The 129,475-nt window shown below is 37.5% G+C and overlaps 11 protein-coding genes and 1 non-coding gene across 13 annotated transcripts; 7 read left to right on the forward strand and 5 right to left on the reverse strand.

Moving 5' to 3' along the window:
* The first annotated feature begins 1,079 nt into the window (after nt 1-1,079).
* Nucleotides 1,080-3,689, forward strand: LOC103938026 (agamous-like MADS-box protein TM6). Its single transcript, XM_009348020.3, has 7 exons — nt 1,080-1,412; nt 1,529-1,595; nt 1,719-1,780; nt 1,919-2,018; nt 2,936-2,977; nt 3,067-3,111; nt 3,225-3,689. The coding sequence occupies exons 1-7, from the start codon at nt 1,225-1,227 to the stop codon at nt 3,423-3,425; spliced, it is 705 nt and encodes a 234-aa protein (XP_009346295.1). The 5' UTR covers nt 1,080-1,224; the 3' UTR covers nt 3,426-3,689.
* A 1,930-nt stretch (nt 3,690-5,619) lies between these two features.
* LOC103938027 lies at nt 5,620-10,386 on the forward strand. The gene is made up of 9 exons (XM_009348022.3): nt 5,620-6,052; nt 6,265-8,031; nt 8,119-8,286; nt 8,387-8,441; nt 8,687-8,835; nt 8,920-9,006; nt 9,394-9,522; nt 9,674-9,819; nt 10,160-10,386. The coding sequence occupies exons 1-8, from the start codon at nt 5,984-5,986 to the stop codon at nt 9,797-9,799; spliced, it is 2,550 nt and encodes an 849-aa protein (XP_009346297.1). The 5' UTR covers nt 5,620-5,983; the 3' UTR covers nt 9,800-9,819; nt 10,160-10,386.
* A 1,547-nt stretch (nt 10,387-11,933) lies between these two features.
* On the forward strand, nt 11,934-13,554 carry LOC103938028 (LRR receptor-like serine/threonine-protein kinase RGI5). Its single transcript, XM_009348026.3, has one exon. The coding sequence runs from the start codon at nt 12,199-12,201 to the stop codon at nt 13,477-13,479; it is 1,281 nt and encodes a 426-aa protein (XP_009346301.1). The 5' UTR covers nt 11,934-12,198; the 3' UTR covers nt 13,480-13,554.
* A 2,201-nt stretch (nt 13,555-15,755) lies between these two features.
* Nucleotides 15,756-18,069, forward strand: LOC103938034 (probable leucine-rich repeat receptor-like protein kinase At1g35710). The gene has a single exon (XM_009348030.3). The coding sequence runs from the start codon at nt 15,898-15,900 to the stop codon at nt 17,815-17,817; it is 1,920 nt and encodes a 639-aa protein (XP_009346305.1). The 5' UTR covers nt 15,756-15,897; the 3' UTR covers nt 17,818-18,069.
* A 779-nt stretch (nt 18,070-18,848) lies between these two features.
* Nucleotides 18,849-18,919, forward strand: TRNAG-GCC. Its single transcript has one exon. It is a non-coding gene; the product is annotated as a tRNA-Gly (tRNA).
* A 10,865-nt stretch (nt 18,920-29,784) lies between these two features.
* On the forward strand, nt 29,785-31,407 carry LOC103938029 (GATA transcription factor 5). Its single transcript, XM_009348027.3, is given in 4 exon segments — nt 29,785-29,901; nt 29,903-29,944; nt 30,062-30,397; nt 30,486-31,407. Coding segments are annotated over 4 exon segments (1,152 nt in total). The 5' UTR covers nt 29,785-29,799; the 3' UTR covers nt 31,158-31,407.
* Nucleotides 31,408-32,902: 1,495 nt separating this feature from the next.
* LOC103938030 (putative glycine-rich cell wall structural protein 1) lies at nt 32,903-39,038 on the reverse strand. Its single transcript, XM_048575231.1, has 2 exons — nt 38,534-39,038; nt 32,903-32,907 (listed from the first exon to the last, which is right to left on the reverse strand). The coding sequence occupies exons 1-2, from the start codon at nt 39,036-39,038 to the stop codon at nt 32,903-32,905; spliced, it is 510 nt and encodes a 169-aa protein (XP_048431188.1).
* Nucleotides 39,039-64,526: 25,488 nt separating this feature from the next.
* Nucleotides 64,527-66,862, forward strand: LOC103938031 (cytochrome P450 84A1). Its single transcript, XM_009348029.3, has 2 exons — nt 64,527-65,617; nt 65,894-66,862. Exons 1-2 carry the CDS (start codon nt 64,685-64,687, stop codon nt 66,512-66,514), a joined length of 1,554 nt encoding a protein of 517 aa, XP_009346304.1. The 5' UTR covers nt 64,527-64,684; the 3' UTR covers nt 66,515-66,862.
* An 18,333-nt stretch (nt 66,863-85,195) lies between these two features.
* Nucleotides 85,196-88,682, reverse strand: LOC103938036. The gene is made up of 7 exons (XM_048575232.1): nt 88,552-88,682; nt 87,519-87,738; nt 86,256-86,558; nt 86,078-86,137; nt 85,624-85,700; nt 85,463-85,519; nt 85,196-85,355 (listed from the first exon to the last, which is right to left on the reverse strand). Exons 1-7 carry the CDS (start codon nt 88,680-88,682, stop codon nt 85,211-85,213), a joined length of 993 nt encoding a protein of 330 aa, XP_048431189.1. The 3' UTR covers nt 85,196-85,210.
* Nucleotides 88,683-101,211: 12,529 nt separating this feature from the next.
* LOC125473148 (protein FMP32, mitochondrial-like) lies at nt 101,212-103,637 on the reverse strand. Its single transcript, XM_048575557.1, has 8 exons — nt 103,235-103,637; nt 102,854-103,129; nt 102,574-102,705; nt 102,396-102,455; nt 101,927-102,003; nt 101,766-101,822; nt 101,592-101,658; nt 101,212-101,510 (listed from the first exon to the last, which is right to left on the reverse strand). The coding sequence occupies exons 2-8, from the start codon at nt 103,052-103,054 to the stop codon at nt 101,391-101,393; spliced, it is 714 nt and encodes a 237-aa protein (XP_048431514.1). The 5' UTR covers nt 103,055-103,129; nt 103,235-103,637; the 3' UTR covers nt 101,212-101,390.
* A 445-nt stretch (nt 103,638-104,082) lies between these two features.
* Nucleotides 104,083-106,797, reverse strand: LOC103930973. Its single transcript, XM_048575558.1, has 5 exons — nt 106,484-106,797; nt 105,805-105,971; nt 104,978-105,053; nt 104,603-104,672; nt 104,083-104,507 (listed from the first exon to the last, which is right to left on the reverse strand). Exons 1-5 carry the CDS (start codon nt 106,638-106,640, stop codon nt 104,387-104,389), a joined length of 591 nt encoding a protein of 196 aa, XP_048431515.1. The 5' UTR covers nt 106,641-106,797; the 3' UTR covers nt 104,083-104,386.
* Nucleotides 106,798-109,198: 2,401 nt separating this feature from the next.
* Nucleotides 109,199-115,784, reverse strand: LOC103966731 (zinc finger CCCH domain-containing protein 44-like). 2 transcript variants are annotated; one of them, XM_048575764.1, is made up of 11 exons: nt 115,398-115,784; nt 115,076-115,155; nt 114,782-114,966; nt 114,307-114,448; nt 113,575-114,234; nt 113,356-113,483; nt 112,831-112,890; nt 112,694-112,744; nt 112,406-112,476; nt 112,025-112,176; nt 109,199-111,787 (listed from the first exon to the last, which is right to left on the reverse strand). In XM_048575764.1, exons 1-11 carry the CDS (start codon nt 115,754-115,756, stop codon nt 109,494-109,496), a joined length of 4,182 nt encoding a protein of 1,393 aa, XP_048431721.1. In that variant the 5' UTR covers nt 115,757-115,784; the 3' UTR covers nt 109,199-109,493. The 2 variants fall into 2 exon arrangements, with proteins under 2 accessions (XP_048431721.1, XP_048431720.1); XM_048575763.1 differs by having other exon boundaries at nt 113,575-114,448.
* Nucleotides 115,785-129,475: the final 13,691 nt, after the last annotated feature.

The following is a 129,475-nucleotide window of genomic DNA, read 5'->3' on the forward strand; positions in this document are numbered from 1 at the left end:
ACATGCGGTTCTTAATTTCCCTAGATTTGTAAATCAATTTAATCAACTCTATAAGCTCTCCACTGGACCTTGATTACTTCCACATACCTCTCATTTGAAGAATGTACAATGAAAAACTCATATTGTTGTTTCCTATCACTTGCATGAGTTTGGATAAATTTGGTGCCTTATACCCTATCAATGATATAAAAGACTTAAACAATTACTCCTCAAGTCTTTGATTTAACGGAAGCATGTATGTGTCCACGACATAGAAAGGTTTCTATAGTTTGCTCATTTGCACAATGTCCAAAGTACGAGATCTTAGCTTCTCACCTCTAACAGTGACCAATTTCTTGATCTGAAGAGAAATTTGCATAAATAACAAGGCAGGAAATCCCTAAGTAAACTTGCCATCTAATAATAAACGAGTGTCACCAATATAAAATATGTCTTACCAGTACAAATCTATCACAAAAACGATAGACGCAACATCCTTATATACCTATGTCAAGCAAACACAAAAACAATGCAACCCCATATTAAAAACCTAGTTTAGTCGCTGAGAGCATATTAATATATAGATTCTCTTTATGGGTCGAATAGTATAAACACTAGAGAGAAAAGGAGAGATGCTATATTTATCATACATACAGTGTTACTTGCTGGTAATATAATTTTGCATATGTATCAAAAATTGAAAAAATTTGCAAAAGCAAAGGATTTTGTACTACCGCGCGTACATATAAATCTAATCAGTTTGGTCCTAGACACATTCAAAATTTGAGCTCTCCCTAGCATGCATGATATTATGAAACTGTTAACTCAAGTAACTAGCACGCTGAATAGGACTCGTGTGTTTGCGTTCCTGTTCCTGTACTGTCGTGGTCAAAAGAATCGAAACCCTATGCACTATAGCTACATCAGAGTCATCAGACGCTATCATCAGTAGATTCAGAACTACTGTTAAACATTTAACCTAGCAACTAGCAATCTCTAGGCTCTAGCTAGCTAGCTAGCAACAAGCCTTAAGCAGCAGACATTCCTGGTTAGACTACAACCCAACTTTTCATCTCACTTTCCCGATATAGAAACCCTTCTGCTTTCCTCTCCATTTCTTCATCCACACATGACTCCCAATATTATATACACAAGCAACCCCCTCTTCCCTTTTTTTTGATATATCAAGTAAAACAAGATCGGAAAATTGCTAGGAAAAGGTAAGAAATTTGAGAGAGAGAAATTATGGGTCGTGGGAAGATTGAAATCAAGCTGATCGAAAACCAGACCAACAGGCAGGTGACCTACTCCAAGAGAAGAAATGGGATCTTCAAGAAGGCTCAGGAGCTCACCGTTCTCTGTGATGCGAAGGTCTCCCTCATTATGCTCTCCAACACTAATAAAATGCACGAGTATATCAGCCCTACCACTACGTACGTCCTTCTCTCATCAAACCCTATTATTATTATTTTTTTAATTTATCTTTTATTTTTTATAATTAATTTCCTCCTTTCTTTTGGCAATTTCTGCTTAAATTTTGATGTAATAGGACCAAGAGTATGTATGATGACTATCAGAAAACTATGGGGATCGATCTGTGGAGGACACACGACGAGGTTAATTATAATCAAGGATATCTTCTCTCCACTACTTTTCTTTGTTTATTTTTTTAGATCTTGGAAGTTTTTTAGTGTTTTTTGCTTCTGGTTAATTAATTGGTTCTTTGGCCGCGGGCGCAGTCGATGAAAGACACCTTGTGGAAGTTGAAAGAGATCAACAATAAGCTGAGGAGAGAGATCAGGTAATTACATCTATTCTATTCGGAAATCCAGAAGAAAAAAAAATCAACTTGTTTCTGAGAGGAATATATATACATATATATATATATATATATGAATATTACAGGATTAGAGTATTCATTCATGTATAAAATTAACAGGCAGAGGTTGGGCCATGATCTAAATGGCCTGCGCTTTGACGAGCTGGCTTCTCTTGACGATGAGATGCAGTCTTCCTTGGATGCCATACGTCAAAGGAAGGTTGGATTTTCGTTTCTAATATACTTTTTGCTTTCAGTATCAAAAAATAATTATAAAGTTCAAAAGGTATCTGAATATAGATCTGTAAAATCTGATATTAGGGTTCCAGTAATTCCAACCTTTTTGTAATTTTTATTCTGAAAAACTTAAGTCCACACTATTAAGTCCTGATGGATTTCCTAATAATAAACAAATTTTGTAGAATTCCGGAGTAGATATATAGGGTAATAATTTCTCATAATAAACATTTATTTTGAGGAATATAATAAACAATTTTTTTGACATGTAGAATTTTGTAATCCCTCACACACAAGCCTTGATAATCAGTCATTCAGTATGAAAACACCTTGAAATTTGAGATTTCGATTAAAATATGAGAACATTATTAATTTGTATGTGTGACAGGATCTTACCGAATCGAAGTTAGTACTGTTCTATTGCTCACACTAATCGTAAGAAAAACGCTACAATCGAAGTTCTAGCCATTCGGTCTAGAAGTAGACTCCTACACTTTGAGAAAATTTTCAAAGTGTACAGTATTCAAGCGGGTAGTTCACGCATTATAATACAAGTAGAGGACACAAAAAAATATATCATTTTCTTCACTTATATTATGACATGTGAATTCACTGCTAGAATAGCCGACACTTAAAAAAATCTCTAATAAAATTTGGAGGAACCTTCTAATAAAGTTGCTTTGGGCTTTTGCCAGTTATGTAACAAAAAAAAAAACCCAAGTTTAAAACCTAAATGATACTTCATATAGTGTATCTCACTTCCGAAAGCTTCTCCCTACATCCTTAAAAAATCTAGCACAAATAGTACTTCCCAATCCTGTATTTTGTGTATCACTTAATTCGAGCTCCTTGACGTTGATGACGGATTTGGCAATGTAATTATTTGTTGGATTTTTACAGTACCATGTGATCAAAACTCAGACGGAGACCACCAAGAAGAAGGTAATTTAGAAACTTTTACTGGATCAAAAGTTAATATTTGTAAGTTTCTAGTACTATTTTTGAAATTCAATAAAATCCCACCACTGCAGGTTAAGAACTTGGAGCAAAGAAGAGGAAACATGCTGCATGGCTATGTAAGAGTATATGAAATCAAGCATCCTAATATATATCAATTCAGTTTCTAATTATTTCCTTTAATTATTATATGTTTTTAATGATATCTAATACTGTGTTTGAAAACTTAAAGTTTGACCAGGAAGCAGCCAGTGAGGATCCACAGTATGGTTATGAGGACAATGAGGGAGACTACGAATCTGCACTTGCATTGGCAAATGGGGCAAATAACTTGTACACTTTCCACCTCCACCGCAACTCCGACCACCTCCACCACGGAGGAAGTTCGCTCGGCTCCTCCATTACTCATCTGCACGATCTACGCCTTGCTTGATCGTGATCTGAGATATGATTAATCATCACTAAGTTATATATTAAGGTCACTTATAACTTCTTTTGTTCTAAAGTGTTTGCTTAGTGATGATCCTTAGGCAAGGAGAGAGACTTGGACTCCCTCTGAAAACTGATGCATAAATAAGTGTGTGATGTTTTAATCAATGATAGCACTAAAAAAATCCGCGCCCTTGTTGCTTGTGGGTTTGTTTGTATAATTAATACTTCTATTCTATATATATCATGGCTGACATTGCTTTTGATATTTTGGATTGTTTGTCTTGGATGTTTTGTATTGGCTTTGGGGACTTGTTTGGAAATGCCTTTAAAATAATTGAAAATGTTTTGGTGAACATGTTTTTGAAACTAATTCTTAGTAAAAGTTCAAAAGCACTACTATAAGTGCTTCCTGTAAGAAGCACTTAGGCCATCTCCAACCGAAGGCTGGCCAGATGGCTCGTTTTAGCCCTCTAGCCCTCCAAGATATTAATATTTTAATGAACAGTACATGGTCATATTTGCCTCCATCTCCAACAGAGGGCCAAAGGGCCATACGGCTCGTTTTAGCCTTGTCACAAAAAATCGTCTCCAACCGAGGGCCAAAATAATTTATTATTTAAAAACTACAATTTAAATTCAAATTCAAATCCAACGGCTAAGTACTGTAAAAAAACTACTGCATAATTTATTATTTAAAAACAACAACTTAAATTAAATTCAAATTTTGTAAAATAGAAGTTATAGGAAAAAAATAATTTAGAAAAATATAAAATAAATTTTGTAAAATAGAAGTTATAGGAAAAAAATAGTGTAAAAAAAAAATAAAACTGTAAAAAAAACAAAATTAAAAAATAACGGCTAGCTAAATTTCTTAGAATTCCTGTCGGTTATATCAGACAGGAATGCTAGAATTTTTGGCCAGCACAGGGCTGGCTGGATTAGGTCAGCCCTATGGCCCTTTGGCCCTTTGAGATTCTGTGGGGCCCACGAGCCCTCTGTTGGAGACGATTTTCGGACTATTTTCGGCCCTCTAGCCCTCTGGACCCTTCGGTTGGAGATGGCCTTATTTGGTGCTTCTTCAAGGAGCACTTAAACTGCTTTTGGAATCCAAAATCAATTTCATGAAAGTGCTTCCTACATACATACCATAGGAATTTTATGAAAGATGTAGAGGGTTATTTTAGTTAGTTCCATTTTTATGTCTTTAATTCTTTTTTTTTTTTTTTTTTTTTTGTTAGTTAATTGAGTCAATTTATGTCAGAGCTAATAATTACAGTCTAATATTGTCACATCCTGGCCTGGGCCCCCACCACATCCCGGGGTCGACTCCACCTAGCATGATATTGTCCGCTTTGGGCCCCGACCACGCCCTCACGGTTTTGTTTCTGGAAACTCACGCGAGCAGAACTTCTCAGTGAGTCACCCAACTTAGGAATGATCTCGCCCAAACTCACTTAACTTTAGAGTTCCGATGGAACCCGAAACCAGTGAGCTTCCAAAAGGCCTCGTGCTAATTGGAGGTGGGCATGTACATATAAGGCATAGAGGATCCTCTCCCCTGGACGATGTATGATCTAACAAATATGTTATGTTGTCAGTTTATCATGATTCATGATCGAAGTTTTAAAGTTGTCATGAAAATATTTTGACACCCAAAAACATGTTTCACTAGGAGCAATCCTCATATGCTTTTGTTTCTTCCTTTTGGGTTAATCAGTAATTTGTCATGCATGAAATTTAAATTCAATATCCCCTTCAACAAAATAAAGACTAATGCATTGCTAGACCAGATGCTCATGTGACTTCAAATGCTTTATTTAAAAAGTAAGGACTAATCCTCTAACGCGTTCCTACTTTTTGTCTTTCCTTTGTTTGTCTTTTGAATATCGTTTGATAAGAAATATGAGTTAGATCAGCTAATCAAAATACTATACTTTCATTTTCGGTATCCAGGTGCGAATTTCCGTTACTGTAGATTAGAATAATATTAATAAATTATTACCTTATCAAAAAAAAAAAAAAAAAAAAGGGTCAAGTGAGAGCTTTAATTTTCTTGGGCTTGATCTTGGGATTGGGTGTGGGCTTGACTTTGGTGCATGACAATTTCAAGAAGACGACGTCGCCGCAGCGAATTAGATTAATCTACGAAACCCAAAAGGAAAAAGATCGGCCAAGACATTTTGGTAACTTGCAGGAAACTCAAAAGTAAAACCAAATCCAACCAATCAAATTAACAAAAATCAAGCATCCGCGAGCCGAATCCCAAAACCCGAATCCCTCACTTTAAACTCAGCCAGCCAGCCAGTCCATGAACCGTTACGCGCGTGTTCGTAAAGTCACACAGCTCAGTCGCTACTTTTTCACTCCTGGCGCTCTTTCCACTCGCCTGACTCGGTCGGCTCAGTAACTCGTCACTCCCTGCAACTCCACCACCACTGTCAGAAAATTCACAACTCTCAGAGGCTTCGAATTCGCCGAGATCTCCGAGAATTTTGAAAATTTCAGAAGAAAATAATCACTTGCATTTTAATTTCGGGACGATTTCGGAAGCGAATCCATATGGAAGCAGTGGCTTCGGCTCCTCCATGGATGCCGGAAGACGACCTCCGCTTGAAGGATGCCATGGAGGTAATCCTTTGCAATTTTCTCCCAAATTTACGCAATTTCCTTTTCAGTCCTTTTACTTTTCAGTTATTGCCGTTGCTGCCATTAAAGCTATCATCCTCTTCTGCTTTGCGTCTGGTTTTTTATTCTTTTAATTTTAATTTTTTTTTAATTTTATGAAGTGATTGTTAGAATTAATTTTTGAAAATCTCTTTGGTGCTTTTTAACGGTTACAGACAGGTGCTTCTCTGGAAGCACTTGCTAGAGGCGCGGTGCGATTTTCGCGCAAATTCACAATCGGAGAGTTGCGGGAGCGGTGGTGCTCGCTCCTCTACGACGCTGATGTCTCGGCGGAGGCGTCGGCTCGGTTGGCGAAGTTGGAAGGTTGCAATTCCAACTCAGCGTCCAAGGCTAGTAGATTCAGTCGTTCTAGGGGTTTGCAGCGAAAATCCGATAGCATACGGAAGCATTACTATGCTATGCAGAAGATAGAGAGGAGATTTGGCGATGTTAATTCCGTTGATCCCGATTCTTATCAGAAGGACTTTTTCGATCGTAATTTTCTTTTCAGGCCGGACATTGATAATGGCGAGGCTTTAGAGGAAAATTTTGGGGCTGGAGATCATAATCAGCCCTTGTTTTTGGATTGTGATGTGGATAACGGCGATGCTGCTAATGCATTTCGTGGTGGAGAACGTGTTTCGATTGGAAATCATGGTGCGGAGGGAGGTGGAGAGCTTGTTGTGATTGGAAATCATGGTACGGAGGGAGGTGGAGAGCGTGTTTCGATTGGAAATCATGGTGTGGAGGGAGGTGGGGAGTGTGTTCCGATTGGAAATTATGTTGTGGAGGGAGTTGTGGGGGAAGGGTGCTCAAATGAATTTGTCGAACAGGTTTCTTTGCTGCCAGGTAACGAATTAGGAGAGAATGCTTTTTGCCATGATAATGCCTGTCAAGATCTGCCTGCTCATCGAGATGATGCAATTGATTTTGGGAATGCCTTAGATGCGGAAGATATAGGGCCATCTCATGCATCTGTAGATGAGCCTCTTTGGAAAACGATTGAGGATGTACGGGCACCAGAAATGCCAATGGATGTCAGCATGGGGGTTAACGGTGAGGATGCCGAAAAGACATTGGTAGTTACTGATGATATGGATGTGGATAATATTGGTTCATCTCAATACGATGATATCCATTCTGAGGAAGTGTTTAATGATGAACTGATTAGGTCTGTCACAGTTTCCGGAGATGATTATGCAGACATAGACCTTGCGAATGAGTATGAGCTTGCCTTCATGTATGCAAGTGGCAAGGAGTCAATAGATAAGTCATCTTCTGAAAACCTGAATCCGATTTCGTTGAGTAAGACCAAGGATGTTCATGAAAATGATGTACCGTCTCACTCTGGCCAAGATCTTCCCCCAAAGTTGATTTCAGATTCATGCCAGGTTGTTACAGACAATATGCAGGCTGCCGAGATGGATGTTGCTGCTGAACTGTCTCACTCTGGCCAAGATGATCAGTGTGTTATCTCTTGTTCTGAAGCCAATATGACAGCATCTACGTCAGTGCTACATCCTCTTACTCCTGAACTTAATCATGAAGAGATGATCTGCACATTGAATACTGAGGACCCTGAAATCCCATGCAATGATGATATATTTCCATCTACTGCAACTGTTCATGCTGTATCGGAACCAACCTTAAAAGGAGCTCATGAGTTGGCTTCCTCAACTGGTAAAAGAAAATGCGATCAACAAAGGAAAGAAGAAGATCCTGCACGACCTTTTAAGGTTCCCCAGATGGTGGGATACGACACAAGTACAGAAAACAGCCCTAACCATGCACTTGGTTCTTTTGGAGTTAAAGCTCCATATGGTGATAGTAAATGTGTAGCTTCAGTCTCCAAACATGATAAAAATGTCATTGCCGACCAAAGCCAAAGCAGATCAGCACAGGCACCATCTAAGTCTATCACCAATCAAGGGCTCAAAGAAGAGGTTATTAATTTTTTAACTGCAGTCACTTCATAAATTTCTTGGTTGCTCTTGCAAATACGTATTACTAAAGCTGATTGTTGTAAACAGGGACTAGAAGCTCCTTTTACAATTGCAGAACTTGCACCCTTATGCGCAGAGGGTTCTACAACTTTCCCAGAACCAGAAGCCAACCCATCAGTACTAGATCGTGAAGAATCTGAGGAAAAATCTGATGATGATGCTGACATTCCTTGTTATTCTGATATTGAAGCGATGGCAAGCATTAATAGTTCTTTTGATTAGCTAGATTTTTTGTAATCTTCTACTTAGTCCATTTCTAGGATCTGCCCCTCTAACTGTTTTATGCTATCTTCAGATACTTGAGATGGATTTATATCCACTGGATCAGGATTCATACATCAGTAGTGAAGGTAACTCGTCTTATTATTTTTATAAATAATTTAAACATAGTACTTAAAAGATTTGATGTGTAATAAGTGATAAAACTTTACATTAGCTGCCTTCCCTTATATTCTGGTTATTGAGAAACCATCAACCAAATGTGGCAAAGAGTTCCGCCTTGTATGGTACAGTCGAACGTATAGAATGTCATGTATAATGGTCTGTATTGTTTTGTGCTTGTCTTTTTTATATTCTTTTTCTGTGGTATTTGCAGTCTTAGAGTATCAAAACGAGGATTCTAAAAGAAAAATCATGAGGTTGGAACAGTGTGCACGATCCTCTATGCAAAGAACCCTTGCATCTAAAGGTGCACTTGCAGTATTGTATGGAAACCAGATAAAGGAATACATTAAGAAAACTGAGGTGTGTTTGTTTGGATTTTAAAGTTTCAATTCAAATTCATGCCGCTCCTTTGCAAACCTGTTGCATCCTCTTCCTACTTTGTAGGTAATAATTGGCAGATCAACAGAAGATAACGAAGTTGATATTGACTTGGGAAAGGAAGGGCGGCATAAGAAAATATCTCGGCGGCAGGTAGGACATTTTTGCCCCTCTAATCCTATTATGATCGTTCCAGGACCTTTTGTTTCCCTTCCTTGCAATATGATAATTGACTCAATCTGTAGAATGGGATTAAGGTGTTGGAAAAACTGTTTCCTGAGTTTTTTGACAAATGATACGATGAATTGTGAGGGGGGAAATAAAATAAGGGTGGCGATTTCCACAATCCCCTTTTATCCATTCATGCTCCTTCGCCTAATTTTTGTTCTTTGGGCGACTTTGGTCATTGTCTCTATAAATCTGACTTCACAGCAGGGTAGAACAAGGAGGAAGTGTTACTTTGCTTGTTTTTATGTTGTTATATTCCTTCCAAGAAATTTCGCTATGATTTTAATACGACTTTTGTTAATTATTCTTTAGGCTTTTATAAAGATGGAAGGAGATGGTTCTTTCTCTTTGAAGAATCTTGGCAAGAGTTCAATATTTTTGAATGGTGAAGAAGTTGCTTCGGGACAGCGTGTTACTCTTAGTTCAAGTAATTTGATTGAGGTAAATAGGTTTCTATTTCACTATGCAACCGATTATATTCTTATATTGTTATTTTTTCATGCTACCATTCTTGTTTCGTCTTTCCCTCAAACATGCTTCCTCCTACTTATTTAGTACTCTCGACTAATTTGTTGTTAATGACAATCTGCAGATTAGGGACATGTATTTTAATTTTGAGACAAATCACAAATCTGTGAGGCAGTATCTGGGAAGAATTGGCCAGAAAAGCGAGGATAAGGACACCAAGTTCGAATGGCCACCTGAGAGAGGCCCATAAGTGGAGAATAATATGACAAGGTGCCTTTCTTGTTCCAATTCTTTTCGAGTATAGAATGTATAGGCTTTTTATTATTATTAAATAGGAGCATCCTCACCCTGCCTGATTATAGAATGTATAGGCTTTTTATATAAACTGCTTCCTGAAATTGGCATAACTTTTGGTCCCTAAGATCTAAAATTGTTAGAACCGTTTTGTCCACCGTTAATCATTTTGGTCATTTTGTGAAAAAACTTCCACAAATAAGGAATAAAATGACAAAAATACCCTCAAATTTTGTCAAATCATTTTGGCCCTTTGTTTATTTGATTGAGGGTATTTTTATCATTTTGGTTTTTATTTAACGGAGATTTTTCACAGGATGACCAAAATGATTGATGGTGGACAAACTCAGGGACCACTTCTATCGATTTCAAATCTTAGTGACCAAAGTGAGAAGTTATGCTAATTTCAATAACTATTTTGGCTAAATTTCTATGTATAGTAGTTAATCCTTCAGCCCGAAGGACGAAAAGTTGTAGTACAAAAGTATATGTATATATAGATATATCAGTTAACAGTAACTAACCAGCTCCTTGTTATGTTAACTTTTGATCTTTCCCATTTTGGCCATGTTATTATTGTCTCTCTCTTTATGGACAATTGTCGTCCAATATACTTAAACTCATAATCTCTCTCATAAAAAAAGAGATTGAGTGCCGCTAAACTAAATAATCATTGGGTTATAGTTATCTGTTTGAGACTTTTAGTTTAAGAGTCGATGTTTACTGTTTTTTATTGTCACGAACTGCACTGAAATACGACTACTTAAACATGAACCCAGTTGGTTGATGTATTTCTTAATTCATAGTTTGATTTCTAAACAATGTTCCTGAGTGGTGGTTGGAAGTTGGAAAATACCAAACGCGAATCTGCATTCTGGAAATCGGTTGGCTTTTGGAAAAAGTCTGCTGTGTTTTCAAGTTTGTTAGCTCTTCTAATAAGGACTTATAATAAAAGTGCTTTCACCAATTAGGACATATCATTCACCAACTTAGAGGCTGTCTGTAACAACTGAATCATAGGGCAATCGATTCTATGAGCTGGTTTTTTTTTTTTTTTTAAATGGCCACCCACCTTTGTTTTATCTTTTTCTTTTCTTTGTGATTGCGACCTAGAACTGGCTTCTGCTTTTGTAAGGAAGCCATTTTTAACGGCTTATAGAGAACTAGGGCGAAAGGGATCCTGTTCGATTGACAGCATGATTAGGTTTATAGAAAATTACAGTCTGACATGTATACAATAATGTCTCTTTGCAACCGCAAGAGTTCCTCTGATAGATAAAGCATTACACGGCTGAAATGCTCATTGCGGATAAGTTCATCACTTCTCACATTCTTTGCAACGAGGAACGACTCATTTTTCTCATTTTTTGTAAATAAAACATTTTTGTAATAGTGTCAATTGTAAGTGAAATTATGGGATCAAGCAATCGGACCACGTGTCTATGCAGACCGAGACACAAAACTTCCCTTACCCCACTCTTCTCGGATTGTTATATTCACCCGACACACTTTCACCCTCACTTCACCTCACACCGCATGCAAATCAGGTGTCGTACCGAAGACCTTCTCAAAGTTGTAGACATTGTGGATGAGAACGGGCTGTTGATGTAAAAGGGCCAAGCATTTGTAGCCACGTGTCAATCCAAACATTGTGATTCGCATCCGAAGTCGATCTGGACTATGACACAATTTCAACTCCCGATTAAAATAAGTGGTGCTAACGAACTCATGAACTTTTGCATTATCTTTTACTTCCAGTCTTCAACATTATGAAACAATGGCTCTCACAAAAGCAAATTTTATTTTTTTAACGAATGATATTATTTACATGGATGAAATAAGCTTAGCTTTACAATATGTTAGCAATAATATAATTTAAATTCGTTTGAACAAGAATCAAACTTAATATCTCACAAGTAAAGAAAAATATTACTAAACCATAATACTAAATGGCTCATAAAAACTTCTTATATATTTACCGTCCAAAACATTCTTATACATAATATTGAATCATTGACTTTAAACGTTACCATATACGATTCCTTCCCGTACATGAGAAATAAAGAAAGAGAGATACCAAAGACAGCTCACCACAAGCAACTAGCAGTAGCCGCCGCCGCTTCAGCCCAACCAACACACGTCACTATATAAGATCGCTGAACTCTGTCTGATTCCCAATACCAAAAGCCAACAAAGTGCTTTCCTCGCTTTAAGCACTTTTCCCCTCTGCCTCGCATCAAAATTCCGACTTCTGATTCAAAACCAACGGTCCCGATCAACCTCTCCGTCCTCCCCTGTTTCTGCAACTTCACACTCCCCACCCCCAACTGATCAAATTTCCACAAAAACCACTTCATGGGTGTCTCCATTTCCGATTTCTCCCTATTTTTCCTGATCATGTTCGTAATTTCATCCGCAAGTCTGCAGCTTGGAGCAGAATCCAAGACTTTCTGGGCCGACATTGAAGCTCTCAAGGAGTTCAAGAACTCACTCGACCCCGGCTCAGTGCGTCCGGGCTCGTGCGTCAGCTCCTGGGACTTCAACCTCGACCCATGCGACAACCTCTTCAGCGACCGGTTCACCTGCGGCTTCCGCTGCGACAAGGTTGACTCCTCGTCGTCAGTCAGCAGGCTCACCGAGCTCACCCTCGACCAGGCCGGCTACTCCGGCTCGCTCTCCTCCCTCTCCTGGAACTTCCCGTATTTGCAAACACTCGACCTCTCCAATAACTTCTTCTCCGGGTCGATCCCCGAGTCGCTCTCCAACTTAACAGGGCTCATTCGACTCGGTCTCTCCGGTAACTCGTTCTCCGGCGCAATTCCCGACTCAATTGGATCGCTTTCGAACCTCGTGGAGCTTTTTCTCGACAACAACCGCCTCGAGGGCGCAACCCCATCGAGCTTGAACGGCCTGGCGGGGTTGCAGCGGCTCGAGCTCCAAGGGAACCTGCTCAGCGGCGAGTTTCCCGAGTTGGGTTCTCTTCAGAACCTAAGCTACTTAGACGCCAGCAACAACGCCATCTCCGGAGGTGTCCCACTAAATTTCCCGACATCTCTGCTCCAAATCTCCATGCGAAACAACAGCCTAGTAGGAAACATCCCGGAAAACATCAAACAGTTGGGTTTTCTGCAAGTGCTCGACCTGAGTCACAACCAACTCGGCGGTGCCGTCCCCGGCCACCTCTTCAACCACCTGTCGCTACAGCAGCTCACTCTCTCCTTCAACCAATTCATGTCCGTAAAGCCCCCGGTTTCTCCTTCTCCGGGCGCCCAGAGCGCGCTCATTGCACTAGACCTCAGCAACAACGAGCTCAGCGGAATGCTACCGCTGTTCATGGCGGCGATGCGGAAGCTCTCGGCATTGACGCTGGAGAACAATAAGTTCACGGGTAGGATTCCGACCCAGTACGCGCTTAAAGTGGCGGTGCCCGGATCCGGAGTCTCAAAGCTCGAGAGGCTCCTGCTGGGTGGGAATTACTTGTCCGGACCCATCCCGCGTCCTCTGCTCGGGTTAAAACCCGGTTCGGCGAATGTGGTTTTGGGCAATAATTGCCTGTACAGGTGTCCCAGGATTTACCATGTTTGTAAAGGTGGCGATCAGAAATCGTATCATAAGTGTAGAAGCTTCCGCCGATAAATAATAACATGAATAAATATTATTCATGTATTTATTGTAATTTTATTTTTTTAATAAATGATATTTTTACACTAAGCACGTGAGGAGTGGGTTTATGACACATCCTGACCCGGAAGGGGATGAGTAATATCATGCTACGGCGAAGTCGAGCTCGGGATGTGGTGGAGGCCTGAACCGGGATGTGACAGTTTAACCTCACAATGCGCTAGCAATAATGTAAATGAAATTCGTCTTTTGTATTATTACTGTATTAATATTGTAAAATTATATATGACATGAAACTGTTGAAATTATTTCATTTTCCACCCTTCTAATTTATTCTCAGTAACTATTTGGTCACTACTTCGTTTAAAAATTGACACTTTACTACCCGAAATTATGAATTCTTAGTCTATTAACTTCGACGCAACACTTTAGTTGGTTCATTCATTTGCTTATGTGGAGTCATATCGATGAACAATTAACAAATGTCATGCAGACAATAAGTAAGATATTTTTTTTTTAGTGAAAACTATAATCTAGAAGATATAGATAATAGAGAGCAGAAGATTAAAGTTTAGGAACTAATCTTACTCATTGCGTGTTACATAAAATGAGTAGTCGCTAAATTGATAGTTCGAGAAATGGAAAGGTCAATAATAGTGCAATAATTTTTATTTTAAAGTAATAAAGCCCAAAATTTAGAAAGATAAAAAAAAACAAGAACCTAAACTATAAAGAGCGCCAATATAATTCTTAAATTAACTTAAATTATTACTAATTTTGATTATCTTCCTCTTAATTTTCATTTTTTCTGGTGTGGTTTTGTTTTTAGTTTTATTTCTATTTTTATTTTTTAAGTTTCTGGAAAGTGTGGAAATTGAGGAAATGTTTGGTAAAATGGTGGTAATAATAATGTGTGGGGAAGTCCTTGTCTGTTGGTGCATGTTGACGTTAGTAATCAGTTGCTAGATTTTTTTTTTATCTTCCTCTGACAATCGGGACGTTAACACTCACGTGGTTTCCTATGTATATCCATATACATGTTATAGATGGAGGATTTCCTTGGTCAATGGTATAATGTCGATATGACGTTCTGTCTCAACGATACAATGTCTTGTTAAGAAAAATTTACATTATGGTTGTTTGTGCCATTACAACTAAGTTGCTATAAGTTTGTAGTGTATAGATGGTCGTAGTGCGTGCTTGGAGAGATATTTCATTGTGTTTGAAAAACAAATACATATATCATATATGATAATAAAAGTAAAGGGATACTTGAAAAAACTTTACATCTGTATAATAATATATAATGTATCACCTCGTATTTCAGACACAAAAAATCTCTCGTGTGGTTGGGGTTGTAATGTAACTACGAGCAAGCAATTTACTAGTCAAACAATTTAAAAGTGCATTCGCACCAACTTCATCGCTTCAATGAAGGAAAACAACTAGTTTAGAAAGTGCGGTTTGATAATTATTATTTTTTTTAAATTTTAAATTTTGTTTTGAAAACTAAAAACTCATTTAATAACTATTTTCAATTTTCATTTAATAAAAACTTATTTGAGTTTTCGCACATTGTTACTTTTGCAAAGAAAAATATAATATCACACATTGTTGCTTTTGCTAGTGATCCAACGGTTAATTTACAATTTTACATTGTCTTGGTGTCCTGCATGCTTCAGTTACTAATTACCATGCCATTTATTTAGGTTAATACGATGAAAATATGCATCATTAACTCTTCACTTTTCTCTTTTCCTTTGTCAAATCTACCACCCCTCCACTTAAAGCATAATGATCATGCCACAATACTTATCATTAGCCAGACTATCTTAACTTAAATATTTAATATGAATTGACAAGGGTTTAGGTTAATTAATAAATTATTGAAAAATGCTATTTTGTGTCTGATTTTCATGGATCTAGTTTATGTGACAAAGGTTCACAGGGCAGATTTTGGACATTTAGGGCAGGAGAGATTCTCTCTTACAACTAATTCATAGTCTCGATGACATTATTTGATCATTTAGCTTTGGTCGCAGGGTGGGACTTGAACATTTATCCAATTGCCACAATGAAGCTTCTCCTTTGATGTAAAGAAAAATTTTGGTAGGACTACCTTATTAAGGCAGCTTTTACACAAGATATCATACGAATGACGTGATCAGACAACTCTACAAATTTTATCCTCAATGTATACTTTTCTACCACTTAATTCAATACCAATCCAATCCTAGTCACACCCCACTGGTCATGGGGAACATTGCTTATTGTAGAAGACAAATAAGCACACAGCTAAAACTGTGAGGCTTAAACTAATTAAACAATTCTTGTGCTGTAGCTGCTTGAAGATTACTTTGTTCAATAAATTCAAGCTTTTGACTCATGAGACATGAAGATTTTTGAGCCTCAACATCTCTACATTTCTCAGAAATGAAGATCTCAATTTACAACAAAACCCTAGTCCTCTTTCTCTCACAACTCCTCTCACTTCTTTTCTCCAAAGCATGTCATTTGGTAGACAAACAAGCACTTCTGCATTTCAAGCACAACATCGTTTCTGACCCTTCAAAACTGCTGCATTCGTGGTCAATCTCCTCCGATTGCTGCTCCGCTTGGGAAGGCGTCACGTGTGAATCCTCCGGCAGAGTTGTCAACGTCTCACGCCCGGGGCTTGTTTCCGGCAATGACTTCCTGGTCGACACGTATATGTCCGGTACTTTGTCCCCTTATCTTGGAAACTTATCATTTCTTCAACTTCTTGACCTCAGTAATCTCAAGGACTTGAAGGGTCCAATACCACAAGAAATTGGGAAGCTATCTCACCTCACTCATCTCTTCCTTGATTCAAACATGCTCATTGGCTCGATACCAACAGCATTTCGCTATCTTTTTCGATTGGAGAAGCTCTATCTAGGTAACAATTACATATCTGGTGTTGTTCCCTCCTCTGTTTTTGGATCTTTGAGCTCTCTTTCGGAATTAGGCCTATCCGGAAATCGGTTGTCGGGCCAAATTCCAACTTCAATAGGAAAGTTGGTTTTGCTCACTAAGCTTGATCTCCATGCAAACAACATCTCCGGAAGCATTCCAATCTCCATTGGCAAGCTTAAGAGCTTGACATATCTTGATTTATCCGAAAATCGGATAAGTGGAAGACTACCTCAGTCCATTGGTGCACTTTCGCAATTAGTCCTGCTCTATCTCAATCATAATCAGCTCACTGGAAGCATTCCTTCTTCGATTTCCGGGCTTAATTCTCTGCGGTTTTGTCAGTTATCCCAAAACAATCTCGCAGGTGCTTTGCCAGCATCACTAGGCCAGCTCCCAAAGATCGAAAGGCTCATTTTCGAGAATAACGAACTTTCAGGAAAACTACCAGCAGCCATTGGTCACCTTGCAACTCTCACTGATATTTTCTTCTCCAACAATCGTTTTACAGGCAAGATTCCTTCAAGTTTTTCCAATTTACATAACCTACAAACACTAGATTTGTCGAGAAATCGACTCATTGGTCAAATTCCTCCTCAGCTTGCAAAATTACAGAGTCTAGACACTCTGGATCTTTCTTTCAATCCACTGGGATTGGTTAGTGTACCAAGATTTTTTGCAAGATTGAAACTTTTTCGGCTATTGTTGGCAAAAACCGGCATTGAAGGGCAGCTTCCGAATTGGTTATCTTCATCATCTATCTCCATACTTGACTTATCAAGCAATGCCTTGACAGGCAAGTTGCCTCATTGGATAGGCAACATGACTAGCCTTTCATTTCTGAACTTATCAAACAATGGTTTCCATTCATCAATCCCAGCAGAATTCAGAAACCTTGCACTTCTGATGGATCTTGATCTGCATTCCAACAAGTTCTCCGGCCACCTGAGCTCGATATTTTCGAAACAATCACAAAACCCTCTTGGACAATTCAACTCCATTGATCTTTCCAACAACATGTTCACCGGCCCGATTGACGAGGACATCGGAGAAATTCCCACAATGGCATCCATCAAAAGTCTAGTTTTATCAAACAACCCCTTGCGAGGAAGCATACCAAAGTCATTGGGAAAACTGAGTGATTTGCAGGTTCTAAAGCTTGCGCGTAATCGGCTTTCGGGTAGGATTCAATCAGATCTTGGAGATGCCAGAAAACTCACTACACTTTTTCTTTCAAGTAATAACTTGAGTGGAAATATTCCAAAGGAGGTGCTGAATTTGAAAGACCTTAAAGAATTTGATGTTTCTAGGAACCATTTGAGTGGGAAAATTCCTCCTCACAAAGCCATTATCCCTGTTTCCGGTTTCATAGATAACCCTGGCTTGTGTGGAGCTCCACTTCCTCCTTGTAATCACTCTTGAAGTTTTGGCTTGAGAATTTAAAAGTTTAGGTCTTTGCTTTTGGGAAGGCTTCGTTTTTATGTCATTGCACACTCGAAACGTAACAACATCGCCAATCGACTAGTTAAACTCACTTTTGAGTCATCTTTTACTCAAATATTCTTCTGAAACACTCATCTAGCATACTAACGAGATAGACAATGACTTCGACGTTGAGCGAGACCATGTTCTGTACGAGTCTTTGAGAAACAACACTGCTATCGTAAGTCCTAACGGCTACATTTCCACCCCTGCTCCACAAATTTAGGGTTTCAACTTTCAAGCAAAGACTAATAATAAAGCTCCAACCCCTAAATTGGAGCACCATGTGAAGTAGGTATTTGTTGGTAATACAAAACATATATATATATATATATATATGTAGTCAGAAACCATGAGGAAAGAAACGAAAGCAGCTGGAGGCCATATTCAAAACTTACGTCTGGTTCTTCTGTTGTTTGAAGATTTGGTGTTTTGTGCTTGGCTTATGCTGCATCTACGATCCTGAGACAGACAGTGCTGTAAACCGGCCACAAATTCCAAACAGTATATTACAAAGTGAGTTAAAAACTGAACGTGAAGCTGATAGGAGGGCTTAGGATGTTGTCATTGGTTTTGAGGATATATGCCTTTATAAAAGTGGGGGTGTTTCATAAATGACAAACCAGCGTGCACTTGGAGAGGCAATTGTGGGTTAGACAGGTTTGGTTAAGGTAATGTGCTCGTACTTATTCATATAAGAATAACTTATATGGCACGAGTACACTGTCACCGTGACGTCTCATGTCAATGATATATAGACGCGTGTAAATTTTTATCCACGTAACATGTTATCATTAGGATTGAGACATTCTTCTTTTCATCTTTTGCACTCCTCCTCCTCCCCTTAACTAACGCAACTGGAGGAAGAGAGTTACTAATTAAAAGGTTAATTTATTTATTGTTCAGAAAACAAATTAAATGGATCGCTTTATAATCTTTATTGTAATGTTTGACCAAAGAGTCTCAAGCAAGCACCAGTGGTCTAGTGGTAGAATAGTACCCTGCCACGGTACAGACCCGGGTTCGATTCCCGGCTGGTGCAAAAAAAAATTTTTTTATATTTTTTTTTTATGTTGGTTTTTTGTCTTCCAGCTCTTTTCAATTAAAAGTGCTTCTGCTGATATGAGAAAAAGTGCTTCTGCTGACATTATAAAAAGTTCCCTTCCTCCCTGCAACTTGCATTGATAGCTTCAGCTTTTATCATCTCAACAGCTTGGAGAAGAAAATAACAGAGAATAGGCTGCAGAATAATTCAGAACAACACTTTGAGTCCAAGGCTCCTCCCTCTTGCTCTATGCACTATGCATTTTCATGCTATATATGCCCCCTTCATTTGCTTAGATTTAGGAAAAAACAAATTTAAGAGCATGGCCTTTGTTTTTAATGGGCACCTACATTTGCTATCGTCGCAATCTGACATATTTGCAGAAATAACACATTAAAAGTACAAAAAGAGAAATTACGACATACATGTCAATTTGTGATTAACAGAAATGTACGATATTCTACTTCCAAAGAAAGAAGCCACGTTTCTCCCACAATGAATTAGTCAAGTAAGCCTTACTTAAAGACTAGTTGAGTGTACCTTATTGACATACATAGAATGAGAAAGTCATCATCCAAATGTACAAATAATTCAAAACTGTGGAACGGTAAATAGGAGGCTTTCTCTAGTGCACACCAAAAGTACATATTTAAATTACACACGTGTATAAGAGCCATTAAATCATGTAATTTAATAACTTTTATTCAAATGTATAACTTAAATGTGCACTTAATACGCACCAGAAAAACACTGATAGTAAATAGTTTGGTGAAATTTGGTTTCAAGTTCCGAAGGCCCATGTTAGCAGTTTCCAATGCATATAAATTACAGGCCATGTCCATTTATCCAGCCCACAACGTGACGGTACCCTTGTGCCTTTCTGGCTCTCTGTTCATGACTAGTTTGCAATCTGTTTTTATCTCTATTTAAGGATTGCCACGATCACGCATGTTTAACTTTGAGACTAAATAAAATTTGAAACTACTTGAGCGAACTGATATAATTATTTAACCCGTTAATACTTAGATTAGTTCGCTCAAGTAGTTTGTCATCTCTTTTACAATCAAGTTTGAATCTTGCGTTCTATAAATTAGAATAATTTGAAATAAACATCGTCTAATGAAAAAAAAAAAAAACATATTTTTGTAGCATACAAATGCTCTCCATTCTCACACTTTCAGTTTTCCATAATTCCACTGTGCTACCCAACACCCATGCTTTGGGACCATGAATCCATGGAAGCAGAGAGTGAGTCCACCCTCCCACACCTCCCTGTATTATCATATATCCGAATATGCAAACCGGGTATAGCGTCAGTATGCGGTGTGCTCCGATCATTCAATTAGTCTAGTGATATTCAATGTTTTATTTTGTTAGATAACATGTTGAATTCAAATTTCAAGAACGATAGTTAGCGAAAACATGTTAACGATGAAAACCCAAACACAAGAGGAATATTAACAAAGTTAACACTTTAGTCTTGAGATTACTTACTCCAGTGAAATCCAATTCATGATACATCATCTTAACCAAGAGAAAAAGTGTGAAAAATAGCATTACTATTAAGAGTTGAATCCAATATTTCCTACAAAGAGATAAAAAGATATAACACTTGTATATGAAGAGTCATGGTTGATTCAAAAGGTGTTGAAAAACTTAATAGACCTAATGAAGGAAAGTTTTCGCAATGTGTTGGTAACACAGCTCGATACACCAAGTATTATAATAGAATTGGTTAGAAACTTAAAAAAAAAATTCTAACCAATTGTATTATTACACTTGATATACCAGGTTGTGTTCTTGGCACATTGAAAAATCTTCCCTAATAGAAGGGGAGATTCATGACCTTTTTCAATTGACAAATTATCTATATATATAGGGTGTCTCTACATTTTCATTTAACCTCCCTTCTCCATCACCAACCAATAAAAAACACACATTACATCAAACAACTAGTTATTGGACCATATTTTAAATGGATTTGGATCCCATCTAGATCTAAATTGTGGGAATCGTAGGGATCCTCACATCTTAACCATTCTTCGTGCATCGTGGTGTCAGAACATTTGACTTTTTTATTTAAAATTAAACACAAATAGTACCTGACGAAAACTGACCGCACGATATACGATGAACGGTTAGAATGTGAGGATCCCTAAGATTCCGCCAAAGTGGATCCATAAAGGATCCTCTTCCATTTTCAATTACTTCTAGAGTAGTGTAACATAGCCCTATAGTCTAATCTACATTTAACAACTCAATTCACATATTTGTCTTTCAATTCTTTATTTTATGCTATTTCATTACACACTTGTCATTCAAATCTTTATTTTATGCTATTTCATTAGGCACTTGTCATTTATTTTTTTTTTCTTCCAAAAGGAAGACAACTGATGGCAAACCACAGTTATCCACTCTTTTAGAAGGCTAAAAAGACTCACAGAGACATTTCAATCTCTCCTGATCATAAATTTGATTTTCACACCAACAACGGAACCCTAACACGTCGAGAGTTAATTAATAACTAAAAAAAATAGGTGGGTGGGGTATCTAATTTATGAGGGTATTATGCTTGGAGAGCTTGGTTGGGAACTTGTTTTGGATGGAGTAGAATGAAACCCTAAGGAGAAGGACACCACGCTCGGACACTCGACGTGAGTCACCTTCCTCTTCCTCGGAAATTTCACAAGATTCCGTACTTTGTGTTTGTATTTTCACTTCTCCACTTCTCACTTTCCCGTACCATCATCACACTCAACGACAGGCAACAGGCAACAGGCAACAGCACGCCCCAACTCCAAGCATCCACGAGTTCAGCTCTCCTGTGCCAAAATTCTCTCTGCCCACCCTCTGCCTGCACTTTGGTGTTGATGAGTGTCTCTTTACTTGACAGCAAATTAAGCAACTTAACTTTATTTAAATAAAAATGAAAAAAAAAACTTAAAAAGTAGGGATGAGCATTGAAAATAAAATAAAAAACCGTACTTAATATTGAACTGAAACTGGAAAAAATTGAATCAAAACTAGAAAATTCGAACCAAACCGAAAATTATTGGTTCGGTTTTGGTGGTTCAAAAATCAAAGCTAATGAGATGAATAAAATTAATAAACTTTTTACTTATTTATGTTGAGTGTTCATTTTTCAAGCTTGATTCCAAGTCACCTATTAATCTAATTTTAATCGAAGGTTGAGTAAATTTAATTTTAGTCCAAATATGTTGACAGTCTTAGGTCTAGTTTGGGATTATTGTTTTTTTTTTTTTAATTGCTTTTGTTGTTCTTCTCGTAGGAGGTTTTTACTTTTCTCGTTGAGTTTTTATTTTTGTGTTTTATTTTACATGTTAACAGAGTCAAGTTGTTGTGAAGTGAGTCATCAAAGAAAAAAAAGAAATTATAAGAAGACTCTCTTAAAAGTGGGACTCTCTATAAATTCTTTGCTACCTTATATTTTTTGCACAATGTTTTATAATGTTACTACGATAATTGATTTTAAATGGTAAGATGACAAAGTCTATGTCGAATCTCATTTTTAGAGAGTCTATGTAGAATCTCATTTTTAGAGAGTCTCGTTAGCATTCTTCAAGGAAAAAAAAATATACAAGTCAACCATTGTCCCAAGATTAATTTGATTGGAGGGAAAGGAAAAGGATCCTCGTCGGATCCTTTTTTTGGGGACCCTAGGGATCTCGTGACTGTTCATCGTACATTGTACGGTCAGAAATCATTTCAAAATTTAAAATTAAATATAAAAAGTACCTAACGAAAACTGATCGCATGATGTACGATAAATGGTCACCATCACGGGATTCCTATGATCCCTAGGAAAAGGATCCGGCGAGGATCCTTTTCCGGAGGGAAATATCCTTGGTGTTAGTGTCTCGTTGTGTCTTTTGGTAGAGAAATTTTTCAAGGTGACGGGAATACACACCTCACCAATACAGGTAGTGTTCCGGACAAATCAAAATCCCATGCCCCACCCAGCTGCCCATGTTGTGGTTTGCGATATCATTTTTGTAGAAATATTATTTAATTAGAATTGTTCGTACTTTTAATATCTATTATTATTTTGTTAAAATTTATTCGATCTGAATATCGTTAATCATCTATGTGAGAGAAAAGGAAGTGATTATTTTTTATGAGATTGTTACTTGTTACCTTAACCTTTAATTTGTTCTACTTCAATCAATAGCTAAGCAGTTTCCTTTTTTTTTTTTTTTAAGTACAATCGACATCATTATTTTTATCTATACCAAAAGAAATGATGATTTGAACTCAAAACGTAATGCGTTGAAAAAAAATGCCGTAACTAATTCTAAACTCTCTCCAAATTCAAATGATTTTTTTTTTCTAAGAGATCCTAACTCCTAAGTTTTAATGCAGGAGAAATAGTTCAACCACGAATTGGTATATCATATGTAATAATGTAAGTACTAAAAATAAGTGTTTTTAACTATCTCCACGTATATTATAACACACAATCTACGAGCATGTTTTCAAACACACTGAGAAACGCCACGAGCCAAGTATATATTGTCTTTAATCACCCAGTTTATCCTTGTTGGGCTCCATTCGCCGAGGAGGGGACGATCTCAATTAAATTGAATTTTGAACCCCACTCGTTATTTTTTGAAATTACAAAAGAACGTTACCATAATTTGGAATTTTCAAAATTCAAAATTTAAAACCAAAAAAAAAAAAGAAATAATAATGGAGAGAGAAACGACTGATTATATTGGGCAACGTCACCTGTCCAATAGAAAAACGCCACGTGAAGAAACGACCCCAGGCGGCTGAAAACGACTGGCGGGAAGTCTCGGAAGCCGGCTCTCTCTTGTCTATCCTCGTCTCGTGCATAGTTTCTGATTTTTACCATTTAGTAAACGTCAACTTTTGGAATCTCGCATACGTATTTGACCGTCTATACCCATTTTTGTCTTTTCATAAATTAAAATTGCTGATTTTAATTTCAAAGTTACCAAACTACCCCTGCCGCTCACGATTATTGCGGTTACCGGCCACTGATGTTACTGAACTTTTATTAAATAGGATTTGGAACGCGTGACAGTGAGAGTGGATTTGGCACCAAGTGCAAAAAGGGATTTGAAATAAAATCAATGATTAGAACGATAGCTAAATCAAATTATCAACTTTGGTTCTAATCCAACTGGATCCTCTTCAGATTCTTTTGATGAGGATCTTAAGGATTCGTAAATTGTGTCTGTTCATCGTACATCGTGTGATCAGTTTTTTTCAGATACTGTTTGTATTTAATTTTAAATAAAAATATTTAAAATGATTTCTGATCGCATAATGTACGATAAACGAATATAATTTACAGATCCCCAGAATCCTCACAAGAAGATTCGACGATGATCCGGATCCGGTTCTAATTAAATTGGGTCTCACACCATTTGACCTAAATAGATGAGGTGGATAAGATTATTGAGTTGATATAATCAAGATTTTTTTAGTACATTTTTTCGTTGTTTTATCGAATTCACTTGTGCTACAATCATTGTTTGAAATTTTTCCGATGCAGTTAATATTTACGTAAAAATATCAAAAAAAAAAAAAAAAAAAAGATATGGATTTCCAATAAAACAGTTAAATATCAACGGACTGCTATGTGACATTTTCTAAATTTTTATTTTTAGTTTTTACATTTTTGAGTAAATTTCCATCATTTTTATCAAAAGCAATCAATATCAATATCGATATATTCATTGATATTTTCACAAATTTGCATATTGATATTTCCATCAATTCTGATATTTTAAACACTTATTAAATTACATATAACCGAGAGCAGCCTTGCGCCTGCCTCTTGCTTTTAGGTTCAAATCCACGTCTATTGAACTTTGGTAGTTCAGTAGATCACTTTGGAAAAAAAAAAAAAAAAAAACACCAGTGAGATTAGATTTATTAATCATCAATAATTTAATTAGTTATATCATGTGACAAACTAAAACAACCACAGCCTAATTAATCATTACCTTTTACAAGTAAATCAAAACAAAACACAAAACAAACTAAACAATAAAAGACCGACGTGCTCAAATAATATCACATAACAATAAGACAGAAGCACAAAAATTAATTTCAGCTTCGAATTGGAACAAATCCTAGGGTGAGAGCAAAAGAATAAGGAATCATTTGAGCAATATTTAATAATTTTTGGTTTGTGAAAAGAATCATGAGAGGAGGGAGACTCGGAGACAAAAGCTGGGGCCATGTCATTGACTCATTGGTACGTATCATCATCAACTTTCTTTGGCTTTGCTTCAAAGCCATGTCTGTATGTTGGTACTCGTACTGCTGTCGTTGAAGAACTTGATCATTGTGGGTTCGTGGATTGGGTTTCAGAAGGGCATCGTATAAATTTGGTCGTACCAAAACGGGCAGGCATTTGATGGATTATAAATTATATTTTAGTTTTTGAGTTTGAGTTTGTTCCTGTCCGCATAAATTTACTAACTGTTTCCATTGCTAAGAAAAATATCTTATTTCATAGTTGGTTCTTTCATAAATTATTGTCCAATTTATGTAGGGAGTATGATTTTTTGGGGTTAAAACACAAGTACTGGCAATGCATCTAGTAATAATTCATTCATACCTTCTAGAAAAGCGATATTTTTATGAAGATGGTGGAACGAATATAAGGCATTTGTCGATTAGGAATGAAGAATGATAATTGCACACTGTTTTTTTACTTCTGCATGTTTTTCTTTACTTTTGGTCATTGAATATAATAAATTAATCAATATCAAACATGAGTCCGTAGGGGAAGAAAGATTGTGTGTCTGTCATTTCCATTTTTTTTTTTTTTTTGTCAAACATAAACTTCATTGATAGATGAAGATGTTACAAGAGATATACATAAAAACAAGTTGTAATTACGTCAAAAAGGCCTAAGCAAAGCACATAATGACTTAATCAGACTTAATCCGTTGGCACAAGTCGTCATCGCCACAGCTATCGCGCACCTTGCCATTCCATCACTCGGGGCAGTGAATTTACCATCAGCACCAACAAAAACTTAAGGCTCCAAAACAAAATACACATACAAAGCAACCCCAAATTAAAAACAAAACGAATCCCTAATTTCATAACATCCAAGATTCACAACCAATACATTAAATTTCTCCAAAAAACACTCAACCAACGAAGGAAACAACCAAACCTAGCAACCATGTCCACCACTTGAGGACCATCAAACCAACAAAGCAAGTCGACAAAACATAATCAAAATTGCAAAAGGAGGCAGCGTAGAGACCCATACCACCAAAGTGATTTTCACATCTTCATATGAGTGAGTGACCACTTACTCTTGAGGTGGGTAGCAAACACAATGGCTAGATAAGTCTTCTCATTCGAAGGCAACCATCTAGCAAGCAATTGGAGGAGTTTGCCGCCTACCCGTAGACCCAAAGGGAGTGGGCGGCGGTTGGAGGGTTTTCTCACAAGCGGCGCAGTATGATTGTTTGAATAACATAAATCTATGCAATAATTCATCTTCTTTCTTCTTCTTCTTCTTCTTTTTTTTTTTTTTTTTTTTTTTTTTGTCAAACAATAATTCATCAATTTAAACTCGTAAATCATTTGAGAAGTGATTCTCATATGTTCGTTTTAACTTTTATGCATACCTTTTTATTTTATACATCTTGATTCAAATGATAGAAATAAATATATGGGTCTACAGAAGAAGAAAATGAGCGTATCTCCATAAAGAAGAAAAGAGGTGTGCATCAATTGTTGCCAAACCATTATTAGGATATTTGAAAAAATCAAACTCATCTTTGATACCAACACACCAACGTACCAACCCACCAACGCATTGTTACTCGAAGCCTCCAAGGGTTCTTGTTCTTGTATTGTATTTAACATTGTTCATAGAAAGTGATCATGGTTTTGAAACATGCAGATACGACGCAAATTTATCTTATTATTTGTAAAATATTTTGGCTTGCATTTCGCATCATTGTTCTAGTGTGCAAAGTAATATTCGAGAAAAATGAAATGTTAGGGTAAAAGTCAAAAATAATAATACAAGAAGCCTAGAAGGTTTACCTTCTTGCATGATAACTATTAGTTTAATTTGACAGAAAAATCAATTTCAACTCAACCCGTAGAAAAAAAATCAAAATCATTCAAAATTATTAAGAAATTTCAACGAGAATTGTCAAAATGATAGCTTAGCATGCATGGTACCTATGTGCCAATACCGACGATTGGGTATTGCCGTATTGGATTAATTATGCGCATGCTACAAGTCATCTTGACAATGATAAAATATTAGTGTGTAGTTATCAGGTGTATACAAAAATTAGTTCATAAGGAATTGTCTCACTTAAAGAATAATCAAAGAGTAAACATAAAACTAAATAACTTGTCGATGAAGGTAAATTTGGACCGTTAACTAAAACGAAATTTAAATATGGTCAACTGTATATCACACTATTCTCTCTTTGTACGCCTTTCTTTCAAATCAATTAATGTTACTTTCCTCAACAAAAAGAAAATAACTACACTTATAATCTCTTTCTTTTCTTAAAATTTTAATCAAACCTTGATGAAAAAGGGTTGTCGAAATCATTAATTTGAAACGAGATAAAACGATTATCTGCTAAGTGCAAACACATGAAATCTTTTCAAAGTCGTTAATCAAAATGAGATCGTTACGCACGTATTTATTTAAAAACTGAAATATAATTTAACAGCTACCAAAAATGTCAACTTTAAACCAAAATCTCAACCAGTGTAGAGAAGATTCAAGTCGCATTGAATTCCGTGGTATGCTCTCAAACGACAAAGTTTTGGTGGGAAAAAAATTAAAAGAAAAAAGAACACAAGCAAAGCGTAATTTAGGGGTTGAACTGGTAATAAAGCTTGAAAACAGAGAGCGCGGAAACAAAAACTTCCAAGTGATCAACCAAGATGAGCGGCGATTAACGCGGTAGGCAAATTATGTAATTTGGGCCAAAGTAAGGGGTAATTTTATTTCTTTGCTTATTAAAGAAGAAAAGTAAAAAGATAAAAGGGAAGAAAATACAACAAAGGTGGCTGTTTCCTAGGCATTGACGTACCCGTGATTTCCCACCAACACCCTGTAATTCTTATCCAAAATTAAATAAAAAAATTAGGAAAAAAATACACTAAAATGGAAGTTATAAAATATGGGTGGTGTTTGTGGATATGGTGGCCTACCGTATTTTGTACAAAACCCAAAAAAGAAGAACAAAATATATCTGATTTAGCGGCACTCGGTTTTCGCTTAGTTAGAACATGTTTAAATCCTACTTATAGTTTCACACAAAAGTGTGAACAATATGTTTCTATAACGAATGTCTGAATAATATGAACAAAGCATTGGGACTTGATGTGGATGATTACCGGCTCATTTAAATTATAACTTGTAAATTCATTTTCTATTCGCATCCATTAGAGACATTAATCATTACGTTTTTTTTTAAATATATAAACACATTATGTGATTTGCGTTTGTCATATTAAAAAATTTATAGACTAAGGGCTCGTTCAAAAATACTTTTAAAATGACTAAGGTCATCTCCAACCGAAGGGTCCAAAGGGTCAAAAGGCTGGAAATAGTTCGAAAATCATCTCCAACCGAGGGCCAGGGCAAAGGGCTCGTGGACCCCACTGGACAAAAAAGGGCCAAAGGGCTAACCGGGCGACCCCGGGAGGGGCCACATGCTGATGTCATATTTGATTTTTTTTTTTTTTATAAAATTTAAAAATTCTATTTTTTTTCCTATAACTTTCTAAGTCATTAAATAAACATTAACATTAAACAACTTAAAAAAAATTTAACAACATGAAACTTAAACAACATTTTTTTAAAACATTTAACAATATGAAAATTATTGACAATCCATAACATAAAATTATTGAGGTAATTTAATTTAAGTAATCATAGTAGTTCAATTAAAATAATAAATTATGTTTGGCCTTATGACCCTCAGTTGGAGATGGTTTTTTTATTTTTATTTTTATTTTTATTCACAGGGCCATGTTTGGCCTATGGCCCTCTGGCCCTTCGATTGGAAATGGTAAGAAATATGGCTCGGCATTGTTCATTAAAATATTAATTTTTTGGAGGACCATAGGACTAAAACGAGCTATCTCCCCAGCCTTCGGTTGGAGATGACCTAAAAACGTTTTTGATAAAATTGATTTTGGTGATTTTGATTAAAGTACTTTTTCAGTACCCACTTCAATTTTTTTTTGTTTAACTCAGAATTGATTTAAAAAATATTTTTATAAAAATCACTTTCAGTAATTTTAAACAAGTAAATAATATTTTTCGATTGAATTGTTTTTCCTTTTAAAAACATTAATTGAAACTGTACGATTTAATGGTACAGAGATTGGAACCAGTAAATACTACGGTCTGATGATATTCCTCTTCACTTGAAAGTGAGAGGTCTTAGGTTCGAATCTCGTGGATAGCGAATTCGATACCAAATTAGGTTGCCCATTGTGTGGTTTAGCTGAACTTTCATTTCCTTTAGTGTAAAAATATTGATGTATTAAAAAAAAATGGTACAGAGATTGGAAATGTATTCAAAAGGGTCTAAATATAGAGAACAGTAATGGGTGGATGTATAAAGTGTGAGGGTGCATAAAGAAAAAAGGGGTAAATTTATTTATTTTTTGAACAAAAGATATTATATTTATTAAAGGAGAATGGTAAGTTTAGTTTCATAATATTTTAATAATAATAAGATTCAAATTTATTTTTGACGAAAATCAAACTTAATATATCTCACTTACGAGTGAAAAAATTAAAAGAGATGGAAAAACGAGAAAGAAACGGGCACTTTTAGTAATAGTCCACGGACGCTTTCAGCCCTAATTCAATGCTTTACCAAACTCACCCTCCCCTTTTTATTCCAATTTCATCCCTCACCCCCTTTACTTGTTCTATCCTTTCTTCAACCTCAACCTCTCCCCTCTCTCTCCTCCTCCTCTGCTCTCCTCCTCCCAACTCTCCCTCCCCAACAGGTACTTAACAAAAAAAATTGAGATTTCTTTTCAAATTGTATGAAAAAAAACCAAAATAATTGAAGAAAGAATGTTGCTTTATTTTGTTTCTGGGGTTTTCTGGTTTTGTTTTCATAGGTTGGAACTGAAATGGAATGCGTGGAAGCGGCTCTGAAGACGAGTATTAGGAAGGAGATGGCCGTGAAGGTGAACGGCCCGCAGGCGGTGGTTTTTGACGACTTCTTGTGGGGCAGCGCCGTCGTCAACGGCCAAAACGCTTGCGACGATTTCTCAGTCGACGACCTTCTCGACTTCTCGAACGAAAACGGGTTCTTTGAAACGGAGGGCGAGGAAGAAGACGATAAGGAAAAAGTCAAGGCCGTTGTCTCTCTTTCTCCCCAGAAGCAGAACCAGGAGACGGAAAAGCCCAATTTGTCGGAAAAAAATGAACCGGCGAGCGAACTCAGCGTTCCGGTACTTATTTTTTCAAATTTCCGTGTTCAGAATGGTGTTCGTTACTGCTTTTCGTGGTTTTTGACCAAAAGCTACGTTTTTTTTACAGGCAGACGACTTGGTGAACCTCGAATGGTTGTCTCATTTCGTCGAGGATTCCTTCTCGGAATTCGCGACGGCCCTTCCGGCCGGGTTCGTGCCAGAGAATCCCAAGTCCGAGAAGAGACCCGACCCGGAAACCGCTATCCCGGAAAAGCCTTGTTTCAAGACTCCGGTTCCGGCGAAGGCTAGAAGCAAGCGGACCAGAACCGGCGGCCGGGTCTGGTCACTTGGCTCGCCGTCGCTCACGGAGTCCTCGAGTTCGAGTTCGTCGTCGTCTTCCTCCTCTCCTTCGAACCCCTGGCTCATTTACCCTGCCACCCAGAACCAGGAACCGGGTGAACCGGTCTTGTCCGTGGAGAAGCCACCGAAGAAGCCGAAGAGACGACTGGTGGACGGAAGTTCGAGCCAGCCGCCGCGGCGGTGTAGCCATTGTGGGGTCCAAAAAACCCCTCAGTGGAGAACCGGCCCAAACGGAGCCAAGACCCTCTGTAACGCATGCGGGGTCCGGTACAAGTCGGGCCGGCTCTTGCCGGAGTACCGTCCCGCATGCAGCCCGACGTTTTCGAGCGAGTTGCACTCCAACCACCACCGCAAAGTTCTAGAGATGCGGCGGAAGAAGGAAGGCCCGGGCACCCCCGAACCCGGTTTGACCAGACCTCCGGTGGTGCCCAGTTTTTGATTAGGAAGTAGTTCCACTAAAAAAGGTTGAAAGATTAGTTAGCAAGTAGGGAAGAGAGGACAGAGTGAACCGGGGTTAGATTAAACCCGGTTCTAACAGGCCGAGTTAGTGTACATTTTTTCCGTTTCTTGCATGGTGGTGGGTGCGGTAGGTTTGTAGGGGATGTAACTGATTAGGCAGGAGAATTTACTAGTTTACTTAATATGTACTTAATTTTAAATTATATTCTTTGTCGGTTTAATTTGCTAAATCCGTGTTTTTGTGGGATTTAAACTTAATTTTTCTCTAATTTTTAGTTTTTTTTTATTTTTTTTTTGAGAGGGAAAGGAGGATTTGGTGGTCTAACCGACCCTTTTGAAACCGCTCAACTTTTTTAATTTGGTGGCCGTTGGAAAGCAAAAATGTTATGAAGGAAGCGCGCCACGGGACGAGAGAAAGAAAGGGTCCCAAAACGACATATTTTCAAGTGGCGTAATCTGCACGCAGAATGCTGAATCCTGACCGTTAGATTCGAAAGTGGGCGCTTCATTTCCTGCAATGTTCTGAAAGAGTTGTAGGAGTTTTGCTTTTTTGGGTTTTGGTGCTGATTTGGAGCCATCCCCATTTCCACAGTGGGTATTTGGACGTAACAATGAACTCATGAGATATTTATCGGCAGGTTTGGTTGTTTGGTTCTGAAATTTTCTTTGGTGAGATAAAATCTGTCCTGGTCCGGTATGTTTTTTGTGTCTACAACACTTGTCACGAAACTTGGTCTACTCTATAACAAGAGAAACTGTTGAATGGTAAATCTCACATCATATTGAACCAGTGCGGTGTCGAGTGTGAACAAAATGATGATTTGGTCTACCCTCGGCTACATGAAATTTTCACATGGTTGTCCTACTAATCCACCTCGGGTAACCGAGTTGGATGAGATCAAAATGCAGAGCAACATGGGGTTTATGATTTTGCAAGAATTGTCTTATGGATGATGTGTTCAAACTCAAGTTTTTCTCCTCAGTAACGCAACAAATATTCTTGTGTTCATGGCTTTAAAGGCTACAATGTCAGGTGGGCAGAGGTCAGTCGATAAGGCAAAGGCCTTCAACCAGTCACAGGCCATACTTCAGAATTTAAATGAGGGTGCCGCGCGCACACACTTGAGTGGTGACAACCATAATTACCACCAAGCCATGACTCATCATCATTCCATGTTGGTAGTCTTGTTTACAAGCACACAGAAAAAGAAAAAAGCTCACTAATCCTTTCTTGATTTCAAAACCGATACCCCTTTAAATCAAATTAAAATACTTTGGTTTTGCAATAGGAATATCATTGAGTAACTACAAAAGTTGCCGGTATTATTATTATTATTATTATTTTTTAATTTGGTCGTAAAGTCCCTCCCACTCTAGCATTGTTATCATGAGAAGTGACTTTGAGGAGAATTTATTGATAAACAAGAAAAATACAATATGTCAAGAGGGATATGAGGCTAAACCCAGACCATTAAAGTTGCCGGTATGTTAGCCCTAGCATTAGTTTGGAAGGTAAGAATGACGGAAAAATGGGTCAGAATTAAGTTAGACCAAAAGTTTAATTCTTTTATATTGTAACAAAAAAGTTGTGATATGAGTATGTGTCAATCATTTTATCTTGATTTTATGAGTGTCTAGCTTTGGTTTCTTGAAACAACGAATGTCTAGTTAAAAGTTAACTTTATGTAAAGTTTTTTAGTTGCGGTTAAGTTTTACTACCATTGTCTAGACTGCACAAAGAATTACTAATTACATACACATATACCATAAGCTCTATCCTCAAATTCTATAATTGCAAGTTGTAAGAATCTTTTACAGAGAAATGTAAAGGAGATTCTCTTAATGTGAAACTCTTTATGAATGCTCAGTCATCTCATACTTTTGACATAACATTTTATAATGTTAATACGTAAATTAACGTTGAACAATGAGATAATACAGAGTTAAAAACATCCTTGACCTTGAGGGATATGATAGGTACATCACTTTTCGTTTTTATTTATTTATAAAGAAGATGCATTTACCATTTCATATATATAATATGTTTTAGTGGGTACTAAAAACTGCAGAGAAAATGTTCAAATATTTAGACCTCAAACTTGCGTTGTTGCTGGCGGGAATAGGATGCCATGTGGGTTTCATATGGAATATCCAGTTTACGTTGCGCTTGCCATTTGTCGTCAGTACTTGTACATCCATTTGTCCTCAGTCACCATTTATTTTTCTTCTAATTTGTATATAACTTTGCCGCTGGCCGGTTTATAATTTAATATCACATCTCGGTCTGGGTCCCTACCATAATTCGAGCTCAATTCCACCGTAGTACGATATTATCCGTTTTGAGCCCTGATCATGCCCTCACGGTTTTGTTTCTGGGAACTCACACGAGAACTCCCATGGGCCAACACGCATTGATTTCGGTCGGGGTGTGTCATTTAATTAGATAGCAAAGATTAAACTAAGATTAAACTACATATTGTTTTTCTCTCTACATACATAGTAGCACAATCAAGTTAATTATATTTTTAAATACTATAATATTGAGCTAAATATTGTTTTTTGTATCGCACAATGAGCAAGTTAATTATACATTAAATACTTTAAAATGTATTATTATTAAAAGGAAAATGAGGGTTCGAAACTACTATAACAATTTAGGGAATGGAAAGTTTTGAATTCGGAACGTATGAGTTTAAAACTATTATATTGTAATAGGGAAAATGAGGGTTTGAAACTACTACAATAATTTAGGGAAATGAAAAGTTTCGAATTCGGAACGTATGAGTTTAAAACTATTATATTATTAAAGGGAAAATGTGTGTTCGAAACTACTACAATAATTTAGAAAAGGAAAAAGTTTCGAATTCGGAACGTATGATTTTAAAACTACTATACTTTAAATACTCTAATATTGAACTAAATATTCAAACCCAAGTCTGCTCATCGGTTGTATCCATCTCATTATTTGAATAATCAGATTCTAAATTCCAAGAAGAAGAAACCACATTCTTGTACTCAAGCACAGACATGATTATCAAGAGTCAAATATAAAGTCTTTTCTTGTTCTCGCATCTTTACAAGGAAATACAATATCCACTAATATTTATAATATTTATAGCCATTTTTAAGGAATTGCCTTTGCTGGCACTCCATTTTCATTACTTCAATATTTAAGTGTAAGTTGTTGCATGCTTACTTATTAGGAATGAGGAAAGTTAAGAACGACGGAAATAAGGATGAGGATTGGATAAGTACTCCCTCCTAATTGTGGAATCTTTACTTTTAAGGCGAGATTGCTGATTTTTTTTATTTTATTTTTTAACGTAAACATATAGTAAGTTAGGAATTGAAATGGTTTACTTTCTTCTCATATACATTCATGGCAGAATAACGCTACTTGAATTTATTGATCACCTTACTGATCAACTCCCTAATAATGGCTATGCAATTTGGATTTGTTGTCCACCTTTCTGATCGACTCTCTAATAGTGGCATACTCCACTAACGTACGTGATCAATAATTAAAGTTCAAATAGTTTCGTAGCAACATTTACCTAACAAAATCTTGTAGAATTGTGCTTTAAAAAGTTTGGCAGCAGGTGTAAAATCACATGGTTTCTTAGCCATAATAAGCATATGAAAATCGAGACGGGTTCTACCAAAATCAAACTGCCACAAAACCTAAAGATGTACGAAATACCAAGTGTGGGCAAAATGGCATGAAAAAAATTGGGTGCGCTACCAAAATTGTTGAGTGGCAATTACGTGATGACCATCTCCCACCAGTTCCAACCACTCTCAAACATCTATAATAGTGCAACATTAAGGACGGATGCATTTGTCCACTTGTGTAGGACTTGCACGCCTTCGGGTTTTCTTCGGGTTTTGACCTTCTGATTCTGAGCCTTCCATGCCACAAAAGCTTTACGAAGTATCTTGACGTGCAAAATGAACATGATCATGAGCCAAAAAGTGAACAACTGATCAAGTATATATAAGATCATGAGTTATACGTACCCTCTTATTAGATAGACTGACATGCCGGCGGTATATTCTCGTATCAAATAGAGTAGCGTGCATGTTAAGTTGTATTATGCAAAATTGTTTTATGTAGTATATAAACACACAATCAAACAAGAAACTGCGTCAGTTTAACTCTAATTATTTAGGAAGGAGGTTAAGTCTAACAAAAATCAGATTATTTGATTGAATAGCACTATGTTTTTCTTTTGGTTGTTGGGAAAAGTGAGGCACTGATCCAACGATTAGAATGATAAGATCAACGAGATTTGAATAAGTTTGATGCCTTTGATAACAGAAAATTTGTCAAATTCCAAATAGAAAAAAAAATCTAGTATTCTTTTACTTCCAAAGGCCATAAAAACCAATGATGATGGTGATGCAGATGTGTGGTTAGTAGTAATAAATTAGGTTAATTAAATATATTTATCTGTGTTAGAAATAGCAACATTCAGTTGTCAAATTTCTGGGCCGGCCTTTCACTCAAAGAGTAGTGATGTGGGGTGCATGGGATGGATTTGTCTCGTGCCCTCCATTTGAAAAATCCAGAGACAAAAAGCTCCTCTCTCTCTCTCTCTCTCTCTCTCTCTCTCTCTCTCCCCCCATTATCTATATCATTCACGTGGTGGTAGTGAGGAGTGATTGTGCCCACCTCTCACCCAACTTTTCTTGACCATAATGTTTGTTCAAGAATCACCAGCCATTTGGTGGCCTTGTAGTTAGTTCTTTGCATGTACTATTTATACCTGTTCGCAAATAGGAGTTTACTTATCAGTTCAGCAGCTTCAGCCCCATCCAAATAATGCATGGGTCCTGTTCAGTCTTAATACCATGTGTTTATCTTTGCTCTCGGACGTAGACTTACATTACTGAATTAATAATTTGAATGCGTATGTGCAAGTTGATATTTGATTTTGTGTGGTGCCTATCTAGCAAGCCAAGTGGTAAGACTTTTTGGTAGCACGGTGGATACGAAGACATTATTGTGTAGTATTTGAACACGTCGCATGACATTACCAATCCACATACATATTATAATATAGTGGTTGATTCAGGATTCATATTTCATGGGGTCATAATAGTGCAAAAGATCTTTTTGAATGGACTATATCAGTGAGGCATTTAGTTTATAACATTTGGTGGAGGCTTGTCGTTATTTGTTTAGGTTATTTGAAAAAGAAATCTAACTGTACAAAAGAGTCCCCATAGGATTCCTGTAGGATTCTTATAGGACCTTCTAAAGCTTTAGTAGGGTTCCAGGACCCCGTACATCCCTTTAATGGAATTAAGATTCTCTTCGGATCTCTGTGTCCAGAGCCAACGGACTGAGAAATTCAGACTGTTAAAGAGAGAGATTGTTCAAGGGCTTGGTTTGGTGTGGGTGGGCCAGTGTGATTGTTTAATAAGGGCCGCACAAGTACAAATTGAGTAGTCCAGATTTTCAGGTCTGACTAAACACAAAGATCCAAAGAGGATCTTGATTCCCTTTAATGAATCCATCCTTGAATATAGTTTCTATACCTTAAAGTATAAAACTCATCATCTATTCACTTATAACACATAACATGTGACCCCATTATACTACGTAGCAAAGTTCACGTACCACGCAGTTTCTGTTAACAGTAATGACCTAATGGGAATGCCAAATGCAATGAGCATTTCAATTTGCGAAGTAGGATGGTACGGCCATGGAGCTAAACAGGCTCCTACTTCGGATTTGGTTAGAAGATAAGTAGATTTAACCACAGGAATGTCCCACATATGTGAACCTTTCCTTAAATATGATCGAATCATGTGTTTACGAATGGTTGGTTTATAAAGTCAATATGTCCATAAAATTTGGTAATATATTATTGGTTTGATAAGATAACATCATCGAAGTTTTCAAGTCAATACTTCTAATTTATCGAGTATAGAAGTCCAAATCTTGTTAAACAGATATTTCATCAGGAATTATTATAATAGCATAATTGTGTTACTATAACTTGAATCTGGCAATCTGTCATGTGCCTTTGCTGTCTACTACGACTCCCGTGCTAGTCTGATAAGAACAGAAAGCTTTGTTTCACTATTTTTTCTTTAGGGGGTAATGTTTTGCTTGTCAAAATAATGTGGCTTATGGTTGGGGATGAATTCTACACCAGTAATTCATACGGAACGTCTTAGGTTCAATTCTTAGGGTCACACGATAGTAGCTAGGAGAAGGTTGAAATGCCTTTATGAGTCTTCCTAGCCCCAAAATGGTGGACTATAGTGGCGAAGCCACCAAATGGTCCCCTTTTTTTTTTTTTTTTTTTAATAAAAAAAATGTGAATAGAACTTGAGACATTCTACTTACCAGAATACTTATGCTTAGTACTCTTAAATGGTGATGAGCGTCACCACTTAGTTACCATTAGATGAGTTTAAGTTTTAAAGTTGTACGTAGTAAATCACGCTCATCTCACATAAAACATTGCGGTAGTAAGAAAAATGCACCGTCTAACTCATAATAAAAATAAATACTACTGGACCATGATCTTAGTTACTATTATGCACATAACCCATTTTTAAATCCGTAGTCCTATCAATCATTGAGCCCATTTCTTTTGGTTCTAAGCCCATTTAAGAATGGAAATGCCGAATGACCATCAAGAGAGATGTGACCCTAAGCCCTTTTTGGGATCAATGCAATCTTCATTTTGTAAGGGTTACTTTGGGACTTTCCATATGAACCGTTATGCCCATAAGTGCTTTCATTAGACTATTATTGAACATGTCGAAATTCTTATTGTTAAACATATAAAGAAGTACCGGACAAACATAATCAGAAGCAGTTTCAATTAGGCTGTTAGACCAGAGTCCACTTCTTCCCAAAGCAAGGAAATCTTGGTGCACTAGTTGTGCTCTAATTACAGTGAAAAAAGAGAGATACGGAGCACATAAAGTGATAAGCTTTTTATTCATACTTTTTCTCGCACCAGTGTTTTGGCCAATCACCAAAAATTGTACAACACAAACATACACACAATACTCACTAGAAGGCTTTTTAACGGAAAATTTCTTAACGGTATATTTTTATGGCATTCTCTCACTCTATTGAAGAAAGTGATTTGGAGTCCAATATCTTGCACGCTTTTACAGAGTTGATGGTCCATGCAGTGTGCATGGCCAACCCATTTGCATTTCCTCAAGGGTTTCCTTTCCTGCCTCCAATTGATTTCGGATGGCCGCCACAACCCCAAGGCCCACAACCTCCACTGCTGCCTCCTCCCCAACCCCAACCTCCGCCTTGACCACCACCTCCTCCTCCTCCACCACCACCACCACCCCCGCCTCCGCCACCGCCACCACCACCTCCACTACCACCTCCGCCACCTCCACCGCCGCCTCCACTTCCTCCACCCCATCCGTGGCCTTTACCATTCCCTCCACCCCCTCCACCTCCACCTCCGCCTCCTCCACCGCCACCTCCTCCGCTGCTACCTCCTCCTTTACCCTTTCCTTTTCCATGCCTTCTCTTGTGGCCTCTACCTTTTCCTTTCCCTTTGCCAGCTCCACTAGCCCCACCACTCCCACCACCTGCTCCTCCGCCACTTCCCCCACCTTGACCACCATTTCCACCTCCACCTCCGCCACCGCCTCCACTTCCACCTCCATTTTGATAGTTCTTGCTTTTGTCCAAACCTTCATCACCAGATGAAGTAGTCAGCTTGTGAACAACGGTAGTAGTAGCATTACTAATCGCAGCAATGCCACCATCCACTCCATCAGAACCTTTGATCCCACCAACCGAAGATGTACTCAACACAAAAGCAAGACCCAAAAAAACTCCAAACAAACCACTAGCCTTAATTTCCATCTTCTGCCTTATGAACTTGAGCTCAATGCAAAATCCCAAGTCATCCCCAACCCTCTTTATACTCTTTGCACTGATTGTACTTCCAAGTGGCAATGCCAGTTGTCAGTTGCTCACAACGAGAGGGAGTCCCCACTATAACTGACTGCCAATAAGTACCTGCAGCCCTAATCTTCCCACCCCTCCTCAAAAGGCAGCAAAAGAAATGATCGATATTTATTTATATGATGCTTGTAACGCAATTTGCAATTTGCCCCCCCTTTAATTTGCTCAGTGCGTGTGAATTTCATTTTTCTTTTATTGAACAATATTCTAATAATCTAATTTAAATTATAGAGAGAAGTTTTGAACTTGAATTATATTTTTGTTTTGTTTGTAGCCGACAGATCACCATTGTTATTGCGTTTGCATGTATAATTAACACATTATACATTTACATAGCTTTGTAGCTTATAGCTGCAGGTTCTATCCATAAACAACTTGGTTCTATGTCAGGAACGTTCTCTTTCATGAAGATTAATTAGTATGAACTTTCTGCGCTAATTAATCTGGTTTAGATATTACAAGAAGTCACTGGCTGGCATGCATGCGTGCTCTATTATCGTTGCTAATTATAAGAGCCAATCCGAAAATAATGGTCAGACGATAAAATACCAAAGTTTTACCTAATTTGCAGCTGCACACTAATAACTTGAATTTCAGCTGTAATTACGCCTAAAATGTCGACTCATATTAATGCATGAACACTGAAATTGCAAATTAGGTCGATTTATTAAATCTTGCAAACTAAATATTTCACAAGTGGGTGGGGAAGAGTTCCCTTTGGCTTCACGTTCGAATGAGGATAAATCCATTGAAAATACAAGTGCCGGCCACGTGAAAAAAGATGGAGGGAGGGAGAGGCTGGTGCTGGTCTAGCTATTGTGTTTATATAATTGCTGTAGGTTGCGGTGGTGGTTTCTAACTTTTGTATATATCTTGATATGTGCTGTACACATTATAACGTCCCCCATAAACATTATTCCGTAGGCGAGTAGGAGGGGCTGCCTCCCTCTTCATATCATCATTTCTCGTTGTGATGAGGTTGCCATTTCTTTAAGCTATATTTATTTTGGCCTCATACTTCTCGATATATTTATTTTGGAATTTTTCTTTGAATTATAAGAAAATGTTGCAGAGTGCGCCATATATGCATGCAAATTCCCTACCATGCATGCATGGTAGTCCATGAAACTGGTTGTGTATTAGAATTTAGAAGACGTGCCTCTATATAGGTTAAAAGGAACTGATTAAAAAGGAATTCGAGTTTCATTGTGGACTGAGCTTGCGTTTCAACCGAGTACAAAATAGTAATTGAACGGTAAAGCAGCCCACGGCCCAAACCAGCTCAACAGTAAATGCAAGATGCTCTATGCATGATTGAGGGTTAATCAAACTTGATTTGAAGCTTAATCAAGAGTTCTCTCTTGTACTTGATACGCTCCTAACCCCATCAAAACCTTCTCTCAAGACTTTGATCCTTCGATTTATTGCTCTGTTCGTCCCAACTAAAGTTCTTTTTGAAGGAAGCAACCTCTCTTTTTTCATCCCAATAAGCTCATATTTCAACTCGACGCTCTTTATATCCACTTGAATCGCTTCTCAAGTGACTCATCAAGTTTTGTATTATATTATATGACGCTTGCATGTTGTTCTTAATATTAGTTATTTTACATTTCGTTTGTAAGCTTTTTGTTAGTTTCTATGTTTGAAAACAAGGTAGTCACTATAATTTGATCAAAGACAATTTTTATCAATTGATATTTGAGTTTTTGGCATTCACTAAGAAAATATTGAAGTTCTTTTCGTACAAGGCATAGAAAAAATCAAGACTGAACCAGTACTCCACTCATAGTACAATTCCCTTGATTAAAATATTAAATTACATTTATTCCTTTATATTTACCATATTTTCAACAATAGCATGCCTAGCATTTCAACAGCACAACTTAGAGCTTCTCCTAGCTGTGTATTAGCTTTGCCAGCAACAAGTACAAAATGTTTGCCCTGAATTTCCAAACCGTAATCAAGGGCATGAACCGAAACATCGAGTTTGATCCCTGGCCTTCGAGCCTTGGATACCGAAAAAAAAAAAAAAAAAAACCAGACATGTTATAGTTGTCTCACATCACATCTTAAAAACCTAAGAACACTAAGTTCAGCAATCTCACTAGAATCCAGTGTATTGGTCATGTCAGATTTTGTCATCGTTGTCCACTTCCTTCCCTAAATTCTTCCCAAAATTAACAAGATTCACATATGAGTCATCACATATGGTTTATGCTCTTGTTTGTTTCGCTTTTGTGTAGCTATTTTCAGAAAATGCGATCTAATCTACTTAGAGTAGGATTCTTTCTCCTTCAAATCCCTCCCTTCCCCTCCTCTTTCCTCCTCTCTCACTTTCCTCTTTTTCTTTATCTCTTTATAAAAAAATCAACACAAGATGTTGACGTGACTTAATTATAACAGTTCAAATAAAAGGGAATTGGAGGAGAGAGAGAGGGAGAGTCCTACTCCAATCTACTCGACCCGGAGCTGGCAAGATGGTGACATATTTGATTGTCATAAAAAGTATTACATTGCTTTCACATCTTAAGCAAAGAAAACTCCCCAAACTGAATAATCTGACCAGATAAAAAAAGGGTTAATTGTTGTTTACTTTTTCTTTTTTATATTAAGAAGATTTTGTTGCCATGAATCTCCACTCCAACTCTCACTTTTTTTTTTTTTTTTCTCAAACTAATAAACAAAGTTCATTGTCTTTGGGTTTTTTTTTTATAATTCTGTTAGTTGTGTGACCATTTCAAAGTTCCACGGAGACTTAATTAAAAAGTTAAATCAACATGCTTTGTTCCATGAATCTCAGTTAAAATAAACCCTAACTAATCAGATGGATTAGCATAGAAGTTTCATCTCCATAGACTAATGGTTTACATTACGTGGGTCAATCAAGTGCATGTACTACTCCGAAGTCCAAACCCTTTGCTTCGACTTCTCTAATCAATCTGGCTTATTAGGCAGGCCACTACCTACCTTTGCAAAATTCCAAAAAACCTAGAAATTAATTGGTCCTGAAAATATTCAAAACAAAACAACTCATAAACATGTCAAAATCGAGATCATGCACTCAAAATGTCAATGTAAAACGACATTTTCCTGCAGATGATGAATACAAATACGCGTTCAAACCATGTCATAAATGGCACAAGCATACTAATAATTCTGCCTTTAAAGACCAAACGTTGGTCTCGTTTTTCTTCGCATTGAAAAAAAATGCACAAAAAAGAAGAGTCCATAGACAGAAACTTTGAGACCATTGAAATTGATTTGAGCTGCAAATTTTAGGATACGTTGTGGAAATGAAACCCTAATTTGACTTCCACCAGTTCAGAAATTGTTTCTGGAGATGAAACCCTAGTTTCCTAGGAAGCCAATAGCAAATCATGGGGATCCCACCGAGTTTTTAATTGTGTGTTCCAGAAAAATAAAGATGAAGATTGGGATTTGGATTGAAAGATATACAATACCAATTGATGAAAATAATGTTATCTGAAATGTGACATGTTCCCACCACTAATATATGTACCGCTTATCAACACTTGCATTATTAAAAAAACAAATAAAAATTGAAAGTGGTCACATTTTGGAAGCAATACAAGCAAATGGATCCATCATGGTGACGAAATCATTATGCAACAAGAGAAAATAATTTGCAGAAAAGCAAATTGAAGTTGACATCAATGTGAGGTCAGTATGACTAACACATGAAGTAATAGAGGTGGTGTGGTGTGGCTAGCTACCCTGAGTTGACGAAAGTAAATCTTAAATTTGACAAACTTAGCAATAACGGATAAATTGTCACGTTTTAAAAGATTAAGAGGATGATAATCGTTAACTAAATTTAGGTGGTGAATTGAATAAAGGCAAATTCACAGGACATCGCTAAACTTTTCAATTGCTAAAAACTACAAAAGCCAATTGGAGACCACGTCGTTTTCATCAAGTGTTGCCATCTTGATCATTGACGAAGATGAAACAAGGTTTGTTGATTAAGAGGGGAGGAGGATGATGTTAATGGCCTACCTATCACTTAACTATGATTCAAAGGCATTGCAGGAAGACAAAAACGGGTTTCCAGCCAGGGGCGCGGGGGGTGGCTGGGGCGGGGTGTGGAGTAATTACCAATAGCAGCAACGAATTCTTCGAGCAGTTTGTGATGATCATAGTACTAATTCCAACTCCTTGAAGATGGGAACGAATTGCTGGCCAATTAATTGGAGAACCGTCTCAAAGCTTGAACACTAAATTATTGAGCACGTTAATTGAGCTTAAAGTAGTTGAAACTTACAAATTTAGTTTTAAAGGTCTCAATTGGACAACTTTTCTATTTTATAATAGTATGAATCAAATGACATGCATTGGTTCGTATGTATATATATTTATATTTTTTTTTGGGAAATTTTTGAAATGCCATATGAACTTTGTTTGTACCATACTTGACCAATCTCGAAACTACTCTAAAATGTATGAACAATGAAAGAACGAAGAAGAAGCTCTTAGAGAGAATATGAGAGGATATGAAGTTTTGTGTATATTTCTAGATGCCATAAATGGGAGTTTACATTTGGATTTATAGAGCTGAATTGATAAGCTCAATTACAATAATACCCTCAAACAACTCTAACCAATCTTACCCTTGTAACTACCTTAACTACCTAGCCATACATTCCAACAAATTATATTCTTTATTACTAAGTAACCATGCCATCACAAATGACTTTGGTTAATACCAAGCACCTGTCAACTTCATACCTTCAAGGATCCATTGAGGGGTTCATGCTAAGGCACCCCTACTGAAGTACAAGAGTTTCCCTCCAACCAGGAGGCCAATCATAGCACGACACATGTCAATGTTAGAATAAAGCTCATAGAGTCCCACATCGACCACAAACAAAATCTAGAGACTCTCCTCAACTATAAAAGAAGACCATTCTCCTACAATGAATCCCTAATGTCATTATTGTACTTAAACTAGTTATTAGAACTGACTAATGATGATTATGCTTGAACCTATGTATTTGTGTAAACCGTTCACTATTAATGAGAACTCCTTTACTCCGTGGACGTGGCCAAACTTAGGATGAACCACGTACATCTTGTGTTTGCTTCCTTATCTCTATCTCTTTACATATTTATCTTCACTAATGACCAGAGTAACTGAGTGAAGGTTACAAACTTGACATTTTACGTTGTTCCAAAATCATTACTGATTTGGTGCATCAACATTTGATGCCATCTGTGGGAATGACACTTATTCCTGCTCTCTCCAGCTTTGTCAAGCTAGTTTCAACTGATGTGTTAATTAATTTGTGTTCATGTCGGTACTACAAAGAGCCAAATGGAGACCACGTCGTTTTCATCAGATGCCAATAAAATTAAAACAAGTGTTGGCATCTTGATCATTGAGAAAGATGAAACAAGGTGTGTTGATTAAGAGGGGAGGGGATGATGTTCATGGCCTACCCTATCACTTAACTATGATTCAAAGGCACTGCAGGAAGACAAAAGGGGGTCCCCCGTGGGGGTTGGGGGGTGGCGGCGGGGGTGGTGGTGAAGTAATTACCAATGGCGGCAACGAATTCTTCAAGCAGTTCGTGATGATCATAGTACTAATTCCAACTCCGTGAAGATGGGAACGAATTGCTCTCAAAGCTTTAACACTAAATTATTTAGCACGTTAATTGATAATAAAGTAGTTGAAACTTACAAATTTATTTTTAAAGGTCTCAATTGGACAACTTTTTTATTTTATAATAATGAGTCAGCCTATTTTTAAGGGTATTTTTACAAAAAAAAAAAAAAAAAAAAAAAATAATAATACCATGTACACCCTTCTGCAAATTAATACACCCCTAATTTAAGGTATATTTATGTTATTTACGCCATTGACTTTCACTTTTGTTTCTATGTTTGCTTGTGAGAAATGAATCAAATGATATGCATTGGTTCGTATGTGTGTATATATATATTTTTTTGGAATTTTTTTGAAATATTATATGAACTTGTACATATTTTTCAATTTGTCATATAAACTAAAATTTTAAGCAATTTGACATACCAACTTTTTGAAACCATCAATTTGTCATTTCACCCTAATTCTGTTAAGTTTTCCATCCAAAATAAGTCATGTATGAGGCACATGGCTTGTGTTCAAGGTTATTTTTTTCATTTAAGATATTTTTACAAGTTCTTTACTTTTTTTTAGTAAAACCCTTAAATTTTGTGTTTGAGGGTATTCATGCAGATTGTTGTGTTCGAGCAGCGTATATGCATCTACAACTCCATTTCTGGCACAAAACCTGAACTTGTTTCTCATATTACAGAACCCATATAAAATTTGATTTCATGACATGCTAAACTGAACATCCTAGACTTGTTTTGAGTCGAATGCAACTTAATAGAAGGAAGTGGGGTGTTAAAATGACAAAATTAACCTTGAACACAAGTCATGTGTGAGGCACATGACTTCTTTTGGATATAAAACTTAACGGAGTTAGGGTGAGATGACAAATTAATAATTTTCGAAAGTTGGTATGACAATGCTTAAAATTTTAGTTTATATGACAAATTGAAAAATGTACAAGTTCATATGACATTTCAAAAAAATTTCCCTTTTTTTTTTTTTTTTGGGCTTTTAGTACAACAATATATTTTACACTAAAGGGGAGGGGGAGTTCGGTAAGCCACACAATGGGCCGCTAATCGAATTTACAATTGTACTTCAAGCAATGCCACTAACTTCCACCAAGTAGGATGATAGCTTGGAATACCAATGATTCGTATGGTTGAATTTATATATCATTAAGGCCGGCTCTGAGATTTTGGAGGCCCGAGGTCAGCTACTAAAAAAGGGCCCTTGAATTCTTAGGCATGTGGTCCATTATCCTAGTAGATAAGGTATTAAGTTTCTACTCATGCATACTGAGTTTGAAACTCTCCCATCCTCTAAATTATTGTTATAATTTTGAACTCTCCTCATTTCCTTTAGTAATAGTGAAAAAATTTAAAAAGTTATAGGGGTTGAGTAAATAATCATGAATTGATTATTATATTGTGCTCTTGATAATTAATAATTAATAAGGAGCTAAAGATTTCAAGAGAGTAAAGAGCAATAAATCTTGATTGACGAATCTAATAAATTTAATAACGCCAATTGGTTTTCTTGTGTTCTTCCTAGAATCAACATCACAATAACGAACATGAGATTCATCAATTGTTTGAATAATAAATTATTGAAAACAAAATATAAATTTATAATTTTGGTTAGATTAAATTACAATCTTCAAGACCATATAAGAGTTGACTTACACATTCAATATAATTGGCGAGATTTGGAATTTAAAAGAAACAAAGGATTCCAATGGGATAGGTTTTATTACTTTATATGTTGGAGAAGGAAGGCAAAATACGATACGTGTTTTTTTTGTCCGAACCTTTTATGATTTTTTTTTTGTTAATTGTTATTGGAGGTTAACTTGAAAAGCAAAAAAAAAAAAAAAAAAAAAAAGCATTTTCACTAGGATGATGGTTGTTTGTAATCAACAACTGGATTAGGGGCTCTAGGCGATCTCCTCACTCGGCTACCTTCAGGGCCGCCTTCCATACCACTAGTTGATAGATTTATAAACCAACACAGGTTTGTTAACATTACGAACCTAACTAAAAGTTCACTACCCTTCATCACAATTTTGTCAACATTACCAACCTAACTAAGGGTCACTACCTTCATCACAAGTTCATTAACATTTTCAAACCATATACTGGTGAAGGTTCACTGCCCTTCAAACCAGTGGTGAAGGTTCAAAAAGAACCAATCTCCAGAAAACAAACAATATCCACGATGAAGATATCAAACTTGTGAAAGAAGTTTATAAAAACTAAGGGCCAGTTCGCAATTGATGTACTTATCTTTTAAAAAAAGGGGAAACTTGATATAAGTCCAATTTTTTGAGCCAATAATAGGAATAGTCCAATTTATTAAAATAAGTCTAATTTGTTATATTTAATTATTTAATTATCAATAGTTATCTGTTCAATGATAAGATTTATTATAAAAATCAAATTTCTTCCCAATTATCTCTTTGCTTATTTCTTTTTATTTATCTTTTTGTTATTTCTCGTTCTTCCTCCTACTTTAAACCCCATTTATAGATTTTATTTTTAATTTTTATAATCAACCTATATCACAGGTTAATTATATTTATCTACCTATATGACAGATTCTTTTTTTATAATCAACCTGTCACAGATTAATGTGTCTTACTTGTAGGTATGTTATGTTTTTTCTACCCTTTAATTAGGTTTCATATCTCACGTATAGGTATATTATATACATTCATATATCTGTTACTTGAGTTAGGGTAGAATGTTTTGCAGATAAATTTATTTTAGTATATTAGTTTTTTTGTTATAAGATATTAAATATATTCTTTTGGAGTTGGAAAATGCATAATATTAGAAGATTTTAATTGATTTTTAATATTTTTAGAAAATATAAAATGAGTATAAAAGAAATAAAAACATATAATTAGATAACTGGACTCATTCCTAAAAACACTCTACGTTTTTGGATCTGGATCTAAAAGCCCCTTAAAAAAAAATACTTCTGACGTGCTTTAAGATTAAGGAGCTGCAAAATAAATTTGTAGAGCGTTTAATAAACTGTACTTTTAAAAGTCTTGTGAGTATGAAAAGCAGTGTAAAGGGTTTGGTAAGTTTTAATGTAAAAGAGTTATTATTATATATGATGACAAAAATGAACATGATAGTGTGGACAATGACGACGACAATGGTAGCGAGGGCAAGGGTTATGCCGGTGGTGGTGGTGGTACCAATAAAGGAGTGTGGTGGTTGGGTTGCAGAGGTAACAATACGGTAGGGCCGGCGACAACAAAGATAGTGGCAGTTGTCATCAAATAATGCTCTTCTAGAAACATGTTAGACTTAAAAATCCAAGAAGAGAATTATCATTTAGTTTACTAAACTTCATACTTTTAGGGATCCTTTGAAGGATTCACGCTGAGGTACCTTTGCCGAAGTGCAACCAGGAGACCATTCACAACATGACATGTGTCAACATCGGAATAAAGATCCTAGAATCCCACATCAATTGCAGATGAAAGCGAGCAACTTTCCTCAACTATAATAGGAGACCATTCTCCTATAATTAATCTCTAATGCTGTTATTGTACTTAAACTCGTTATAAAAACTCACTAATGATGATTATGCTTAAACCATGGTATCATGTACATTCAACAGTATTTATGAGAACTCCTCTGCCCTCATGGACGTAATCCAACTTAGGATGAACCACGTACATCCTGTATTTGTTTCCATATCTTTATCTTTCTACATACATACCTACACCTAGTGACCCGAGCAATTATGTGAAGTACAAACTTGACACTTTATGTTGTTTCAAAGTCTAACTAATTTTGTTCATCAACAAACATGTTTATCAGCGCTTAAGTAATAATTCAATTATCAACTTCCATGTCATTTAGTTTACAAATTTAGCCTACAAATTTAGTCTCCCTAACATTATTCTTTATGATTCCCACAACCTCATTTAAATATTTAATTGTCAGTCAAAGATGTACAAGTTATGAAATTTAAATTGTTCCCTTATTTCCCTCCAGGGCAAAATAGACATAAAGAATAAACAATAAAACATTCAAACCTAAATAAAGATATTAATTAACCAAGAATTTTTTGAACAAACGACATCTACACTAAGGGGGTGGGGGAGGTGGTTAAGCCTCAAAATGGACTAGCAATAATGTGGTTCAAATTTGTCTTTGACGAGAGTCGAACATAAAATCTCTCAGTTACAAAGATTAAAATTGGGTTATTCTTAAAGATGTGCGTCGACTGGGCCTATATCAAAATGAGGTTTACTAAAAAACAATAGTAATTAGCCTAAAACTGTAGGATTTAAGCCACATGCATGCATATATCTGTATGCAATATTTGTAGTTCCTAAAAAAAGCTTGAGCTAGCATGCATCCATTATCTGTTGCCTGTTGGGCATATAGATGCCCAAACTTTCTGCAAGTCGAATAGCATTTGTTATTTGCCCAAACCTATATGTTTTTGAATCATTGAACAAAACATAAACATTTTCGAAGCTTCATGCACCTACCCCAACATGTATGGATGAGTAAGATGTTAAACAAAGAACAATGAAAGGAAGTAATGCAGGAATAATACTCTGACGGTCCCAACTGGCTTGTTAAATATCCATGATAGGAACGTCGTATGTATTTTTTTTTGTCACTGTTTGTATATGATTTTTTAGTTTATAGTTTCTGTTTTCTTCTCTGGTTACTACCTCAAGCTAGAATTTTATATAGGAAATTAGATTAGAATCCCTAAATAAGATCTATTTTTCATTAAAGTTGGGTGTAAGATTAAATACTGATTTTGGTCCTTTGACTTTATATATCACCTAAAATCTAGCTAATAATTATTAACTTTAGTTTTGTTTTATTTTTACTATTATAAATTAAAGATTTTTAATTAATGTGTATTCAATATGGGTAAAAAATTGCTTAATAGATGATTAAGTCTAAATGCCCCCTTTATATTGTTGGTCTGAAGTTAACTCACCTCTCATATTACTAGCTCGTGAATTTGTTCTTGTTGTTTCTCTCATATTATAATGAAAAAATAACTTAGATCCTTAAGTCTAAATGCCCCTTTTATATTGTTGGTCTGAAGTTTTTTATTTCAGTTAAGATGGGATGTCGCGAGTGGACTTTTCAAAGATACAGTTTACTTAATGTCATTTTACCAAAAAACAAAAAAAAAAAATGTTATTTACTTCTGACCCAAGCAAACAATTATTAAGATATGTGAGCTAGCTTAGCTAGGATTTTTTTATTTTTTTTCGTCAAACTAGCTAGGATTATTTAAAAAGGAAAACTAATGAAAAGAGTTTGAAAATTTTGAGTTTTAACGATAAGGGCAAAATAAAGAGTAAAGTGAATAGTATTAGGATTGACATTTTAGTGTAAAAATATGATTTTTCGTTAAAATGAACAGTACCGAAAGTTTTTCGTTAAAATTCCCTATTTAAATTGAAATCCAAGTATCATTTTCTTGTATGAGCAATCAATAATCAAGTGGCTTTATTAAGATGCCGACAGGGAGGGAGTTCTTTATTTACGGAATCACAACCTGGACATGAAGGGGACAGGAAAACCCTAGCTGATTAAACCAATGAAATCAAAAATAGGTTGTATGCCAGTCTCGCAAGGTATAATTATCATTTTAAGGTCCAGTTAATAAAACTCCATAAAGTTATCATTCTCTAGTTGCAACCACGTAGAGCCAAGGAGACTCACCTTACACGCGGGGCTAAATGACCCACCATCATCGCGTGGGGCCAAAGGGACTCACCCATCACGTGGCAGTACATAGTACGTACAGGCCCGCTCCCTAGCTTTGATACCATGTAGAATTACGAAAGAGACGAGTTAAAGGCCCCCTTCTAACAACACCGGCCCAACTTGGTACTTGGTAATTACTACCTGCACAATTCGTCTGGTGTGAGGTTTTATCACAAAAGGCCTCGATATTAGTTGGAGTGGAGTTAGGATATTTAAGCTCTTCTTTCTTTCTTTCTCTAGTCGATGTGGGATTTCAACAAACAGTCACATTTAGTGTTTTTTTTTCCTTAAAGAATGGGACTAGTTGGTGGCTTCGTTGTGGCAGTCTACCCTTCCAAAGGCTGAGAAGACTCACATAGTTATTTCAGCCTTCCCTTTGCCACCATTATGTGATTCTTTGGCACCACGAATTGAACCTAAAATGTGCTGTGTGTGAAATATGAGCTTGTAATTTGTCTCTAGCCACTGGATCATTACATGAACTAATTTGGACCGAGGAGCCTCCTAATCTTATTCAGGAGGTTTTCTCCAAGATATTTGTAACTCACATTGAGTTTGCTTCAATATAAATTATATAATTGTTTCATTTCAAAAAAAAAAAAAAAAAAAAAAAAAAATGAAAGAAAGAAGAAGAAGAAGAAGGAGCAAACTTGAAAAGTGTCGAAAACCTAACTTTTTTTTGGAACATACATAAAAACTCTTAGAAAGAAAAATGATTAAGATAATCGACATGTGGTTGCGCATGCATATTTCCAATTATTTCGGGGTTTCTGGCCATGAATGTTATGATTTTCGAGTTGGTATTACGTTAGGTCTCATGAAGCTCTATCAACTGTCGAAAATGAATTTTCTAGCTATGAAGTTTTTACAACTTTCCAGAAGTGTTGTTGATAAATTTCAAACTCACGTCAATGATCAGTTTTTAATATCATTGCATATATTAAGTAAATGAACAAAAATCAACAATTAGTTCAATATTAAGAAAACAAATAAACAAAACCTTCCAACAAGTACAATATTGAAGTTTCGCTAAAAAATGGTTCTTCATGCATTCTTTGTTGTAAAAATCATCAATTACATTGTAGTTGTAAGGGCCACTAAAGTAATATTAAATTGCTGCAAAATTAGAAAATGGTAATAAAAAAAAATTGAAAAAAGGTAATTGTAGGCCCCACTTGATTTTTTTTGCCTTCTGTAATTTTGTAAATTTCTTTTATTCCTTCAGATACAATGCTTGCTCTATATGTGAGATAACAAAAGGTTTTTAGGGGCCCTTAAATGGGACACTATGCAGCTGAACATTTTGCTCTCCCAAAACCGCCACTGATGCAAATAGGGGTGGTTCGGTATGGGATACCATACCGAAACTAGTATCCCGAATCCCAAACCGAAATTTTTCGGGACGGGAATTTGAAGACCAATCCCAAACCAAATTTTCGGGAATCCCAAATTTCGGGAATCCCGAAATATTTTCGGGATTTTGGGACAAATCGGGAATCCCAAATTGAAATATGAAATTATGAATTGTTCTTCAAATATATAATTCAAGAACACATTTATGAACTAGGAATTTCATTTCATTCACACTACCATTTAATTGAACATTGGCATGCTTGACTCTTTTTATCATAGTCAAAATTCAAATTAATTAAACTCTTTTTGCAATCTGTTGAGAGACAAAAGAATCAAGCCTTCTGAAATCATCAGCCATGGCAGCAGCAATAATAAAATCCACATGAATATCAAACAAAACATGAAAAATATGCAAGGTGTAAGGCATTCTAGGTTGCTGAGTATGAATTAGAAACTACTAGCATCAATTATAAAAGAATAATATATATATGTATAAATATATATAATAATTAATATTATATATTTTCGGTTTGGTATGGGATTCCCGAAATATCGAGAAGCCAATCCCGAATCCCATACCGAAATTTTGGGATTGGTTCGGGATAGCATCCCGAAAATTTCGGGAATTTCGGTTTGGGAAATTTTTGGTTTGGGATCGGGATTTTTTCGGTTCGGTTCAGGATTTTCGGGAATTTTTTCCACCCCTAGATGCAAAGTGATAACTCATGAAAAATGAAAGGTGGACCCCTTCTATCAATGTCATGCAACTTTTTAATGAGATTAATTTACATGTTGTAATATGTTTATTTTAGAAAATTATCATTTGCAATTCAAAAAAATTAATTATGTGCTCTAAATTTTCAATATTTTGAAAGAAAAATATCTTATGAAGAGTGTGCCATCAGATTTTAGAGTGCAAATAATAGTTTTTTTTTATTTTCTATATAAAGGTATATCTATTAAGAGGAAGGAAATAAACTAGTATCAAACTTATTCATAAGATTCGAATTTAAAATTATAGTAGTAAGTAACACATGTTGTAATATGTTAATATTGAGAACTAATGATTAAATTTATTAGATTTAAAACTAGCTTAAACTTTTACTTGGGCAACGTGATACTGATACCACATTATAAGTTTGAAGGGGTGTTGAAAAATAAAAAATAAAGAAAATATTGTATGAGATTTGAATTGTTATTTTCTAAGTTCTTGTTCTTAAAGTCTGTTGTCATGTTTTCTTGTATAAATTCTTTCAAGACGAAGAAAAATAAATTATTCGAGTGAGTTATATGAGATTAAGTAACTTAAACCATGCACCAAAAATTGTCCTAGATCATGTGCACTATGCTAAAACCAAGGCATGCATGCATATATCTTTGTCAAACTTCCCGGTTTACCTTTTCGGTCGTGTGCACACCAAGGCATGCATGTAATATACCAACTATTTTAATGTGTCAGAAACATGACCATTACACCAAGTCTAATAATAAAATTGCTTGAAATTTGTTTTTTCTAAGTTTCCAAACAATTGCGTTACACTTGTGTACTAAGCTGTGTTCTAGGCCACTGTTCTAAAAATCCTTGCCTAACCACTGCCCCGACAAATCCTAGGCGTTGGAAAATTGAAATGAAACCTATACCTGCCTAGGCGTTGGAAAATTGACATTTTAGCTACAAATCTCTCTATCTCTTATCTCTATCTGTTTTTCTGCATTTAACAGCAATCTTCATATGGTATCATCGCCGATGCGGTCCGGTGCTTCCACTCAATAGTCAAGCATTCATTTCTTTTCTCTACCATTTGATTTGCATCTCTTTGTGATATATTGGCATCGGTAAACATACTAGTTGCTCAGAAAGTTGGCCTCTTCTCGTCTACCCACTAACTGCTCGATCAAAAGATTCAATGAAGGATTTCTTCACAAATTCTGCAAAATAGTTACTGCTGCTGAGTTGCAGATTGTTCAATCGCCAATCACCAATCACTAATCTTCTCTTTACAGTCTTCACTTCTGTTACAGTGAAACTTGATGATTCCAACTATCTCACTTGGAGTTTTCATGTCACATCCCGGCCCGGGCCCCCACCATATCCCGGGCTCGATTTCACCGTAGCACGATATTGTCCGCTTTGGGCCCCGATCACGCCCTCACGGTTTTATTTTTAGGAACTCATGCGAGCAGAACTTCCCAGTGGGTCACCCATCCTGGGAATGTTTTGGCCCCTTTCTCACTTAATTTCAGAGTTCCTACGAAACTCGAAGTCAGTGAGCTCCCAAAAGACTTCTCGTGCTAGGTAGGGATGATAATATACATATAAGGATCACTCCCCTGGGCGATGTGGGATCTTACAATCCACCCCCTTAGAGGCCCGACGTCCTCGTCGGTACACACGCGGCCAGGGTTAGACTCTGATACCAAATTGTCACATCCCGGACCGGACCCCTACCACATTTTGGGCTCGACTCCACCGTAGCACAATATTGTTTGCTTTGGGCCCCGACCATGCCCTCACAGTTTTGTTTCTGGGAACTTACGTGAGCAGGTCACCCATTCTGGGAATGTTCTGGGTCACCCATCCTGGGAATGTTCTGGCCCCTTTTTCGCTTAACTTCGAAGTTCCTACGGAACTCGAAGCTAGTGAGCTCCTAAAAGGCCTCTTGTGCTAGGTAGGGATGAGAATATACATATAAGGATCACTCTCTTGAGCGATGTGGGATCTTACATTTCAGATCAGATTAATTACTTATGGAAAGCCATGGAATTATAGGGTTCATTGATGGTTCAAGAAAATGTCCACCAAGATTTGACAATGATTCTACCACTGAAGGGGTTGAAAATGATGATTACTTGGTTTGGAAAATGCATGATTGTGCAATTATGTAGTTTCTTATTGCAACATTGTCTACAGTTGCTATTTCTTGCATCATTGGAAGCAAGAGTTCATTTGAAATGTGGCTGAATCTCACTGAGAGATTTTCTTCAGTTACAAAAGCAAAAATTTTCCAAATGAAGACAGAACTTCAGAATATCAAGAAGGGGTCTAAATCGGTTTCTGTTTATCTCCAAAAAATCAAAGATGCGATAGACCATCTTGCTACAGCAGGGGCAATCTTTGAAGATGATGATGTTATCATACTAGCTTTGAAAGGCATGCCTGTAGAATTCAACACTTTTCGATGTGTGATCAGAGGAAAGGAAAATGGAATATCTCTCAAAGATTTTAGGTCTTAATTACTGGCATGAGAGGTTATTATTGGCTCAATCTTTTGAGAGTTAATCTGCTTTGTCTTGTGGAAGTGCTATGGTTGCTGGAGTTCAGTCTGAAAAAGGAAAAACTCTTATTATTAATCAAGATCAATCAGGGTCTTCTTATGATCAATCTTTCAAGACCAATGGAGGATCAAGTTCTTCTAGTTATAATCCTGGCAATGGTTCTTATAACAATTTCAATAGGGGTTATCACAACTATGGTAGCTAAAAGGGTAACAATTTCGAGGCAAAGGCAGAGGAAGATTTTAATACAATTCTGGTTCAAGGTTTTCAAATGGTAATCCTAGTATTCTTAGCACACTAAAGCCATATCAATCTTATTGTTCGAATCATCGTTATGAGATTCTCACTTGTCAAATATGCAATAAAAAGGGCCATGTTGCAACATATTGTTTTCAAAGACACAACAACACATCTTCTAGCTCTCTAATTCAGTGCTAAATATGCTAGAAGTTTCGACACTCAGCCCTACAATGCTATCACATAAGCAACTTTGCTTATCAAGGAAAGCCTCGAATTGTTAATCTCACTACCATACATACCAATCATCAACCTTATGCACCCTCTGAGGGGTTTTAGATTGCAGATACTAGTGCCACTTCACACATGACATCTGAGTTTGCAAATTTGGAACTCTCTACTCCATATCAAGGAAATGACACAATTACTACTGCAAGTGGTGCAAGTTTGCATATTTCCAATATTGGTACTTCTCAATTAGTAGTTCCAAATCATTCATTCACTCTCAAGAATGTGTTACATCTTCCAAAGCTTTCTCAGCACCTGTTATCTATTTATCAACTCTACAAAGACAATAGGTGCACAGATTCATTTGTGATGATGTCTCTTTGTGCGTTCATGACAAATTCACAGGGACAATAATACTCAAAGGGCTGTGTAGGGTTAATTATTATCCTATACCATTCAACATTCCGCATAAGGTGTCATCTACATCATCTACATCCCATTCATGTTTTCTTGCAAAACCAATTACATCAAGCATATGGCACAAAAGGCTAAGACACACATCAAATGCAATTACTTCTGCAATTCTGCATCAATCTTAAGTTCCTGCATGACTAGATACATGCTCATCAATTTGTACACCATGTTTAGAAGGAAAGTATACCAAGTTACCCTTTACTTTTCCTGTAACAAAATCTGTACAACCTTTAGAGAAAATACATAGTGATGTGTGGGGACCTACCCTTTTACTATCATATGAAGGATTTAGGTATTATGTAACCTTCATACATGATTGTACTTGATATACATGGATGTTTCCATTACATAATAAATTAGAAGTATTTGCAACATTTGTTCACTTTCATGCTTACTTATATACACAATTTTCTGCTAAAGTTAAGATATTTCAAGGTGGTGGTGAAGGTGAATGCATAAGCACTAAGTTTCAACAATTCTTGTCAAAACATGATATTTTACATCACAAATCATGTCCATATACACTTGAACAGAATGGCTTGGCAGAGAGAAAACACAGGCACTTGTAGAAACAACACTTACACTTCTACAAACTGCAAAATTGCCTAATCAATTTTGGTTCCATGCATGAGCTACTGCATCTTATCTGATAAATATGATGCCCTGTGCTACTTTACATATGCAGTCACTATTTCAAAAGTTATATAATACAATTCTTGAGATTAAACATTTAAGGGTCTTTGGTTGTGCATGTTTTCCTCTATTAATACCTTACAACACATCTAAACTTCAATATGGCAGGATGCAAATAAAGAGGCAATAGATGCTTTTCATTCCCATAAGACATGATCTTTAGTCCCATTACCACCTGATAAGAACCTTGTTGGATGCAAATGGATATATAAAATAAAGAAAAATGCATATGGGTCTATGACAAGGTATAAGGCAAGACTTGTGGCACAAGGATATAGCCAAGAGGAGGGTGTAGATTACTCGAAAACATTTAGTCTTGTGGTAAAACCTACAACAATAAGTTTGATCTTTGCATTAACTGCTCAATTCAAATGGTCTCTTAGACAATTAGATGTCAAAAATGTCTTTCTAGATGGCATACTTTAAGAAGAAGTCTATATGGCACATCCTCTAGGGTTTGAGAGTTCAACACACCTATCAAATTATGTCTGCAAGCTTCAAAAGTCATTATATGGTCTAAAACAAGCTCCCAGAGCTTGGAATGAGAGATTTACAAGTTTTTTTTTTTACCAAGTTTAGGGTTCCAAGTTTCACAAGCTGATCCTTCTTTGTTTGTGTAACAGTCTTAAAAAAGAATTGTCCTATTGCTTCTGTATGTTGATGATGTAATTCTCACATGAAGTAGTTCTCAATTGATCAACCAAGTTATCACAGTTCTCATTGCAGAGTTTGAAATGAAAGATTTGGGTATATTGCACTATTTTCTGGGATTGCAGATTAGTTATACCTCAAAATGAATGTTTGTATCAAAGACAAAATATATCAATGAGTTGATTGATAAAGTGGATTTGCAGGACTCTAAACTGTGTGCTACACCATGTATACCTTATCATAGGCTACTAAAAGATGATGGGAAACCTTATAATAGTCCTGAACAATATAAGAGTGTTGTTGGGGCACTTCAATACCTCACATTTACAAGACCTGACATAGCTTTTTTTTAGTAAATCAAGCTTGTCAGTTCATACATATTCCTATGGTTTCTCATGTAATTGCAGTTAAAAGAATCATTCGATATCTCAAAGGTACATCTACCTCTGGAATTCACTTCAAACCAAGACCGATGCATCTACAATCTCATAGTGATGCAGATTGGGCAGGTGATCTAAATGATAGGAGATCAACTTCATGCTTTGTAGTGTTTCTTGGTTCAAATCCTATTTCTTGGGCATCTAAGAAACAACATACAGTTTCTCGATCTTCCACAGAAGTAGAGTATAGGGCTCTAGCAATCACTACTGTTCAACTTGCCTGGATTCGACAACTCTTTTGTGAAGTTCATATTCCTTTATATTCATCTCCAATAATGATATATTGTGATAATGTTTCAGCCATTGTACACTCCACAAACCTTGTGTTTCATGCTAAGTCAAAACATATTGAAATAGACTACCACTTTGTATGTGAGAGAGTTACTCGAGAAGATCTTCAAGTTCAACATGTATCTTTTGTAGACCAATCAACAAACATTCTTACATATGGCTTATTTGAACCATTGTTCCAACAACATTGTAGCAATCTCATGCTCAATTCCCTCGAGCATTAGATTGAAGGGGGATGTAAGAAGGATGAAACAAAAAACTGTGATCCAAGTGAGAAAGTAATCAATGGTCAGATCAATGCCACTTGTCAAGAGATTAAATGGGTTGTTATATGTAGTTAGTTGGAATCTGGTTTTGATAAGATTTGTTAGAGATATATTTAGTTGGTATAAGGAGGAGGTTAGAGTAACTTGCTCTGAAAGTTTGTAAACAGTAACACCTGTATAGGTGATCACTGTAATCTCTCTCTCTCTCTCACTCGCTCTCTCTCTCTCTTCTCTTTATCTGTTTTTCTGCATTTAACAACAATCTTCATAAGCATAGCAATTTCTTGCATTACTCGTTAACCCGACACAAAAATAACATGTTTTGGGTCTATCCAATAATTGATCGGATTGTTTTCGAGTAATCTGTTAAAATAATGGGTTTGACATGAAAACAATACGAACACGACAAACACAACTCATTTACACGTGTCCACAACACACTATGTTCCCTCGATTATGTGACAAATTATCACTTCTCAATTATTCTAAATCTCATTAGTTGTATGACAAACCTAAAACCCAAATTCATTAAGTGTATGACAGCTTGAAAATATTATGGTAATATCTAAGTATCGTGCTAACAATTTTTTTTGTTGTTGGACAAGCTGCCTATTCAAACCACCATAATATTATACAGAAATTAATTTCAAATTTCATCTAAAACCCAAATGTGAAATTAAAATGTGAATTTCCACTCAACAATTTTAGGAATGTGAATTTTCACACAAGGCAGTTGATGATGTTGAGGCAGTCGTTATCCCTTTCCAATTCCAAACACTAACTTGACATCTGTTTAGGAAGCTAACTAGTAACAGAATACCAAACGAGGCAGGAAGTACACTCAAACGCATGTATTGTTAAAAACGTGTCAAAACTTGAATGATGTTCGTGCCCAAAGTGGTGGTCCACTACCACATCTCTAGACTTCACTTTTTCTTTAATTTTAGGGAATTAAGTCTTGTAATGATTTTTTTTTTTTTTTTGATAAACTAGTCTTGTAATGGTTTAGACACCTCTATGGGAGTATTGGCCATTAAATGATTCCAACCAACAATAGGTAGTTTTCCGGGTGTTGCTCAAAGTTTTGAAAAGGGGTTTAGCCGCTCGCTATTAACTAATATCGATAATATTTCAATTTAACTACATGTTCAATCTAATATGTGTAAAATTTTTGAAAAAAATCTCGATATAATTAGTAGTGAAATCATTTAGTATAAAGAAAATTTAGGGTAGTTTTATTCACACATTTTTATTTTCGCACATACCTTTATTAACTTTTTATCATTGATCTTCTTTAATTTATTATATCCAACGGTTAAAAATTGAGAGAGTTATATGAAAAATAAAAACAGAGGCCTGGACAGTACTATTCAAGATTTAACTTCATCAAAACTTTGATGTAGGAGATACTTCAACAGTGCTTTGATGTTGATTTTCGTTAAAGACGCAAGTATTTCAAAGTGTGGTTCACACCGGTCCTATAATGGAAAGAGTAATAGGAGAAAAGAAGTAGGAGAATATCAAATCAAATCCGATGGCGCCAGAAGAATAATTAAACTAATAAATGATGATATGGTGATGCAAAAACACGCAATCTAATCCAGCTAATTTTGTAATTCATGGTGAAATGAAACCGTCTATGGCTGGAATGTCTAACCTTGACAACTACTTGGCATAGCTAATAAGGTCGAGCATCAAATCTTTCACCTTTGGCATACGGTACTTAATTACTAACGGATTATTCATGCATGATTTACATTTAAGCGAGGGTTAAATATAGCCAAGGGTTTTACCCTAAAGACAAAAGGAAACCTACAAAACAAATCAATCAAGATTTGTTTTCCAAATAAGCACTATTTTATTTTGAGTCATAATTTTGGTAGCATAATAAACAATATATTGAAAGTATAATATAATTTATATTTTGAGATATAATATAATTTTATTAATACGTACATAGGGTAGCTTAGAAATTAGTTTATAAATATTCAATTGCTTTATTTTACACAAAGTCAAATTGAATCAATTTTATGGGGTAATGCTAAGATTCTTTTTAAATTAAATTTTGTAAACTAAATAATGTAGTTGTTGATGATTAGATTATTACTTAAATGTTTATTACCATACTTATTTCTTATTGATGACACCTCATTTAATTTAAAATTTTAGTTTCCCTATCATTATCTGAATGGTCGTTTCCATGAGTAAACTCTACCAACTCTCTCATTTCTTCTTCTGAGTGTAGAATATTCCTATTTTTACATATTTATCAAAAATGCTATTCTCATTACATTTTTCATACCAGATTTTGTAAACCTCTCTAATTAAGTGAGACTCATATGTGCTGATGGGTTAATACTTTTACTAAAAATATGATACAAATACAGTATGAAAAATAATATAAATGTAGTATTACTTGGTATTTATATGCCAAAGCGGACTCGGACCTTTGGATAATGAGGAAAAAAGACAATCCAAAAAATGGGTAAACTTCTTCATGTCCCATCCATAATATGATACTATTACTTTTTTTCTATACAGACACCAACTTTCAGAACCAGGATCCTCACCGGATTCATTCCCCCAGGGATCTTAAGGATCACGCAATTGTATCCGTTCACCGTATATCGTACCGTCATAAATTATTTAAAATTTAAAATTCAAATATAAATAATACCTAATGAAAACTGATCGCACGATATACGATAAACGAACACAATTGCGTGATTCCTAAGATCCCTAGTGAATGGATCCGGCGAGGATCCTGGTTCCAACTTTCAAACCATACAATCTTAAAAACACAAAAGACAAAACCCCTTGAATTAGTTTAATTAGGAGACTAGATATTAATCCTTAAAAATGATTTAGTTTAGACAAATACCGTATACAAGATTAATAATTAAATTAAGTTCCTGATCGACGTCAGCCTACATAATTCGACATTAGTTATCATTTATTTCTTTGTTATTTTTCCAATTATACCCTTTTGTGAATGTTTGTAATGAAGATTTTTTTTTTTTTGGTTAACAATCATAGGACGTCATTTATTATAGCTTATTTTTAGGATGTATATGATATTTTGTAGCAGTTTTTTTATTCTCATTCAAATTTCAAACTGATTTTAGTTCATATTCGAGAAATTAGTAATTCATTTTCTAAAATTAAGAGGGCTATGCATATAGTATATTGTAATGGCATCACCTTACAATATCTTATTTTGAGTCATAATTTTGGTAGCATAATAAACAATATATTGAAAGTATAATATAATTTATATTTTGAGATATAATTTTTTTTTGAGATATAATATAATTTTATCAATACGTACATAGGGTAGCTTAGAAATTAGTTTATAAATATTCAATTGCTTTACCTTAGACAAAGTCAAATTGAAGCAATTTTCTGGGGTAATGCTAGGATTCTTTTTAAATTAAATTTTGTAAACCAAATAATGTAGTTATTGATTATTAGATTATTACTTAAGTGTTGACTACCGTATTTATTTTTTATTGGTGACACCTCATTTAATTTAAAATTTTAGTTTCCCTATCATTATCTGAATGATCGTTTCCATGAGTAAACTCTACCAACTCTCTCATTTCTTCTTCTGAGTGTGGAATATTCGTATTTTTACGTATTTATCAAAAATGCTATTCTCATTACATTTTTCATTCCAGATTTTGTAAACCTCTCTAATTAAGTGAGACTTACATGTGCTGATGGGTTAATACTTCTACTAAAAATATGATACAAATACAGTATGAAAAATGCTATAAGTGTAGTATTACTTGGTATTTATATGCCAAAGCGGACTCGGACCTTTGGATAATGAGGAAAAAAGACAAGGAGGCAGATTGTCTGCCCTCCTGTTTGGATGCCCTTCCCATCCGCTCCTATTTGTGTGGTCACGGTTAAGCCATGTCAACATTTTATATTGATTTTTTTATAGAGATAATAAGACAAAAAATAATAGAAATATAAAATATTAATGTGGCTTAACCGTAACCGCACGAACAAAAAGAATGAGAAGGACATTCAAACAGGAAGGTTGACAATCTGCCTCCAAAAGACAATCCAAAAAATGGGTAAACTTCTTTATGTCCCATCCATACTATGATACTATTACTTTTTTTCTTTACAGACAAATAGTCCAACTGTCAAACCGTACAATCTTAAAAACACAAAAGACAAAACCCCTTGAATTAGTTTAATTAGGAGCGCAGTTGCTATTAGCTTATTTATTTACTTGACGCATAGGCATAGGTGGGATAGGGCTTTGCTTTAGCATAGGCCAAAAAGAAGCTCAATAAGCCGAAATATAGTACGTGTAAACCCCTTAGTTCCTCTTCTTTACCATAGGGTAGGGGGTGTGAAGCTATAGAAACAAAAAGGCTACTTAACAGCTACTAAAGCCAATGGCGTAGCCACCCACAGGTTAAGGTGGGATGTAGCCCAGTGAGGTTTTTTTGTAAGAGTAGTGTTATTTATGCACTCATTTTTACTTTTCACACATCTTTCTTAATTTTCAGTTGTTTGAATCAAATGAGATGGAGATAATCACTGACAGAAAATTAATAAGGATGTGTTGGAAGTAAAAATGGGCTTGTAAATAGAACTATTCTTTTGTAAAATCATGTTTACAGTTTACTCAATTTCAATAGAGATTATTATTTAATGTATATTTTATAGAAGATAGGTAATAAATAATACATTTTATGCTAAAAATTATAAATTAGTTCTATCTACAATCCTTTTTTTATCATATTCTTTAAAGAAAAAGACCATTTACCCTATGTAATTTAGCCTTTGTGCTTCTTACTCAAGAAAAGAAAAATAATTTCTTTAAATCCACAATTAAATCCTTGTCTCCACAATATTCCTTAATTTCCGTAGCGATTTTCCAATAAATGTCACCTTTGTACTTTCTTAATCTCTATATTATTCTTGATTTAATTAGTAGGTTAATTATTTATATGGTCCATGAATTTATCTGTTAAGGTTATGATTTTGAGAATAATTTATATTATATTGTTGTTCTTTTATATTGATTATTATATAAGTTTATACAAGCAAAAAATAAACATATGATTTTATAGTACTTTTTTTCAATTAGCCCACCCAAAGAAAAAATCTTGGCTCCGCCCTTGACTAAAGGAACGCTATTTTGCTATTTTACAGCTTGAAAATGGCTCCTAAAGCTAACTACTAGCACTAGCAAGAGCTAATAGCAAAAACAGAGCTAGTAGCTAGCCGCTTCTATCTCTTCCTATATAGCTTAGCTTCAAAATAGCCCAAAGCAATTGTCCTATAGAGCTTCCACCTTCCCTACGATATTAATCTTTAAAAAAGATTTAGTTTAGAAAAAAACCGTATGCAAGATTAATAATTAAATTAAGTAGCTGACCCATTAGTTATCATTTATTTCTTTGTTATTCTTCCAATTATACCCTTTTGTGATTGTTTGTAATGAAGACTTTTTTTTTTGGTTAACAATCATAGGACGTCATTTATTATAGCTTATCTTTAGGATGTATATGATATTTTGTAGTAGTTTTTTTTTTTATTTTCATTCAAATTTCAAACTGATTTTAGTTCATATTCGAGAAATTAGTAATTCATATTCTAAAATTAAGAGGGCTATACATATAGTATATTGTAATGATATCACCTTTTTTATATACATATTATTGTGGTAGGTACCATGATTTAAGTGCATTTGACTTGGTACTATGATTTATGTGCATTTGATTATCACTAATATTTTTTTGGACGTCTAGATGAGGTATGTTTATCATTTGAGAAAGTCAAATAATAATCAATGCCAAAAAATATGGAGCAAAATAAAACCAAATATTTAATATGGGCATTATGGGAACAAAAAAAAAACATTAAATATTTAAAAGCTAGAAAATATGTATTTTAATATTTATGATGACATGGAAATTTAGTCAAAAGACTATAATGAATATAAAATCTAACATAAAGTTTTAATTGAATTTCAATATTTATCAAGGATTAAAACTGAGAAACCCCTAGTTTAATTCAAGATAGCATGACCCAATGTAACAGCAACACCATAAAATTAAAAATATAAAAATCAAACGGTAGCACAAATTTTGCATATAAAAGGCACCACAATATCTCTTCCAACTTAATTAGCTACATTTTGAGTTGCCCTACAACTTCTACTAGGCATACCCACAGAAAAAAGTAAAAAAAAAAAAACAAGAACAAAAGAAACACACACAATATGGATTCTCTTCTGCAATCCTTGCAACCCTTCACATCCATGACACCACTCGTGTTCATAATCCCACTCCTATTCCTCCTCCCTCTAATTTTCCGTTTCCGGCGACTACCACCGTACCCGCCCGGCCCCAAAGGCCTACCCCTCATTGGCAACATGTTAATGATGGACCAACTAACCCACCGGGGCCTCGCCAAGCTGGCCAAGCAATACGGCGGCATATTTCACCTCCGCATGGGGTTTTTACACATGGTTGCCGTTTCCAACCCTGACGTGGCACGACAAGTCCTCCAAGTCCAAGACAACATCTTCTCCAACCGCCCGGCCACCATCGCCATCAGCTACCTCACCTACGACCGCGCTGACATGGCCTTCGCGCACTACGGGCCCTTCTGGCGCCAGATGCGTAAGCTCTGCGTCATGAAGCTCTTTAGTCGCAAACGCGCCGAGTCGTGGGAGTCTGTTAGGGACGAAGTGGACACGGCGGTTAGGACCGTCACAGTTCATGTTGGTTCGGCTGTAAACATCGGAGAGTTAGTTTTTTCGCTCACGAAAAATATTATTTATCGGGCGGCGTTCGGTACGAGCTCGCAGGAGGGGCAGGATGAGTTTATTGCGATACTGCAGGAATTCTCCAAGTTGTTTGGAGCTTTTAATATTGCTGATTTTATTCCCAGCCTAGGGTGGGTTGATCCTCAGGGGCTAAACAATAGACTCGCTAAGGCTCGTGAGTCGTTGGATCGGTTTATTGACACCATCATAGACGATCACATGGAGAAGAAGAAGAACAACAATAAGGGATTGAATGATGGTGAGACGGACATGGTGGATGATTTGTTGGCTTTTTACAGTGAAGAAGCTAAAGTAAATGAATCTGAAGACAATTTGCAAAACGCCATCAAACTTACTAGGGATAACATCAAGGCCATCATCATGGTAAATAACTATTACACATTTTTATATCAGAGATTATAACCCCACATTCAGGTTGCATATTGTCTCTGTAACCTGTATTCTTTGGACTAAACTTTTGGTTAATTTATTCTTTTTATCTGATCAGATATAATATATTGTGTTGATTGAGATTATGAAGATAGAAAGTCTAACATATTTAACTTTAAAAATAAATAATAGTTTAGGTTGATGATCTGAATACATAACATGTTGTATATGCAAATTAGTAAGCTAATTGTATATGCTATGTACATGCAGGACGTAATGTTTGGCGGGACGGAGACTGTGGCGTCGGCAATAGAGTGGGCCATGTCGGAGCTGATGAAGAGCCCGGAGGATCTAAAGAGGGTCCAACAAGAACTTTTTAACGTGGTGGGTCTGGACCGTCGACCTGAAGAGGCCGACTTCGAGAAGTTGACTTACCTAAAATGTGCCCTAAAAGAGACACTGAGACTCCACCCGCCAATTCCACTACTCCTGCACGAGACGTCGGAGGACGCTGTAGTATCTGGCTACCACATTCCAAAACAATCGCGCGTGATGATTAATGCGTGGGCAATTGGGCGTGACAAGGACTCGTGGGAAGACCCTGAGTCCTTCAAGCCCTCTAGGTTTCTGAAAGATGGTGTGCCTGACTTTAAGGGGAGTAACTTCGAGTTCATTCCGTTCGGGTCCGGTCGGAGGTCGTGCCCGGGAATGCAGCTAGGGTTGTACGCACTGGAGATGGCGGTGGCGCACATGCTTCATTGTTTCACATGGGAGTTGCCTGATGGGATGAAACCTAGTGAGCTTGACATGAACGACGTGTTTGGACTCACCGCTCCGAGAGCGAGTCGACTCGTCGCCGTACCGAGTAAAAGGGTGGTTTGTCCACTCTGATGGCGATGAAAAAACAGAGTTGGATTGAGGAGAGAGAAACAGTGTGCAACATGTTTGGGGTGCAATGTCAAAGTATACATACAGTAAAAATGGCAGGTAAATTGCACGCGTTTTTAATTGTTCTTTTGAAAAACAAAATAATTACAAAGAGACTTTAAAAAGTTTTGTGGGACTTTTTATTTCTCTCTGTGTGTATATAGACAGTCTCTTGTTTTGTTTAATATGTAAGCAAATTTATCTTTAATTTCCTTTTTGTTTTGTTTTGTTATTATTGTATTGAAATAAAATTAGTGGATGAGTTGCAAAATTATTTGTCATGGTGTAATAATTGATGGACTGATTATGTTACGATTTTAATTTTAATTTTTTTTTTTGGTCGGTAGGAATGGTAGATTTATGTACAGTTGTGCTTGCGATATAAGTAGCTCATACTGTCCTCAGCAGCTCTGAAAACTGACACTGATTGACTTATTTCGATTGTACTTATTTGGTGGTTGAATTTGTTATATTAAAGATGTGATATTGTGCGGATGGTGAGAATGAATGAATGTTGGTGAGGACGTTGACATCTAAAGCTAAATATAATTAAGGCGGCTCTATATATGGTGCCCGAATCAGATCAATGTCTTTGGTGGCTCCATATTTGCAAGAAAAGTGCGCCTTTTGTAAATACTATTTATTTGGTATATAAGCGTGTCCTAGCTAGCGACCCGAAGAGATCTTGTTTACGACTAGCTGTGTACAACTATGCGTTATCTTATACATTTATACAACTGTGCACACGTATAGAATTGTCCATATGTATATGTAATTAGTAAAAGAATTTCTTGTTTGTATAATTAGTTTTGTACAACTATATGTCTATCTGATCTATGGTATATGACCAGAAGAAGTACTGCAAAGCATATATATAGGACAGTGCACTAGTTAACCTATGTGTGTAGGAAATGTTGCAGTGAATGCCCTTGTTGAGCTGCATCAGCATGTGTGTACTTTGTACAACCGAGAGAGAGAGAGAGAGAGAGAGAGAGAGAGATGGAATATTGAGGTTAGGTGGGAAGTGAGGACTCAAAGTGAGAAAGACGCGAGGCCTTTTCCTTGTTTTCTTTAAGTATATAAAAATATATCGATGATCATGAGTCACAGTGATATATTTATTTAGAGTAATGCTAGGGAGATTAAATTTACAAACTAAATGATGTGTCACCAATAAGAAATGAGCACGTTTATCAACATATAAATAATAATCCAATCATTAACTTCCATGTTATTTAGTTTACAAATTTAGTCTCCATAACATTATTCATTTGTTTGTGTGTGAAAGAAGATTGTGCTTATCAGTTTATGTATGTATAACTGCGAGAGCTGGAAGGGGATCCATCGAAGATTTTCCGCCCTCAAGTAACACCTGGGGTTTTCTAAAGTTTGGTGGCTTGGTGCTCAAGAAATAGGACGCACTGTGCTCGGTTATTTAACTTGAGTTGGCAAATGGACTGGGATTGAGTACCTATCCAGATGATTAAATATATATCTTTGCATTTGCCAATATATTATCACCTTTTTGTTTGTTCTTTTTAATATGGCTAAATATCCAAAATGGTGTCTGAGATTTGCATAATCAATAGAAATGGTCCTTGAGATTCAAAATCAATAGAAATGGTCCATGAGATTGTCTACCATCCATGATTTTGTTCATTCCATTAAAAACTCTTTAGGCAATTTTCAAAACTTCGTAACTCAATCAATTCTTAACCAAATTCGACCCATAATATATCAAAATGAAGATAGGAAAGTGTAGAACAAGATTATACCTATTTGGAAGCCCAATGGTTGCCGGAGATAGCTGGAAAACAGCCTGAAAGGTGACTGGTTCGCGGGAAAATTGGAAAACTCGCCGGAAACTGGGTAAACTTTAAATGTTCATAACTTCTTCAATACTCAACGAAATCAAGTGATTCAAAAACGAAAATCATACTTCTCAATGAGATGAAGATAATGGTACCTTTCTCGATGGCTAACTCCTCTACTTCGTGGACGTAGCCAAACTTAGGATGAACTACGTACATATTGTGTTTGCTTCCCTATCTCTATCTCTTTACATACTTATCCTCACTAGTGACCGGAGCAAATAAGCAAAGGTCACAAACTTGACACTTTACATTGTTCCAAAGTCTTCACCGATTTTATGCATCAACAAGTACCAATATCATCGTTACAGTTTATCCATCAAGATCATGACCTAGAATTGGTCAAGCTGCCTTGTTAGATCATATAAATTGTCTTGATGTTTTCTCTTGTCTCGACACTGGATGTTGATGTGCAGACCGCCGAGAGTGAGATGGATGATATAACTTTAGATCTGTTTTTCATATATGGAAATACACTCCTTAAAATCAAGGCCTTTTATTAGTTCATGAGATTGACATGATTCTTCACTTTAATCCCTTAGATTTGAAATCGATAGACGTAGTGCGTGAGTTTGTTCGCCATCAATCATTTTGTACTTCCGTGAAAAATATCTATTAAATAAGGATCAAATGACAAAAATATCCTCAACATAATAAACAATGAGTCATAATGATTTGACAAAATTGAGGGTATATTTGTCACTTTAATTCTTATTTAACGAAAATTTTCATTGAATGACCAAAATGATTGATGGACAAATTCAGGGAACACTTCTATCAATTTTAAATCTCAGAAATAAAAATGAAGGGTTATATCAACATCAGAGACCATTTTAACTAAAAAACCTAAAATTAATATACTTTTTTTTTTATTTGCAAATCACAAACTGACGTATATACTTATATAATATATTAAAACCACAAAAGAAAAGTCTACACGTGTGTTATTGTAATTTGCTTATGATGAAAGTTAAAATTTTTTGTTTAATATTACCGTTTATGATTTGATATTAACACAAACATCAAGAAAATTAATTTTACCAAGTTATGTGAGACAATATGGTATCTGCTATTGTTTATATGAAAGTGTATCATATATAAAAATAAAAACTCACTGGTCTGAGTTTTCATACCCTCTCTTCCGATGTTAAATATCTTATTGTTTCATTATTTTTAAGTTCACTAAATATGAGACGCAATGTAAATTCATTTTAATTGATTAGTCTTTCCCATTTCCATTCAACCAAGTAGTATATTTTGAAAAATTGAAGCCATTTTCATCTGATTATAAATTTATAATGTCTTCACCAATTCGAAAATATTTTAGATTTAACACAACTCAGGTTTCAATATATATTTTGAAAAAAAATTCAATTTAATCCTCTCTTATTTGGGCCAAATTTGGACTAAGGCCTCTAACAGGCTACCAGTTTCAAAGCCTGTCAATGAAAGGTATCAACGTCCGTACCCATCACTTATTGAAATTTAAGAACAAAATAATGTCGATTTTCTTTCTGAATTTGGCAGTTATTGTAGATTTTTCCTTTTGAACTTTTACTTTAACTAACTTGCCCCCTAAATCCGCCATTATTGATTTTCCCCTTTGAACTTTTATTTTAACTAATTCCCCCTACACTATTGTATATAGCCAATTTTCCCTCTATGGTTGTTCATGTTTCATTTAAATTTTATCAAAAATCAAATTTTAAAAGAAGGAAGAGTAACAAATAACAAACAAATTTAATGACTAACATGTGTGGCTCTTCCAAAACGTAAAACTAAATGGAAAGTGACAACCGCTTAGTACTACAGTCTAGTAGTATTTCTCTTTACTTGTAAGTGAGAGGTTTTGAGTTCGATTCTCGCCAAAAGCAATTTAAAACCACATTATTGCTAGCTCATTGTGAGACTTAGCCCACTCCCTCACCCCTTAGTGTAGATAATATTGTTTATTAAAAAAAAAAAAAAAAAAGTGATAAAACACCACGCTAGTGTGAACTCGGCAATTTATAATAATTTAAGAAGAAAATTGGCCAAAATAAATGTATAGCGGGAAATCGGCAGTAAGTACGAGTTCAATGGAGAATTGACAAAAAACTCGGTTCATCAGAGAGCAAAAGCAGCATATAAGAATTCGTCATCTTTATCACATTTACATTGTAATGACTTTGCCTTATCTTACACTTCTTTTTATCACACTTCTTAAAATTACAAAAGCTAAAAAAGAATGGACCCTTTCCCAGTTCCCAGTTTTCCGCTATTGGGATTTGTCATCGTTAACTATAGAACAAGTTTACTGATACGAAGTGCAGCAAGACCGACTGCAGATATCGAAACAAGAGAACCTATATATGCAGTATTTTATGACATCGTATTTTGCTGCTTAAAAAAAAAAAATTTTGGAAAATCCATTTTCATTAAAGCTCCTCTAGTTTAATTTTAGACAGCATGAACTAATTCAACAGCAGCACCAAAAAAATAAAAAACAAAATCAAACAGTAGCACAAATTTTGCATATAAAAGGCACCACAATATCTCGTCCAACTTAGCAACATTTTGAGTTGCCCTACCACTTCTACTAATCATACCCACAAAAAAGGTGAAACAAGGAACAAAAGAAACCCACACAAATGGATTCTCTTCTGCAATCCTTGCAGCCCGTACAATCCATGACACCAGTCCTATTCCTCCTTCCTCTAATTTTCCTTTTCCGTTTCCGGCGAAGACCCCTGTACTTGCCCGGCCCCAAAGACCTACCCCTCATTGGTAACATGTTAATGATGGACTAACTAACCCACCTGGGCCTTGCCAAGCTGGCCAAGCAATACGGCGGCATATTCTACTTCCGCATGGAGTTTTTACACACAGTTCTCATTTCCAACCCTAACGTGGACGACAAGTCCTCCAAGTCCAAGACAACATCTCCAATTAACCGTGTGTAAAAACCTCATGCGGAGATGGAATATGCCACATAGTAGAAGTTTTAGGCAACTCAAAAATGTTGCTAAGTTGTAAAAGATCAATATATTGGGGCCTTTTATATGCAGAATTTGAGCTACTGTTTGATTTATTTTTTATTTTGGTGCTATTGGGTCAGCTATCTAGAATTAAACTAATTCAAGGATTTGTATTTTCTGTCTTTTCCTTTCTTCTTTTTTTAAGAAACAATAGTATCTACACTAAAATGTTAGGAGAGCGGGCTAAACCTTACAATGGGCTTGTTATAATAATGCGGTTCAATTTTGTCATTGACGATAATCAGACCTAAGACTTCTTACTTACAAGTGAAGAAAAATATCATTAGACCGTAGTACTAAGTGACTTATCTTTAATATTGTTGGTTTCTTTTTGTCTTTAGGATAAAACCCTAATTGGCTGCTATACCTAACCCTCTCTTCAACATGAAGCGACTATACCTAACTATTTGGATCCGATTTTACACTATCGGCCCGAGCAATCGAGACCGTTGAATGAGCAGAATTTTAGACCATTGAAGGACAAAATGGTTGAAATAATTTTCAATTATTATTGAGAAATAATATTGGGATTTTAATCATGATATTATCTTTTAGTAATATATTAAATTATTTAAACCTAATATTTGTCTAAATCCCAATTAATTTGAATGATGGTGGAATATTGGCGTCAGATAATGAAGCAAGCAATTTAGTTCAAATTGATTTGGATGTCTGGCAGTGGATGTGTAGATTAAAATAGCTTGGAGTGGAGATCATCATTTGGGATTTGATGATCTTAAAATCATGGTCTTGGATAATGATGAGAGAAGGAACCTAGGTAGACTAGGCCTTTTTTGCATGGTGATGGATGTTGTCAGATGGGTTTAAAAGCTACTGATGGAGTTTTGATGATAAAAGCCTAGGTGGGCTAGGTTTCTTATGAGATGTGATAAACCTAACTTTTATTAGGTTTGAAAAGTCAAGGGAAAAATCCCATGGATCAAATTAAGGATATGCCTTGGTTTATGATGCAGATCAAGTTCAGTTCTGTGAATTAGAGTTGTAGTTGGACTTTACAAAATTTTATGGTCGTGCGAAGTAGAAGATATGAATGCTATAAATACAGAGGCAGTAGCAACGAGAAGAGGACCTCCAATTCAACACACAACTGCCCTTCGCAAACCTCTCAAACATCTTGAGATTTTTTTTTATTTTCTTTTTCCGCCAACACACCTTCTGTTTGGATAAATATCATTGTTGCTGTAGAATCAGCCGACCAATGAGCACCTTCAGTTTGGATAAACAGCACTGCGTCGAGGCCGACTGGTTACCTATCCAAGTCTCGGTTGAGAAGGGTTTTCGAATCCTTATTGGCAGAGGTCATCTCATTAGTCTTTTTGGCGAAGTGAGGTGTTACAAATTACTACATTTGGCACATTGAAAGCCAAATTTGATATTGAACTTTGCAAAACTAGCAGCCTTGTCTCCAGGCTCAAGAATCCGAAGGTCGAGACATGTTCCTTCCTCGGCCGAAGTCGTAAAATCAAGAAGTCAGCAACGCGCTCAACGCAACATCAACAAATTTTACTTCTCGGCTGAGCTTGGCCGACAAGTTGGCACGCCCCGCATCAACCGAAGGACGTAGTTAGCTCATTAGTTACTCGTCTTGCGTGCCACGTAGGCTTTGTAATTTTTAGGGTCAACATTTTGGCATGCCCAGTGGGACCCAGTGCTAAAACTACGAAGTACACATAATATATCAAGATCACTATCAGGATGAGATTCGGCGCCTATTTGAGGAAATTGTCGAGCAACAAAAATTCCTTGGCCGGATCGTCGAAGCAAATAAAGAAAGAGAGAAATCTTTCTCTCAAATGATAAAGGTGAAGGTTTATCACAACTTACAAGATCAATGGTTAAATGAAGATAAAGCTCGATATTATGAGTAGCTCGATAAGAAAACACCTTTTGGGTTCAAATCAATTCCATTTGAAGAATGGTTAGATTAAAAGGCCAGGGGGCAATTTTTCGCTCCGGCCACAACCAACATTCGGCCTAAAAAAAATTGTTAATTCGGCCGAAGAACAAAGGCCACCTATTTTTTCGATTGAGACTAAAAATATGGTCGACCAAGAAGCAAAACCTAGGCCACCTATTTTTTCGATCGAGACTGAAAGTGTGGTACACCTAGAAGAAAATTTCAAGTCTCTGAGCCAAAAATTGATTCAGAAAATGATTCGTCAGAGGAATGTTCCAATGACGAACAAGACCGATACACGACTTCAGACCATAAAACCACATCAATTGAAATGGTAATTGGAGACATGGTTTTAGATGTCGAAACTACGCCAATTGACATGGTTATTGGTGATAAAGCCGATATGGAGAAATCTTGTTCGGCTAAGTTTTTTGAGTTAAAAGCCGAAATTGGTGAAATTATGCCTGGGGAGGCATAAGAATTGTTCAACACATTCGGCAACTGATGATAAAAAATCTTTCGTCAAGCCGAACATATTTGGAGATGATCTGTTATTCGGCTTTCAAAAATCTCAAAGTGAAAGTTTTGATGTAAAAAGATCTTAGCTTGGAATAAAGCATCATTGACCTCCTCCTGATTATGATTCAGCCGTTTTCATTTTGTTTTGCTATAAAAAAAAAAAAAAAAAAGGAGAATAAAGTATTTTCTTAATTATTCAGTCGTGCAGGTCAAGACGTAAGAAAATAAGGGGGGCAACGTGTGGTACGAACGGTTAAGCATATATGCAGCATATATTTGTACTGCAAGTCAGCATGCAGTTGCATTTGTTGTTCATTGCGGCCAGTTTTTGTCTCGGCCGAGGACCTTGTCATCAGCAGTGGTTCTACTCGGTGGCATTTGTCAAGAGAAGAATTCGGCCACTTTTCTTTTCTTTTGCTAATATATATATGCCTGTTCAGTGTGCAATTTGTTTGAAATTGGTTCGATCCAAAATTACATCATCGGCATGTGATATCAAGGCCGTTAAGTGGGCATGGTTCTAGACCGTTAAGATAATTTTGTTGGCATTACTATTGATTTTAATCATAATAATTATCTTGAAGATATCCTTAAAGCTTGTAGAGATATGCGTGGGATTTTATTGTAGATAATTAAAGGTTTTATCGGGTTGTGGAGAAATTAAAGGAGATTGCATAGCTGGCTGCTTGTTAACCCCTTACAATTAATACGGCAGTGGAATGAGTCATGGAAGGCTTGCCGTGCAGCTTGATATCTAGTCAGTTGCACAGTTTCATATTTGAATGGATTTGCATGTAGAACCATGTGAAATAATGGGATAAAAGAAAATCATGGTCTTAGATAATGATGATACAAGGAACCTAAGTAGGCTAGCCCTTTTTCTATGGTGTTTTGATGATCAGATAAAGCATGGTTACTGATGGGTTTTCATAAGAAGCCTAGGTGGGCTAGAAATGTGATGTGATAAGCCTAGATGGACTTTTATTAGGTTTGAAAAGTCTTGGAGCAAATTCCACAGCTTAGTTTGAAGGATATGCCTAAGTTTCTGATGCGGATCAACTTTAGGAATTAGAGCTGCGATTAAACTCTACAACATTATTTGACCGTGCAAAACAGGTACTTCAGTCCTATAAATACAGATACGATGGCAACGGAAAAAGACCTCGAATTCAACACACAACTGCCCTGCGCAAACTTCTCAAACATCTTGAGATTTTTTTTATTTTTTTTCCGCTGACACATCTTCAGTTTGGATAAACAGCACTGTGAAGGTAACCAGTGTTTGGATAAACAACACTGTCGTTGTAGAATCAGCCGACCAAAGAGCACCTTCAATTTGGATAAACAACATTGAGTTGAGGTCGACTGGTTACCTATCCAAGTCTCGGTCAAGAAGGGTTTCCGAATCCTTATTGGCAGAGGTCATCTTATTAGCCTTCTCGGCGAAGTAAGGTGTTACGATTGAATATTCTGAGTGAGTTTCAGAGTTCGGCATTTTGACGACTGAACCACATTCACCCTCAAGACATACATCTCTTTCGAGTACTTATGTCCGTATAATTTGAAGCTGGTTCGACGTGCCTATACTCTTACGAATATAATCACTGTGGTCGAATCCGGCGCTGACGATTCGTGAACTTCGCAGAACTAGCAGCCTTGTCCTCAGGCTCGAGAACCCAAATGTTGAGACTTGTTCCTTCCTCGGCCGCAATCACAAGATCAAGAAGTCAGCATCAACGCAACATCAACAAATTTTACTCCTCAGCCGACAAGTTGGTACGCCTCCTATCAACCGAATGACGTAGTTAGCTTATTAGTTACTCGGCCTACGCGCCACGTAGGCTTTGTAATTTTTAAGGTTAACATTTTGGCATGCCCAGTGGGACCCAGTGCTAAAACTACGAAGTTCATATGATATATCAAGATGTCAATCCGGCTCCATTTAGCCGATTACACGAGCTTCTTGTGCAATTGAAAAGAACCAGTGAGGAGAATACACAACGCCCTGAGGAGAATAGCAAACGCCTTGAAGAGGATAAAAAATCGTGGGAAGTGGTGAAAGTTCTTCGTGGCATGAGAGCCAGGCAAAAATCATTCGCCTACATGTTGAGAATAAAAGCTCCCATTACCTCTACAAGAGCAATGGGTAAACGAAGACAGGGCTCGATTTAATGTCTGATGAGATAAAGAACATTTTCCTTACGTTTTTTTATTACAGATCAATTCCATTTGAAAAATGGTTAAGTCTTAAGGCCGGGGGGGGGGGCAATTTTTCGCTCTGGCCACAACCAACATTCGGCCTAAAAAAATTATTAATTTGGCCGAAGAACAAAGGCCACCTATTTTTTCGGTCGAGACTGAAAGTGCGGTAGGCTAGAAGAAAATGTTCAAGTTTCTGAGCCAAAAAATTGACTCAGAAAATGATTCATCAGAGGAATGTTCCAATGAAGAATAAGGCCGATACACGGTTTCAGACGAAAAAACCACATCAATTGATATGGTAATTGACGACATAGTCATAGATGCCAAAACCATCACATTCGATATGGTTATTGGCGATAAAGCCAGTATGGTGCAATCCCGTTTAGCTCAGTTATTTGAGTTAAAGGCCGAAATTAACGAAGTAATTATGCCTGGGGGGGGGCATAATGATTGTTCAACACATTCGGCGCCTGATAAAAAATCTTTTGTCAAGCCAAACACATTTGGAGGTGTTATTTTATTCAGCCTTGAAAACACTCAAAGTGAAAATTTTGATATAAAAAGATCTCGGCTTAGGATAAAGTATCGTTGGCCTCCTCCTGATTATGGTATGGCCAATTTTGTTTTCTTTTGCTAAAAATAAATAAATAAATAAATAAAAGAATAAATTATTTCCTTAACCATTTGGCCTTTCAAGTCGATGCATGAGAAAATAAGGGGGCAACATTGTTAGTCGATAGAGATGTTTGTTTGCGGTGTTGCTACGATATCCAGCATAGTATACTGATTTAACTGCCGAGGCCAAGGAAATAAGGGCCGAGACAAACTTTTAGGTCAAAAGTCGAGAGTAGGTTGACTAGTCGAGAAAAGTGGAAAAAAAAAAAAAAAGCATAGTCATGATGTCTGCACGTCATGATGATTTTTTAAGCCAAAAGGTGATGTTGAGTTGGCCACTTAGCCATTAATTCAACACTGATTTGAGATAACAAGCATTTGATGGCAGGATTTGATTAGTGGCATTCAGTCAAAGAATGGCGTTTAATGGTGAAGTGCTGGCATTTTCCCAAAAACCCACTCGGTAGTCTTTATTAGAAAAAGAGATGGCATGCAAAAGATTAAATTATTTTAAGGAGGTGAGGGCAAGTTCATGATATAAATAAAGCGCCATCCATTTTGTATGGCCGAGCTCAGCCAATTCGTTGAGGCTATGAAATGGATGCACCACAGGGGAGAATTCAGAATAACATTCTGCCGAGTGGATATAGAGGGTTCTTTGACTGTGCTAATTTCCTTAACCATTCGGCTTGGAGACCGAAGCCTAAGGAAACTAGGGGGCAATGTTTGGACCCAAAATTACACCATCGGCCCGTGATATCAAGGCCGTTAAGTGGGCATGGTTCTAGACCGTTAAGATAATTTTGTTGGCATTACTATTGATTTTAATCGTAGTAATTATCTTGAAGATATCCTTAAAGCTTGCAAAGATATGTGTGGGATTTTATTGCAGATAATTAAGGGTTTTATCGCGTTGTGGAGAAATTAAAGGAGATTGCACAGCTGGCTGCTTGTTAACCCTTTACAATTAATATGGCAGTGGAATGAGTCATGGAAGGCTTGTCGTGCAGCTTGATATCTAGTCAGTTGCACAATTCCATATTTGAATGGATTTGCATGCAAAACCACGTGGAATAATGGGATAAAAGCAAATCATGGTCTTAGATAATGATGACACAAGGAACCTAAGTAGGCTAGCCCTTTTTCTATGGTGCTTTGATGATTAGATAAAGCATGGCTACTAATGGGTTTTTATGAGAAGCCTAGGTGGGCTAGAAATGTGATGTGATAAGCCTAGATAGACTTTTATTAGGTTTGAAAAGTTTTAGAGCAAATTCCACGGCTCAGTTCGAAAGATATGCCCTGGTTTCTGATGCAGATCAACTTCAGGAATTAGAGCTGCAATTAAACTCTACAACATTATTTGACCGTGCAAAGCAGGTACTTCAGTCCTATAAATACAGATACGATCGCAACGGAAAAAGACCACGAATTCAACACACAACTGTCCTGCGCAAACCTCTCAAACATCTTGAGATTTTTTTTATTTTTTTTCCGCCGACACATCTTCAGTTTGGATAAATAGCACTGTGAAGACAACCGGCAAACATCTTCAGTTTGGATAAACAGCACTATCGCTGTAGAATCAGCCGACCAAGGAGCACATTCAGTTTGGATAAACAGCACTGCGTCGAGGCCGACTGGTTACTTATCCAAGTCTCGGTCGAGAAGGGTTTCCAAATCCTTATTAGCCTTTTTGGCGAAGTAAGATGTTACGAGTTACGACATTCGGCACATTGAACGCCGAGTGATTTTATAATTGGATACTTCCAAGTGAGTTTCAGAGTTCGACATTCTGATGGTCGAACCACATTCACCATCAAGACATATATCTCTTTCGAGTACTTATGTCCGTATAATTTGGAGCCGGTTCGACGTGCCTATATTCTTACGAATATAATCACTGTGGCCGAATCCGGCGTCGACGATTCGTGAACTTCACAGAACTAACAGTCTTGTCTTCAGGCTCTAGAACCCAAAGGCCGAGACTTATTCCTTCCTCGGCCGCAATTGCAAGATCAAGAAGTCAGCATCAACGCAACATCAACAAATTTTACTCCTCGGCCAGCGAGTTGGCACACCCCATATCAACCGAATGACGTAGTTAGCTTATTAGTTACTCGGCTTGGGCGCCACGTAGGCTTTATAATTTTTAGGGTCAACAGAAATGTCAAGCCAACATCATTATAGCCTTGGTGTTAAAGTCAGCCTACATCAGGCTACGTTTATATATATATATATATATGTGTGTGTGTGTGTGTGTGTGTGTGTATGGCATCTTTTTCTTCTCGGTAGTGGCAACCTGAAACAATATATATATGCCAACTGCATGTATAACAGTGTCACATTAGGTGTGTATATATATATATATATATATATTTATTTATTTATTGCCGAGGAACAAAATTTGTTTCGGCAATACGACGAAATGGTGTTGGCGATGAATGGTTAATTTCCTTAAACATTCGGCTTACGGGCCGAAGTTCAAGGAAACTGGGGGGCAATATTTGGATGCAAATTTACACCATCGGCCAGTGCAATCAAGGCCGTTGAGTGAGCATAGCTCTCAATCGTCGGATGAAAAAGTGGAGATAATTTTTGTCATTATTAAAGGATAATATTATGGTTTTTATCATAATAATTATTTTTTAATATGAATTATCCTAACATCTTTTTCAACCAGATATATAGGGTGCGAATTATATCTCAAAGCAACTGGTAGAGTTTAAATTAAGTTGGGATGTGTGTGGACGTGTGGATTAGAAATGCTGCAAGATGATATTAAAGATGATGGCTTTGGATGATGATGAGACAAGCCTAGAAAAGCTAGGTTCTTTTTTCGGTGGTGGTATAATGATGACCTAGGAAACCTAGGTAGGCTAGACTTTTCTTGTTTTTTTGCATGGTGATGGAAGTAAGAGTTTTTGATGCTTGGTGCCAAACAAAAAAAAATAAAAAAATAAAAAACTTTCTTATGTTGCTCAATTAAAAGACAGCAGCAACTCTTGGTGGAAGTTAAGCCACGACGTATCCTAAGCTATGGCAAAAGAAAAGAAAACGTAAGAAATTAGGTGATAGGCCACCCATTTGTGGTAGGCCATCACGTGCCTAGTCTTGGCAAGTCATCTTCCTTTATTAATTTTTGGGTTGTCAGTTTTTCTTTTAAGTTTCAACCATATGGAGTGGATGGTCGAAGGGGTATCTATGCCGAGCTTTCAAAAGGAGAAAAAAGTCGAGCTCGGTAGTAAAGAAGGTTTCATTATGACAGTCAGCAACTCGAGGCTCTAATCGTAGATGAAACTTTTGGAATTATTCTGATCCGCAGCAAAGAGAAAAGAGATGTGCTCGCCATGCAGAAATGTACAGTTCTGAGCTGAGAGGACAACTAAGCAATAGTCTCTGCCGATGACCCAGCATCCGTTACTCGGTGCATCAATTCATTTCTAAACTTGGTTCGAACTTGGCGGTATCAACTCATTCGGCAACATTCTAGTTCAACAAGATAAAATGGCGGCCTGATAATTTCTAGTTCAGAACAACCAATATGGTTTGTGGAAGGCAAGAGGATTCTGCCCTTAACCATATATTTCTTCGTGACAGAAATATGCATAGCTGACAACATCATTCCAAGGCCAATGGGTCAAGATTTGATTTTGTTTTTTGTGGCTTTGGATATATACATATATAATATAGGTAATGGTGATGCTCTTCGGCCACTTTAAGACCTCGGCCAACGGTGAAGTTCCTCGGCCACCAAGCATATATAGCTAATGATCCTCGGCTGCTATATATAAGACCTCGGCCAGCGATGATGTCCTCGGCCAATTTTTTGCCGATATATGTTAGCCAAGGTAGTTTGTCAATAACGGATACTCAGGAAATTACCGAGCTGGGCACGATGCCTGTTTATTTTTAAGCCTCGCCGAGGAAGAATATTTGATGACTAATTTCCTTAACCATTCGGCTTACGAGCCGAAGCTCAAGGAAACTGGGGGGCAATGTTTGGACCCGATTTTACACTATCGGTCCGAGCAATCGAGACCATTGAATGAGCAGAATTTTAGACCATTGAAGGACAAAATGGTTGAAATAATTTTCAATTATTATTGAGAAATAATATTGTGATTTTAATCATGATATTATCTTTTAGTAATATATTAAATTATTTAAACCTAATATTTGTCTAAATCCCAATTAATTTGAATGATGGTGGAATATTGGGATATGCACAGTGTCAGATAATGAAGCAAGCAATTCAGTTCAAATTGATTTGGATGTTTGGCAGTGGACGTGTAGATTGAAATAGCTTGGACTGGAGATCAGCATTTGGGATTTGATGATCTTAAAATCATGGTCTTGGATAATGATGAGATAAGGAACCTAGGTAGACTAGGCCTTTTTTGCATGGTGATGGATGTTGTCACATGGGTTTAAAAGATACTGATGGAGTTTTGATGATAAAAGCCTAGGTGAGCTAGGTTTCTTATGAGATGTGATAAACCTAACTTTTATTAGGTTTGAAAAGTCAAAGGAAAAATCGCACAGATCAAATTATGCCTTGGTTTGTGATGCGGATCAAGTTCAGTTCCGCAAATTAGAGTTGTAGTTGGACTCTACAAAATTATATGGCCGTGCCTAGTAGAAGATATGAATGCTATAAATACAGAGGCAGTGGCAACGAGAAAATGACCTCCAATTCAACACACAACTGCCCTGCGCAAACCTCTCAAACATCTTGAGATTTTTTTTTATTTTCTTTTTTTGCCAACAAACCTTCAGTTTGGATAAACAGCACTGTGAATGCAACCGGCAAACACCTTCAATTTGGATAAACAGCACTGTTGTCGTAGAATCAACCGACCAAGGAGCACCTTCAGTTTGGATAAACAGCAATGCATCGAGGCCGACTGGTTACCTATCTAAGTCTCGGTCGAGAAGGGTTTTCGAATCCTTATTGGCAGAGGTCATTTCATTAGCCTTCTTGGCGAAGTGAGGTGTTACAAGTTATTACATTCGGCACATTGAAAGTCGAATTTGATACTGAACTTCGCAGAACTAGCAGCCTTGTCTTCAGGCTCGAGAATCCGAAGGCCGAGACGTGTTCATTCCTCAGCCGCAGTCGCAAGATCAAGAAGTTAGCAACGCGCTCAACGCAACATCAACAAATTTTACTCCTCGACCGAGCTCGGCAGACGAGTTGGCACTCCCCGCATCAACCGAATGATGTAGTTAGCTTATTAGTTACTCGGCCTGCGCACCACATAGACTTTGTAATTTTTAGAATCAATACTAACCCTCTCTTCAACATGAAGCGGCTATACCTAACCCTCTCTTCAACATGAATCATGCATGAATTCTTCAAAGTGCATTGTGCATGAATTCTTCGTCAACGTGAATAGTGAATGAATTCTTAATTCATTCGTAATTAAGTATATATTGTTTGCGAAAGGTGAAACGTGACAGATTTGATTCTGGACCTTATAATTAACCATACCAAGTGCTGTCAAGGAATTTAGACATTAACTCCAGCCAATGATCACGGTTTTATTTTGCCATTAGATTACTAGATTATATTAGATTGCATGTTTTAGCATCTCCATAACATCTTTTATTAGTTTAATAATTCTTCCGGCGCCATGGGACTTGGTTTGATATTCTCCCACTTCTCACTTAATATTCATTTTTATATGATCCGTGTGAACCACACTTTGAAATGCTTACGTCTTTAACTGAAAATTAACCTCAAAGCACTGTTGAAATATGTACTAATTACAGCGAAATTTAAAAAAAAAAATCACACATTACATTGGACATGTAGTTAAACTAAAATAATATCGATATTAGTTAATAGCGAGCGCTGTACTTTTTCAAATCTTTGATAAGCACCGGAAACACTACATATTAGTTGAAATCATTTCGTGGCCAATACTCTATAAATGTGTCTAAATCACTTTGTTCCCTAAAACTAAAGAAATACTGAAGCACTGAGTTGTGGTAGCAGACCAAGTGCCCGCCACTGTTGGTATTCTGTTACTAGTTAGCTTCCTAAAATAGACACATCAAGTTAGCTTCCTAAAGTAGACATATTTTTAACCTTTTTATAACCTTAATAGTTTTTGTATATCTTGATGATCTGGAGTCCTTGCAAGAGCAGGAGAGACTACGACTCTTGAACTGTGACATGACTAGGTATTCACCGAGGAAAATTCTGCCTCGCATCTCTAGCAAGATTGTCGCCAGGGCCAGAAGCAGCTTTTCTCGACAATCGAGTCGGCATCTCCGCTTGAGAAATTCTCTCAATCCAGTTTAAGTACTTCCGCAGTGATTCCGACCCAAGTTATCACATTACGCATAATCAAAATGCCATGGCATTGTACAGCACAATGACACATGAATGAGCAAGATGTTCCCATCCACTCTAGAGGGACCCACCATGAGATGGTTCTCAGATTTGCCAACCCCTTTTTTTCAATTGTATGAAAGCGAGCCGACATCTTCGCACAAACTTACTCAGTGAACTGCATCTAGAAATGTCATAAAGCGATATTCAGCATGGCCGCTCGAAACAAAGATGAAAGTCTCAGGGCCTCCTTAAAGTGGTTCCATGATGAGTTGGCTGAAGGGGAAAGCCTAACGACAGACTCGCTGCCATGGCTTTTAAGCAGGGACTCTACGTCCACTCACCCTTTTTTCAGAAGCTGAACAAAAAGAAGTATGGCTACCTTACCTTGGTGGAGTGCTTTGACGTGACAGATGACCTCACTGACTAGGATGATAAGACCCGAAAGCTGATCCTCAATCATGATCACAACAAAAAACCTAATGGGAAAAGGGAAGATCGTGACATTCCACCTCCCTCTCCTCGTCGGGATGACAAGAGAGGACGTAGAGACAAGCCAGCCTCATCCATGTCAAGGTAATACACTGCCTTGAACACTACTATCATCAACATCCTTCACAGCATCAGGGACAAATGTTACCTTTCCTCAAAGTGTCCAAAGCCGCTCCTGGAACATCTAGCAGAGAAAAGGTTGAACAAATACTGTTCCTTCCACCAATGTACTAGTCACACCACTCGAAACTATAGTACTTTGAAAGACCACAATTGAAGAGCTTCTTGCACCAGGAATGAGGAATCTGTTAAAGGGAAAGACCAAAGTTAGTCTGACTAGCACAATCTTACTGATGATGAGGATGACACAGCAAATAAGCTACCATCAGCATCAACTGCATCTATGGAGAACAGGACATGCCCAAGTAAAGAAAACCTGGCAAATCCGAGCAAAGTTAGGGGATTCCGACAACCTTGACGTCAGACTGACTAAAATAACCTTTTTTTTTTTTTTTGTCAAAACTACACGTAGTTTGATTCTTCTATGACATGGGAAAATATGTAGGCTATCTGTTTTGATTTCAATTACAATTAATTTAAACGTCGTAGTCTGTGTGAGGACAAGTCCATAAAGAACGCATCTGCTCAACGCCTCACAATAGGCTATTGTCAAAGATGATCCCAATGTTGTGGCAAAAAAAAAAAAAAAAAAGATGATCCCAATGTCAAACCTACATTGCATCATTTTTTAAAGTAAAACTACACTATTGATTTGATTCTCCCCAGAGATATGTAGGCAATCCTATTTGAATTCAATCACACCCTCTTATCAATTTACAATATTTAATTTAAATATTTGATTACGCTACAACTTTTGTCTATTTATTCATACTTTTCTTTTTTGCATTATAGGGTATGCCCTAAAATCTCAAATAATACAAGCTTTGAAACTTCGCATAATTGCAAGTCTAAAAATTCAAAGTGATAATGTCAAAGAAGTCTCTTTTAGCCCATTTCATAGTATTTAGTTAACAGTTTCAGAGGCTTGAGCCGTATTAAGCGCGGTTATGATAGGTTGACTACCGACAAGGGGGACATGACCCCTGACCCGAAAATCCAATGCACGATCCAGCCTCCCAAAAGTTTATGCAACCAAAGGGTTGTGAGTTATAACAATCAAAACTTTGGCTCTACGCTATTCAATGGAATAATGGAAAGGGCGATTTGAAAATCATCTGAGGGGTGGCTTTGAACTCCACCATAAGTATGATTACTTCCATCCCAGACCAGCTTACTAAGTCAAGTACGTTATGTGGCACCAAGTGTCTAAGCAGGTCCGAGTAAGGCATCCAAACTAAGAAATCCTCAAGAGAAATTTTATTTCAAATGAGCCCCGATACACAGAAGTACCTTAGCCACGTCAACTAAATGTCGTCCAATCGGGAACGCTCAGGTGTGATGCATAAGGTTTAACTCTCACAACTCAAATCCCACAAATTACAAACCCTAAACCAAACGAGTAGAGAACCCACAACAAACAGAGAATGTTCTCCCAAATTGTTCTCTAATTCACAAATTTATTTTCACCAAATTGCCAAACAAAAGAGCCATGTGTTTGCCACGCATTCATGACTCCGAAACCCAACTAGAGAAAACTCTCTAAAGCAATGGTGACGACACTGTAAACTAAACCCTAATCAAATAGGTAATTAATAAAATCTCTCCACCAAACAGGGAATCCAACCAAGAGGTAATTAATAAAATCTCATCAAGTTTGTTAGTGAGGTTATTGGTTTCAGCATTCTGATTTGATAGCTCTTCTCGTATCCTCCTGTACTCATTAACCAAAAGAATGAACAAGGCGAGTGAATTTCATAACTCAAACAGAGATTTTGATGAACTCAGAGAATACTATGTTTATTTAACGTATTCACTTACCCTCTTTCCAGGTTCAAGTCCAACCGCTGTCCTGCAGTAACTTTGTCGATTTCATACCTGCATCACAATGAAAACATTTGCACTGTGATAACGATTATAGAAAGCAAACACATATTCACATGGAAACAGACAAAAAATTACAGTAACTCCATTGATCAGACCTCAATTCACTCCGCATCTTCTCTATATCATTCCGAAGTTTTTCAGTCTCGTGTTGCAACAAAGAAAAATGGTGTCCCTGCATAGAACCAATGGCAGATATTTAGTGTAACTGAAAATTAGATACAAGTAGCCATGCATTCATGTCTACTGATGTATACGTGATCTTGGAGACGACAACATCAGTTGAAACCCAAAATGCAGTCCAACTAGAAAACCATCAATGATTTGGCGACTTTTATACACAGGAAAAGCGCAGATAAAAACCAATTACAAAGCTTATTATAGAAACGTCAATCAGGCATAAAGTTCGCATACAAACGAAATAGTAAAAAGATTTGAACGGCAACTAGAACAGAATCATCCACAAATCGACATATCAGGAAAAAAAAATTCAACAACTAAACACAAACCACGATCTCATGGTAATGACTAACGGAAAGAGCTGTTAAGTACCTGCGCACTTTGAATTTCGGATTTGAATTTGGACAAGTTGGATTCTTGGATCATCTCCGTCTATAAACAATTACGCAGAACATACATTCAAATACAACCATCATGATTTGATGAACGACAACATACACAGACGTAATCATTAAACGGGAAGATTAGAGTACACATGAAAGCTCCTTACTTTCTGCATCTCTCCTTTTGTAACAAATGAATGAGACACATTTTCCAAGCTGTCATTCAAAACTTCAGTAATGGCAGATGTTATTGCCTCCGCGTGCTTCGAGGGCACGCCTTGTCCCTCTAATCTCCTAAGAGCAGTTCCACCGTGGTGTATTACCCGGTGGACTGGCGATGGAACAGGGCCAAATAGGCCCGGGGATAAGGTCCAGCGTATGCTAGCCCGAGGGACAGGCCAGGCCCGAGCGACAGGCCCGGCAGGGATTGCCAGCCCGAGAGCCCGAAGGGAATGTGACGTGGGCTGACGTCAGGACGATGTCAACCATAATATAAAATTAATATAAATATAAAATATTAATATAAATTTAATAAATTAATAAAAAATTTTAAAAAATGAAAACCTAGAACTGCGGCTCGCCGGAGTTCGTCGCTGATACACCCACAGACAAATGGCAAAGACTAAACCCAAGGATTTCAACTCGAAACACATAAAAAACCAGATAATAACTCAAGCAATTGAAGTAGTGCAACAACCTCATCTGGGTTTGAGCAATGGAAGCTTGAAGCTCTCGGCTTCAATGGTGGATCACCCAAATGGTGCTCTAATGATGCATGCAAGGATATATTCGAGTTCCTCTCAACCACGGGATTGAGATTTCAAAGTTTGTTTGTTTGATTTGCTTCAGTTTCGAATAAGAAGAAGGATGAAAAGGAAAAGGAAGGATATATGGATCGGAATCTGAGCTTATGCCTTGGCGTTGGTCCATTTTGTGATTCGTGTGTGTGTGTGTGTGTGTGTGAGAGAGAGAGAGAGAGAGAAGGAATAGGAAAAGGAAGAGTTTCTGGAAAAAAAACAAAAAGAAAAGGAAGTGTTGTGGAAAAAAGTTGAAACGGAAGAGGAGTAGGAAAAAGGCAAAAGGAAAAAAATTAAAAATTATTTTGTATTATTTTATAAATTAAAAAAATACTAATATTTTATTATCAATTGACAAGGCTATTTAGTGTAGGGGTGGAGATGCAAAAGGCGATTACTGTTCATTAAGGGCAATTATGATTCACCACGTGGATTGAATAGTGAATTCCCTGGGGAAAAGTCTCTCACGCTGGAGTTGCTCTAACCTAAACACAATTCAGCATATAATAAACAACAATTACAACCTCTCTAATCTCACTGTAAATTTTTCATCACTTGACTTTGCACAATCATGCAATTTTCAAAAAATTCAAATTACCATATTTCTAAAGAGAAAGCGATTCGATTACTTACCAACGCTAATGTATCGACGACAAACAACCGCCTTCCATTTGATTTGACCAGTTGAGAAGTCAGCCTGCAATCCAAATACCTGTACTCCAACGACGGAGACACCGCTTTCGAGGCACCACCGGCCCCTCCGAAACCGGATAATCCGATCCCCGACCCGGTCCCCAGTTGGGCTGACCCGTCTGCAAGCCGCGGCTGCGGCCATTCGAATTCGATTCCGCACCTGATTCCCAAATAACAAACAAATTTAATGGCAAACATGTGGCTCTTCCAAAACGTAAAACTAAATGGAAGGTGACAACCGCTTAGTACTACAGCCTAGTGGTATTCCGTTTTACTTGTAAATGAGAGTTTTTGAGTTCGATTCTCTCCAAAGGTAATTTTAAACCACATTATTGCTAGCTCTTTGTTAAACTTAGCCCACTTCCTCACACTTAGTGTAGATAATATTGTTTATTAAAAAAAATTAAAAGGTGTTAAAAAACCACACTAGCGGGAACTTGGCAATTTATAATAATATAAGAAGAAAATTGGCCAAAATAAACGTATAGCCGGAAATCGGCAGTAGGTACGAGTTCAATGGAGAATTGACAAAAAACTCGGCTCATCAGAGAGCAAAAGCAGCATATAAGAATTCGTCATTTTTATCACATTTACATTGTAATGACTTTGCCTTATCTTTCACTTCTTTTTATGACATTTCTTAAGATTACAAAAGCTAAAAAAGAATGGACCCTTTCCCAGTTTTCCCCTATTGGGATTTGTCATCGTTAACTATAGAACAAGTTTACTTTAAGATACGAAGTGCCGCAAGACCGACAGTAGATATCGAAACAAGAGAACCTATATGTGCAGTATTTTATGACATCGTATTTTGCTGCTTAAAATAAAAAACAAAATCAAACAGTAGCACAAATTTTGCATATAAAGGGCACCATAATATCTCGTCCAACTTAGCAACATTTTGAGTTGCCCTACCACTTCTACCAATCATACCCACAAAAAAGGTGAAAAAAGGAACAAAAGAAACGCACACAATATGGATTCTCTTCTGCAATCCTTGCAGCCCTTACAATCCATGACACCACTCCTATTCCTCCTTCCTCTAATTTTCCGTTTCCGGCGAAGACCCCCGTACTTGCCCGGCACCAAAGGCCTACCCCTCATTGGTAACATGTTAATGATGGACCAACTAACCCACCGGGGCCTTGCCAAGCTGGCCAAGCAATACGGCGGCATATTCCACTTTCGCATGGAGTTTTTACACACAGTTGTCATTTCCAACCCTAACGTGGACAACAAGTCCTCCAAGTCCAAGACAACATCTCCAATTAACCGTGTGTAAAAACCTCATGCGGAGGTGGAATATGCTGCATAGTAGAAGTGGTAGGCAACTCAAAAATGTTGCTAAGTTGTAAGAGATTGATATATTGGGGCCTTTTATATGCAGAATTTGAGCTACTGTTTGATTTATTTTTTATTTTGGTGCTATTGGGTCAGCTATCTAGAATTAAACTAATTCAAGGATTTGTATTTTCTGACTTTGCCTTTCTTTTTTTAACAAATAATAGTATCTACACTAAAATGGTGGAAGAGCGGGCTAAATCTTACAATGGGCTTGTTATAATAATGCGGTTCAATTTTGCCGTTGGCGATAATCAAACCCAAGACCTCTTACTTACAACTGAAAAAAAATATCATTAAACCGTAGTACTAAGTGACTTATCTTTAATATTGTTGGTTTCTTTTTGTCTTTAGGATAAAACCCTAATTGGCTGCTATACCTAACCCTCTCTTCAACATGAAGCGACTATACCTAACCCTCTCTTCAACATGAAGCGGCTATACCTAACCCTCTATTCAACATGAATCATGATTGAATTCTTCAAAGTGAATCGCGCATGAATTCTTCTTCACGTGAATAGTGAATGAATTCTTAATTCATTCGTAATTAAGTATATATTGTATGCGAAAGGTGAATGGTGACAGATTTGATTCTGGACCTTATGATTAGCCATACCAAGTGCTGTCAAGGAATTTAGACATTAACTCCAGCCATTGATCACGGTTTTATTTCGCCATTGCATGTTTTAGCATCACCATAACATCTTTTATTAGTTTAATAATTCTTCCGGCGACATGGGACTTGGTTTGATATTCTCCCACTTCTCACTTAATATTCATTTTTATATGATCCGTGTGAACCACACTTTGAAATGCTTACGTCTTTTAACTGAAAATTAACCTCAAAGCACTGTTGAAATATGTACTAATTACAGCGAAATTTAAAAAAAAAAAAATCACACATTACCTTGGACATGTAGTTAAACTAAAATAAGATCGATATTAGTCAATAGTGAGCGCTGTACTTTTTCAAATCTTTGATAAGCACCGGAAACGCTACATATTAGTTGAAATCATTTCATGGCCAATACTCTATAAATGTGTCTAAATCACTACATGACTTAGTTCCCTAAAATTAAAGAAATACTGAAGCACTGAGTTGTGGTAGCAGACCAAGTGCCTGCCACTGTTGGTATTCTGTTGCTAGTTAGCTTCCTAAAATAGACACATCAAGTTAGCTTCCTAAAGTAGACATATTTTTAACCTTTTTATAACCTTAATAGTTTTTGTATAATCTTAATGATCTGGAGTCCTCGCAAGAGCAAGAGAGACTACACCCTAGTTTGGTACTGAGGTGATTCTGAAAAAAGTGGTTCTCAAAAAAAGATGGGAGCTTTTTTATGTTTGGTAAACATTCAGCTTCAGTTTTTTTTCACAGTTTTGGGTGAAAAAAAAGCCAAAAACACAAAGTTGCAAAACCTAGCTTTGAAAAACCAGCTTTTTTCACATCTGTTTTACATAAAAGTTTATCAAACACTATAATACTGTTTTTTTTTTTTTTTTTCAAAAGCACTTTTACAAAAAAGTTTACCAAACACTCTGTTACTTTATTTCACAACTGCTTATTCTTATAGCACAGCAGAAGCAGTTTTTCTTCAAAACACATGACTAGGTATTCACCGAGGAAAATTCTGCCTCGCATCTCTAGCAAGATTGTCACCAGGGCCAGAAGTAGCTTTTCTCGACAATCGAGTCGGCATCTCCGCTTGAGAAATTCTCTCAATCTAGTTTAAGTACTTCCGCAGTGATTCCGACCCAAATTCTCACATTATGCATAATCAAAATGCCACGACATTGTACAACACAACGACACATGAATGAGCAAGATGTTCTCATCCACTCTAGAGGGACCTGCCATGAGATGGTTCTCAGATTTTCCAACCCCTTTTTTTCGATTGTTTGAAAGCAAGCCGACATCCTCGCAGAAACTTACTTAGAGAATCGCATCTGGAAACGTCATAAAGCCATATTCAGCATGCCGCTCGAAACAAAGATGAAAGTCTCAAGGCCTCCTTAAAGTGGTTCCATGATGAGTTGGCTGAACGGGGAAAGCCTGACGACAAACTCGCTGCCATGGCTTTTAAGCAGGGACTCTACGTCCACTCACCTTTTTTTCAGAAGCTGAACAAAAAGAAGTATGGCTACTCTACCTTGGCAGAGTGCTTTGACCTGACAGATGACCTCACTGACTAGGATGATAAGACTTGAAAGGTCCTCAATCATGATCACAACAAAAACCCTAATGGGAAGAGGGAAGATCGTGACATTCCACCTCCCTCTCCTCGTCAGGATGACAAGAGAGGACGTAGAGACAAGCCAGCCTCATCCATGTCAAGGTTATACACTGCCTTGAACACTACTATCATTAACATCCTTCACAGCATCATGGAAAAACGTTACCTTTCCTCAAGTGGCCAAAGCCCTTCCCGGAACATCTAGCACAAAAAAGGTCGAACAAATATTGCTTCTTCCACCAATGCACTAGTCACACCACTCGAAACTATAGCACTTTGAAAGACCACAATTGAAGAGCTTCTTGCACCATGAATGAGGAATCCGTTAAAGGGAAAGACCAAAGTCAGTTTGACTGGCACAAACTTACTGATGGTGAGGATGACATAGCAAATAAGCTACCATCAACATCAACTGCATCTATGGAGAACAGGAGATGCCCAAGTAAAGAAAAGCTGGCAAATCCGAGCAAAGTTAGGGATTCCGACTACCTTGATGTGGACCATCCTCAAGTGTCGTCAGACTAACTAAAATAACCTTTTTTTTATCAAAACTACACGTAGTTTGATTCTTCGATGACATGGGAAAATATGTAAGCCATCCGTTTCGATTTCAATTACAATTAATTTAAACGTCGTAGTCTGTGAGGACAAGTCCATAAAGAACGCATGTGCTCAATGCCTCACAATAGGCTATCGTCAAAGATGATCCCAATGTCAAACCTACATTGTATCATTTTTTTTAAAGTAAAACTACACTATTGATTTGATTCTCTTGCCTGGAGATATGTAGGCAATCCTATTTGAATTCAATCACACCCTCTTATCAATTTACCATATTTAATTTAAATGTTTGACTACGCTACAACTTTTGTCTATTTATTCATGTAAACACGAAAAATTCCTGAAAACAAGAGACAAGAATACGTGTACAAAATATATTTTTGTATTAATGATTTTTTAGGGTTACAATCTTTTTGTAATTTGGTCATCTGATTCTATCTTCGTAGGGTGTAGGTTTGTGGATGAGTTGTTGATCCAAAGGGCCGTCGGGGCTTAATCTAAGGATGAACAGTTGATGAATGGATCTTCAAGGGGCGTTGGGCCTGATCTTGAAGAATGGGTGTATGAGTTTGTTGAGGTTGTTGATCCAAAGGGCCGTTGGGGCTTGATCTTAGGATGAACGGATGATGAATGATGAATACTTTCTTCAAGGGGCCGTCGGGGCTTGATCTTGAGTTGGTGGAAGTTCTTCAAGGGCCGTTGGGGCTTGATCTTGAAGGTTGATGGATGAGCGGATCTTCAAGGGCTTTTGGGCTTAATCTTGAAGAACGATTGGATGTGTGGATTTGTTGAGGTTGTTGATCCAAAGGGCCGTTGGGGCTTGATCTTAGGATGAATGGATGATGAACACTTTCTTCAAGGGCCGTCGGGGCTTGATCTTGAGTTGGTGAAAGTTCTTCAAGGGCCGTTGGGGCTTGATCTTGAAGGAGGATTTGACGAAGAACGAAGAGTGCTTTATTGATCCTTCGGGATTTGCTTGAGAGCTTTAGAGTTTCAAGGATTGAAGGTTTTGGTGTAATGTAAATTCCTCTTTCTTTCTTCCTTCCTTCCTTTCTTCCTCCCTTCCCCTTTTTTTTCAAATGAATGTCTTGGCTTCTATTTATAGAATTCTAAGACTTGATTTTTGGATTTAAATAATCAGATGAAATAAATCATTTCTGCCAGGTATTGACACGTGTCCTATTTGATGACTTTTCCAATTTATTTCGATTTTTCGTTGAATCACATGCTACATGTAAAATTTATGTGACACGTGAGCGTTGAAATTTTAATTATTGGTCAACATTCATTTCACCGAAATTTTGATGTCTACAAATGCCCCCACTTCAAGGCGCGTCGTAGACATGTGTTTGTCACGTGTAGAAGATGCGTTTTGAAGTCCCTTAATGTAGATGTCAACCCAAGGGCCGTCGAGGCTTGATCTTGAATTAGGTTGGAAATTTCTTCAAGGACCATCGAGGCTTGATCTTGAGTTCGACTAGAAAATTTTCTGGTTTCCTCCAATCGTTGATTTTCCGCAGGCTTAATCTTGAACTGGGCTGGAGGATTCTTTTGGTCTCCTCCGAAGGTCTGAACTTACTCCTTTTATCTGGAGTTGAATTTGATTCAAGGGTGGTAAACACTTGATTTTGAATCAGACTTGTGATTTCTTCAATGGCCATCGAGGCTTGATCTTGAATTGGAAATAAGACCATGAGTGGTTTCAGGATTCAGACACATGGCAGGCAAGCACGAGGTGGAGGTGATGACCTGTTTCTTTGTTCAATCTTTCCAATTCGTATTGAAGAGGGTAGATCGGAAGACTGACTCCAAGTGCCGGCTGATTGCTCTTTTCACTTTGCCATGCGAGTAATAACAAGGACAAAGGAAAGGACATGAAGAAAGCATGATATGAGATACCTTTGCTTTTGAAGAAGCAGCGAATGAATCAGCACATATATTTGTTGTGCTTGTCTCCACATGCTTCGATGTATCATTTTCACTTGCCTTACTTGCTCCCTTTGCAGAAGTGGTATTTCCTTATGCAGGTTTGGCATCTTCTCTTGTAGTATTTGTTCCTGATGCAGGAGTGGAATGCAACCTTTGCATTTAAATGGTGCTTCAAAACATTACTTCTCAGCGACGATGAATACTCGAGAGCAATGCAAGGTAAGCAACCAGGCAAAGGTTCCAGGCAATCAGTTCCAGGTCGGAAGTTTGATTTCAGGTTCCGACTGATAACTCTATTTCCCCTTGTTCTGCAGGTAAGAGCAAAGGTAAAGGAAAAGACAGGGAAAAAGCATGATATGAGATACCTTTGCTTTCGCCCTTGATGATATGAGATACTTTTGCCTTGGTGTCATTTGTTTGCAAGGGTATTCCCGGAGAGGAAGAAAACTGAGCATTTTGAGATGCTTTGTTGGGAGTGTACTCTCGGAGGTGAGGAAGAGTTGGGCATTTTTTTTTTTTTTTTTTTTTTTTGTAGGTCTGCCTTGCCATAAAAGATGAAGGTCGACATATATAGGGATTTCCCAATAGCAAGTGGTGGTACTGTTCCTTTACCATTTTCGACAATTGTTGGGTAATTGAAACAATAAGATTCACGCGTTCTCAACTTTGTCATAAATCTTTTGACAAAGTTGCACGCGTTTTCTGAAAAGCCGAGATTACGGCTTTGTCACCCACGCTTGTCAGCAAAAGTGTGTAGCTGGGATGATGACCTCCACGTGTTTTCAACTTTGTCAGAAATCTTTTGACAAAGTTGAACACTTTATCTGAAAAGCCGAGAGACCTCCACGCGTCTTCAACTTTGTCAGAGATCTTTTAACAAAGTTGAACGCTTTATCTGGAAAGCCGAGATTGTGTCTGAAGAGTTGGCGAACTTTACGCAGGAAAATCCGGCTTTGAAGAGTGGTGTCTCTTCAATTCTGAATCGGTGATTGTGTCGTCTCTCCTTTTATAGAGATGATCGATCACCTCTAACATGCACACTTTGAAGATTGCCCATTTATGAAAATCGTCTCTAGCGTATTTTGTTTTAACGGCCCTTTGAGATTTTACTCCATCCAATCCTTCTCTTTTAACACATTTGAAAATGGTTAACCCATCTAACATTTGCTTAGATTTGAGCATCAGCAGTGATACGGGCGCGCCGCGTCAAGGTAATGTATGGCGCCCGTCTTTCTTATCTTCTAGTGGCCCTCTTACAGGTGAAGACTCCGTGATGAAGGATGCAACAACAGCTACAATAGTAGCTCGGAACCTCCTCACTCCTAAAGATAGTCAACTGCTTTCAGGACGGTCCGATGAGTTGGCCGTTCAAGAGTCCCTAGCTCTCAGTGTTCAGTGCGCGGGCTCTATGTCCAACATGGGCCAACGCCTACTGGCTCGATCCCGTCAGGTTGAATCATTGATGGCAGAGGTGGAAAATCTCAAGCAAGAGATCAAACAGCTTAAGCACGAGAATAGAAGTTTGCACGTGCTTGCAAATAATTATTCGACAGGCATGAAGAGAAAGCTTGATGAGATGCAAGAATCTCAAGGTCGAATTCAAGGTGACCGTCAAAGGCTTGCGTCTTTCTTCCAGAGGCACCTTTTTCCTGCGTCATCTAGCGTTCCACCAAGTATTGGGGCCTCGAATGATCTATCTTTGGTGCCTCCCGCTCCTGGAGTTTGGCCAAGTAGTGGGGCTTCACGTGAACAACCTTTGTGAAAGCTCCATCTTTTTTTTTTTTTTTTTTTTTTTTTTTTTACGTACTTGTAATTTCTCGGAAATTAATGGACATGCTTTATTTTATTCAGTGTATTATGCTAAATACAGATAAAACATATACATCACCGAGATTTTTTTTTTTTTTTTTTTTCGGTGGCGCTGATCCACCAAAGTTTTTTTTTTTTTTTTTTTTCGGTAGAGCTGATCCACCAAAGATTTTTTTTTTTTTTTTTTTTTTTTTTACTTTCATCATTACTTCCCAACATCATCATTTCATTTTACTTTATTTTATTATTTTTTTATTATTTTATTTTATATTTTTTTTATTATTTTTTTTTTCTTCTTTCGGTGGCGCTGATCCACCAAAGATGTTTTTTTTTATTTTTATTTTTTTTTATTTTTTTTATTTTTTTTTTATTTTTTTATTCTTTACTTTCATCATTATTTCCCAACATCATCATTTCATTTTACTTTATTCTATTATTTTTTATTCTACATCGTCATTTTTTTTTCTTTATATACTGATCTGCAAGGTTGAGGCTGCCAAACCGACGAAGAACCCAGGAACGCATAAATTAGTGGTGTAGAAAGAGTGGTGTTGTGCAAAGATTGCAAAGGGATTTTGCTGTGTAATGCCTTTTGGTCATAGTCTTCCCTTGGTAGTGACGTTGCCGTGCCTCTTGCCGTTGCTTGGAGCTTGTTGCAGTGTGTCACTTTTACCGTTTGGGGTTATGCAAAAGACTGCAGCGAGTTTATGCTGTGTAGTGCCTTTTGATCATAATTTTCCTCGGTGGTGACGTTGTTGTGCCTCTTGCTGCTCCTTGGAGCTTGTTGCAGTGTGTCACTTTTACCGTGTGGGGTTGTGCAAAAGACTGCAGCGAGTTTATGCTGTGTAGTGTCTTTTGATCATAATTTTCCTCGGTGGTGACGTTGTTGTGCCTCTTGCTGCTGCTTGGAGCTTGTTGCAGTCGTCACTTTTACCGTGTGGGGTTGTGCAAAAGACTGCAGCGAGTTTATGCTGTGTAGTGTCTTTTGATCATAATTTTCCTCGGTGGTGACGTTGTCGTGGAACGTGGGCTGGAAGAATGGGCCATGACCTGTGTTATGGAGAACTGCAAGTCGAAGGGACGGATGAAGGAGCACACGCAGATTGGGCTTTGAGAGCCGGGCCCGGGCCTGGCGGGAGAAGAAGCAGAGCTCCTTGCACAGCAAGCTCAAAACAATTGTGTGTTTGAGAAAAGATGGGCCTGGCATTTGGGTTCCTCTTTTTGTGGGTCTCAACTTCTGTTTTCTTTGATTTGGCACAAGTCTTAAGTGTAGAAGGACTCCCTCTAACATGTATAATTTTTTTTTGTTCTTTTTTTGTAATAAAATTGACTTTCTTTAATGAAACATTTATTTATTTATTTTGATGTGACTGTACTTGAAGTTTTGAAGTTTCAAGTTGCCTACGTACTCTTCCAAAGAAGAGATCAAGTCATAACGTAGTTCAAATGGGTGATGGTTTTGATGATGATTTTACCGTACACAGTTTATGCTCTTGCGGGCCAGGAGCGTTTGGTGCCGTTTGCAGTTTCAGCTCGTGCAGGCAAGGAGCGTTTGGTTGTCGCCTTTTAGGCTCGTGCGAACAAGGAGCGTTTAGTTGTCGCCTTTTAGGCTCGTGCGAACGAGGAGCTTTTTGAATTTGTCAAACAATCTTAGAGAGGCATTCCTCGCAATCTTTATAGCAAGGAGTGTTGACTGAGTGATTGAAGAAGTCTTTGGGGAAGAAATCGCGCATCGTGATGGCAACGGACGATCTTTGTGTCATAACTTCATCATCCTCAACACTTTCATGTAGCTTTGAAGGTTGACGGTAGCTGCTTTGCCCCCTTTCCGATTGGTGAACTTGTGGATGAGACCTATGTTTCTTGTGCATTTTCTTTGGAGTGACATAAGTTCATCCTTCAACTTTACTTGACTTGACTGACATGGTTTTGGAGCATGCCCCCAGCGGTTGAGGTGAAGATTTTGAGTTCAAAGAGCCAGAAGTGACGGTGGTATAGTTTGACTTCACCACATCATTAAGATCTAGCTCGATGATCCCTTTCTGAGCCAACTTCATGATGAGATCTTTTAGCACAAAGCACTTTTCCGTCGGATGACTAATGAAGCGGTGGAATTTACAGTACCTTGGACTGTCAGTACGGTTCATATCTTCTGGCCGTTTGCACTCAGGTAGGTCGATCACCTTTTTGTCAAGCAAGTCTTTCAACATGGCAACCACGTCAGAGTCGGGGAATGGATAAGTCTTCTCCTCAAGCTCCTTCAAAGTGCGTCTACGTATCTCTTGATCACGAAAAGCTTCGGTTTGAATCGCCTTGCTTTGTGTAGGGATTTTGACTGGAGTTGTGTTGACCGTCATTGCTTCCTTGGTGGGTTTCCACGTAGCCTTATCCACCTTTGGCCCCAAAACTTTGTCATTCTTGTAGTCGGCGATCTGTTCTTTCTTCCCATGACGGGTGATGCTTAACTCCATATCATGGGCGCGGGTGGCTAACTCCTCAAATGTTCGTGGTTTGATGCCTTGAAGGATGTAGTGTAGTCCCCACTGCATGCCTTGAACGCACATCTCAATGGCAGAGGTTTCAGAAAGCCGATCTTTGCAATCCAGACTTAAAGAACGCCATCTATTTATGTAGTCGACGACATGTTCATCTTTTCACTGTTTCGTACTGGTCAGCTCTAACATGCTTACAGTACGACGAGTGTTGTAGAAACGGTTGAGGAATTCCCTTTCTAGCTGGTCCCAACTATTGATAGACTCAGGTTCGAGGTCAGTGTACCAGTCAAAAGCGTTACTTTTCAGCGAACGCACGAACTGTTTGACGAGGTAGTCTCCCTCTGTCCCAGCATTGTTGCAAGTTTCAATGAAATGGGCGACATGTTACTTCGGGTTGCCTTTTCCATCGAACTGCATGAATTTTGGGGGCTGATAACCCCTTGGCATCTTCAAAGCATCAATCTTCTTGGAGTAAGGCTTTGAGTACAGTACGGAGTCATGCGAGCTTCCTTCGTACTGTGTCTTGATAGTACTTGCGATCATCTCCTATAGCTGCTGGATAGAGAGAGATCCCATGAATGCCGTTGCTTGGTCTAGCTTCGGCTTTTCTTCAACTTTCTCCGCTGGTGGCTCCTCTTCTTCGTCGACTTCTTTCTTTAATGGGCCAACATTTGGGTCGACTTTCACGTCGGGTAGTGCATCTAGTTGGTTGACAAGTGCGGCAATCTGCAAGTCCTTCTCTTCCACAGTCCGTGTGAGCTTTGCGATTGCTTCATTCATCTGAGCTAGCTGCTCCTCGATTGAAGTTACTCCAGTGATCATGACTTGCATGGTTGTACTGCCGCTCGAATCAGCGTCGGAGAGTAGGGACTCTGAGTATTTCCTTGGGCTCTCCCCTTTTGATGCCCTTAGCGAGGCTAGGGTGATCACAGGCTCGTACCTCAGGTGCTCTTGTTCCTTTGACAGAGTTAATGCAGGGGCGGAAGCCGCGGCAAAAAGATCTCTTGCCTTACTTCGGGTTATGATGCCCGAAATATCACCACTTGCGGCGATGATGTTCTTGTTCTTTGCTTTGATTGCAGGAACAGCTTGATCATTTCTTGATGCCATTTGCGTTTTTCGATGATTTGAGGATAGAGATGAGAGGTAGAGATTATCCCACCGAGCGTGCAAAATTTGTAAACACGAAAAATTCCTGAAAACAAGAGACAAGAATACGTGTACAAAATATATTTTTGTATTAATGATTTTTTAGGGTTACAATCTTTTTGTAATTTGGTCCTCTGATTCTATCTTTGTAGGGTGTAGGTTTGTGGATGAGTTGTTGATCCAAAGGGCCGTCGGGGCTTGATCTAAGGATGAACAGTTGATGAATGGATCTTCAAGGGGCGTTGGGCCTGATCTTGAAGAATGGGTGTATGAGTTTGTTGAGGTTGTTGATCCAAAGGGCCGTTGGGGCTTGATCTTAGGATGAACGGATGATGAATGATGAACACTTTCTTCAAGGGGCCGTTGGGGCTTGATTTTGAGTTGGTGGAAGTTCTTCAAGGGCCGTTGGGGCTTGATCTTGAAGGTTGATGGATGAGCGGATCTTCAAGGGCTTTTGGGCTTAATCTTGAAGAACGATTGGATGTGTGGATTTGTTGAGGTTGTTGATCCAAAGGGCCGTTGGGGCTTGATCTTAGGATGAATGGATGATGAACGATGAACACTTTCTTCAAGGGCCGTCGGGGCTTGATCTTGAGTTGGTGGAAGTTCTTCAAGGGCCGTTGGGGCTTGATCTTGAAGGAGGATTTGACGAAGAACGAAGAGTGCTTTCTTGATCCTTCGGGATTTGCTTGAGAGCTTTAGAGTTTCAAGGCTTGAAGGTTTTGGTGTAATGTAAATTCCTCTTTCTTTCTTCCTTCCTTCCTTTCTTCCTCCCTTCCCCTTTTTTTTCAAATGAATGCCTTGGCTTCTATTTATAGAATTCCAAGACTTGATTTTTGGATTTAAATAATCAGATGAAATAAATCATTTCTGCCAGGTATTGACACGTGTCCTATTTGACGACTTTTCCAATTTATTTCGATTTTTCGTTGAATCACACGCTACATGTAAAATTTATGTGACACGTGAGCGTTGAAATTTTAATTATTGGTCAACATTCATTTCACCGAAATTTTGATGTCTACAATTCATTCTTTTCTTTTTTGCATTATAGGGTATGCCCTAAAATCCCAAATAATACAAGCTTTGAAACTTCGCATAATTGCAAGTCTAAAAATTCAAAGTGATAAGGTCAAAGGAGTCTCCTTTATCCCATTTCATAGTATTTAGTTAACAGTTTGAGAGGCTCAAGCCGTATTAAGCGCGGTTACAATAGGTTGACTACGGACAGGGGGACATGACCCTTGACCCGAAAATCCAATGCACGATCCAGCCTCCCAAAAGTTTATGTAACCAAAGGGTTGTGAGTTATAACATTCAAAACTATGGCTATATGCTATTCAATGGAATAATGGAAAGGGCGATTTGAAAATCATCTGAGGGGTGGCTCTGAACTCCATCATGAGTATGATTACTTCCATTCCGGACCAGCTTACTAATTCAAGTACGTTCTGCGACATCATGTGTCTAAGCAGGTCCAAGTGAGGCATCCAAACTAAGAAATCCTCAAGAAAAATTCTATTTCAAATGAGCCCTGATACACAAAAGTACCTTAGCCACGTCAGCTAAATGTCGTCCAATCGGGAACACTCAGGTGTGACGCATAAGGTTTAACTCTCACAACTCAAATCCCACAAATTACAAACCCTAAACCAAACGAGTAGAGAACCCACAACAAACAAAGAAGGTTTTCCCAAATTGTTCTCTAACTCACAAATTTATTTTCACCAAATTGCCAAACAAAAGAGCCATGAGTTTGAGTTTGCCAAGCACTCATGACTCCGAAACCCAGCTAGAGAAAACTGTCTAAAGCAATGGTGACGACACTATAAACTAAACCCTAATCAAATAGGTAATTAACAAAATCCCTCTACCAAACAGGGAATCCAACCAAGAAGTCAAATCCAAACCCAAATAGGACACCAATACGAAATAGGTAATATAAACTTAATTTCTGCATCATCCTAATTTTGAGCCGCAAATCTCAACAAGTTCAAGAAAATTTTGACAAAACGCTCAACTCATCAGAAAGCAAAAGCAGCATATAAGAAATGGGAGAGTGCAAAATGAAACTATTTACAGATTATTTACCAAAGAATATTGAAAAGAAAAAAAGGACAAAAATATGAGTTTTGCGTAATTGAATGCTTCCTTGATCCAACTTACAATGTAATGACTTTGCCTTATCTTTCACATATTTATCACATTTCTTAAAATTACAACAGCTTGAAAAGAATGAAACCTTTCCCAGTTTTCCCCTATTGGGACTTGTCATCGTTAACTATAGAACAAGTTTACTTTAAGATACGGAGTATAGCAAGACCGACAGCAGATATCGAAACAAGAGAACCTATGCAGTATTTTATGACATCGTATTTTGCTGCTTCCACCTGAGCCCTTAAAGCATGAATTTCCTGATAGTAGTAAGCGTTAGTAAAACGAATTGTATGTTGCACTCCTAGTTCAAATCGAAAAAGTGGTCAGCCAATTCTTACCCGATCAAGTTTGTTAGTGAGGTTATTGGTTTCAGCACTCTGATTTGATAGCTCTTCTCGTATCCTCCTGTACTCATTAACCAAAAGAATGAACAAGGCGAGTGAATTTCATAACTCAAACAGAGATTTTGACGAACTCAGAGAATACTATGTTTATTTAACGTATTCACTTACCCTCTTTCCAGGTTCAAGTCCAACCGCTGTCCTGCAGTAACTTTGTCGATTTCATACCTGCATCACAATAAAAACATTTGCACTGTGATGACGATTATAGAAAGCAAACACATATTCACATGGAAACAGACAGGAAATTACAGTAACTCCATTGATCAGACCTCAATTCACTCCGCATCTTCTCTATATCATTCCGAAGTTTTTCAGTCTCGTGTTGCAACAAAGAAAAATGGTGTCCCTGCATAACATATTCTTTCAGAGAACCAATGGCAGCTATTTAGTGTAACTGAAAATTAGATACAAGTAGCCATGCATTCATGTCTACTGATGTATACGTGATCTTGGAGACGACAACATCAGTTGAAACCCAAAATGCAGTCCAACTAGAAAACCATCAATGATTTGGCGACTTTTATACACAGGACAAACGCAGATAAAAACCAATTACAAAGCTTATTATAGAAACGTCAATCAGGCATAAAGTTCGCATACAAACGAAACAGTAAATAGATTTGAACGGCAACTAGAACAGAATCATCCACAAATCGACATATCAGGAAAAGAAAATTCAACAACTAAACACAAACCACGATCTCATGGTAATGACTAACGGAAAGAGCTGTTAAGTACCTGCGCACTTTGAATTTCGGATTTGAATTTGGACAAGTTGGATTCTTGGATCATCTCCGTCTATAAACAATTACGCAGAACATACATTCAAATACAACCATCATAATTTGATGAACGACAACATACACAGACGTAATCATTAAACGGGAAGATTAGAGTACACATGAAAGCTCCTTACTTTCTGCATCTCTCCTTTTGTAACAAATGAATGAGACACATTTTCCAAGCTGTCATTCAAAACTTCAGTAATGGCAGATGTTATTGCCTCCGCGTGCTTCGAGGGCACGCCTTGTCCCTCTAATCTCCTAACCTAAACACAATGCAGCATATAATAAACAACAATTACAACCTCTCTAATCTCACTGTAAATTTTTCATCACTTGACTTTGCACAATCATGCAATTTTCAAAAAATTCAAATTACCATATTTCTAAAGAGAAAGCGATTCGATTACTTACCAACGCTAATGTATCGACGAGAAACAACCGCTTTCCATTTGATTTGACCAGCTGAGAAGTCAGCCTGCAATCCAAATGCCTGTACTCCAACGACGGAGACACCGCTCTCGAGGCACCACCGGCCCCTCCGAAACCGGATAATCCGATCCCCGACCCGGTCCCCAGTTGGGCGACCCGTCTGCAAGCCGCGGCAGCGGCCATTCGAATTCGATTTCCGCACCTGATTCCCAATGCTAACTTCAATCTCAAACCTTCAATTGGTTGGTTGCCGAGAATCTGCACGCACGGAAGAGAAATGTTGACCGTTTGGTTACCGAGAAAACGCGAGAAAACGATAGAAAACAGTAAAAGTTTGAAAATTCAATCCGATCCAGTACGTACCTGTATCCGGAAAGCTACGAGCCGGAGAGCTAAGAGCAAATATATGCTATTTTTCCAGCTGAGAAATCCTGCAGGATTGGATTGGATAGGATTGCTGTTCCTTGTCCGTCTCGGAATTCGCAAAATATAAATACAGGGAGGATCCGGTTGATTTCGCGGTTTGCCTGTTTGGTTTGCTTTGTCTCCTCCTCTGGTTAAATTAGCTTCCGTGCCAAACAGAGCGCAAACTTTTTCTATTTTTCGGAAGCTGCTAATTGTGTTTGTACGGTCGTAAGCGTGATTCTTAATTAAGTGCTTAATCCTTCTTAATTAAGTGCTTAATCTTGTCTGCGATAATCCAGTCCAGAGCTGTATGCAGGTCGATTTGGTCGCCCTAGTGCTGCTCACTGATAGATTATCATAATGGTTTAGTGAAAGAGGAATCTCCATTAACCCGAATGGTTAATGAGCTAATTTCTTGGCAGACGCTTTAGCTTCACATGAGCATTCATGGATTGTAATCATGTTTGGGAGCACTTGCGTTATCAGTTGTTTCAATGTTTAATTTCGATTGTCTTGCATAAAATCACTTAGAAGCGCTACTCTCTATAAGTGATTCTAACCTTCCCGAAATAGGCTCTAATTGTCTCAGTTAACTTTTCATTTAACTTTCATACAAGTGTTTCTCTTATTAATCCGGTCACGTCATTTGAACTAGGAAAATCTTGTATACAACCGATGCATATAACTCCTCTTACACAGTTACACTAAACCGCTCACATATTAGTCACGTGACAAGTTTTAGGAGAGGAAAGTTATCTACAAGGTTGTATACAAGGATTGAAGCGTAAAAGTAGTGTATACAACGATTGTCAGAAATAATAATGTTATTAGAAAATAGCACAATCTCTTACTTCCCTCCACAACCAAATAAATAATAATCACCATAGATTAGTTATTCAACAGTTCCAAGATAAATAAGAAGCCCTCCCTCTAAGCCTATAGCAGTTGCACTAACATTCTATTGCTCAAAATGTGGATGGAGCGCAGAGGTGTTATAAACAGCACAAAAACCACGACGAATCGAAGACGAATACCGCAGATATGGAGTCAAGCCGAATCCTGCTTCTCGAGTTATTTTCTTCATTCATCTGGACTTTTCAACAAGCGATCTTACTTTGGTCGCCCTCTGTACTGGTATAGAAAATCATCGACACTTGCTTTTATGTAGTTCCCAACTTTACGTATGTTCTTAGTCACCCCTGAAGCAACAAGATCTGCGTTTCTTGTAAACCTACACATTCGTTAACAAACATCAGATAACCCGTTACAAATCAGGCGTAACGTTCAGAAAACTAGGATTCCGATTGTTCACTTTAATAGTCTTGCCTGTTGAAGAAAAGACTTCCTGCAGACTGAGTCGGTTGCTGCCTCTGAGTCTGAGGGACTTCATGAACATCTAAAAGGTGATCACAAGGGATAAATAAAGCCGACATTAAATGATAAATGTAACATTTCACCTGAACTTTAGAGCACAAGAATTTTTCGAAATCATTTCGAGAAACCAAACACTAGTTTATATATCTAAGATTCTTAACCAATGTGAAAGTCTGTTCAACCGAAGTAACTCATTCGATCCAACTATCTAAGTGCTAGTTTTGCAGGAAGATCTTAACTACATTGGAGGCAAACTATTGTAAGCAACACCTAGAAGGAGAAAGACAAGGGAAAAAAAGACGGGTAAACAAAAATTCAATTCCCTACCCTGTTTGTGATGGACATGGGCAGAAACGGGAGCAGCAGCAGGTGTCTTTTGAACCATTCTTTTGCCAACCAAAAGCTGCATTAACTCATGTCAGTTGGAATGCTTAACAAAGATTAATATAGGGAGAAGCATTTTATGTAGAAATTTCATGTGTCGAGAAAGTCAGTTTCTGCATAGACTTAATTACTTCCAGTTTTCTAAGCACTAAACACATTGATCCAACTCCAATTTGCACCAGAAGCTCACAAGTCGAATCATCTAATGAACGGTTCATAGCTTGTTATCATGCAATATATTTAGATCTTGTATAACACGATCTGACGAGATCTCATTAGTTAAACTCTAAAGCCATGGCTTGTTTGGTGTCTGGGATTGGATTAGGTTTGATACTTTACTATATTTAAGGTATGCTGAAAGAATAAATGAAAAAATTGCGTCCAACTTTTGAAGATAGAAGATGGATAACTCATCAAGGAAACTTATCCCTTGCAATCACCCCAAAATTCTAAGATTACAAAGATAACCTCCTTCATGTCTACTCCCCTCAAAATGAAAAATCATTCGCCTCTATCTTCAAATGAATTATAAGAGTTATCCATTCCGGTCCTGTCCTAGGCACCAAACGAGCCCTAAAAGTAATAGCGAATCCAATTAATATAAAAGAAACCCGAAAAGGACTTGCCAAGCTCCATGCATTTAAACAATCAGTTTTAAGGTAAATAATCAAGCACATGAACCCCTCACATTTCATATTAGCACATAATACAATGTTTTACTCTCTGTGTTTTTGTGTGAGGGCTTAGGAAAGAGAGGAGAGATATTTAACCTCAAGACCGTAGCAAACGGGCAATTCTGGTTGTTCCTTTCCAGAATGGTCTTTCGTAATACGATCCAAGTACAGCGAGTAGCCAGCACAAGTATAGCGAAATTCAGTAAGATGTCGATCATCTTTAGAAGCTTTCGTCTCAGTTTCCGAAACTATTGACTGAGGCACTGGTCACCAAAATCTACATATTAGTAACTAGTCCAATACAACTTTGATAAACGAATTTCAATTCACAAAAAGAAGAAAAAACACCAAACCAACAATCTCAACTACAAAATAAGGCGGCTATAAAATCCAATCACAAAAATGGCGGAGAAAGATTAACACTTTCTGGGAAATGGAAAAATAAATCAGACTGCAGCTCAAAGATGATGACTTGGTTAATTTCCTAAGCAAAATTATCGTCAATTAATCTCAAATTTAAGGCGAAATGATAAAATGACAAAAAGAAAACAACTTCCGTAATAAATCCAAGCAAGCACAAAATCAGAATTCAGATTTTAGAAATTGAAACCCTAAAATTCAAAATTCAAGAGAAAGAGAATCAAAAATTCCGCAATTGATAAGATTTCTGGTGATACAATAGGTCCGTTGGTGAAGAAACTAATGTTTTCGTATAAAACTTTCTCGAGAACCAAACAGAAAATAGCAAAGATAAGAGAAAAGGGAGAGATGAAACCTTCGGGGATGGCGCGAGGAACGCCGACGCAGAGAGGACTGTAAGCCTTGGATTTGAGGGCGGATGAATAATAGAGTGTTCCTTTGCATGATCTGCCTTTTTGGGAGGCTTTTGATTGGTCCCGGAGCTCATCTTTGCTGTTGTTGTTCGTATCCATGGCAGTCGTCGTCGTCGTCGTCACTGTGTCATCTGTGACTGTCTTCTTCTCGTTGTGTCGCGGTCGCTCTCTCGTTTGTGTACCCCCATTTTGCTCGGGTGCCCTCACACACGGCTTTTTACTCGCACGGAATGCTCTCTCACTTACGAATTTACCGGACTATTTTTTATTTTAATTTTTTTTATGATTAAAGTTGAGCTTTAGCATCCACTTAATATTAGGTCATGTAGTATTCTTTTTTATTTGTAAATGATGAGTCTTAAGTTTGATTTTCGTCAAAGGTAAATTTGAACCATATTATTATGTCAAGCCTTCCTTAGACCATCTCCAACCCAACCCTAAAATTTAGGTTTTAATCTAGATACAGCTTTTTTCTTTCACGCTTATGCTTAACTTTTTAGCCCGAAATTATTAAAATATGAAGATAGTATAATTTGTTTGCCAAATAATGAATCTAGGATAATTTTTTTCTTAAAGTAACTATAAAAAAAATTATATAGACTACCTTAATTTATTTTATGAACATTTTGACTTAAAAATATTAAGATTTCGATAAATATTGAAAAATTACTAAATCGACACCGTGAAACTCGTTGAACACTACAAAAGAATATGAAACACTTGAAAGATTTTTTTATATTTATTTTAGTCCTTAGATTTAAATTTTGACCGTTAGATTTTTTTATTACCGTTGGATTTGATCATATTAGATCTTAACCATTGGATTCAATGAATTTATAAATATAAAACTTAAAAAATACACATATATGGTGAGCCAGCCCACTAACCCAAAGGAAATTCTGGCCTGAATTTGCCTCGAAAATAAGTTTTGGGCTAAAACTCATATTTGGCCCAAGAGTTTGAGCAAATTGAGGTAGGTTTAGAACCTAAAATTTAAGTTTTACTCTAAACTTAAAGGTTTGAGTAAACCCTGCTTTGGTATTGAGGTGCTTCTGAAAAAAGTTGGTATCAAAAAAAGCTGGGAGCTTTTTTGTATTTGGTAAACATTCAAATTCAGCTTTTTTGCATGTTTTGGGTGAAAAAAAAAAGCCAAAAACACAAAGCTACAAAACCCAGCTTTGAAAAACAGGCTTTTTTTCCTTGCCTAGCTTCTACGCAAACTGATTTCGCAAGAGGGAGAATGGAAATCTCTTAAGCTATCTCTCTTGTTCCCCCAAATCCCGAAACCCCCAACACCAACCACGCTCATTCCGACCAGGTGTTTCTGCCTTCTTCTCCCGATTTTGATCCCACATCGTTTGATCTCGATCATGCGGTCCTTGACGAGCTTCACAAATTGGATTTGAAAGAGGAGGGGAGGATGATGGAGAGCCTAATGAGGTGCAGAAGCTGGATTCAATAGAGAAGGTAGAGGAGGATGGAGTTGGTGAGTGACAGAAGGTGGATGTGAAGGCAGAGGAGGATGGAGTTGGTGAGTTGCAAGAGGTGGATTTGAAGGCGGAGGAGGGTGGAGAGGGAGTGGAGGAAGAAGAGAAGAGTTCCGGTGAGCAATAGGGACAAGATAAAGAAGAAACACTATTAGAGAAAGAAATAGAATCAAAAAAATTATAAATATCTTAAAAACAAAAAAAAAAAGTAAAAGTACATTCTTCGTTTATTAATAGTTTATATAAGTCTTATAAATGTCATAATACAAGAAAAGATAAAAATATTATTATATAATACTCAACATCATATCTTTTTTAGTCATTTTACACAGTCACAACAGTTTTACATAAAAATTTACCAAACACTTTAACATTGCTTTTGTGCTAAAAGCACTTTTACAAAAAAGTTTATCAAACACTCTACTGCTTTATTTCACAACTGTTTATTCTCGCAGCACAGTAGAAATAATTTTTTTTTAAAGCACAGCAATACCAAACCAGTATGTCTTATTATAGATACTATCGTTTGTTTTAAAAAATAAAAAAAATAAAAAAGTTGAGCTTGAGCATTCCTTCAAAATAATACCCAACACATTCGAGGTTAGTTAAGTTTGTTAAAATTATATGATGCTCACTTATTCGCGTAACCTTTCTTTTCATAATTGAGATGAATTTAATATAAAATATTTTATTATTTATCAAAATGAGCTCAATGAAAATCACCCGGGATTGCATTCAGCTCATTTACTCACTATTTTTCACTTGGTCAGATGATGTCATCAATTCCTGAGTTAAAAAATTAAAAATTAAAAAATAAAAAATAAAAAAAAAAAAAACTGTACACAAATGTGAAAGTTATTCATGTGTATTAACCCTTCCGGCCAATTGACTCCGTATGTTTCACTCCGGTGGCCAGCGATGTAAGTTGACATTGCTAAATGACCCACATTTTACGTATGATGGGATGGAGTTGACATTTAAGAAAAATTTAGGATTCCTTTGGCAAGTACTTTCATATGACTGAAATCACTTTTAGGCAATTGAGATGCTTTCTGTTAAAAGCACCTATTATATGTTGTTTGCTGGAAGCACTTAATTTGGATTTTTATTAAAGTTTGGTTCCAAAACATTTTATCTAAAACCACTTTCATTCGTTTAAAAGGAAGAAAAGAAAACACAAAGGAATTTACTTGTCTGAGTTGGTAAAACGTAAAAGGTCCATTGTGGACGTCAGATATTACATGAAACATAGAATGAATACCACAAATAATACGGTACTCCAAAGCTATGCTAAATCTATCCCCCAAAAATAATAATTATTCACTTAAGCCACTTGGACGGCTTACGTAAGTTACGTTTACATGTTAAATTACAGCAATTGGCAACAAAGAGCCTCCTAATTATGAGCAATGATTACATAATTAAATGTGTCTAATCTTGTCGTTTGAGAATTGAGACCCAAAAATCAGGGGTGCAGATAATCACAGGATGCTCCCTTCTTGCAGTGGCCGCTCTCGTAATATTTACAAACCCGCTGCCCTTTGGGAGGAGGCCTCAACGAACTTCCATTTCCATTTCCATGCATTGTCTGCCTGTTCCATCCAAACCTACCCCTAACCATACCTAAATCCCTACTCTGGAAACCACGATCTCTTGGACCCAATAACCTTTCTCCGCCGTACCTTGGTTGGCTTTCCCACATTCTCCCGGCGGGCAACTGATGACCTGGATGTAAACTCGTGTTTCCTTGTGGTATCCCCTGACCACCTCCCCAACCCAGGTTTACACTTCTTTGGTCTGGTCCTCCCCGTCCCATGTTTGCATTTATTGGAACTGGCTGAACTGCTTCCCAACTCCTTCCTGTGGTTTCTGACCTATTGTTCCAATGATTGTCCATGTCCGATGGTGCAGTGGTTCGCATCTCTGTCCCTGCCTCAAATTGGTTAACTGAAACATCACTGTACTTTCTGTCTCCCTCCATTTCGGGGCTTGTGGACGAATGTACACCAGATCTGTTTTTTAGACCAAGAGCATTTCCCTGACATGCCCCAACTGGTTCGTCTGTCACCATGGAAACCTGTAAAGTGGAGCTCAAATCAAGTGCATTTCCCTGACATACCCCAAGTGGTTCATCTGTCGCCATGGAAGCCCGTAAATCACCAGTGGAGCTCAAAGCATCACCTTTTCCAAGGTCAGGTGCTGGGCTGAATCCATCTACAGAACTGAAACTATCATTTTTTGAACCCTCTGTAAAGTCCCCTCGACAATTCATGATTGAAGTCGGGGTAGCCAAGCTGCTGAGAGTCTCCATTGCTTCAACTTCAGCCAGAAGATCTGAAACTGATTCATCAGGTAAAGTACAAAATTCAGTTGGTTCCGTAAACTGATTCATCTCACTTGGTTTAAAAGAAGATGCAGAGACAAGACTGGATTCCCATTCCTCTATAGAAGATGGTTTGGCCCAGTCATCACCTACTTCCGGAAGTGGTGCCCCACCACCCACTAAACTAGAAGAGGTGCTCCAGCTGTGGCCAGCATCCTGAACAGGAACATTTGAAGGCACAGACTGTCTATTTTCAGCTGCCTGACCTTGTAAGTCTCCATTGCTTGGTTTTGGAGTGGGACAGGGCATATCTGAAAAATTATGTTCCTTCTGATCTTGTTCCGGAATCTCCAGTGATTTAATCAAAGGAACAAGATCTGAGTTGGAATGACGGCCATTTGAAGGACTGCTTACAGGTGGAGGCCTCCAGTTTTGCCCGGAAGATTGACCTGAATGGCCCTCACTATCAGATCGGCTCTCATTACGCTGTCCATTTGTAATTTGAGCCTGAGCAGCCTGTTGGGGATCCAAATTTCCATTCTTCTGCTCAGAGTTAATTTCCTCTCCTCTACTCTCCCCTTCTTGATGAGACAAAGTTTCAGATGGTTTCACAGGAAATGCAGGAGAAGGTTGTGAACTACTTTCTTGGGGCTGATTGGGCGAAGAATTATTATCCTTCAATGGATCCTGGCCTTGCAAAACGTTTCCAGTTTGTTCATCACTAGAATTGACAACATCTGCAGGTGCAGTGCTCCTTAAAAGTTCACTGTTGCCACTATTTTGCAGACTTTGGCCATCCTGCTTCATGTTCCAGCTCTCTTCAACCTGTTTAACATCTATTGGAGTTGTGTTCATACTCTTGTTCCTTCCATCATCCTGACCATTGTTTCTATCATCCGAGGCAGCTGTAAATCCCTGAGAAAGTAACGGGCTGTCATGCGGCAATAATGGTTCTTTATACTGTCCATTCAATGCATCGGCCAAAAGGATGGAGTCGTCTGGATTCTCATCTATCTTCCATATTCTATGATCAAGAGGGAAGTGCCCAGCTGTATTCCATTTACGCAACAGCATGAGTGCAAATGGTCCTTGAACTTTTCCAGTTGGGTCCTGGTAATGCCATATAATGTCTGTCTCAAAATCATCAACAGAATGGTTCGCACTCGTCACTATAGAAGAGGGCAACGATGAATTTTCTGATGCAACCTCAGAAGGTGTATTGGATTCAACCGCTGATTGATTATTCCCATCAAAAGCCACCAAACCAGTGAGATTGACCTGGCTCCTTGTCGTATTGCATCCATTTATTCCAAATGTTGCTCTACCCGGATTTTTCTGTGCCTTACTTCTAGAATTGCTTGAAGTATCGCCTTCCCTTGGTTGAGAGAAAGTTGTCCTTCCCTTTCTACCAGATCTCCTTGGTCTGACCTTAGCATCTGCATACACCAGCGCAATTAACACCAAATTAACACTTCCAAAAGAAGCCTTGAAAAAGATAAATGGATAAGATGTTAAGGAAGTGTTATTGGCACTCCAAAAATCTCATTCTACACTTCTCACTAGTGTATGTTTCTTTCCAAAATAGAAAGTTTGAAGTGTTGAATGAGATTTTTGGAGTGCCAATAACAATTCCCAAGATGTTATTCCATGTCTATTAAATCAATGCAAGGGACCTTGTTTCTTATCGAATGCTCCAGCACTGCCTTCAGACTCGCAACTTGGATCCATACTAGGATCAGAGCGTACTTCAGGAATTTCACGCAATCTGCGCAGACGTTCCTCTGGCGAGTTCAGAAGCTGTAGTTTGTCCACACATTGCCTAAGCGTAAACTATGGTCAAGGAAAACTTGATATTCTTAGACCAAAATACCTCTGCCACAAGACAATATGAAGAATAGAGTAACAGGTACCCATGAAACAGCCTCTCGTACTAAGTAATGTGCTACAAGTAATCAATGAGTAAATAGAGAGTGCAACTGGAATAATCCACAACAATGTGCAAGAAATGTCATTAAAGAAACCAAAAGCATAGAATAATCAACAAAAAAGGATATTCCTTTCTGCGTCCTTTTTCACTTGCTCGATCACGAAGCTGACTAATCCTTAATACCTCTGCTTCCAGACACTAGTTTAAAAAACAAGACCACGGCCAACCAAAAAGCAATATCAGACATAGCATTTGATGATTTATTTAGGAGAAACAATAAAAGCCAATGAATCTACTTAAATGGGGCAGTAATAACTATTAACTAAAACGGGAAAAGAAAGATCATCTAAAGTCCTTCCATAAAAACACAAATGTATCCTCTTCTTGCCTCAGAATTACAAGTAACAGAACTTACATCATTTACTCTAATTGCATGAAGTGCCATTGCTTTCTCCTGAATCTCACCCTGCAACACCAAGCATAAATATTCCTTTGTTAAAGGAGTTTCAAATATCTTGAACATCACATATTGTACATAACATGCAAACCTACCACAGTCAACTGTTTGCTGAGTCTACACTTTATACTTTGACGTAATCGTTTGCATTCATCCTGTAGAATAAATAAAATGTCACAATTGTGTAAGAGGGGGATGAAGGGGAATAAGCATCAGAACATGAGCAACACACTTCAACAGACAGTCTCGTGACCGATAAAAACTATATATGAAAAGCTAGCATGCCTTACTCAATGTGTATTTTTGGTTATATCATTATTTCCATGTCTAGAAAGGACTGAAAATAGTGTGGATATAGGTTTCAAGTCAGTCATTAATGGTGAGGGCAAACGCTTCCCCAGCACCCTTTAGTATTAAAGTCCACATAACTAAAGAAAGGCAGGTACAAATAAACAATTAGGCTCCAAGAGCTTTCATTATTGATATCTATACTAATGCACACTTATTTTTCAACCGTCAGTTCCAAAAGAATTCTTACTGAAAAAAAAAATTCTAGCATGTGTAGATAAGTTATATCAAGGAACCCTGGGAGGAGGAGAGTAGGCAATAAGTTCACTGACCTGGGAGAACTCCTGATTAGAGATCTCGTCAATTGATATAACCTCTTTCTTGTTTAAGTTCAAGATCTCAAGCTTCACATCAGTTGTTTTTGTGCCAACTTTATAAGGTTGAGCAACCTTGCTGGTACCTGCAGACAAAGATGTGATCAATACAAATTTTGCATGACCTATGTGAAAATATAAGAAATAACTTAGAACATTGGTTGTGTAAACTAGTACCTGTGACTTGGACAAGCCTATAAATATCTTCCTTTTGATCACCACTAGGAATTCTTATTCGCACAATTGAACCAACCACCTTCTCATGCAATTTGTCAACGTCTTCAATAAGATTCTCCACCCAGTTACGCCGCAAGTAAATCAGATTAATGTTGTGAAGATCAATAGCTGCGAATGCATCAGGATTGGTCGGTGGTCCTTTCTCATCTACCCTTTTGCGTGTTTTACGCCTCTTATCATTACCCATCATCATTTGATTATCATAGTTCCCATCAATCTCCATTTGGCTGCCAACAGTATTAACAACTCCAGCGCTAATAATGTTATCTGCCTTGGAACTTTCCTTGATAAGGAAGTGAAATTCAAGAAGCTTTAACATTTCAAAGTGACCCACACATTCTTTCCCAAAAAGATTTATGAGTCTCGAATCGCAAATAATTTGGCATTTCTGGCGAGGATCGCGAAGATTGTTTTTCTTTATGTACTCGAGCAAAAGTGCCTGGACATCATACTGAGATAGCACAGATGTATCACCATTTCTCAAATGAGCAACAAACTCCAACAGCTCCTTTGACGCCCAAACTGTGTCTTCAACACTCAAATCCTTGTCCAAAGTTCTGGGCTTTTTATTACTTCTTTTTGAATGTGTAGCTTCCAGATCTGCACAACAGTTGACTGCACCTGAATTTGTTTTATTACCATCATATAGTTCAGTTGAAGAATCCCCCTTACCAACCATAACGGCAGCTTCATTCCATGGATTTTTAGCTTTAAAAAGATCGTCCGAAGTTAATGATAGTTTCCTTTTCAAAAGAATCCAGTAAACCTTGAAGAGATACTCCCAGCTGCTCTTGTCATCAAAATCAACTTGAGCCTGCAGAAAATTTAAATGAGAAAGGGAAACGATAAAAATTGCAAAACCCAGATGGAAGTTTGTAAAAATAAATAAAAAACTAAACAGATAATTCATTTCCTAACAAACTCCAACAGAGTAAAACGTAATGGAATACCACTTTAATTGCAGCGTCAGCCTTTAAAGAAGGAAATAAAACAAAAACATAAAGCATTCTTGATATAAAAGAGTTATATGCTGTTCTTAATCAATCTAATCCCTCTCCAAATTCAACAGAGCTGAGAATCCTTAATTCGTAGGTAAAAACTACATGACTGTAAGTAAATAAATACAACAAAGTGTGTTCAAGCATACCCCTTCCTTATTTTCTTGCACGTTCTCAATTAGCATTATAGTTCTCATACATGTTCCGCAAAATCCTTTATTTCCTCGTACGCATTGATAATCTGCGCCTTTAGTGCATCTTTTGCACAGAGAATATGTACAAGTGTAGCACCAATAATGGGCAGCCTTCTGACAACTGCTACATATATGCCAACCTGACATGCATAATATCCAAAACACCGAAACGTGAACAAAGCACACAACTATCATAACTCAACTTGCCAAGGATATAACAAATTAGTAGGTTAACATAGTGCAACATACCACAATTCCATTTGGCTTTCGATTTAAAGAAGGCCTCGTCCCGCTTGATGCATGATGGATGGTATGCCTTAGGGCACCCCCTAACAAGTAACAATCCACAAACAAGGCTTAATTAAACAATGCAAATAAGCAACAACAACATTCACTAAATTTCGCAAAACAAAACATAAAATCGACTCGAACTGTCCGTTGGATTGCCAATAAGGAAATGAAATAACCCAAATCAGCTAAATTAAGTAAAAACTCTCATCTTTTCTAGCATGGACTAATCAAAATTGGACTGAATTGACCAAGCTGCGACCGCGAAAAACCGGATTCTCACCTGCGATCACAAAGCACGAGGCTTCCACCGTCGAAGCAAATGAAGCAAACGTCCTCTTCTTCGTCCTGCATCTTCCTCACCGCCGTCGCCTTGGCATGCCCACTGGGCGGCCGGCCCCGCCTCCGCTTCCCCAAGTTCTTACCCGCCTCCTCTTTGACCACCACCATCTGCCCCGCCTTCCCAACAACCATCCCTCCGCCGATCGTTTCGCATTGATCGGCCGCCATGCAGTCCTCCGCCGCCGGCATCGACCGGTCAAATACCTCCTGCGATTGCGGCGGTTCTCCTCCTCCGCCTCCGTCTTCTTGTATACTGGGTCCATAGAAGGCCGAGGCGAGCTGAGCTTGCTCAAGCTCCATACAAACTACAATTGAAGTAAAAGAATTGAACGGATTTGTCGAGAGAGAGATTGAAAACCCTAGGAGTTGGAACTAAAAGTACGAGAAGCTAAAGCGGGAGCGGCAGCAGCGCACATGGAAGACCGGGTGCGTATGGGACAGGGCATTATCTGGTCGGGTTTTTGGTCCGGGTGGGTAAATGGGCGGCCACACACGGCACTGTCGACAGGCGGACACCTGGGAGGAGATTGGGTGGAAGAAAGAAAGAGGGAGAAAAAAATGGAGGAGAGAGAAGAGAGAGGAGAGAGAGAGAGAGAGGGGTCGTTGTTGGGGTAGGCAGAGAAGGAAGTGGGCTTTCACACCAAGGACGGTTGGCTGGGTGGAAGGGAAAGGGAGGGGGCGGGCGGGGGAAATTACCTTTTTGCCTCTGGAGAGGGTCAAAACGCGGCTCTTGTGAGTCCATATATCATATTCGTTCTCTGATCTCGAGCACCACGTGTTGAGTGGGCACCCAGAAAAGGTAATCGCATGTGGGGCCGCCTTGAATTTTTGTTCAACGCTTTAAACATTACGATACTCACTTTGTCACTTCTACAGCTTTCATTCGCTTCCTAACCTCTTTGATTTTCATGTTTTTATTATCCATTACGTATTTTTGCGTCGTGGTTAACCGTATTTGAAGACGCAATATCGCTTGCATTTCGACAATATACCCGCATTTAAAGAAATTGTGAGTATCTACAACCTGAAATTTTTCTTTATTCTTAACTTATTTGTTGTAAGTTTGTGCAACAAAATCACAATGAAAATATGTCAATTACGTAACAAACTGATCATAAATGTATGACAATATACGTTTTGTTGTCATGAAGTAAATTGAACTTGAAATCACCTTTAACCAAGTGTAGAAAACTGCTACAAAATTTAAAGTTAGTAAAAAACTTTTATTTACATTTGAAAGTGTCTAAAGTGCCAATTTTAAAGAGGCAAACATTGGATTTGAAATACGTGAATTGCACGTGACAGTCACATGCGTTTACTTCTGCAAAGTTGACACCAATTATGTTAGTCATTGTCGTTTTCTTGTTTTGAGAGTGGTTAGGTAATACTTTAGTTTGTTTTACTTGATTTATATAGTTGAAGATTATTTGTTAGAGATACCTTCATGTATTTCAATACATAACAAGAGATGGGTGCTAGTGCCAACTGATCAGCCTTATCAGAAACTTATTGCTTCCAAAAGAGACAATGGTGCCCATTACTTTTATCAGTGGAACCTTTTTCTTTCAATATTTTAAATATTTTTTGTATTACTACTCATAATAATACGTGTTTAATAAACATGGTGTATGTTTCAAGATTTTGTATTAATTTCTAATTACTCACTTAGGGTATGGTCCCCTATCCATTCTCTTTAAATTATGTAACAGAAAAAGGTAACAAAGTACTTCCTACTTAATACTATTGGCCAGTAACGTTCCTCTTCACTTGTAAGTGAGAGGTCTTAGGTTTAATTTTAGCCAAAGACGAATTTCAACTACATTATTGCTAGTCCATTGTGAGGTTAAGCATATCCCCTCCCCTTTAGTGTAGATAATATTGTTTGTTCCAAAAAAAAGTTTGTTCAAAAAAACAAAAAACACAATACTTGACTCTTTGCCACCTTTTTACTTGTCCCTTTTAGAAGGATGCCCTTATTTTTGTTGGTCCACATAATTATCTGCTTTTAAATTCACAACTGACTGGTCATTTAATACTACAGTCTAATGATATTCTTTATCACTTGTAAGTGAAATGTCACAAGTTCGAATCTCGAAAATGACGAGCTTACAACTAATTTATTCCATGCAAGTTTTGTTTTAAGTCACTAGGCTTAGATGTGGGTTGAGAGATTAATTTCTTATTTTCATTAATAGGCATAAGATAAATCTAGAGTTCAAAACCTTCCAATGTGACTAAAAGATAAATAACCAAAGTTTGAATTTTACTTAAGCATTGGTGTATATAAACACATTGCCAATGAAGATATTCCCTAATAAATACATTTTAGATACATTTTTTCTAATATTAGCCAAAATTAAAACCTTACAAACTTTTAACCAAATATTTTATGACATGTTAAATTGGACGCAAGGATATTTGATCAATTAGCCTTTTCAGTTGCTCTAATTTCTAATTTTTCATATATTGATTCACAAATCGTAAATTTAGAAACTAGTTTTATTTTTTAATTTTATATAGTAATAAACACATGAGAAGTTTTTTTATACAATAATATGTTTACACTATGAGTTGAGAAAATGAAATTGGTATCGTAACCATCACGATATTGAAATTTAATACCTATCATTCACAACTGAAGAAAAGTAATACTAAATCGTATAACTAGGCGGTAAAGTTGTAAATGCATGAGAAATTAAAAAATGAATAATTTTCGAATTCACTTTTTTTTTATTTTTTTTATCAAGAAGTAAACTTCATTCAAAGCTTAAAATCTAGGGAACTTTAACGAAAAATTTCCAGTACTATTCACTTTAACGAAAAACCATATTTTTACACTAAAAAGTAGGGATGGGCAAACAGTTCCTGGATCCGCGGGGCGGGCCGATTCCTTGCGGTTTGGGGCGGGTACGAGGCAGGTCCAAAAATTACAAATACAAAATGAGTCGGGGCGGCCTGGTTCTAAAAATTGGAAAAAAAGGGCCTCCGGCTCAAACCGTTCATTGCATCTTTGATCTACTCTCTATTATTACCCATTTACCCTAACTCTCCCCTCACCCTCTCTCTATCCTGTGTCCACTTTCCTCTTTCGATCTTTCATCTTTCTCGATCTCCTCCCTCTCAATCTCTCGATTTCACAGAAGATGACTAATGCCAGAGACGAACCGAGTGGAAGCAAAAGCGGTGGCGATGGAGGCGGATTTCATAGAGTGCAAGCAAAGACCTAGAATCCAATTAGGAACTCGATTATTTGCTCCGGTGAAATACCCACTGAAGCAGAAGGCCATGTCGCTATTAAGTTCACAGAAGGTGTTCCTTTTGCTTCGGACTACTATTTTTCTTTTAAATTTTTGTACTTTCGGAATTGTTTGTGATGAGTTTTGTTGGGTGTAGCTACGCTGCTTCTTCAAGGTCTGGTCCTCCAAAAAGGGCTTGGTGTTGTTTCTTTCCCCTCCATTTTAATTTTTTTTTTTTCGATTTTATTGTAAATTTATATAATTTGAATATTTTGCTTCATGGTGTTGGTATTTTGTAAAGATTTGTTCTTTGTGGATATGAACCCAAATATGTGCATTTGTTTGTGTGATTTTTTTGCTAGAGCGATTTGAGGATGTTGAGGAAGGTGACAAGGTCCTGGAGTGATTTGAGTTTGTGTGGGTGGGACGAGCGAGTTGAATTGCTTAGAAACGGCGCCGCAGCGGATGAGGGTCTTGATGTCGAAGATTGAGTCGAACATCGGGAAGAAGATCGAGAGAATGAGTGAGTCCGGGAGGCGATCAAAACCGGAAAAAAAAAAACAAAAAAAAAAAACCTGTGGACCCTTCATGAACCGGCCCGTTTGAAACGGGCCGGGTTAGGTCCAGTTCCAGTGATCAGATTTACAATACCCAGCTTGGCCCGTGCCCACCCCTACTAAAAAGTCAATCCTGGTACTATTCACTTTACTCTTTATTTTATCCTTATCGTTAAAACTCAAAGTTTTCAAGTTATTTTCATTAGTTTTCCTTAAAATCTATTGTACAAATTCTCATGCAATCAAATATAAAAGCATTATGAGCTAAAGTCGATAAACAATACTCCCAAAAGAGAGGGAAAGATAAGGCGAGATCATTGTGTGCCAAGACATCAACTACAAAGTTTGCTTTTTTGTATATATAGTTCCACTAAATATAGTTAAACTCAAAGCCCAACCATCTTATGTCTTTAATAATATATTTCAGGTTCCATGAAGTATCCCAAATTTCCTGCACCGATTGGATAATCAATCTTGAATTTCCCTCCACCATAATGTTCTTTATTCCTCTATGTTTGGCATACCTTAACATTCCTTTCGAGTCATGGCCTCATCCACCGAGATAGTTACACCATTTAAGTTTAAGGCTTCAACTCCAATAAGTTGCCCTCCAGCATTTCTTAACACAAATGCAACAACTGCTTCCTTTATGTGTGAGTCAAATATAATAATTGTTTGGTTTAATATTTGAACATTGGGCTGCAAATAAGTGGAAGCCCAAAGATACCAATTAAAGGGAGACTTGCTCGAGGCCCAAGCATTAAGCCCAGAGACAAATTGGTGCATTCCCATTAATGCATAGGTCATGTGCCTATGATTTGAATGTCAAAGTGATGGAGACTAACTCACAATCAGCCAAAAAACAATTTTCAGTGGCAATACAAGTAAAAAGCTAATGACTCACTACCCTCCAAGTGCTTTCAGGCAAGAGCAAAGTCACTGCAGTCGGGCTAATCTGCCTATAAAAGGAGGAAGAGGCCCTAGAGATAAAGACACTCAACCAATCAAACAAACAAACATATAAAATCTGCTCTCAAACCAGATTTGCATCCAAAATCTGTAATCAGCCTAGATCTCAGTCATTTTCAGGATATCTCCCTCACAAAAGCTATCTTTTGTCTAGTTTAAAGCTCTACTATCACCCCTAGTGGTGTAGTATCAATTCTCTTGTGTAAACTGATTTACCATTCATCCCTTTTTAGCATGGAAACCTCTGTAAACTCAAAGAGAAATGATTGCAAGAAGATCAACCTTGCCCGACAAGGTGAAATCTTGCTTAAAGTTCTTTGTGTGTTTTCTAAGATAATAGATCTACTACTTAATGTATTCAAGTCATATACATCTGTTTTCCTACTTTAAGAGTCTCATTTGCATCTGGATCTGATCAGCTTAATGGGTATGCTTTCATTTAAAACCAATCAAGAACCAAACAAATGACTTAAGGGATCTGGACTCCCCTCATTCGAATATACAAGACTATGAATTGAAAGCCCTTGGTCACAAGGCAAGAAAAAGAACTTAATGTGGACTTAACCCATCCATGACAATCCTTTGATAACAAGAAGTCCGAGTAACTTGGAGCGCAAGTAATCGACTAAACACAAACTTGTTCTACATCTGCTATACTGAGATAGCAGTGGCACGCCTAGCACTTCGTTAGTTTTGATTGCGAGCCTCAAGGCCGAAGGCCCCACAAAGGCACCTTTCAAAACTAACTTTGTCCTCTTCTTGCAGCACATCAACAGGCAATAGCCCAACTACACATCCAAAGTGCTAATCCCTTGGGGAGCTGTGCTAAGAGCCGAGAAGCCATCTTCGGAGAAATCTTCGCCCGAACAATAACCAATCAAACGAAGATAGAGTATTACTAGATCAACGAATCACGAACAAATACCCTTAGTATAAAATTTGACTTTCTCAAATTTCCTTCCAAGGTTGTAAATAAAATGTGTTCACTCAAGCACGTTTTCTTCTTCTTCTTTTTTTTTTTTTTTTTTTTTTTTTTTGTCGTCATCTTCACTTCAGCACGTTAGTGAATAATTGAACACATTTTGGTAGGCACGGATGATGCTAATGTAAACACTCAAAAGCTGAGGACCACTTGCTATTTTGTTTCAGGACCGGTAAGTTTTAAATTCGAAAGCAACCTCCCTAAAAATCAAAATATCACACATAGGTTTGACAATTTCTTCACTACCTGTCAATCCGACACGAAAAATAAAACGATATGGCACGTTAACAAATCAAGTCGGTATGAAATCGTCTGTTAAAAATCCGTTAAAATAACAGGTTCTACATGACAAAACTCTTTAAAATGATATGTGTGATACAAAAAATGACACGAACGTAACAAATACAATCCCTTTTATCAGGCCTAGAAACACATTCCATGATTCTCTTTGCATTTGGTTAAATATGACATTTAATGTCTTGAAACGTGACTTTTTTTTGGCCCAATCCAACGTGACATTTGATAGCACTTGTTGAAATAAAACAATTCATTGGGCCGTTGGAAAGTCAAACAAATATAACTTTTCGTGGTCAATCAACAAATATATTATATATTTATACATTTTCGATCCGGACTAGACAAACTTATAAGTTCAACGGTCAAATATTTACGTAATACTATTCTACGTGTCATAAATATTTTGAACAACAAAATAATTATTTTATGTACATTGCCTTCTTGTGATGAGAAATTGAGCGACTTTAAAATTAAATTTAAGCAGAAATTAAGAAAGAGGGAGAGAGAGCGCGCGAATGGGGAGTCGGATTGAGGGACCTGGATTCCATTCGAATTCATTTTGTGAGAATCTTAAGGACCTCTACATCTTAGTCATTCATCGTGCATCGTGTGGTTAGAAATCATTTGATTTTTTTATTTAAAATTAAACACAAATAATATCTGATAAAAATTGATCGCACAATATACGATGAACAACTAGAATGTGAAAATCCTTATGATTCCAGCAAAGTGAATTCAGAAAAAATCCCCTTTCCGGGGACCCGGGTTGGAGGTATCCATTTCCAAGAAAGAATTGTTGTTTTCTTGTTGTACATTGTATCGGTGTAAATCAATCAATTAGTTGACATGAATATTCAGCTTTGCAAATTTTACAGACGTCGTCGTCACCTTCAATTTCAACTCATCGACTGCGATTTACGCGCCAATCCAAAAAAATCACACGCTATTTATTACATTAATGGGCCCATTTGGAGTTACTTGTGGGGCCGAACTATTTGGAAGTTACCTAATGGGCCAAATGTGTTTGTTCAACTTGGTTTTCTGGGTGTTCAACTTTCATTTTTCTTTTCATATATTTACGATATGATTGGGTACTACATGATAATCATTGGGTTTGGTTGAAGTAAACTAGTGACATTATTCATTTTATTTTTCATTTTAGTCGGTTCAATGGCAAAGAAAAAACATCCCACATATTGTTGAATATACATACTTAATATATTTTATATTTGTTTTTCAATTCAAAGTAATTTTAATACACCTCACATTCTTAGTTGAACAACCAACTTAATAAAACTAATTAAGGGGTTAAGAATTGGTATGTTTTGAGGCCCAAAAATGTCACATGCAAACCCATCATGTCTCGAGGCCAAATCACTATATGAGCCTTATGCCAAGCCAAAATACATGCAATGGTGTGGAATCGAGAAAGGAATATATCCACAACCATGCCACGTTATAGTAATTAAGCCGTATACTTGTATAAATCATGCCATGCCCATGCCTATTCATCATGCCAAGCTTTATCACTCTAATTACTATTCATGCTAGAACAAGCCCAAGTCAGATACTCAGGGCTTGCCAAGTGAATTGTGGTGTGGATGGTTACGGAAGTTTATTAGGCCTATGTGGAGTCAAGATTATGGAACACTTTGGGCTACTTGGGGGCCCAAAGATCCAAGCCCATAACCCTTGAAGCCCATGTGGGTAAGCCTGGGAGTGAACCAAACCCAGTTTCCTCTTTCCATAGCAAGCTAACCAACTTAGCTAGGAGTGAACTAAGTATTTCAGCCTTATAATCACGTGAAAAGCTAGTAAAGCCTGCATTAATGGCTCACGCAGAAGATCAACGCATAAAAGCCATAAGGTGCACTACTAGAAATGGCATTTTTAGAAGACTAACCTGGAAAAGCAGTGCCTTGGGAAGAAGGCATGATGCAGGTTTCACACGATGGCAACACCTAGCCATCGTGCACCAAAATAAGGGGTGGTAGAAGAATTAAGGAGAAAGGGGAGAAGAGACCAAGCTACAATTAAAGATTTCTTAGGAAGCAATCATTCAACTACAAATATAGGTCAAAAGCCTTAAAGAAAAAGGATAACACAAAGACTCGAAGCCCATAAAGCAACACCCCTGCAACCTTTAGTGTTCTTCCATAGCTTTTCCTTTGAGTATTCTATCCATCATAAACTTCGTTACTACAATTAGGGGTGGGTTTGGTTCCGTTCGGTTCTATTTTTGATCAAAACCGGAAACCAAACCGAAATTATTGTTCGGTTCGGTTCTGTTCAATTTTTCTTCGATTTTTTTTCGGTTCGGTTTCAGTCTGATTCGGTTTTTTCCTCTTTTTTTTATTTTTTGTTTATATATATATATATATATATTTGGTTGGTAAACTAGCCCAAAAGAGGACCTACCAAACAACCCAAAAGATCTAACAAACTGTAAAGGCCAAATCTATAAAATACAACGAAAAAAAAACCTAAGCTTCCACTGCAGCACCCGCCGCCGAGCATCCCAAACCCTCGCCACTAACCAACCGACCCCTCACCGATTACAACATCCAGACATGTTCAAACACAGCCAAACAGACAAGCAACCAACATAGGGCTCCACAAAAACAAATCCAAGAACAACATCGGCCAATTTTCCTTCAAAAAATTCACAAACCAACAATCCAAACAAACATCAGCAACTTCAAAAATTCACAACCAAAAATCCAAATAAACATTAACAATTTAGATGATAAAAAAACACAAAAAACAAAAAGAAAGATTGATTAAACAATTATAAGAAAATCCAAACAATTATATTAAACAAACATCAACATAATTCACCTGTTGAACCACCTCCGAGTGGCTTCTCCGTGGTTTACAAGAGTGCGAATGTAATAGATAAAATAAATTTACAAATTTGCAGAGGGTAACAATTCCAATTTCTGAACCCAATCATTCAATCACAAAATAAACAGATTTACAAGATTGGGGAAAAAATCGATGAAATTGATACAGCGAGAGCAACGTTTATGAACCTGAACTTCTTGAATCAGGTATCGCAGCGGTGGGAGAGATAGATTCTTGACGGTGGGAGAGAGAGAGAGGTTGAGAAGTTAGACTAAGAAGATGAAATGGGAATAAATGGGTGGACGACTAGGGTTTTGTGTTTAGAAATGTTATAAAAAATTAAAGATCCATAATCAGTATAAATATTTTACTAATACGATTATAGCATACAAAGCTTGTTGTCAAGTTGGCTTAAGCAAATACTCCTCAACCAGGAGATAAGGGGTTCAAAACCTTTAACCTCCAAGTTTTGAGTATTTGTGTATGATTTATATAATTAATGTGATATCCCATATCGTCCAGGGAAGTGATCTTTATATGTATATTCTCATCCCTACCTAGCACGAGGTCTTTTGGGAGCTCACTGGCTTCGGGTTCCATGGGAACTCCGAAGTTAAGCGAGTAGTGCGGGAAAGCAATCACATGATGGGTGACCTACTGGGAAGTTGCTCGTGAGTTCCAAAAAACAAAACCGTGAAGGAATGGTAAGCCCAAAGCGGACAATATCGTGCTACGGTGGTGGAGCGGGCTGGGGAGTGATCCTTATATGTATATTCCCATCCCTACCTAGCACGAGGCATTTTGGGAGCTCACTGGCTTCAGGTTCCATGGGAACTCCGAAGTTAAGCGAGTAGTGCGGGAGAGCAATCCCATGATGGGTGACCCACTGGGAAGTTGCTCGTGAGTTCTCAAAAACAAAACCGTGAAGGAATGGTAAGCCCAAAGCGGACAATATCGTGCTACGGTGGTAGAGCGGGTTCGGGAAGTGATCCGTCCTGGGCGGGGATGTGACAATTTGGTATCAGAGCCTAACCCTGGCCGTGGTGTGCCGACGAGGACATCGGGCCCCTAAGGGGGGTGGATTGTGATACCCCACATTACCCAGGGGAGTGATCCTTATATATATATATATATATTCTCATCCCTACCTAGCACGAGACCTTTTGGGAGCTCACTGGCTTTGGGTTCCATGGGAACTCCGAAGTTAAGCGAGTAGTACGGGAGAGCAATTCCATGATGGGTGACCCATTGGGAAGTTGCTCGTGAGTTTCCAAAAACAAAACCGTGAGGGAATAGCAAGCCCAAAGCGGGCAATATCGTGCTACGGTGGTGGAGCGAGCTCAGGAAGTGATCCGCCTCGGACCGGGATGTAACAATTAATATATATTAAATAAATAAATAATTATATATTATATATAAATTGGTTCGGTTCGGTCCAGTACGGTTTTTGGACCACCAAAACGGAAACCAAACCAACCTATTTCAGTTCGGTTCGGTTTTTTTCGGCTTCAGTTCGATGTTCGACTCTGTTTTTTTCGGTTTTCAGTTTTTTAAACCCACCCCTAATTGCAATAGGAAATCCAGATTGTCCAACCTAAAACACCATACAATCAAGCAAACTCTCTCTCATGCTAAACTGATGGACTTCTAACTTCCACACCATGTCTCACTTAAGCAAGCCATTATTTGCTGAATCATGCTAAGCTTCGAGTCATTGATCTAACCGGGATATTTTCCAAGACAAGCTTAACCACTGAAACGATGCCACTTGTCTTGTTTTTTTCCATGTCGAAAATGATGTTGTTCCGTTATTTTGGACCTGTTTTTTTTTTTTTTATTAAAAAAAGTATCGCGCAGCATAACAACAGCAACAATAGCCTTCAATCAAGCATTATAAAGCACAAATACAGACATGGCTACATAATACGACATGTCAATATGAAAAATTGTATCATGTTGGTAAATATTTAATAATAAAAATATATTTGTAACATATTTTTAAATGACCAAACAAGAATTCAAAGAGAGATTATGGTTTTGTTCTGGTTGTTAGGCTTTAGTCCCATTTAAACCCAAGAAAAGATAGGATGTGGAATAGAATGTGGTGTCGTTTCGGTACATAAATAAATAACGGCAGGTCGTATTTAAAAGTACTAGACACTCAACAAAACAGTGACGTAGTAAAGATCAAAAGGGTTTTGCTAATCATCTTCTTTGCGAAGCCTTCCACCAGACCGTGTCAACGCCGCCGCCGTCCACTGTCGCATAGGGAAATGGCACTAAACTGACGTTGGTGTTTGGCAAAACAGCCAGTCGAGATCATCGCCAGGGGAGGGGCATTACAACTTGCAAGTTTTCTGACAAGGGCGGAGGGGCGAACCGTAGCTCTTGGGCTTCATTTCCGACGAGGGGAGAGGCGGCCACCACTCCTCACCCTCACGTGGCTTCACCACTGTCCACATCTACTGCATTTATGTTAAGAAATGTTGGAGGGCAACTTATTGGAGTTGGAGCTTTAAACTTTAGATGGTGTAACCATCTTGGTGGATGAGGCCATGACTCTAAAGGAATGTTAAGGTATGCCAAACAGAGGAATAAAGAACATTATGGTGGAGGGAGATTCAAGATTGATTATCCAATCGGTGCCAGAAATCTGGGATGCTTCATGGAACATGAAATATATTATTAAAGACATAAGATGGTTGGGTTTTGAGTTTAACTATATTTAGTGGAACCATATATACAAAAAAGCAAACTTTGTAGCTGACGTCTTGGCACACAATGGTCTCGCCTAATCTTGCCCTCACTTTAAGGGGTTTTGTTTATCGACTTTAGTTCATAATGCTTTTATATTTGATTGCATGAGAAGTTGTACAATAGATTTTAAGGAAAACTAATGAAAATGGCTTGAAAACTTTGAGTTTTAACGATAAGGACAAAATAAAGGGTAAAGTGAATAGTACTTGTCACATCCCAATCTCGACTCCGCTGTAATTGTTCGCTTTGGGCCCCCTCACGGTTTTGTTTCTGGCATGAAAACTTCCCAGTAGGTCACCCATCCTAAGATTGCTCTCACCCGAACTCGCCACGATATTGTCCGCTCTGGGCTTACCATTCCCTCAATGTTTTGTTTCTGGGAACCCACGAGTAATTTCCCAATGGGTCACCTGTAACGACCCGAAATTTCTAATTCAGAAGCAAATTACTTAGATAGGCCCCAAATTCATTTTCTTAGCAAATTTCACTAAAAGATTAATCTCAGGTATTTTATTATGGCTGCATCTAATCTTCTCATTAGACTGCCTACGTACCCTGCGAAGGGATCAAGCCATTCGTAGTTCACAAATTCAATTTCTAACTCATTTTCGAAAATCATTTAAGTGACTAACAATCACTAACTAGGTTCAACAAGTGAATCACACCAAATGCATATCAAATATGGTTTCAGAATATTGAAATTTTCTTTAAAAGACAGCATTGCCTCACTAGCCACGCGCCACTGCGCGTGACGGTCAACTGCCCCGACTCGTCGGAAAATTTCAATTATTTCTAAAAAATTCTCAAAAATTACAAAAATGAAGATCTCAAAGAGTAGAGCAAACTTTATACCTGCGGCCAAGTCCAATTTGGCTGGGAAAAGCTCCAATTTCGCTCACACCTGTCGGAAAACCTTAGCATGGGTGTTTGTCAATTCACCACCTCCGGTGCTCCTCCGCCCCTACAACTAATTGGGCTTTGTTCTAGGCCTCATTGGGAGTCTAATGGTGGTGGTAATTAGTGGAAATAACTTCAGGATTTTAGGATTTTTCGCACGACCCGTCGCATCCACCAATGGTTATCCACCTATTTACAACAAATTTTCTTCTAAATTGAGGGTGGAAAAAGGTAGAGGACCGGGCTAGATGATGTTTGGGAGTGGTGGCTTGGTACAGTTCATGGGAAATCCGATGAAGAACCATCAGAAATCATGGAGGAACGGGTTGAAGGTGCGGGTCGAAGGGAAACTCGATTATTCCTCCTTCTTCCCCCTTCTTTCATTTCCCTCTTTCCTTCTTTTTGATTGGGCAGTGCCCATCTTCCTTCCCCCATAGCCCTCCACGTGGCACCTCAAAATTATCTGGAGAAATCCAGATTATGGTCAAATGACCATTTCATCCCTAACTTTGCTTGTTTATAACTTCTTCGTTATAACTCCGTTTCACGAACGGTTTTCGCCTACGCGCTCGTAGGATTAAAATATATCCATATATGTCAAGAAATACGACAAAATATACGAGGATAAAATACATCCTCGTTTACGTTTAATCAACGAGGGGCATTTTCCACTTATCGATAATTTTTCTACATTTTCATATATTTTAAATTTTCTAGGGTATTACATCACACATCCTGGGATTGCTCACGTCCGAACTCACTTAACTTCGAAGTTCCGATGGAATCTGAAGTTAGTGAGTTTCCAAAAGGTCTCGTGCTATAGAGAGGGAAGCATGTACATATAAGGCACATCACCCCCTCTCCGTTGGTCGATGTGGGATGTTACAATCCACCCCCCTTAGGAACTCGACGTCCTCGTCGGCACACTCGCACCACACGGCAAATTGGCTTTGATACCATTATGTCACATCCCAGATCGGCTCAGCCGTAGCACGATATTATCCGCTTTAGGTCCCAGCTACGCCCACACAGTTTTGTTTATGGGAACTCAGACATGAACTTCCCAGTGGGTCACCCATCCTAGGATTGCTCTCGCCCGAACTCTCTTAACTTCGGAGTTCCAATGGAATCCGAAGCCAGTGAGTTCCCAAAAGGTTTGTGTTATATGGAGGTGAACATGTACATATAAGGCACATCACCCATTCTTCGTTGGTCGATATGGGATCTTACAATCCACCCCACTTAAGGGGAACCCGGCATCCTCGCCGGCACATCCGCACCAAACAGCAGAGTGGCTCTGATACCATTCTGTCACATCCTAGTCTCGGCTCCGCCGTAGCACAATATTGTCCGCTTTGGGCTTACCATTCCCTCACGGTTTTGTTTCTGGGAACTCACGAGAACTTCCTAGTGGGTCACTCAACCTGGGTTTGTTATCGCCTAAACTCGCTTAACTTCGGAGTTCTGATGGAATCCGAAG

This window comes from the organism of the source record quoted next, unplaced genomic scaffold, assembly GCF_019419815.1.
Source record: "Pyrus x bretschneideri cultivar Hongxiangsu unplaced genomic scaffold, Pyrus_bretschneideri_v1 Contig8, whole genome shotgun sequence".
Taxonomy (NCBI): Eukaryota; Viridiplantae; Streptophyta; class Magnoliopsida; order Rosales; family Rosaceae; genus Pyrus; species Pyrus x bretschneideri.

What these genes read in the sequence shown, in the direction of transcription:
- LOC103938026 (XM_009348020.3), top strand. Translation starts at nt 1,225, where the DNA reads ATGGGTCGTGGGAAGATTGAAATCAAGCTGATCGAAAACCAGACCAAC. An exon ending in TATATCAGCCCTACCACTAC is followed by an intron (nt 1,413 to 1,528) that starts GTACGTCCTTCT and finishes TTGATGTAATAG; the next exon opens with GACCAAGAGTATGTATGATG. An exon ending in CGGAGACCACCAAGAAGAAG is followed by an intron (nt 2,978 to 3,066) that starts GTAATTTAGAAA and finishes CCACCACTGCAG; the next exon opens with GTTAAGAACTTGGAGCAAAG.
- LOC103938027 (XM_009348022.3), top strand. Translation starts at nt 5,984, where the DNA reads ATGGAAGCAGTGGCTTCGGCTCCTCCATGGATGCCGGAAGACGACCTC. An exon ending in ATTCTGATATTGAAGCGATG is followed by an intron (nt 8,287 to 8,386) that starts GCAAGCATTAAT and finishes TGCTATCTTCAG; the next exon opens with ATACTTGAGATGGATTTATA. An exon ending in AATACATTAAGAAAACTGAG is followed by an intron (nt 8,836 to 8,919) that starts GTGTGTTTGTTT and finishes CCTACTTTGTAG; the next exon opens with GTAATAATTGGCAGATCAAC.
- LOC103938028 (XM_009348026.3), top strand. Translation starts at nt 12,199, where the DNA reads ATGGGTGTCTCCATTTCCGATTTCTCCCTATTTTTCCTGATCATGTTC.
- LOC103938034 (XM_009348030.3), top strand. Translation starts at nt 15,898, where the DNA reads ATGAAGATCTCAATTTACAACAAAACCCTAGTCCTCTTTCTCTCACAA.
- LOC103938030 (XM_048575231.1), bottom strand. Translation starts at nt 39,038, where the DNA reads ATGGAAATTAAGGCTAGTGGTTTGTTTGGAGTTTTTTTGGGTCTTGCT.
- LOC103938031 (XM_009348029.3), top strand. Translation starts at nt 64,685, where the DNA reads ATGGATTCTCTTCTGCAATCCTTGCAACCCTTCACATCCATGACACCA. An exon ending in ACATCAAGGCCATCATCATG is followed by an intron (nt 65,618 to 65,893) that starts GTAAATAACTAT and finishes ATGTACATGCAG; the next exon opens with GACGTAATGTTTGGCGGGAC.
- LOC103938036 (XM_048575232.1), bottom strand. Translation starts at nt 88,682, where the DNA reads ATGAGGGGTAGGCCTTTGGTGCCGGGCAAGTACGGGGGTCTTCGCCGG. An exon ending in TCGTCGATACATTAGCGTTG is followed by an intron (nt 86,559 to 87,518) that starts GTAAGTAATCGA and finishes ACATCGTCCTGA; the next exon opens with CGTCAGCCCACGTCACATTC. An exon ending in AAGATGCGGAGTGAATTGAG is followed by an intron (nt 85,520 to 85,623) that starts GTCTGATCAATG and finishes ATTGTGATGCAG; the next exon opens with GTATGAAATCGACAAAGTTA.
- LOC125473148 (XM_048575557.1), bottom strand. Translation starts at nt 103,054, where the DNA reads ATGGCCGCTGCCGCGGCTTGCAGACGGGTCGCCCAACTGGGGACCGGG. An exon ending in CAAAAGGAGAGATGCAGAAA is followed by an intron (nt 102,456 to 102,573) that starts GTAAGGAGCTTT and finishes AATTGTTTATAG; the next exon opens with ACGGAGATGATCCAAGAATC. An exon ending in TCACTAACAAACTTGATCGG is followed by an intron (nt 101,511 to 101,591) that starts GTAAGAATTGGC and finishes TACTACTATCAG; the next exon opens with GAAATTCATGCTTTAAGGGC.
- LOC103930973 (XM_048575558.1), bottom strand. Translation starts at nt 106,640, where the DNA reads ATGGATACGAACAACAACAGCAAAGATGAGCTCCGGGACCAATCAAAA. An exon ending in CCGTTTGCTACGGTCTTGAG is followed by an intron (nt 105,054 to 105,804) that starts GTTAAATATCTC and finishes GAGTTAATGCAG; the next exon opens with CTTTTGGTTGGCAAAAGAAT. An exon ending in GGAAGTCTTTTCTTCAACAG is followed by an intron (nt 104,508 to 104,602) that starts GCAAGACTATTA and finishes ACGAATGTGTAG; the next exon opens with GTTTACAAGAAACGCAGATC.
- LOC103966731 (XM_048575763.1), bottom strand. Translation starts at nt 115,756, where the DNA reads ATGGAGCTTGAGCAAGCTCAGCTCGCCTCGGCCTTCTATGGACCCAGT. An exon ending in CTCGTGCTTTGTGATCGCAG is followed by an intron (nt 115,156 to 115,397) that starts GTGAGAATCCGG and finishes GTTACTTGTTAG; the next exon opens with GGGGTGCCCTAAGGCATACC. An exon ending in TCAGCAAACAGTTGACTGTG is followed by an intron (nt 112,745 to 112,830) that starts GTAGGTTTGCAT and finishes TTGGTGTTGCAG; the next exon opens with GGTGAGATTCAGGAGAAAGC.